Source organism: Leptosomus discolor, chromosome Z, assembly GCF_034619465.1.
Source record: "Leptosomus discolor isolate bLepDis1 chromosome Z, bLepDis1.hap2, whole genome shotgun sequence".
Lineage (NCBI taxonomy): Eukaryota > Metazoa > Chordata > Aves > Leptosomiformes > Leptosomidae > Leptosomus > Leptosomus discolor.
The window spans coordinates 36,266,951-36,397,820 of NC_141419.1; the positions used below are offsets into that span (position 1 = coordinate 36,266,951).

The following is a 130,870-nucleotide window of genomic DNA, read 5'->3' on the forward strand; positions in this document are numbered from 1 at the left end:
GTTTAGTTAGCAAGGGACATTACCCTGTTGTTGCTACAGTGATTGTATACTGCTTTATACGAGGGTTTGCATGGTTTTATCAATTCATTAGGGACAAATGCATTCCTGGATTGCAGAAGTAAGCTTTCTCCATTTTGCTTGGTAAACCTTACACTGTGAAGAAAAGAAGTAGAGTAATTTTGAGCATAAATTGGGTTATTAGTCTACCCTGTGGAAATTACATTTTGTTTCTACATCAATAAAGTGATTTTTTTTCCCAACTTTTTGATTTGAGACATAACAGAAGTCCAAGGTTAATGGGTTTTAGTGTCTCTTGTGAGAAAAAGATTTCACTCTGGCAATTTTTGACCTGTTGAAGAGAGACAGCAAGGAATACAGGGACTGAGTTAAGGGTAATGTTAGAATCTTAATAGCAAGTTTCCAGTGTTGGACCTTAACTTGCAATCCAGGCTTTTTGCTTTAAAGGAATTTACAAACTTTTGATCTCTGCCTTAGTTGTATGTCTTACAACGTGGGTTGTTTCTGTTGAAATAAGTAACACAAGGATGTTCAAAGGGTAGAAATGATTCTTAATAATTGGAGAGGACTGAAATGTTATCTCCATTTTGTTAAAAAAGGGGAATAATCTCACCTCCTAACCAAAACACCCTGGCAGATGCAGCAGGAAACAAAGCTCTGTATGGTAAGGAGGACTTAACTGTGAATGATGGGGTGAGATAAAGAAAGGAGAACTAAGCATTGGAAAAAACATCTCAACACTGAGGTCTGCTATACCGTGAAATAGTCTCCCAGGGAGTGAGAGAAGATACATTTTTGGAAAAGTGAATAGTCAGTGATGCAAGGGCTTCAGCAATACTGTAGGGAGCAATCCGCAACTTGAATAATCTCTTTCTGAGGGATTTTGACATGGCTTTGCTTTTCACAATCTGGGATGACTTCATCCTTGAAACTGATAGAAGCAGATTTTCTTTCCTTCCTTTTGTTTGTTTGTTTGTCACCAGATGTAGTTTTCTGATACTGTTGTTTTCCCATGAGAAGAACTGTTTGGTGATATGGTAAATTATATTTTCCATTTTAGTTTTGCCCTTGAAGCAGCATTCCATGACTCTTTCGGTGGTCAACTGCTTTAGGTTGATATTTAAAGTTTGATTAAAATATAGTAAAGGTTAGGAATGAACATTAGTATGTTTGATCCTTGCAAAGGAATATCAGAAGTTACTGGTGAGTCAGTATCACCTGTCTCACAGGTGATTATAGTGTAATTGCATATGGTCATACTTTGTAGTGATTTTTTTATTCCTTTGCGAATGGAATGTTTCCAACAAGTGCACCCTGTACCAGTGGGTCTATTTTTGATGTAATTCCACACATTACCACAATTTGTCCTACTTGCCTTTCTTCCTTAAAAAATACAGGGAAAGTAAAATCTGTAGAAAAAATCAACTTAAATTTTAAGGATCAGATGGATGCACAGTGAGTGGCAGAGGGAGCACAATACAGGTATGGTAAGGAGAGGGTAAAAAGAGGTTAAGAGATGGTAGCACTGTACAAATACCCTCAATGAAATAATGTCCAGCATGGGAAAGGGTTTAGTTCATTCTTTTGAAAGTAGTACAACAAAGAAGGGTTTTGGGGATTTAAAGGTGTTGGAAAAAATAATTCTAAATGTTAGGAGAAACTGTGATTGTAATGCTGGATTAGCTGAAACACTGCTAGGGAATATGTTTGGAAATGATTTATAGGATTTGGGAGTTAATGTAGATGAATGAAGAGTTTTTTAGGTCCTGATTGTTAGACTTTCCTTCCAGAGAGAGTATCATATCTAGCTGAGGTGTCTTTGGCTGCCGCAGCTGGCTATCAAAAGAAGGTGCTGTGTGTTTATACACAAACTTTTTTTTGCTGGAAAGATGAAGTAGACTCTATGATTTCAAGATGCCTTGAGCTATTTCAGGATATCTCTCCTTGCTTCCCCACAGGCGGTTCAAGCAGTGTCACTATAGCCCTGAGGATTCCCATTGTTGCTTCTCTCCAAATGTTGTTTCCCATGATCTTAAAATCTGTAGCATTGTGGCAAATGCTTGTTAGTAATTGAAGACTGATTAACATTATTACTGTAGGCTGTTGCTGTCTCTGTAATCATTCTGAATTTCATTATGTTCTTTATCGTATAACCACATTTACACATTTTACCCATCACTGTAGTACCTTTAGCATGCAAAGCAGGCAGTGCTGACTGTTGAGCAGTCACCAAAAGACAGAAGTTAGGCATCAAGCCTGGCTTCATTGAGTGGTGAAGTTTTGATTGCAAATGGTGTGATTGAAGTTGTGTAGAACTGGTGGTGTGGCTTCTCAGTGCTACTCAGAATTGAGAAAATTGTTGTACAGCATGTAATTGAGTTAGCTGATTCCTTGGATGCATTTTGTTTGCAAGTATTTAGTGGTCTAGTGGATTGTACATACTGTTTGTCCTTCCCTTTCTTCCTCAACTTTATTTTTGCCAAAGAAGAGGCTAAGTTTTGAGTCAGAGCTGAAAACTGTACAATTTCCAATAAAGCAGAGGCACAAAGATGATGAAGGGGATGGAACATCTCCCTTCTGATGAAAGGCTGAGGGAGCTGGGTCTCTTGAGCTTGGAGAAGTGCAGACTGAGGGGTGACCTCATTAATGTTTATAAATACGTAAAGGGTGAGTGTCAGGAGGATGGAGCCGGGCTCTTCTCGGTGATGGCCAATGACAGGACAAGGGGCAACGGGTGCAAGCTGGAGCAGAGGAGGTTCCACATTAACATAAGGAAAAACTTTTTCCCTGTGAGGGTGACAGAGCACTGGAACAGGCTGCCCAGAGAGGTTGTGGAGTCTCCTTCTCTGGAGACATTCAAAACCTGCCTGGACGCGTTCCTGTGTGACCTACTCTAGGTGGTCCTGCTCTGGCAGGGGGGTTGGACTAGATGATCTTTTGAGGTCCCTTCCAACCCCTAACATTCTGTGATTCTGTGATTTTTATCTAAGATCTTTTTCCTGCTGTTGAAAGCTGAGTGAAATCCATTAATCTGCTAGACCTTTCCAGATCTTTAGAATTGGAACAACGATGAAGTAGGGTGGAGCAGGTAGTACGGTCCCTATAGGCACGTGCTGCTCGTGAGTTGCTCACACTGGTGAGGTGACCCAAAAGACTGCTTCAGCCATGGTTTCTGATGTGGAAGGCTCTTCAGTGAAACAGAGAAGTTATGTGCTGTACTGGTGGTCTGCCTGTCAGTTGTGCTTCATGGCTGCTGTACTTTTCCTGTGTTGTGTTAGTAGTTTGAGGAGTTTGAAGGCACACCAGAAAAATCTGCCAGGGAACTGTCAACATTTGGTTTTGGTTTTGGTGTCTAATAAATTGCTGCTGCTGCTGCTGCTGCTTGTGTAACCCAGATCAGAAGTCATTGGGAGAGTGATGGAATGATAGGGCAGCTCAGGTGCAGGTTTGTGACTTCCAGGAACCTACTAAGGTTTGGAATAACATTGAATTTATCTTTTCGGTAAATGGTTATGGAACATGTAATTAAATGACTACTGCCTGATGATGCCTCGGCTTGCTATTAAAGCAATTCACAGTCTTCTATGACTTTTGGTTAAATTCAGTGAAACTTGTGGAAAAGTTTAATTTGTATGTGTATTGTGTGAAAAGTGCTAGGAATACCTGGAAATGAAAAATATTTCCAAGTGCCCTTCTACTTGTTTCTTTCAATGTAAAGCAACAACAACAACAAAATAAAATTAAAGAGACATTGCTGCTTCAGTGTTGTGGGAGTAAGGGCAGAAGTAATGAATTGATAATCCTCTCTTAAGTGTGGGAGATGACTTTTTTGTTTAAAATAGCACTTAGTTTATTTTGATAGTAGTTATTACCTTGCATGCTTCTGTTTACATTTCTGCTTCCTCTAGAATAGCTCCTAGAAATGCCCCATAGAGATAAGCATGCTAGCGCCTACTGAACAATGAATAGGCTAGGAGAGCGTGGCGTAGTGGAAGCCCTGGATATGCTTTTGAGCTGTGACATCCAAAATCTGTGAGGTGGAAATTGGTGAAAGTGAAGGGTATTATCAACAGTGTTCTTTCTGAGTTTAGCTGTACCTTCCCTAAGTGGGATTTTCTTCTTGGGGATCCCAGGGTTGCAAATTCTTGTGAACTTGAAAAATCATAGAATCATAAAATCATTGAATGGTTTGGTTTGGAAGGCACCTCAAAGATCACCTAGTTCCAACTCCCCTGCCATGGGCAGGGACACCTTACACTAGACCAGGTTGCTCAAAGTACATGAGTAGGAAATAGAAAATATCTGAGAGTCTCAGAGATCCTTTGACTTAGCAGGTCTCACTGATCTGCTTCTAGCATAACTAGCCAAGTCACAAACAAAGATTTACACTTGCTCCAGGAATGTAGAAGAAACAGTATTTTTAATGAAGAAAAAACAATCTAGAGGCATCTGATTTAAATCTCTGTAGCTCTGCTATAATCCTATCAGTCACACAAAGCAGTATTCAATTTTGTGGAGTTACATTTATTTAGAGTAAACTGGAGGTCTATCCTTGGGATTGTATCCATGTGTTTCTTACTGTCAGAGGCTTACTTGGAAACTGAGCTGAGGTGACACTGAGACCCTGTGGGATGTCTTTGGAGGATGTGCCCGTATTCTGTTTGGAAGTCATTTTGCTACATATGTTTCCACATTTCTTTTTCTTGTACAGTCTCAAACAAAATCTGTTTAAACAAAGTTGTTATTTTTTTCTGATTGTAAGCTGTATACCATACTCTTGTTGCGCTTGCACTCTTTTAAAGTCAGAATGGCTCAGTTGATTAATAGCTTTTTCAACTTCTTAATGAGCTCAAAACCAAAGATAACCTTTTAAAATTGTATATACTTGCTTGTAGCTGGGGGAAAAATACACTCAAAGAAACCTGTAAGAGAGCAAACATGCTGAATAAGTAGAGTGATAATAGTGCTCTTATGCAAAACTTCCTTCAGGTGAAATGACTTTATTACTCTTCTGTCTCTTTTCCTCATGTTGATAGTTTTGATTCTGTTCTTGCTGGAAGAATTTACTTTGGGTTTGTGATTTGGGGGTCTTTTGTGGGAGAGCGGAGGGGAAGCCCACATGTGTTAGAAGATCTATGAGCAATACAGTGAAAACAAAGAAACAAACAAAACCCATGACCAACAAAAACACCCCACACTCCAAACCCAAAAACTAGTCAATTTGGACTTGGCAGCTTTTTAAAGCAATTTTGGTGTTAATAAGGTATTTTTTATTATGAGCAACTAAAAATTGTTCTCCTCTAATGTGCAGGTTTATGAAGCTTGAGGGAATTAAAAAAAAATAAAATTATTTCCTAGCCAGATCATATTTATGGAAATGTAGACAGGGTGAAAAAAGTGTCCTAAATCAATAGTTATGTAGTAGTTTCCACATGAAAGACTGAGGTGTTTTAAATTGCCTGCCTTTAACAGTGTGGATGCATTTCTTTAGATGATGTACAGAACCTTCCAAAAGCTTTTAATTATTGTTTTGTTTCTTTGTTTCTGAGTTTCCATGTAATTTAGTCAGTGTTTTTGGCATTAATAAGCATCGTGAGAGTTTCTTATGTAGGATTCTTCAGTCTTTTGACCTCAGTGACAGAATGTATAGATTAATACAAAAGCCAGTAATGAAATCTTACATATGCTTTTGGGGTGGAAGAGACACCATTTAACCTTGTTTTCTGGCTATATTTTTAACCTTTTCTTGGAATGATTAGGTGCCCCAGCATCAGCATCTGGCAGGTAAAGGTGAGGTGCCTTCTGATCCCTGCTACATTGGTGTAAAACTGTCAGCTCGAAGTGTTTTAAAATTTAAAGCCTTTTCAGTTTCTTGTATAATTCAAGCAGCAGGCTGTGTGGACTACTCACTTCCACAACACAGTTATGTTTGGAGATGACTGAAAGTGAATTTAGGAAACCTGGCACAAGAGTGGCTAGCACAGCTTTTCTCAGGGAATGGGCATAATGCCTTCCCTCTTCCCCCACCAGAGACGAAATGCCTTTTCTGTGTCCTGTGCATGTCCCATACAGAACCCTTGTGTGGCTCTTGAATACAGCTTTGACATGGCTTTTCCCTTGGGATTTGGGGGTGTGTTTTTTGATGGGTAGCAGGTTTATTGTGTAGCATCATGGAGCAGCTGGGGAAGGGATGGGCAGGTCTTCTGGCTGACATCAGGGCCACTCTATATGGGCCACTCTATACGTATATAGACAGGTGGGTGCAAGGTTTTAAGCGTGGATGTGAAAGTGCTGCTATGGGGAACAGCTTCTGTGAGTGGATCTGGAAGCTGGGTCTGGTCCGAAGCCAGGACTGGTTAAATGAAGAGTCTGGCATTGGGGATCTGTGTGATGCACTAAAGACAGCCACAGGCCAGCAATTCACATGGTGCTTTGGAGAAGAAAACCCGTAATGAGTTACACAAGCACCAAGGACACATGGAACCTGATTTTCCTAAGGCTCATAAGGACTTCATAAGTCTGTCTTTCTTCTGCTTCTCTGTTTCTGTCTTCTCCCGCTCCCTATATCCTTCCTATACATCTCCCAAGAAAGCCAAGAGATTGGTCAATAAGAGGATGAGGATAACATCAGGCTGAAGACCTGCTGAAGTGCTGGCCCGGTCATGCTCACAGGTCTGTCTGCCAGCCGCTGCCAGACTTCTGCTTGCCTTTCACCTACTGGGAGGATGAACTGGGATTTCCTGCGAAGCTTAAAGTCCATTATCTTTGAGACTCATTAAATAAATTTAAAATTGGCTAGTGGCTAAGAAGTTAAGGATAAGAAATAAAGAAATGTTTAATCACTATAAAGTATTGTTTGTGGATTATCAACCTGATAAAAGAGCCTACCTTCCAGGCTGTTTAATCATGGGGTTTTTTTTTTTTCAGTGTAACATTATGTGTAGATTGTAAATCTTACAAGCTTGTGTGGTTCTTTGTTTGCTTTTTTGTAAATTGGTGGTTGAAAATCAGCAACATGATATATCAAATCTTTAATGAAACTTTAATTATATCTATGTTTTTGTTTGAGTAATAACAACTTGTATAAAAACATTAGGTATACTTCACATATGTGATAGCCTCTCCACAAAACTGCTCACTTGCAGATAAAGTAACATTCATCTGGTTTTTATTTTATAAGAAGTACTTTCTTGGTTGTGGCTTTCATGAACACTTGGGTTAGTTTGTTTGGGTTCTGTATGGGTTTTCAAAGAGTTGATGCTGTATGAAGTATAGAATTTGGATTCATGTGTCTAAAAATAGATTTTTAAATGTTTCCCCTTTAAAAAAGAAAATTTCTTTTGCAATTCTGAATACACTATATATCAGACCATAACTATTTCTTTTTCCTTTTTTACTTCCCTTTTTCTTTCTCACAGACACGTGAGTTATGATTGAATAAACAATTACTGAAGGAGATCATTAGAAGCCTTATATGGCTTTTCTTAGTTTCAGCACATGTGATTTTGCAGTTGCAGTGATCTTTCATAAAAAGATCATGCAGTTAGTAGTAATATTTTTATTCGCACAAGCAATTTTGTACAAATGAATGAGCTCATCAGGAGAGTATTTTCTGTTACTTTAGAAGAAATGTAGAACTTTGTGATAATCAGACTTCCGCTTTTTAAAACTATTTTCTTGTGACATTTTTCAATAAACAGTTGAAAGAATTTTGAATACCCGCCGTGAGCAGTGGTTGTGGAGAGAAAAACTCACCAGTTGGAAGCTGGTTTGCTAGATAGTAGGCTGATTTCATCTGTAACCTTTTCACTGCCATAAAACAGAATTTAAACCATCAAAATTAATGTATTAGCGTAGCTGAGTGGAAAGGGATAATACTTAGACTTCTTTTTTTGTTATCTTGGATATTATTATTACCTGTATTGACAGATGAATATACAGTGGACATTTTCTGTTCTCAGCAGTATGATGATAACTGGGTGTGTCTCTTGCCAGCATTTTTTATTCGCTTTATAACAATAAGCCAGCACAATTTCTCCATAGATATCCTCTTCCTACAGTACCATGGTGTTTTCACTCTGTATGTCTGATTACTCAGGTAGACTATGAAAGAACTCTGCCGTATCAGAAAGTATGCGGTTGCTGTGGTGGCTCTTTACTTTTGGGGGGTTTGCTTACTTTTTTGTTAGGAGTTTAATGCAAAACTTTAGGTTGAATACATAAGCTTGTTTGGATCTCAGAAAATTTGGATTTCTCTTATTTTCTAGTTTGTGCTTTGATCTTCTACTGAATTTCCCATTATTCTTTCCCAGTTGATAAATTTTCATTCAGAAGTTAATCGCTAACAATTCCACTTAAGCAGGAGACATAAGAGTGCCAAACAATAGTCCCACTCCATTTTTGTGGGAGCAGATAACTATCGTGTCTTCAAATGTTTACCAGCTCCTGTTAGTGTTGTACTTCCTATTTGATTTGAAGAATGACTTGCTGGTTTCTTCGATGCCTCTCTCAGAGGATGCTGTTCAGTACCATTCCTGGAAGAGGTGGTACTTCATTACATCTCTGAAGTCAGGAGTGCCCTTTGGTGGTATCACACACAAGCACGCTCCAAGTACCATGGTTTTTACTGCTGAAGCGCAGAAGCAGGTAGGTATGCTGTGGTGGGGTTTACTGGCTGAATCTGAACTGAGGCATTTTGTGCCTGTTTTCTCACATCTTTCATGGGTGAAATCTTGTTGGTTAGTGGCAGACAAAGGGTTTTTTAGCCTGCTGCTTGTTATTATAAATTGGTGTTTGTTCTTCTGTGAAGTGCTTAGATACTAAAGTACTGGGAGCTCTGTGTGTTGTTACAGTGAAAGAGCAATTCAATCTGTAGGAGTTTTAAAACAGGATGCATCTCGTTCTGTCATGTTTAGTGTTGTGCAAAACCACATGGGCCTTACATTGGTACGACACAGTGCTTCCAGAGGTCGTGAGCTGTGGAAGAAGGTTAAGTAGCTTAAGGAGATGTATGTGTTCTCTGTCAATGCTGAATCAAGAGATTTACATTGAAAAGCAGGTTAAAGGTGTAAGAAAAGCTAATCATTTTAAGGTAGTCTTCTTTTCCTTTTTAAAGAATTTTAAAGATTGATTTTCATTTTATCAGTGTATGATTTTTATTGATCTGTTGCCTTCTACGTTTTTAATTCTGCTTCCTGAGGGAGAATTGTTCAAAGAGTATGACTGTTGTGACGATTGATTATTTTGGCTATGTTTTTAATTTTTTTTCTCTGGTAAGTGTGAGGTACAATGATATCCTTGTCCTGTAAGTCTAGTCAACTTTTTGGGGGTGATTTTTTTTTTTTTTCTTTTTTTAATTTAAAATTTAGTATTTTTCTTCTCTTTGCAGAATGTTTCCTGATATGGTTCTGGTGTAGATTTGTTTATTTGTTTCAGTGGCAGTGGGAAGAGGCTGGTTGAATGCCGCTTTGTGCTTCTTGTGAGATTGATTTTAAGCATATTATTAAACATACTATGCAAACCACAGAGAGGACTCTAGTAACACATTGTTGAAATGGAAGCCTGCATCAAGGTGGATTTTGCAGGATTTTGTCAGTACTAGTCAACATTTTCATTAGATGTGTGAAAACTAGAGTAGAGAGGCGGCAGTCTGGGGGGACCCACCAGGGTGTTGGAGAACGAAAAAACAATCCCAGTGAGTCTTCAGAGGGGGAAGGGAGAGGGACATGCTCTTCAGCAGGGACTAGAGCAAGGTGCATGGTACAGTGGTGAGGGAGCAGCTGGCTAAGGAGCAGGTCTGCGGAGACCTCTGTGGGGGTTGCAGCTAATGACAGTGTAAGATGGGTTGTCAGTGACTTACTGTTACTGAAAGGCAGTTGCTGTACTGAGAAAACAGGAATATCGCCTTAGGAGAGGCACAGAGGACACTCTTTGAGGGCTCAGATGGTGTATCCTGTTCAGCACACTGTGTTGGAGAGAGCTGGAGGGAGTTTGAAGATGAGTCCTGGAAGTCTGTAGGTAGACAGGCAAGACCATGACGAGTGAATGCCCACTGTCAAGGAGAGGAGAGGGTCTGTACAGGGCACTGAAAACAGCTGTGGTAAAGAGGTGGCGGGCAATCTGTGCTTGGTTTGGCAGGACTGGGTATAACTAACCAGCTCCCACTGAAACAGGGAAGAGCCAAATGAAAGAAGTTTTCTTGGGAAAACTTTACCAACAGTGAGAATATTGAAACACTCAAATCTGACCAAGTAACCATGGATGCTTGAAGGCCTTTGAGAATGGGTAAATACACATACCAGAAATGTCATCAGTGTCCTGATGCTGACTTCAGCGACAGGGATATTGTTGTGATGTGTCAGACAGCATCTTGAGATATGACTCGGTGATTGCAGAGTTTTTGATAGGCTGTCACGTAACTGTGCAGTTTGATTTGTTTTTGTAAACACAGTATAAAGTCAATCCACTGGAGGGGGTTTAAACATGCCCCCTCTTCCCCACCCCCACTTGGCGTTATAAAGAAGTAGAGAAATTTGCACAAGCCTCCATTTTCCTTTTTTCTCACAGCAGTACCCTTGATGGTTACTTCCAGCCAAATTTGGAAGAAGAGTAGAGACCTCAAAAATTAATATAAACATTCATTTTTTTAATTAAAACTGATGGTCAGATAATGGGAAAATGCATTGACTTTCTCCTCTGAGAAGAAGACAAGCTGAACTCATTTATATATAAATTTGGCAGTTGCTAATTGACTAAGCAGTTGTGTGTATTGGACAGCCATTGCTTGTGTAGCTCTGGACTCATTGTAGATTGTTCTGTTTCTCATCTGATCATTCTCAGGTGTTAGAATTAACTTTGTTATAGTAGAAAGTGGTTTAGAAGGCAAAGAATAGAAAGCCATAGGGATTTGCAGTTCTTTTGAGTTGTCTGGGCAACAGAATTGTTACAATTTATGAAGCAGTAATCCCAAGTGTTCACGGAAAGAGTATCTGTGAACACTCCATCACAATACTCATATATATCATTTTATGACTACCTTTATAGCTCTTGACTCCATCCATTATTTTTTTCTCTTTACGGTTACTGATTAGATTGCGTATGTAGTCTGGAGCAGGCAAGGTAAGAACCATGTATGTGCTTGAGAGAATACCAGTGACTTTGTCAAAATTGTAACCAGTGATTTCCAATGTATAATTTAAGTGCTGAGCTGAAATCTTTTGACATATACCCCGGAGGTGTCTGAGAAGGGGCCTGTTTACAGTTCCTGGTTTTAAGGGATGGCTGTGAACCCAATGTAATGGCTGCTTGCTTACGAGTGTTTGAAACCTGTTAATTTGTATTCTGTATTGAATGCTAACTGTCTCCCCTGTTGGTTAGAAATTGTAACACAACAGAGGATCTTCTTTACAATCTGTAGCTGGAGTGGAAGGACTCTGCCTTTCTTGCTTTTAGTAGATATGAAATCCCAGAAAGCTCAGGTCAGCTGAGTCTCTCCCTGTCAGAATCTGAAGCCTCTAAACTTATGTATACATGTCAAGTATTTTTGCCTGACATGGATCCTGTGTGCTTGGTAGTCTGACAAGAAGCTTTGATTTATGGTGAAGCATGGTTATGACACATTTACTCTGTGAGCTGTGATTATGGCTTGTTTCATCACTGTTTCCTTGTTTGCTTTGAATGCAAGTTCTGTGATGCAATTTAAAAGGAGAGTAGATGTTTGCAAATTAATAGTGTCAAAGCCACAACTGAAGCCTGGAGTAATCAATTCTGCAGGCTAATGTTGCTGTTGCTCAGTTTTCCTGTTTTTTGTCTCTAAAATAAGCTCTTTTTGTTTACTGAGTGAGTCTACATTAGTGAAAATGTCCAAGATAATTCTGAGAGGAAATGAAGAAATTGGAAGGAGATTGGTTCGGTGTGAGATACTGTCATATCTCTGAGTAATTGAGAATAGCAATATAATTCGGTTCATGTCACAAATAAAACAGTATGCCTGAGCAAACACAAATGGAAATTGCTTATCCAGGAAGGGAGAGTGAACTGCAATGTGTTGGATACTATTTTGCAAATATAATCCACAAATCCATTCTGCTCAGATTCTTATGCTATGCCTCTCTGTAGTATTGCAGAGGGCCTCAGTGTAAATGAGTGTGTAACATAATTAGTTTATCTCGTCATTTCTGTATGTTGAATTTCAATCCAAATTGTACCTCGGCACATCTTGCTGTCTGGTGTGGTATAAAGTTTCTACAGCTTTCAGAGGGAGCGGTATCCTTAGATTTATGAATGTGTTTCAAATTGGAATTAAGTTTCTTTTACAGTACAAAAGCAAAACAATACTATGTCAAATTAGAACAAAGTGGATGAGTGCTAAAAATGATTGGGAATTAGTCTGGTTTGGGTACAACTGTTTTCCATCTTTCTTAGTTTTGGGTGGTTAGTGACTACACAGAAGTCATTTGTAGTGTCTGTGTTCCAGAACCAAGTTTTAACCTGGAAGGATTTGCATGGCTGTTCTGTCATCTTTGAAAGGTCATGTGGCTTGGGAAAGGTCCCTCTCAACTTGAGAAAGGCAAACATTGTACCCATCTTCAAAAGAAAACGTGGAAACCACAGTCTGATTAGCCTCACTTCTGACCCTGGAAAAACGTTGGAGTGAGTCCTGTTGGAACACATTTCTGAGCATGTGAGGGAGGAGGCAGTCATTGGGAGCAGTCAGCATGGATTGACCAAGGGTGGATCACACCTGACCCACCTGATCGTTCTCTGTAATAAAATGACCAGGTTTGCAGACAATGGGAGACCAGTGGATGTTACTTACCTTGACTCTAGCAAGGTTTTGACCCTGACTCCTGCAATATTCTTGTATCCAACTGGGACATTACAGTCTGGGAAGGAGGACAACCAGATGGGTAAAAAACTGTTTGGATGGTTGAGCTCAGAGGTCATGGTTCATTAACCATGTGTGCTGTTTAGACCCCAGTATCAAGAGGGGTATCAGAGAGGTGTGTCCTGGCACCTGTCGTGTTCAACATCTCTGTCAGTGACGCAGAGGAGAGGACAAAAGATGCACTCATAAATTTTAGAGATGACACCATACTGGGGGGAGCAGTTGATATGTTAGAGGGCAGGGCTGCTGTTCAGAGGAAGTAAACAACAAGGACCTGATGAAATTTTAAAACGACAAAGGCTGAGCTGTGCCTCAGGGGTGGCAGAGCCCCGGACAATGATACAGGGTTGGACAAAAGGAGGAAGAGAGCAGCACTGCAGAGACCATGAACTACCCTGTGCCGGGTTTGACCTTGACTGGCTGCCAGCTGCCCCCTCGAGCTGCTCTCACATTCCGCCTCCTCAACAGGACAGCGGGAGAAAAGAATAGGAAAATCACTTACCAATTACTGGCACAGGCAAAACTGACTTGACTTGAGGAAAATTAATTTAATTTATTATGAATTTAAAATAGAGTAGGATGGTGAGAAACGAAGACAAAACTAAACCACTTTTCCCCTACCGCATTCTTCCTAGGCTCAACTTAAATCCATCATTCATGACGTCTACCTTCTTCACCCTGTGCATTGCAGAGTGAATGGGGGCGAGGGGGAGGTTGTAGTCAGTCCATAATATCTCCTCTCTGCTGCTCCTTCCTTCTCACACTGTTCCCCTGCTCCAGTATGAGGTCTCTCCCATGGGATACAGTTCTTCATTAATTGCTCTATTACAGGGCATGGGGCAGCCTCTGGTCTGTTCTCACACAGGCCAGCCCTGCAGGCCTCCTGCTACCGAAACCTTGCCACGTAAACCCAATACAGCCAGTCACAGCCACTTCCATCCAGGTCTAAAGCTCATGAAAACAACCTGTTGAGCACCAAAACCTCAGCCAGTCAGGGAAGCACATGGCATTGCTGCTTAGACTTACTTAAAAGTGTAGCTGCTGGAAGGGAGGAGAAACGGAGGACACATGTCACTGGAGGTGCACTGTTGGAAGGAGGTAACTGGACCAACGTCACTCCCAAGGGACTGCAACTCCCAAGCAACCCAGGCTGGGGCAGGTTGGTCTAAAAGATCACAGGTCTTGGAGGACCCACCCAGGGTCACCCCTGACAGACTGCAGCCAATGGAGTAATTCAAGTGTGGAGCGGGGAAAATGAGTAGAAGCAAGCAGCAGTGGAGAAGGACAAGTAGGAAGCAAGGAGCAGCAGAAAGAAACCGTACAACACTGGCTCTGACCTCCTGCATTGCCTGTTGCTTGACCATAGGAATTTGGAGGGACTAAGTGTAACGTGGTGAAAAAAAGAGAAGTTGAGACTGAGAAGAGGGAGGAAAATGTGTTTTCCAAAGTGTTTAATTGTTTATGTTTTTTTTTTCCTCGATACCCTAATCACTAATCAGAAGTTTGTGTTAACTGGAAATAGGTGAAATGGAGTAAAATTGCCTGAGTCAAGATTGTTTTGCCTGCAACAGTGTCATAGGTGTTGTGTGATGCAACTGCTTAAAAGCCAGCTTGTGGTAAGCTTTTTATTAGTGGAGCATTAAGTTGTGAAAATGTTGATCAGCCGGTCAGTTAGTTGTAAACTACGTACAACTACACTGCGTTATTGTAGCATTTTTGCAAAAATTAACAAAACTATATGATTAAAAAAACTCATGAGAATAGTTCTACAGTATTAGTAAAGTCCATTATCCAAGTGTCCTGTTTCTAGCCATGAATGCTTAGGAAAAAGTATAAAACCAGAGAGAGTCTGTTGTGATGCTTTCTCAGTCTCACAGCGTTTCAAGAACTTCCCCATTCAGAAGTACAGATTTATCTTTTCAAAAAAAGAAGAGAGGAAAACATACAGAAATACCATGCTACAGCAATTTGATATATTTTCACCAGTTTCTGATGTTTCGGATAATCCCTTACCTAAAATTTTGATATTTTAAGAACAGCTAGGGTTGAAGGTTTTTTGTTGTTTCCACTAGAACTTCCATTTGAAAGCTGCTGCAGAACCAACTTGTTTTTTCCTGTCTAGGTTTTATTTATGCATACATAAATAAAACAACATCATCCTTCAGTTTAAAAAGCCAGGCTTTTTTAAATTCCAATTTCTCAGGTTTTTATTTCATTAAGATCAAGTTTGGCTCTTCTAGACCCTTCTTGGAAGGAACTAGAAAGCTTGTCCTAATTATATCCTTGTGCATTGGGTCTGTGCCTCTTTGTTACTTCTGACTGAGAGATTCCAGCTGAAGTCTGAACGAGGTCTTGTGGTTTGGTTGTGAGTTTGGTTTGCTGCCTGAATCTGATCTCAGTTCCTGGGAACTCCAAACAGAAGCAATCTTGGGCCATACAGACCAAGAGAGCCCTCTTTATTGAATGTATGGAATGTGAGGGATATGGGTAGTTCCACCTGAACATGAGGAAAAACATCTTTACTCTGAGGGTAATGGAGCACTGGAACAGGCTGCCCAGGGAGGCTGTGGAGTCTCCTTCCCTGAAGATACTTAAAATTTGCCTGGATGCGATTCTGTGCGACCTGTTTTAGCAGCGGGAGTTGGACTAGGTATCTCCAGAGCTCCCTTCCAACCCCTAACATTCTGTGATTCTTGACTGATACACAGCTATTTCCCTTTGGCTAATACATGGGGAGGTGTATTCACTGCTCGCTTGGCTCATGAAGATGTGTTTACAGACTTTAAACTGGAGGCCTAGTTCTTGACCAGTAAATATTAAGGTGCACTAGTCTAGAGAGCATTAGAAGTATTTTAGAATATGCAAAAAACCAGCAGTTTAAATGAAGAAATCAATGGAATTGCATATTTCATTCCTCTAAATTGTATTTTTACCTTGATTATCCTGGCCTTACAGGTTCTTACAGGTTTTCACATTTCATTAATTTTTCGACAAATTCTGTGCTCCTCTTCTCTAGTGCCTATAGTCTTTATCTGAAATGCAAACTTTGATCCTTTGGGCGTTTTTGTTCAACACTGAACTTTTACATAAATTATAGAACAGAATGGAAAAAAAACACTTGCATTCAGAAAAGCAGTCCTCAGTGTATGTCTGAAGTTAGAGCCAAGGAGGAGAAAGCAAGAAACTTTGACAGCGTTTTTCACAGTGCTGTATTTAAACTCCTTCACGTTGAAAGTATTTCAGCCTAAACCACTGGTGTGGTCCCAGGACACCTCTGAAAAGTATGTCGTGAAGGCATACTTAAAATTAGCTGAAAAACATTTGATTTTGGTTTTGCTGTTGTGTTTGTATTTGCCTCATGTAGAGCTAGGTGCTGTGCAGTGTAAGGTTTATGGCTTGCTGAACCGTTGAATCGAAGGGAGGACTGCGAGAACAGATCCTTCTGCAATGTACGGAGATTTGCTTGGTTGTAGCATGGGCTTTGGAGTCCACTTGCATGACTGCTGTCATTGGGGCTGGAGTTTGCAGTTTGACGTTATTTTGTCACTCAGCTGCATTTGAGAAACGTGCAATGGATGGACTTGACCTTGTAAATTTTTCCGTACAGCTTGGTTGTCTATACGCTGCACTCATTCAGCCTGCTAGTGAGCCTGCAACTTTTGATCCTAAATAGTTAAAATACAAGTTCCTTTCCATATGTCTGTGTCCATTCAGCTATGGAGAAAGCAAACTGTGGATGACAACCTTTTGTTTGTACCTTGAATAGTTGTATGCTGTCACTGGGGACACTGCTCAAGTTTGCCTTGTGAAATGGCAGCCTGTGTTTCAGGAAGCCAGCTGGTGTACTGCCCATTATGGTTCCACCAAAGTCCAATCCCTGGGGATTATGTGGTTAGCTGAGAAGCCGGGACTGGTATCTGTGATTACTGTTTGAGAGTAAAGATCTGATCCTTTTTTCTCGGAACAAACTCTCTTAAGCTTGCCTCCCACACTGTCCATGGAATTAAAAAAATAAATTGCTTAAAGCAGGTGACATTAATCCCTGATAAAATTCAACTAAGTTGAATTGAGCCATTATTTTGAGGCCAGTGTCTGTGAGATTATATGTTTTCAAATCCTATGTCTTGAAAAACTATGTTGTCTTTTTTTTTAATGAGTTGTAGGGTGTCATTGTTAATGCAAAACTTATGTTGGAAGGTTTTTCAGCTTTTTCTCCTTGTCACTCCACTCTGCTGAGTTGAGTGGGCCTAACAACAATGCTGTTGTTGAATTCTGTCAGAAGAAGGATTTGCCATTTTCATGTCATTTTTTCCAAGCAATTTTTTAAAGAAAAAAGAACTGGGATTTAAAATATTTTGTAGCAGGTAACAAAGCTTGCAGGCATTCCTACAGCTCTCATTGAAGCCGCTGGCCTTTTTCCTTGCAAAGTAGTTTCAAGATTAGATAGGCAGCATACGTGGATTAAGGGGATCAATCTGTGTCTTGGCCTGTGAGCCTTCTGAAGACAATCTGGGTCTGCCCTGTGGTGGGAGTGGAACCGCTGTGCTGTGAAACTGCTAAATTGTTCTCTGCCATTATAAGTGTTTCCCATAATATGTAGAGACATTTACAAGGAATTTGACCTCTTTCTGATGCCCATTTGCTTCAGCAAGGCTACAGCAAATAGCTAAACCATATAAATGGAGAAATTCTAAACTTCTGCTGAAAAATTTAGTGTTGATTTCAAACAAAAAGCAGTACCACTTCAGCTTGTCGCCAGCTGTTTAATACTTGGAGGACCTTACAATCTTGCATCATGAAGAGTAACTCAACTCACTTCATTTGTGACACTTCTTCACTATCTTATAAGCATACCTGGTTTCAAGTGCTGTCCAGTTTGATTTAAAAAAAAAAAAAAAAATCCTATTCCTAACCTCTTGCATTTTTGTCAGGGTGCACAGGGTATTTTGTGATACATTTATGGTTAAATTCACAGTCACTATTTATGGATATTTAAATCTCAGTCAGCTGCAGTATGCCTGATTTAACTGGCAGTGAAAAATTAATACCACATATAATTACTGTGCTTGAGATATGTTTGATTTAATTACTGCTGTTGCATGTGCTTATGTACCAAGTACATGTTTCCCATAAATTCTCCCAGGTGATTATCTTCAGGAGATTTGTTTCGGGATAACATTGTTTCTGTATTTATAAACTGATTGTCTAAGTAGAATGGCCTTGTTTTAAGCTTTATTTTTGTCCCTGCTACAAAAATAAAATAGATGAAGGAAATAAGATGTAACTGCTCCCTGTGCTTACAGAAATTGTATTTTACAAAATTTTTTCCTTTTACCAGCTGTATTTCATGTTGCCAGTGCTGTGTCATTTTAGGACTCCTTGCTGAGGCAAATTGTCCTTTTCACTTTCAGAATTCGCTAAAAATAAGCACTGATTAGTTTTCACTGCAGTCTAGTGGCCTGATAAATTTTTGTCATATTATTTGCTTGTTATAGATAGGGAAACTAAAGGAGAGATTTTATGTGACTTGTGCACTGTCAGGAGGGGATTAGATAGAAACCAAGAATTTGACTGCTAGCTATGTTCTTGAAGCATCCCTTTCTGTCTCAGTACAAAACTAATCAAAATATTACAAACTTGAAGCAGTGGCACAAGGTTTGTCATAGAAAATGCTTAAGCATTGCAGCTACCTATTTCTTGGTTAGTTTTAATGGAGAAAATTGGAAAATTTACAATGTTTCTTCAAAAACACTTTTTAGTGCTGATTGGTAGAAATACTCCATATTTGTTAATACTATTTTTATTTAATAATTTCAAACTGGTTTTGATTTTAGCTTGGTAGGAGTACAGTGCACTGCTTACATACTGGGTTTATAGAGCACTACAATCTTGTCTGTTTGGTTTAATACTACACTGTTAGAGGAGAGTAGGTGATGGCGGATCCAGCAGCCTGAGATGCTGCTGCTCCGTGGCCCTGCATCCAACCAGTAGCAAGGCTGAGCCTGTGTTCCCCGCGAACACATGCATGCAGCGCATGTGAACACCACATGTGTACATAGACACACAGCTGGATCAGGCGGACACACAGAGCACTCACACAAGCACAGACAGCACCAGGGGCCTCGTCCTGCTCTTGTCTCTCACAGCGAAGGACTGGTCCCCGAGCGAGATCTGTATATGTGCATATGGGAAATCCCGTCAGCAGCTGGGGTCACTTGGTCTTCCCTGTAGCTGCCTCTGCGTCCCAGTTGCTGGCATCAGGGCATACGAGCCCCTGAGGCCACAGCCCTGCTCCAGTTGCTCGTACTGACTGTGTCACTTGCACGGACACGCACACAAACACACAGTTGTCCAGGTTGCTGACCCTGCTGTGCTCTCGCCCCTGGAGACACATAGGATTGCTCCTGCCAAGGGCTGGCTGTTAGAGGCCCCTCTGCTGCTGGCTCCCAGGCCCCTTCCCCTGCTCACCAGCTAGTCTGGCTTCATCTTTGCTCACGATCGCACACCCACCTGCATGTGCTGCAGTGCTGGCACCACGCACGCATGGGCCCTCAGACTGGTGATCTGACTCCAGTGCTGCACCCGGACCCCCAGATGCACATGCACGTGAAGTGGACAGTCCCTCATGCAGGAATGAGTTAGAAAGGCGTTTAACAGGGAAATAGGACAGGCTGCGCTGGTCAGGCACAGGGCATGGCCAGACAAGCATACCGACCAGCCCGCTATTCACACGCAAACAGTGCTTTTTATCCCTTTACTCTTTCGTCTCTATTACTTGAGCTTCATCCCTGCTCTCTGTGCTGCTTCATGGGTGAGATTTTTATCTCGTAACCTCACTCGTACAGCCTGTTAGAACATCAGAAATAATTGCTATGTAGATACATTTCTGTCACTGCCGAGGTTTGACACTCCCTCCTATAAAATAGAGACTTGAGACTTAGCTGATGTGAACTACTAAGATGTTTATTGATTAATGAACACTCTTAAGAGGAAAAGTGTCTTCCACAGCATCCTCGCAGCTAAACTGAGGAAGTGTGGTCTGGATGATCGGGTAGTGAGGTGGGTTGTGAATTGATTGAAGGAAAGAAATCAGAGAGTTGTGGTCAATGGGGCAGAGTCTAGTTGGAGGCCTGTATCTAGTGGAGTCCCTCAGGGGTCGGTCCTGGGACCAGTACTATTCAATACATTCATCAGTGACCTGGATGAGGGAACAGAGTGCACTGTCAGCAAGTTTGCTGATGACACAGAACTGGGAGGAGTGGCTGACACACCAGAAGGCTGTGCTGCCGTTCAGAGAGACCTGGACAGGCTGGAGAGCTGGGTGGGGAGAAATGTAATGAAATACAACAAGGGCAAGTGTAGAGTCTTGCATCTGGGAAAGAACAACCCCATGGATCAGTATAAGCTGGGGACCGATCTGTTAGAGAATAGCATAGGGGAACGGGACCTGGAGGTCCTGGTGGGCAGCAGGCTGACCATGAGCCAGCAAGGTGCCCTCGTGGCCAAGAAGGCCAGTGGCCTCCTGGGGTGGATTAGAAGGGGTGTGGTCAGTAGTTGGAGAGAGGTTCTCCTCCCCCTCTGCTCTGCCTTGGTGAGACCGCATCTGGAATAGTGTGTCCAGTTCTGGGCCCCTCAGTTCAAGAAGGACAGGGAACTGCTTGAAAGAGTCCATCACAGAGCCACAAAGATGATGAAGGGGGTGGAACATCTCCTTCTGATGAAAGGCTGAGGGAGCTGGGTCTCTTGAGCTTGGAGGAGACTGAGGGGTGACCTCGCTAATGTTTATAAATACATAAAGGCCGAGTGTCAGGAGGATGGAGCTGGGCTCTTCTCGGTGATGGCCAATGACAGGACAAGGGGCAACGGGTGCAAGCTGGAGCAGAGGAGGTTCCACATTAACATAAGGAAAAACTTTTTCACTGTGAGGGTGACAGAGCACTGGAACAGGCTGCCCAGAGAGGGTGTGGAGTCTCCTTCTCTGGAGACATTCAAAACCCGCCTGTGAAAAACAAGTTATTCTGCTGCTCTGGCATGTACTCCAGCACATAGGGTAAGAACTAGATTATGATGAATTGGATCTAGATAGAGATCTAGGGCTAAAATAGAATGATTATACCTAGTAATTGAAAAATGTAACCCAAATCCAAACACTTTAAGACAGTAATAATAGGGGAATTGTGGGCTGCCAAACCACTCACACTGAGGCAATCCTGTTGATAACACTGCATAAGGCTTACATTGCCTGTATAACAATATAAAATATGAAATCTGGGTATATATGTAGCAAAACTCGAACCAATGTCAAAAAAGTAATTATGAGAGGGCTGTTTACTTGGGAAGAGTTTTGGCAGAGACAATGAGGTGCAAAGCTAATGAAAAGCTGGGCCCAAACTGAGGAAAAAAAAAAGTAGAATAAAATACCAAATAGAGAATAAAATGCCAAATTGAATGGAGAAACGAGGAAGGTGAGTCTTCCAATGCTACATGTATGGACACCTACAGATGGTAGTAATGCTGACATGTGGATTCAAGTCCACGAGGAGGCTGGAGGAAATCTCCTTGGATGACATGCTGGACTCTCCATCACGTTTGTGTTCTTAAGATTTGGGGGTGGGCAGGTGCGGAGGCAGGACATAGACTTACACCTCAGTACTTAGACATTACATACATTACTCATTTAGTAATTATGATTCCTTAGAATCTGCATTCTGTATCATTATAAAATTGTAAACTGCTATAACCTTGTTACTTGCCATGAACAAGCTGTCACCTTCTATGTTACTATTCCAGTTGGCTTTAGTTGTCCCACAGAGTTTAATGGTGCTGGGTAGGACATACTGCAGAACTTCTGAGATGTGTTTTTGGTATTTGTGTGGGCATCATTGGTGTTTAGGGAACACCATTAGCTCCCTTAAAAGTAGTTTAATGCCGTTTGCTGTTGCTGAGCTAGTATTCTGAACAGTTCCTCCATCTCTGCAGTTTTGGGCCATCCTTCATTTGCCAAACAGGCTCTCTTGGCTCAGAAAATTAAAACGCTTCTGATGATCTGTTTATGCAGCCATATGTTCATTTCCAATTGTGCATCTGCCCCTACTTGAGTCTTTACACCTGACTAGGGGATTGAAGAGGGAGCAGTCTGTGTCTTTGCTTCAGCAGTCTCCTAGAAACTGAAGTATTTCTGATTCTGTTACCACTGTATCTGGCAATGTCAGTACCAGGTGACTAGGTAGCATAGGGCAAGAGGATCCCCAAAGGGGACAGTAGAAAAGTAATTAAACTCTTTGAAGCAAATGGCCTTTTAATATTACGGAACAGAATCCTACAGGTTTGTTGGGAAGCCTGTACTCTCTTAGAGTCATGCAGTATTTCAACTTCCTAAATCGCCTTTGAAAATGAGCCTTAGGTAGTAGCACTCACATGCATGCTTCTGAGTATGTCTGTGTCTTCAGCCATGTTTCAAAGCATGAGTGCAGAGGAAATTGTTACCTCTATGTTCTTGGTCTGTGCTCTGCAGATAAATTGAGTGGTCACTGTGGCATCTTTTCCTGTCCATCTGCTTGAGTTGCAGAGACCTGAGACACCTCTCTGTGGTGAGACATCTGCAGACAAAATCATATGCCTGATCTATCAGTTTATTTGGTGCAAGAGTTATTAGCATGTTAGTCCGAGGTGTCCTAGAAACCGTTTGTTTCTTTGATTTGTTGTTTGCTTTTTCTCTTGCTGAAATAATGGGTAGTCACAAATAATTGCCTCTTGTTGTTTAAAGAAATGCAGAAACATAGAGCTGTTTAGGAATGGATTTGAAGGAGAAGCTGATTTCCTCTGGCAAACTAGGTAACATTTATTTCTGGAACTTTAGTACACTGACTTAACTTCAGCACACTAGGTACCACGTGGAATAAGGACAAGTATGTGGGTTTTAGACAAAGAGATTGTTAGTTTGTCTAGTTACATGAATATATATCAATGATTTGCAAGTTACAGCAGTGATTTTTTACACTGTTAAAGAAGAGACACTCAAAACATAAAAACTTACATGAAAATAATTGTTAATAAACGTTTTGGCCTTTACAAACTGCAGATTGGTTTGCAAAAATAAATTACTTAAAAGTCATACGTAATACATTATTTAGTTTGAGACATTGTTGAATAGTTCATCAGATTTGGACATCAGCTTGGTGTTTCGTGTGATCTAATGTTCCTTACCAGAAAAACTGAACTAAAGTTAGGAATTTGGACTTTGGACTTCTGTGGAATTCTATGCCTAGCTCCAGAGGATGTCAAGAAACTTTTACCCAGTAGTCAGTATGTTAACTCTAGCTTGAGTAAGCTGTTAGTTTTATCAGTATTAACTTCCTGGACAGAAGTAACACCTTTGGTATTCCCAGTAACGCAGTCTGTTTTTAAAAAATCCTGTCAGTGAGAAACTAGTAAGTCTATATTGCTGATGATGTCTCTTTTTAGCACAATGTATGATACCTGCAGTTTAGCGGTTTGCGTAACTGATACAAGACATTGCAATTCTCTGGAAGGAGTGAATAAATCTGGGCTTAAAATCATTATTTAATTTTGAATTTTTAAAGTTCTTTCTGACTTTTTGACTTCTTTTTGCAGTTATATTAAGGTAACACCTATGTTGCCATCTGAGGCAGCTGAAGGTTACTGGTACCATAGAGCAGCCCCCAAAGATTTTGAGAGTACTAAAGATCATGGTATTTGTGTTTTGCTGATTCAAAATATCCAGAGTGCACTTCTATTAAAAAAATGCAAAGTAATTCTGCGTGGAAGTATTTCCACCTATGATAAGATGGCCTGGAGGAGAGAGTGGTCACAAAACTTGCAAGAACCACAGGAATTTGTGGCTGCTCATCGATGCTGCTATTGAATATATTATAGTAAGAAGGCACCATGGCTTTACCTTTTTCACAGTCCTGTATTGGGTAGAAATGGGTCACACTTTGTGTTTGAGGGTCTTGTGACAGAAGCTGTCTTTAGAGCTAAAAGGATACAAAAATATAAGCAACCTGTGCTCCATTTATATTTTAAGACAAGACTTAGTCCTCAGAAAAAGACAAGTGTGTAGATAAGGATTATGAGGATTTAAATCACTGAGGATTTAAATCACTGATGTTGCTGTTGTATAATAAGCTAGGTGAGGCAATTTCAGAGGGATTTTTTAGTTTATTTCTACAGTGCAGTCTATAAAATGGGTTTTTCAGTGCCAAGGTAGTTGGTGGATTGGAAAAAAGAAACACCACCACACCTCTCAAATATCAATTGTGTTGGTATTTTTGTATTGTTTTTACAAATACCACCCGTGTTTACTGTTACTGAAAGAACTTAGAAGAAAAAAGTTTTAGTATTTTTCCCACCCTACAACCCTTTCCCATAATTTTAAGTCATGTACCTGTTAGCAGTCACTAATCTAGATTTATGGTTTCCTCTGCATTGAACGAAGAGTTGTGAAGGCTTGATCTTGAGAACACTGCAGAGAAGAGCCTGGTTACCTACTCATGTGAAGCTGGTTCTCCTCATATCTGTATTGATTTAAAGAGAGTTCAATATATGTTAATACTTCTTTTTTAGTAATTTTTTTTTTCCAGTGAGTATATGATGGGTTGACCTTGGCTGACTGCTAATCTGCCCCTACCCAGCCTCTTTCACGCCCCCTCCTCGACAGGACATGGGGAGAAAATAAGATGGAGAAGCTTGTAAGTTGAGATAAAGAGATCGGTTGCCAGTTGCTGTCATGGGCAAAACAGATTTGACTTGGGGAAATTAATTTATTGCCAATTAAAATAGAGTTGCATGGTGAGAAACAAAGACAAAAACTAAGAACACTTTCCCTGCCCTCCCCCTTGCTTCTTTTCAGGCTCAGCTTCACTCCTTTGTTTCTGACCCCTCTACCTCCTTCCCCCTGGGTGGTGCAGGGGCATGGGGAATGAGGGTTGTGGTGGGTCCATAACAGCTTCCTTTGCTCCAGGGGGGAGTCCCTCCTACAGGCTGCAGTCCTTCATGAGCTGCTCCAGGCTGGGTCCCTCCCATGGGGTGCAGTCCTTCAGGAACAGACTGCTTTAGCGTGGGTCTCCCACAGACCGCATGCAGCTCCTGCCAGAAATCCTGCTCCTGTGAGGGCCTCTCTGCATAGGCTGCAGGGGAATCTCTGTTCCAGTGCCTGGAGCACCTCCTCCCCTCCTCCTCTGCTGACCTTGGTGTCTGCAGGGCTGTCTCACATATTTTGCCTCACTCCTCACTGCTGTGCAGCGTTTTTCACCCTTTCTTAAATACACTTTCCCTGAGGCATCGGCCCCCCTCCAGCTCCAGCTGACCCACTGCCCAGCTCCCGCCAGCACCTGGGCACTGCACCCCATCAGAGCAGCTGTGGTGGTTGCCTCAGGGGAGACAAGTGAGGCGGTTTCTTCTTCTTGAATTATGTCTCAGATCTGGCAAGCATTTGTCCTGGCAAGTAGAGCCTAGAAGCAGTTATGGCTGGAGAGTTGTGGGTAGTGTCGGGTTCACTTGGAGGATGCAGGGTGGGTGGTTTTGGGGTTTGCCAAGAGAGAGCAATGCAGCTGCCTGGGACTCCGGGAGGAAGGTTTTTGTGCAGTGACAGGAGAAATGTGGACAAAAATGGTAGAAAGTGTGATTTATTGGGAAAAAAAACAAAACCAAAAAACCCCCAACAAACAAACAAAAACAAAACAAACAAAAAAAAACCCAAACAGCAAAACCCCCAGCTTGGTTGGAAATCTGGGGGAGCTAATGTGCTTGCAGATGGTCCTTCCATACCATCATCAGAGTGCTTAGGTTTGTGGTTGGCAATGCCCCTGCGCCAGCCGGTGCTGCAGGTGTCGGTCCGGACATGGACTTCTCCTCACAGAGGGGACCCGTCTTTCCCCATACATGTACCCGCATAGCAAGAATTGTCTTGCATGTGACCAAAATTAATTTTGTGGGTTTTTTGTTTTGTTTTTTTTTTTTTGGGGGGGGGGGGGGAAGGGGGGAGGGGCAGACAGGGGACAAATAAAGTTTTAATACTGTTATTTTAGGGACTTCAGATTCCCCTGGGCAAAAGAGGCAGCAGAGAGCCACAGCTGAATTTTCTGAAATGTAGGAACAGGTCGGACATGAGGAAAACCTGTGCAGTGATGCTACAGAGCCGAATACGAGCAAAGCTGATCCCTGTGGGACCTACAGGGAACTTGAGGGAATGGGATTTAGCTGCACTTGCCATGGCTGAGAGCCAAGGGAGCCGTTGTATTGTTGCTGCTTGGCAGTCTTTGGCTGCTGTGTTTTCTAGTCACTCAGATGCTGTTGTTTCCTGTGTGGTCCAAACCAACGCCCTGTTGCTTATTTTCCTTTAATGTTTTCCGGTGGTTTAGTTCTTCCCAGCAGGTATGGATTTTCGATCTTGAGCTTGTTGACTCTGTGGTTGACACTGCTTTGTTGTGCCTTGAGTTGGACTAATGAATTTGCTGATTTATTTTTTTTTGCCTTTTTTTGTAATATTCAGATTTCCTGAATGTGCCCCTCACAATGTTTGTCTGCGTGGTGTTACTTCTATAAGCTGAAAAATAAATCTGTTTTTCAGCTTCTCAACATGTTTGGTTACCTGAATTATGATGAGTATTCCCAAACATATGGAATTAAATATCATAGTACAAAGAATTAATTGGGGTTTTTGTAACCTTCAGGAAGAAATGGGATTTTCGGTGTTCTTTTTTTATAATGTAGCAGTTTTTCCGTCACTGCAGTGATATTTTTTTTTTTTTTCACCTGTTAGTTTTTTGCTATTGGGGTAGGTTTATCTGTTTTGTGTTTTCTCTCAACTTTGCTAGCGCAGGTACTGGCCTAAGATGTATCTTGCTTTGCGCATGCCACACAATGCTCGTGTTTGTTCTGATGTGCTTGGAATTGTACGCAGAGTTGAGAATCTTGCTTTGCTGTTATTCAGGTCCATTTCTGTACTAGATAAAAGAATTGAGGTCATAGTTTATCTGCACAGTTTTTTATTGCTGACCTTTATCTAGCTTTCGGTGTTTCCATTTATGGTTACACTCTGTCCCCTTGAGAAAATAATCAGCCTAATATGTGCTAATTTGCCTTCTCCTCAAAGACTTTGCACACCAGTATAACTGATGCAGAGTGTTTCCTGCTTGCTTCCAGATTGTCTGATTTAAATACTCGGTATCGTACCCTGGGGTGCAAAACCTATTGCCAGACTCTCCAGTCAAATTTGAGCAATGCGAGGAAAAGCTATTTTTAGCCTTTGGGGTTTTTTTGTAACCCACTTTTAAGAGAAAGGTTTTGAATGCTTGCCTCTGCCTTAGAGCTTGATGGGATTGTGTTTTATTCTGTAATGTTTCTCGTGTTTGTGGCTTTGAATAGCTTACAGTTGAATATGCTGGGTTTGCAGACATGCCCAGAGAGCAGCATGGCAGGGTGTTGTGAGATTCCTTTCCTTGTGAATTTTAGAGGTTTTGTGATGTTGGAGTTTGTCTCTTTTGTTGCGTTTTTGCTGTGTGGAATCCCTAGTTGGAAAGTTTGCAGGAAAATCTGAATGGTCTGTTCCACATCAGTGGAACTGCTTTCGAGGAGTCAGGACATGACATCATTTGATCCATTGCCACTCTGATCCAGTGTCCTGCAACTTTTCTGTGTGTGTTGGAATGCCTGTCCCATTGGATTAAAATAACCTACTGATGTCAAATGGTTCGACCATTGCCGTCCAAACACTCATTATGTGCTTGTTGTCTTTGGGTTTATTAATTTACTTTCCAGCCTAATCTGAGATTTGCACATTTGTGCTTTGATTAATGTGTATTGGACCAGCTGCATTTCTCCACTTTGGGGCTGGTAGTCTCTTACAGTGTGTGAAAGTGGTTGATATATAGATATTTGAACCAATTTTCATACTGAGCTTTACAATAGCTGAATGTTCGTAGGTCAAAGAGTAGAAAAATTAGATTTATGTGGAGCATCTTATTTTCTTTGTTACTGGAGATAATTCTGAAAATATGACTCAAGGGACTAGGTTACCTGAGTTTTCAGTTTTTCTTTTGATAAATATAAATTCTACAAACTACATCAGAAATGTCTGTATTTGCAAGGAACATTCCTCCATGTAGGAAATTGTAGGTAAATCTTGTGTTGCCTGGTCCTAGTGTGAATAGATCCATTTTTGTGTTTCAAACCATTTGAAAGAGGTTTACACATTTAACAATCCCTCTTGTGATATTGCTAGCTATAAAAAAATATGTTTCCAGTGGCTGGAAAAGCCGATCTGCAGGCTTGAAAATAGGGGGTTTTGTCTGGGATAGAGATATAGAAGCTACATCTTCAACATTGAGCTTAGTTTTAGCTCTTTTTTTTTTTTTTTTTGTAGAATCATAGAATGGTTTGGGTTGGAAGGGACCTTTAACGGTTGTTTAGTCCAACCCCCGTGTTGTTACAAGGTTCTTATAACCTGGGGCCTTGACCTGTGGACAGTGTTACCTTGTTCATGTTGCCAGATGACACACTACTGTAGTCTTGGTGGACAAAAAGTGAGATCTGCTTAGCTTAAAGCAGCTGTCTGTGTGCTTTTCTTACCCCAAAACCACACAAAGAAGAGAAAAAGGATTCTAACACTGCTTTAAAAAAGTGCTATTAAAACAGACATGCATCTTTGTCAAATCTTAAGTAATATTGGAAAAAAAAGCCCTGTCATTAACCCAAGTCTGCTTCATGGGCAAGTCTTTTCTACTTGTGACCTTTCTGGTTGGTTGGTTGTTTTTCTGAAATGTTTGTTCGTTTTGCAAAGCTGCTTGGGATAATTTGTGTGGCAAAGTATTTTGCTTATAAGCATTCATCTAGTGCTGGATGGTTTCCTTTTGGAAATGTGCAGCGTGGTTTTTTTATGTCCAGTTAGATTATTTTGGTAGGACTTGAAGTGGAATTTCTGACTCTATGCAAGAATTACCACAGTAAAAATAAGAGATGCAAAAGTTGAAACTCACAGGAAAACATTTTTGAACATGAAATGTTTTTCAAAATCTGTTGATGTCCATCAGTGATTGTTAAGACAGAATAACCCTGGCAGGTAAAAGAAGAAAGAGTTTTGAGAGTGAGTTTGGAGAGGCATAATTTCATCTCATGGCAAAGCATCATGATTTGTTTCAATTTCTAAACAACAAGCCATGCTCCTTCATTCTGCCTAAAGATGTGTGTGTAAGAGAGTGACAGAGCAATTGCAGTTGGTTCAGAGGTGAATTTTGTCTGTTGGACATGCATTTCCTTAGCTTTATGGCTCCTTGAAGCAGTTTTCTTCCAGTGGTTCAGAGGCAAATTTGCTTAAAAAGTGCAGTATTTTGAGGTATTAGATCAGACCCTTTCGGCAAATTACAGTGCCTTATTAAGGCTTGTAGGTGTTCCTTTGAGAGTTGCCCCAAGGCTGCTCTGAAAGCCGTAATTTTGTACTTGTACAAGTGGAAGAGTCATTAGGCTGTGATACAGCTTCATCTTGCCAGCACCATTTGTCATTTTAGGGAGTAGTGTGCGTACACTTAGGAGCCTGTAAACAAACCAACATATAGACAGAGTTGCTGTAGAATTACAGGATTAATTTTTTTAGACCTGTAATATTTAGGAGGTCAGGCAAGATAGTTTAGTGGTCCACTTGGTCCTGAGAGAAAAAATCTGTGTGCATGTGTGCAGACTAGTACTTACCTTTCAGGAATGACAGCATAAGAGAATTAACTCAGAAAGCTGTTTTGTTCTTCAAGTAGTGAAAGGTGCCTTCTGGACCATAACTAAGGTGTTACTTTGGTACAACTGGTACACTGTACTCTTGTACCCTGTGTGTGCATGGCAAGGTTTTGGTAGCAGGGGGGCTGCAGACGTGACTTCTGTGAGAAGATGCCAGAAGCTTCCCTCATGCCTGACAAAGCCAATGCCAGCTGGCTGCAAGGCAGACCTGCTGCTGGCCAAGGCTGAGCCCATCAGCGATATTCAGGTAACTGATTTAACACCTTTAGAAAAGTGTGGCAGAAGAGCCTTTTGGACTCTTAGTTTTCTGGAGTCCTAGAAGACTGTAAGGAAGGTTATGTTGTGTTAATATTTTAAAAGGTAAAGTGAATGACTAAGTATTTGTAGCATGGCAGCTTAAGATCAGTCCTGTGTAGGATAATGAAGTGGATGTTGTGGGTTGGCAAATCTTGAAAATTGCCAGTCTTTCTAAACGGTTTGTGCTGCAGTTCAAGCAAGCAAGAGATTAGGGGGTTATGATGGTTTTTGGGAGGTTGGATTTTCTGATCACCATGGGTTTTTAGAACTTGTATGGAGCTAAAAGCTTTACTTGTCTGGAGAAGTCCATATAGGTTAATACCAACAGTAGTGATCTGCCTGACTGATTTGAAACACAGTGTTGAATTCCGTAATAAAGTGGTCATCTGAACACAATCCCGTAGCAACCTGCAGAGCTGTGAGAAATACGTAATTCTTTATTATTTTAAACGCTTTTAAAATCCACTTCCATATTTAAAGTTAATTCAGTGGCTTCTTACCTTCATTTAAAGGATGTTTCCGTGAGAGAGATCACATCATCAATACTTTTTGTCCTGAATTTAAGAAGTATTTTTTTTTAAAAAAAGGGTGCTGTAGTATAGAAAAGGGAAATTAGTATGTGCATGCTTATAATGTCACTTATGCAAAAGTCAGATATTTGAAGAGAGGTCCAAACTGTTCTTTTGTCTGATGCATAGCAGGGACCAGACCAGCATGGCTTTTAATTTGCGTTAAATACCACTAGAGAATAGAGCCTTAAATACCACACTTAAGCTTGAATGTCAGAAGAGAAAGAATCTATTGAAGGAGGGACGACCCTTCCTTTAAAAGGGATAAACAGATAAAGCAGAATAACTTTAAATATACCATTCCCTGGTGTTATAGAATCCCTCTTATCTAGGTTTCATGGAACATTTAAAAGGTATCTTATTTTCTCTTTATAAAACGTAATAAAGCAAAATAATTAGGGCTTCCATTCCCTGGAGAGAAAAGGTCATGAGTGTCTTTGAAATACATTACCTTATAATAACTTCTGAGGATAAGTGAAAGGAGCCATTGACTCTTAGACTGTCTGCAAGCAAAAGGGAGAAAAATGTTAATAGATGAATACCTAAATATTTTAATTACTTCAAGTATTGAAATATTTCAAGATTGTACTGTTCTTTCTGAAGTTTGTCCATGTGAAATATATTTTAGCTTACAACTGCACTTTTTAGTTGCTGCTTTTCTCTGCTATGTTTCTACTGCTTGGATGTGTTAATATAAAAAGATTTGGTAAGGTTAAGAATGCATAAGAAAAATGCTAAAAATGGCATATACTCTTCCACTAAAATCTTAACTATTGCTGTATAAAAAGAGAAGACAAAATAACCTCTTTTAAAGAAATGTGAGCCATCTGAATTGTTTTTAAAAGTCAGTTCTGTTTGGAAGGGAGACAAATACACCGTGGGGGGTGGAACACATAATTTTAAAAAGAAGACAACTGCCATGCTACATGTATTTAGAAAATCTTTTATTTATGTTCGGTTTCGCTTATGACTGCATCTTTAAATGCTCTGACATTAAATCCTTTTTCCCCATCGTAGGTATTACTTGATTTGGACTGGTTTGCATGGAGGTTCTAGCTATAAATGTTGCAGAGGGATGTGAAAAGTATATTTGTGTGACTCCTGTCAGTTTTCTTTGTTTTCTTCTGAACTCTCTGCTGTGTAATTGTGTTCAGTTAAGTTTGGTTTTTTAGTGGTAGAGGCTGGCAAGTGTATGGAAAGCCTTGTGGTTTTGGCAGACTTCATCTGGTTTTGATTTTCATGATCTGGCAGTAGTGTGTCCTCTGGTTAACTTGATTAGCATCAACAGATTTTTTTTGTTCTTAACCTGATGAGGCCCCTGTGGCTGTAGCCAGGCATCTCTCCCATCTTCCTTGCTCAGACTGTAATTTCTGAGCAAGCTGCTGTTTGGGAGACAGATCTGAGGACCCTGAGTGTACAGTGCGATTACTAATACTCTTCAAGTTCTGTTCTGAGCTGCAGATGTGGAGAAATGCCAGCCTTCATTAGGGTTTAATTATGTCTGGGGAACAGATTTCGTGTGTAGTCATCTTGGAGCAGCTAGTTCGACTGACAGAAATGTGCTCGTGCTGAAAAGTAGGTCTCAGTCAAGATCTTCCTCAGTGCAGAGAAAAGAGAGTGACGTTGATGTCCTCCCTGTTTGAATGACTGACCCTTGTCTTACCAGCTCCGGGGAGGAGCACAGGGTGTGCCTTGCTTCCTAAGTCACTGAAGGTGCAGAAATTGTTAATGTGTTGGGCTAGAAAGAGCTGTGCAGTTGGGCGGCCTGGAACAGGCGGACAGCTCTGGTGAGGCCAGTCAAATGCAAGTGGGTGCTGGTCTAGCCAGACAGGCCCCTTGCAGCTGAAAATCTGATGTGTAGTGCCTAGTGGTGCGTATACTCTGGTGCTGACAAGTGGCCACAGCATTTCCGAAAGGTCATAACAGTGAAAGATGTGCTTGAGAATTTTTTCTGTAATCTGTCAGGACTATGCTTGGGAAGTAAATGTGTGACGTCCTTGCATGTGGTTTTGGAGAGGACCGTGGGGCTGTCTTTACAGTGTAGCACTGTGACACAGTCGTAAATTTGTGAGAAAACGCAAGTGGCAGAGCAATTTTCCTTCAAGCCTTTGGAAACTCATGAGCTGGCCTGTACAGTTTTGGGGTTTTTTTTATGTGTGGGGATTTTTGTTCGTTTGTTTGTTTGTTTTTAATGTGGACTGAATCAGCAGCTTGTCCTTGAAATAGAAGTAGTAAAAGGATCTGCAGGTGTTACTGGAACTTGATAGTTGGAGATGAGATTGGGTTTACTATGTGGGCTAAAATGGTAACAGAAAATACAGTAGAAGAGAAAGCTGCCCATGAAGAGGGGAGAAAAAAGTTAGTTTTAATCTCCTGTAATCTACGTCTGTTCATTCCTACTTCCTCCTCCTTTGCATCTGTTATTTTGTTCCATAGTTTTTGTTTATTGTGATTTTATTTCTGTTTTTCCTGAGGATTAGTTACATAGAAACAAGCTCAACTCTTTTGAAGTAGCATTCAATTCAGGAGTGTTGCAGCTTGAAACCACTAATATTTTGGGGGTTGTTTGTTGGTTTTTCTTTGTGATTTTGTACGTTTTCGGCTGTGACTATGCCTTTAAATTAAATTTCTTTGTTAGTGGGATTTCACTGTTTTAAAACCCTCACGAGGTTTTGATAGTCTGCATCCCTTACATGCTCTTGCTTACCTAATTGCTGCGAATGGAAGTAGATTTGGGCTGTGATGTCTTGCTGTCAATCAGAAAGAAGAGACAAACTAGCTAATTTAAAACCTTCTTCAATAATGTGATCCAGGCATACATCAGGTCTCTGAAAAGGATCTTATGGTATGGCATCTATGAAGTGTTGATTCAGTTGTTTTCAATGGTGAGAGGCGAATGGAAAACAGCTGATATTACCACCACAATGAAATACTTTGGAATTTTAGTTACCTCATCTCTTGGTCTTCTTCATTCTTCCCCAGTCTGAGTAACATCTCCACATTTACATATTGCCTTTTTCAAGCTTTCTACAAAAAGTCATCGTCAAAAACCACATCGTAAAGTGTAAGTCTAATCAAAATAATTTTTTGAGTCTAATCAAATAAAGTCTAATCAAAATAAACAAAATTGAAAGAAGAGCTGTTGGTTTTGAGGCTTTTATTTTTCTACGATGAAGGTGGGGGGAGTGAGGAGGGATTGTAAAAATCTAGTGTTTTCAGTAGCTTGGTGTTGCGGTTGCCAGGCAGTGGTACATTTTTAAGTACATGTTACACTACGAAAGACAAGCAAGTTCTGTATCCCATCTATCCCACTTTTCCAGCTGAACTCAGGTATAGCTCCATTGAAACTTGTCAAATAAAATTAATTAAAGGAGGATCAGGTCTCTTACTTTTATGCTGTCTGAGCCATGATTGCATTTCATGAGGGAGTATCCTTAGCTTGAAGCTCTCAGGTAATAATGAGTGCCTCAGAAGAAATACTTTTACGGATCATATGGCAGAATCTATGAAGTTACTGGGATTTCAGCACTATTTATGTGCTGTTTCAGTGAGTTGATCCTGTACTTTTGGATTTGGGTTTGGGAAGATAGGAAACAGATTTTTAGATCAAGACGTGTTGCTCAGTTGTCTTGCTGACTTCTATATTTGTTACAGATGCATTTATGAACTAAAACAGTTATTGCTTAGGTGTCCCAGAGGCTTTTTTTTTCCTCCACATGTGTACTATTCTGCTACTTAAAACGTTTTTTTCTTTGAAACAATCTGTCTTGGAAACAGTATTCTGCAGCTTTCTTCTCTCAACTGAAGGAAGCTAATTAGACGAACAGACTAACTATCTGTACTTTGCTGTCTGTTATTTAACTGGATTTTCCTGAAAGCTACATATTTGCTGAAGAGTTTTCGCTCACATTCTAGCAGACCTTTCTCCTTTTCTTGAAGTGGTCTCAACACCATCCAAATTTTGTGTATGCCTGACACAACCTGTGCCTTGATTGCATTAAAGAATTCAACAATCTAGAGTTTAACTCACTTGAAAGTTTGCTTTCTGTAACAAAATCGATGACCTTGATTTTCCTCTCACAGCATCATTTCAGATTATTAAATCAGGAAGACTAAGCAACTCAAAAGTTTCAGCAGATGCGGGATGTTCTCAAGTCTTGATTCTTGGCTGATAACATCTTCTGTCTCACTTGTATCAAAGATATGTTGCATCAAGACTTTGCAACACCAACCAAGAATGCAGCTGAGTAAGATTGTCACAACCAGAAAGGTTGGATTATGTGTAGGTGAACGAGGAAAATCCAAGGGGTTTTTGGACGCACTAGTTCTTACTCTCTCTGTGAGAGAAGCTTGAGGCATTCTTACTCACCCTGAAGACAGCCATGCCCTGCAGCTTACTGGATCATATCTTTTAGATCTGTCTGCAGTTGTTCTGTATTACACTATTAATGGCATCTGAAAGTAGGTGGAAAGGGTATTGGGCTTGCTGGGTCAGTCCAGCACCTCAGTGTCTTTCTTGCAGTGAGGGGCCCAAAACTGAACATGACATTCAAGCTGCAGCCTCACCAGTGCCCAGTACAGGGGCACGATCACCTCCCTGCTCCTGCTGGACACGCTATTGCTGATACAGGCCAGGATGCTGTTGGCCTTCTTGGCCATCAGGGCACACTGCTGGCTCATGTTCACCCGGCTGTTGACCAGCACCCCCAGGTCCTTTCCCACTGGGCAGCTTTCCAGCCACTCACCCCCAAGCCTGTAGCGCTGCGTGGGGTTGTTGTGACCCAAGTGCAGGACCCGGCACTTGGCCTTGTTGAACCTCATAGCATTGGCCTTAGCCCATCGATCCAGCCTGTCCAGATCCCTCTGCAGAGCCTTCCTACCCCTGTCCAGATCAACACTCCCACCCAATTCAGTGTCATCTGCAAACTTACTGAGGGAGCACTCAATCCTCTCATCCAGATCATCGATAAAGATATCAAACAAGACTGGCCCCAGTACTGAGCCCTGGGGGACACTGCTTGTGACTGGCCACCAGCTGGATTTAACTCTGTTCACCACAACTCTCTGTGCTCAGCCATCCAGCCAGTTTTTAACCCAGCTTAGAGTGCACCTCTTTTTTGTAGCATAGATCTAATATGTCTTTGCTTAAATAGAAATACATAGTTTTCATTGCTATAAAAGTGTCACTAGTGTAAAGACAACATCATTTGCATTCAGAATTCATCGCTGGAGAGCCAGCATTTTCCTCTGTGCTCTCTGAGACAGTTCTGCCCTTTTACACAGAGGAGAAAAAATGGTAAATTATGAACAACCATATGCTCAGATTTAGTAAAGATTCATTTTTTGTAATTGTACTTACAACAGAGATGTTAATTGTGCCTTGACCTAGCTTATATACTATTTCAATTTCTCTTTCTTCTTTGGAAATGGATTTTATTAGTAACCATGATTTAAATACAAGAGTCACAATTCCAGTGGTCAAAATTTTAGATTATCTGGCTGCCAATTAAAAATGCAATCATAATACACCCATGAATAAAACCAGTAGTAATATGTCAGAGAATCACAGCAGAGTGAAAGAGAAGCCCAAATTTCCTTAGCTTAGCTGTTATAGGACTTTTACTTATGATGCTTAATCATTCTGATTGGTGAGAGCAGTCAGATTTACTCCCTCAACCAATTACAATCTGGGATTTGTGATTTTTTTTTTTTTTTTTTTTTTTTTTAAGCATCTTTGGTCTAGTGTGTCTTAATTGTTGCACTTTACTGCAGAGGTTGCCTGTGGATCCTTGTCAAGATTTTTCCTTGCTCCTTTTGGTTCATCTCTTCCCTTTGGGCCATAATATCAGTTAACCTTCCTCTGGCAGCAGATGGATAGCTCCAGATACTTCTGGAGTACGTTGCGTCTGTTTCTTGTGTAGGCAGGACTTCAGTGATAAAAGGTGGTGGGAAGGGTCTATTCCTTTTCTGATCAGAGCACACTCTTTCCAGTGCCCTCAAGCATTATGAGACCTGGCCTGTCTGCGTTGAAGATTGCTGAATGGTGTTTCTTGCTTAAGTTTAAATTTTAGTTTTGAATAAGATGGGAATTGGAAGGAGAGAAAAGTTAAATGTTTTTTGAGAGCTCATTAACTCTGGTAATTCCAGGTCTGTTTACTGTTAACAGAAGTTTGGTGTTATTTTATGTTAGGTGCAGGTTTCTCTCAGCTCCTCTTTCTTTTTATGGGGGCAGGCATAGGCCTGCAAGAAGAAGACTGTTGTGGGGTTTTTTTAACCCTGTGTCTATTATATTGGCTTCATCGTTGACTGCATACTGATCATCACCTGCTCAGTGTACTCAGGTTCAATGGAACTAGAAACAGGTAGTGGGTTTTTTTCAGATGTTCATTCAAATAATCAGGATACCTAAAGCTTATTATTACTTTTCTAAAAAAAATTTTCATTAATTGAAGTCTTGCAAAATGCTGTTTCTTATGTGTTTTAGACTCATGTTAAAAACAGGTAGAGGTGATTTGCATAGGCAGTAAATAATTTCTGTTTTCAGTAAGCTGTTAAATTTGTAATAAAGTTCTTTTCAGATCTTAAGAAAAGTTGTACAGACATTTATCAGATAAATTGTCATTTTTTTAAAACTGGTCTTCTGTAGTTTCACAGATTTATATGCTGAAGTAGATGAAATGGGAATGTGCTTTTGAAGATTTATTAACTTACCAAAAGACAAGACACTTCTTGGCTTACCAAAACAAAAAGTTCAAAACCAGAAATCGGTACATAGAATTAAAAAATGGAGGGTTAAAAATGCTATTGAGTGAAAACGTGATATGGTCCTAGTACTCTATTATCTGTTATCCGAGGAGTGATGACATTTCCAGACTCCACAAGAGAGTTATGTGATTTACTCAGCTTTCTTTAGTTATAATGTCAATTCAACTTAAAGAGGTATTTAGAAGCTGATGTAAACAACTTTTAAATTGGAAGCAGAAATTCAAATTAATTCCCTGTAATCACAGGGTTAGTCTGAGATGTTGTGGTTTAGGAAGTCTGCTGGTGACACATGTTTACCCTTTCCGCCACAGAATTTTATACCCTGATGAGAGCTAAAGTAGATTTAGGAACAGTGGGAAACTGAAATCTGAGATATGATTCTCCTTTGAGTTACTCAGATGCACACTGCGGCTTAGTCCAGTTCACTTCCATTCCAATGTGGCTTGTGTACTGCATTCGTTACTGTTCCGTATGGATGTCTGGTCTTAGTAATGTTTGATTGTGTTATCTATGGGGAAGTTTATAACTATTCATATCTAAACAATAGGTGTAATTATGTCTTCCTAAGAATTTGTAGGTTTTGTTTATTTTTCTCTTGCAGATTTGAATCCTGTGACAGTACTGTTCTAGTAGCTCAGTGGTTCTTCGGTCATAAATTCCTGGTTTCACTTTTTTTTTTTTTCCTCTGTTGTGCCCCAAATTTGACTTCTTGTGCACTTTCAGTTGTGGGGGAACCTGAATGGTAAGCCACTGAGTCTTGTGCCACAGTGTTTGATCTTTGGCTAGTTGTAGTTCTCTTGTTAGGCACAGGACTTCTTTTAGGTACCATGGCCAAGCTGATGCTCTAAGCATGGTCTGATGGTAATAAAAACTCTCTTTTATTTTAACAGTATTCCCTTACTTTTTTTTACAAATCTATGTACTCTCTTAGGCTGGTTGTGGTCAGAAAAGACTGATGCAGGTAGAAGCTACCCACTTTTGAAATTTACATACCTTATTAGAAAACAAAAGGCTTTTCTGTTGAACACTCAGTTGTTTGTGTTTTAAACTTTGCTCCTGTTGAGTTCAGAAGCAGACCTGGGACTCAGAAATGGAAGCTTCCAAGGTTACTGTGAACAAAATTGGAGAAAAGACTTTGCAGAAAATATTAAAGCAAGTTATAGTGTTGAAACTTAATGTGTTTAGCTTCTTTAAAATACTACAGTTACACAAGGATTCCACATGCACTTGTAGAAAATTCTGTATGCGGAGCAATATTGTGCATGCAGCTTTTCTGCTTTACAGTTACAGTATTATGAGTGTTCATAGTTGTTCAGCCTCATCAGTATGAACCAATGTGTGTATGTGTGTGCACGTTTTGGGGTGTTACTGTCACTTTCCAGGTGCTGCTTCCACTGACTGGCAAGAAACATACACTTCACAGCTTTTTTTTTCTTTAAAGCTGTTTCGGATGAGCTTACTTAGCACATGGCAGCAGAAGCAGTCAGGTTTCCCATGGAGGTTACAGTTCAGAAAGGAGAAAGTAGTCTAACACAGGAGAGGTGCGGAATTCTCCCTAATCACAGAATCACAGAATGTTAGGGGTTGGAAGGAACCTCGAAAGATCATCTAGTCCAACCCCCCTGCCAGAGCAGGACCACCTAGAGTAGGTCACACAGGAACGCGTCCAGGTGGGTTTTGAATGTCTCCAGAGAAGAAGACTCACAACCTCCCTGGGCAGCCTGTTCCAGGGCTCTGTCACACTCACTGTGACAAAGTTTTTCCTTATGTTAATGTGGAACCTCCTATGCTCTACCTTGCACCCGTTGCCCCTTGTCCTGTCATTGGCCATCACTGAGAAGAGCCCAGCTCCATCCTCCTGACACTCACCCTTTACGTATTTATAAACATTAGCGAGGTCACCCATCAGTCTGCACTTCTCCAAGCTCAAGAGACCCAGCTCCCTCAGCCTTTCATCAGAAGGGAGATGCTCCACCCCTTCATCATCTCTGTGGCTCTGCGCTGAACTCTTTCAAGCAGTTCCCTGTCCTTCTTGAACTGAGGGGCCCAGAACTGGACACACTATTCCAGATGCGGTCTCACCAGAGCAGAACAGAGGGGGAGGAGAACCTCTCTCGACCTACTGACCACACCCCTTCTAATACACCCCAGGAGTCCATTGGCCTTCTTGGCCACGAGGGCACGTTGCTGGCTCATGGTCAGCCTGCTGCCCACCAGGACCTCCAGGTGCCTTTTCCCTACGCTATTCTCTAACAGATCAGTCCCCAGCTTATACTGATCCATGGGGTTGTTCTTTCCCAGATGCAAGACTCTACCCTTGCCCTTGTTGTATTTCATTACATTTCTCCCCACCCATCTCTCCAGCCTGTCCAGGTCTCTCTGAATGGCAGCACAGCCTTCTGGTGTGTCAGCCACTCCTCCCAGTTCTGTGTCATCAGCAAACTTGCTGACAGTGCACTCTGTTCCCTCATCCAGGTCACTGATGAATGTATTGAATAGTACTGGTCCCAGGACCGACCCCTGAGGGACTCCACTAGATACAGGCCTCCAACTAGACTCTGTCTCATTGACCACAACTCTCTGACTTCTTTCCTTCAACCAATTCACAACCCACCTCACTACCTGATGATCTAGACTACTTTTCCTCAGTTTAGCTGCGAGGATGCTGTGGGAGATGGTGTCAAATGCTTTACTGAGATCAAGATAAACCACATCCACTGCACTACCATCATCTGTCCACCTGGTTATGTCTTCATAAAAGACTATCAGGTTGGTCAAACATGACTTCCCCTTGGTGAAACTATGTTGACTGCTCCTAATGACCTTCTTATCCTTGATATCCCTAGAGACAGCGCCAAGGATAAGTTGTTCCATCATTTTTCCAGGAATGGAGATGAGGCTGACTGGTCTGCAGTTACATGGGTCTTCCTTCTTGCCCTTTTTGAAGACTTTCCTCCAGTGCTTTCCTCCAGTCCTCAGGCACCTCTCCTGTTCCCCACGACTTACCAAAGACGATGGAGAGTGGTCTAGCAATGACTTCCACCAGCTTCCTCAGCACCCATAGGTGCATCCCATCAGGGCCATGGATTTATGTATGTCCAGCTTGCTTAATTGATCCCTAACCCAGTCCTCATCAACTAAGTCAAACTCCTCCTTTATCCTGACTTCCTCTGGGGCCTCAGGGGTCTGGGACTCCTGAGGACAGTCTCCAGCAGTATAGATGGAGGCAAAGCAGGCATTCAGTAACTCTGCCTTCATTGTATCCTCTGTCACCAGGGCACCCACCTCATTCAACAGTGGGCCTACATTGCCTCTAGTGTTAGTTCTGTCTGCAGTGTATTTGAAGAAGCCCTTTCTGTTGCCCTTGACCTCCCTTGCAAGGCTTAACTCCAAGGAGGCCTTAGCTTTCCTAGTTGCCTCCCTGCATCCTCTGACAACAGTCTTATAGTCCTCCCAAGTAGCCATCCCCTCCTTCCAAGATCTATAGACTCTCTTCTTCCACATCAGTTTGCCCATTAGTTCCCTGTTTAACCATGCAGGTCCCCTGGCTCCCCTTCTTGATTTCCTGCGCACTGGGGTGCTCCAATCTTGAGCTTGGAAAAAGTAGTCCTTGAATATAAACGAACTATCTTGGGCCCCTTTATCTTCTAGTACCCTATGCCATGGGGTTTCCCCTAGCAATTGCTTGAAAAGGCCAAAGTTGGCCCTGCTGAAGTCCAAGGCTGTGATCCTGCTTGGTATGCTGTTCCTACCGCACAAGATTTTGAACTCCACCATCTCATGATCACTGCAACCAAGGCTGCCCTCAACCTTCACAGCTTCAACCAGACCCTGCTTGTTAGTGAGTACAAGATCTAGCAGTGCTCCTCTCCTAGTTGGCTCATCCACCATTTGCATCAAGAAATTATCATCGATGCCCTGGAGGAACCTCGTGGACTGTGAATGGCTAGCTGTGTAGGCCTTCCAGCAAGTATCTGGGTAGTTAAAATCCCCCATGGGTACCAGAGCCTGTGATTGTGAGGCTGCTGTCAGCTGCCTGTAGAAGGCCTCATCAACTTCCTCATCCTGATCAGATGGCCTGTAATAGACACGCACAACAGTATCTCCCCTGCTAGCTTGCTCCTTGATTCTCACCCACAAACCCTCAACCTGCTCCTCATCCACCCCTGGACAGAACTTTATACGTTCTAGTTGCTCTCTCACGTAAAGAGCAACTCCACCTCCTCGCCTTGTTGGCCTGTCTTTCCTGAAAAGGACACAGCCATCCATGACCACATTCCAGTCATGTGAGCTGTCCCACCATGTCTCTGTAATTGCCACCAGATCATAATCCCTTGACCGCACACAGATTTCAAACTCCTCCTGTTTATTCCCTATGCTGCGTGCATTGGTATACAGGCATTTTGGGGAGGGAGCTGAGCACACTGACTTCACCCTAGGGGGATGGGAGGCCTTCTGGTCCTCATTAACACTGGAACACTGTACTGCTGGTGCAAACCCAGCTACAACCCCATCCGCCTTTGAATCTAGCTTAAAGCTCTATGTATCAGCCCTGCTAAATGTTGCCCTAGAACCCTTTTTCCTCTACAAGATAAGCCCTTCCTTCTCCAAAAAGTCAGGATTAGACTATGGAAGTACAATGCACAGTGCTCTTGTAAAGTAAACTCTGAAAGGCGTATTTGGATTTTAAAAATTCGAATTTTAAAAAGCCTCATTTCTGCTTGCATGCACAAGAAAGCAAACAGGTGCGCATCTTGACTTGGGAAGCAAATGACAAACCAAATTGGAATCTGAACACTCACATTTTCACCTTTTCTTATTGCATGTCTCTTCCTGAGTAGCACTGGGCATGGATGTTGTGGTCTTGTTCTGAGATGATAGTATGCCCTTTGGTGGTCCTTTAAGTACTTCTTTTTTTGATATAAAGTAGCAGAGGAAAATCCTTAAACTTCCTGTTTTTCTTTATATTGTTTGAGAAATATGTGAAGATGTTTGACTTTTCTTCTTTACAGGAAGGAGTGTAGTTTAGACTTCAGCAAAGAGATAGTTGCAGTGGAAATCAACCTCTGATTTCTCTATTTTGGAGACAGATTTCATCCATCAAATCCTGAGTGCAAAGCTGAGAGTGCTTACAGAGCACTTTCCCATATGTATTTGATTACTGGGGCACAGCTGCTGGTCTGGGTAATTAATGTGAATATAGTATCTTTCAGATGGGTGCTATGTCTTTATTTCCAAGGTCAGATGATCTCTCCTGCTTATATTCTCTTCTCTCTGTGGCATTTTATGTAGGTTATTGATTTTTGTTTGTGTGCTGGAAATAAAGTGCTTTTTGAAGGCCTGGTGAGAAAAATCAGGTAGACCTTGTATTTGCTTGAGGGAAATGCTACGAAGAATAAAAAAATGTGGTTTTTAGTAATCTTCCAGCCACCATGTATGAAAAGGGATTGAGTGCTTCTAACTTGCAGCCATAATAGGTGGTTCTTTAAAATACTGTCCTAAAGACTGATTGTTGTACAGTCAAATAAATGTACTTGACTTCAAAGCTGACTTTTCATTGAAGGTTATTTGGACTTAGGTGACCTGAGGGCATTTATTCAAATCTACAATTTTATAAGTAAAATTATCTTTTCTAACAATTAAAATGTCTCTTTTTTTTTTTAAGTTTTCAAAATATATATTTGATAATAATACTTTATTGTTTGCAAAATTAAAAAGTGAAACTAAATTGAAATTATTGAAGGAAGGGCAAACAGAAGAGGACCTTTTTCAGTAAAAAGCTTTAAGTAAATCCTTGAAGTTTCCTCTTCATCCCCTCAAAAAACACAACCTTGAAAATTTCAGAATATCAATATTTGAAATTTACCTGAGATCATTCTTCAAATGACGGTAATTTCACAAGTGAAACTTTGGAAACTTTCAGTTTGCAAAAGGAAAATGTTGGGGCCCTCGAGTGGTTTTTAGCAATATTTTGTGTCGTTTGTAATCTGTGTAATTTGTTTCTCACAGCTAGACTTGTCAATGATGCTGTCTGTCCGTAGTATACATTATGTTGCGAACCTATATTAAGGCTTCTGGCTTCTAAAAGAGGATCATGTATTTTCAGATATTACCAGGACGTCTGTTGTCGTAAATACTGTGGCATTTGATACCTTACTTGAGTTATAAGTAGTCTTTATGCAGTTGAATGTTGCCTTCTCTTTTCTAACTTAACATAATTCAGGTAAAGTGGCAGGATACATATGATAAAGATTTCAGAAAGTTGGTCGTCATCCTGTGTTCATGTGTAACTTCATTTCTTTCCATGAGTACTGCCCTTTTTCTGTGGGTGACCAATGACACATAGGTCCAAGTCAGGGGTTACTTTTAATGGAGCAGATTTAAGGTTGAATTTTTAGACAGTCCTCTATTTTAGCTAATTCTGTCTATGTGCAAAGCTATGGAAATTTTATAACTGATTTCAATGGAAGCAGGAGATCCTGCTTGGGATGGACTTTTCAAAGGGCTATTATGCCTTGGCATCTTCACCCTTCTTTTGTGGGCTTAAAGTGGAAAGCTCTCCAATATTGTTGCTCTTGTTTACTTAAATAATGTCATATGCTGCAGGGAGGAGAGTGGTTTGTTAGTTCTGGCACACATCTGCAGACACACCTGTATTCTGCCCATTCTTTCCTGAATTCTTGGAAGTCTTACCTGGAAAAGATGTTACCTGTGTATGAGCTGTTTCTGAAAATTAAAAGATCTGCCTGGAAGAAAGGCCAGGATGGATTTTGTTTCTTTTTCTTTTTTAAGGCTAAAACATTAGTTGTGACAAAGACAAGGAGTGTTCGCTGAGCTGGAAGCTGCACCCACTAGATTTCCTATAAGTATAGCATGAGTAACTCCCATGTAGCCTTGCCTGCCTGTCAATTTTTCTAATAGAGGGCAACTGGAATTACTATTGCTTTCTTGTCACAGGAAAGTATTCCCACCACTCTTTTGCACAGAGCTCATTTAGTCAGCAAAGTGTCAGCTGAGCCTCCTTGCCTCAGTTCAGTAGATTTCGTTCAAGTTCTATTTTACATTCATATTATTTTTTTTTAATTGGTAATTGACACATGCCTTTATAGATATTTCACCTTAAGTCTTCCAACAGGTACCTTTTCTTTTAGTACTTCAGTCACAGGCTAGAGTGGTATTTTACTTGTGGATATGTGGTTTGACTTAGGGACCTAAAAGGACCTAAAATGTCCTTTTTATGACACTGCATTTTAAAAGTACAGGACAAGGTTCAAAATAGCTGAAGCTGTTACATAAAAATGAAACCTTCTGAGCTCGATAGGCTTGTTTATGAAACTTGTAGAAGCTAGTCTGTATTCTTATGGAGTTGTCCTGTTTCTGTGGCCTGCATATTTATTATTATTGGCAGACCTCTCTAGTAATTACATAATCTTTTGAGATTTTTACTCAAAGTCAGCAAGGCTGAGATGCCTCACTAGTCTCAGTGTGGTCATGGTTTTGAATACTAGTAATGTCTTCTCCATGTTTTAGGAAAAATATTTGGTGCAGAAACCATCTTAAATTGTTATAGATACATTCCACAGAAGTAACTGTGTTGTATCTAGCTGTCATGTGCTTCTCTAGGGAGAAGGAACAGGTGCTTCAGATACCCTGAGAGTGCATTTTTATTTGTAATGATTTTTTTAAAAGTGCATAGGGTGACTATCTCTGCTGAAGATACCATACTGAAGAAGTGTAGTATGCATAGCTGTCATGTATCTGAGCAATTGCAAACTCGTGTGATGGGACTAAATCCGTCATTTTACATTACAGCGTCCTTCCTTTGCACCAAGTTAGTGAGCTGTAGGGAGAGTGGTGGAGCAAAGGTGGAATATTTTTGCCATATCTGTACCATGGTTAAGCCCCTGGCAAAAGTTAACGTTTCTAGCACGTGCCCGCCAGCATCATCAAAATGCCACAGCAGTCCATAGAAGCATCTCTAAGGAGCTCCTTGGAAATGATTCTTCCACAAAGAATCTGTCCATAGAAATGAGAAGTGCAGTCCCCAAGGGGACCATTGCTGGTTGCTGCTCTTGGAGGTCATTTGCATGGGAGGTCATACTGTTGTGCTGGCTGTCATCTGACTTCAGAGCTGGTGAAGTCAAACATTTGTCTTCTGGGGAAGGAAGGGTGCCTTTTGTTGCTTCTGTTTATTGACTCCACTTTTTTTTAAGAGTAACATCAGAGGTATTTTTTATTTCTTTCCAGCTGTGTTAGACAAAATGTCAATAGAATAAGTGACCTACCCACCAGAACTTGCCATGAACCATTTGGTTGGACCACCTGAGGGGGAGGTAAGTGAAGAGCCAGCAAATGGAGCAGTGAACGAGTCAGTGGAGGCTGACCTAGAGCGCTCAGAGGTGGAAGAGGAGGAATGGTATGCAACTCGCTACCCAGCGCATACAAACAGCAGCCAAGGGGTCCTGTCTGGGCAGGAGGAGGAAGGAATGTTAGCTCGATCAGCCAGCACTGAGAGTGGTTTCCACAATCACACGGATACTGCAGAAGGGGATGTGATAGCCACAGTGGAGGACAGTTACGACACGGAGAGAGTTCAGGAAAATGAGGATGAGAGCGCATATGCGGTGCAGTACAGACCTGAGTCTGAGGAGTACACAGAGAATGCCGAGGCTGAGCATGGTGAGGCCGTTCATAATCGAACATTGCCCAATCACTTGCATTTCCATTCCATTGAACATGAGGAAGCCATGAATGCAGCCTACTCGGGTTATGTCTACACACATCGTCTCTTCCACCGAGGAGAGGATGAACAGTATGCTGAGCCTTACGCCGACTATGGCCTGCAGGAGCATGTGTATGAGGAGATAGGTGATACACCAGACCTCGATGTTAGGGAGGGGATCCAACAGTATGAGCGGGAAAGGGAGGAAGCTGACAATTACCGCAAGGAGGCACTTGGTGCCCGCCTTCACCATTATGATGAACGGTCTGATGGAGAGTCTGACAGCCCTGAGAAAGAGGCAGAGTTTGCGCCCTACCCAAGAATGGATAGTTACGAACAAGAGGAGGACATTGATCAGATTGTAGCAGAGGTGAAGCAGAGCATGAGCTCCCAGAGCTTAGACAAGGCAGCTGAAGACATGCCAGAGGCGGAGCAGAGTTTGGACCATGGTCATGCTCTTGTCGATGGTGGGCACGAAACTAATGGCCAGCTCCCAGCTGGTTCTCGAGTTGCACCCAGCTCAGGAGAATCTGTACAGAGGTACAGCAAGGAAAAGAGAGATGCAATTTCGCTGGCCATCAAGGATATTAAAGAGGCTATTGAGGAAGTGAAGACAAGGACCATCCGTTCTCCTTACACTCCTGATGAACCTAAGGAGCCTATCTGGGTGATGAGGCAAGACATCAGTCCAACGAGGGACTCTGACGACCAGAGGCCACTAGATGGAGATGTGAGTATACAAAGCTTTCAGCTCTCAGGTTATGTATGTTTCGTTCCTTTAATTGTGACGTACATGGCAGTGAAGGAGGGCACATTGTGTTCTTGTTCTGTGACTTATCCCAGTAAAGTGTGTAGTGCTTTGTCTATTTAAAATTTGTACTCTAGAGAGCATGTAAGAGGTAAGCATATGCGTTTTCAGTGGGCTAAGTTTTCCTTTATGAAGCACTGCTGATGACCTCAGTGATACTGTATAAGAATTTGTCATGTGAAGCTCTTTAGTTGTTTTTTCTGAAACAAATGCTGTCACAGTTTTTGCTGCCATGGGATATTTTAGAATAGCTACTGAACGCTTTGTCTTCTACTGTCTATTGTTGTGTGTTTCTGTTAATTCTATGTTTCATTTTCTGACACATTACAAACTTAACAGTTCTATCAGAAATCTGTTAATATTCTTTGCGATGGTATCATAGATCAGATTTCTATTCCAGAAAAGCTGCAGGTTTTTTGTCCGCTTGTAGGCTCTAGAAATGTGTTATGAACCTCAGTATGTTACATTATCACTGTAAAGTGTATTCACTCTCCAGCAACCTAAGTATTGAAGGCCGTCATTCAGATTTACAGCATCAGCATTTCTGAAGTTCTGTATTTTTGGCATGAGGCTTAACTTCGCTCAGAATCAGTTCCCAGTTTGTGGTTCCAGCTGCCTGTATGATAATCTTTACCTGAAGTTCTATGAGTTTTCTGCATTTCTAATAAAATAAACTCGGAAACAACTGTTAACTGCATTAAATTTATGCGTGATACGAAAAGGGCTGGTAGGCTAAATTTACTGACCAAAAATAGGCTATCATATCTATGCAGGATAACTGCACTGCGAACATCTGCTGCATCCTCTTTATTGCTGTGTAATGTTTTTGTGACTTTTTTTTGTTTTGTTTTGGAAGAACTCCGAAAATAGAAAAATAGAACTTTTTGTGTGTTGTTTGGTATTTTAAACTAAATTATGGTAATGTTCTAGGAATGCATTGTAACTATCCAAAACACCTCAGCCTCTGCAAAGGGAATTCGGATGGTGAAAAAAGATCACGTGCTGTGTAGATCTGTGACAGACTTCTGATTTTTTTATCTGCTTTCAAAGTGGTGAAGGGTAATATTCTACAAATGGGAAGAGATTTTCAGAGCGTGGTGTTTGAGTTGCTGAAAAAACATACAAGCTGATTGAGACATGAAGTTTCCAGGTTTTATTTTTCTTTGAAAACTGTTGGAAGCACACAGTGCTGAGTTTGTCTGGGTTGTTTTTTGTTTCTTCATAATTTCATCGAAACTTTTTTTTTAAAGTTTGCAAAAACTTTAGTTTAAAAAAAATTTTTAAGTACTTAAAAAAAAAAGTTTAAAAAAATTGCAAAGAATTACTTGCTGTTACAGAGTTGATTAGCAGTCACGTGGAGGGCTAAAGCAATCTTCCTAGATTATTCTGTATGGGAGAACAATTATTTTTAACTTATCCTCTTAGAAAATTTCCAAAAGCTGTGATTATTTCTCTCCCCTTTTTCAAATAGATTGCATTACTCTTTTGCTTTACATTTTGTTCACCATATTAGCTGTTAAGTGCTGTCTTTCTCTGGGAGGGTCAAAGAACTTCCTGTTGCTTACTGATTGTTTGATTGTGAAACCCAGTACCATAATGGTCTCAGTGACATTAGGCTGGAGATCCTGATAGCACCGAGTCCTTCCTGAAGGTGCTCCATCTGCTTTCCAAAATTTTGCTGCACCTTGCAGAATTTAACTTTTCTGTGTGCTGGTAGGACTCAGCCTGGTATGTTCCTGTAGTAAACAAAACAGGTTATTTCCTTTGGTCTGTAGTTACATTAGGTATTGAAGTACATGGAGGTTTCCGTTTTGCACCAGAAGTTAATTTCTGATTCGATACTTTTCATAGCCTGTCAGATAAGAACCTGACTTTTTTCAGTGCTGGCTGTAATCAAAACAGTGATGTATAGTAACTGTTAGTATAGCTCAGTGCAAAGGTAAATTATGGTTGTAGATGCAGACAGTCTGTGTCCTTGGAAGGAGGAAGTAAATTAAGCAAATAGTTCAGAAGATCTGTAGCAGATTGGGGGAGATACGTGTAGTAGAAGAAGAGACTTTGGACTGGGTAGGAATTTTGTTTTTCACTGAAGATAAGCTAGTGTTTGCTCTACTGGATCCTTTTAGTTCAGATGCCAACTTAGAACCTGCTGAACAATCTCTTTTCTTTAACAAAGCATTCCTAGGACTGCTTAGCGGTAAATTGGGCAAAATTAGGTTGTGTTGACTGACCAGCCATGAGTGATCAATTGTAATAAAAATATAGTTGAAGCCTGTTCATCTAAATGTAGATTTTTCTTCTGTCTCCATTGAGAAAGAAACAGAACCTCAGACAGCAGGTTTTCAGCATAACCAGTATACACCAGAGATGTTATTCAGTCTGCTTTGTAACATTGGCCTTGAAATCAGAGGCAGTTGCATAAAGACTGGTTTACCTTCAGACAGGCATCCTTTCCCTCCCCCAGAAGTATCAAGGAGCTGCAGATAAGTGATGCAAATTGGGTGCTTTTATTACCTTTAGTTATTTTGCAGGTCTACTTTGAAAATTGTCCCATATTGTTTTTTAACAAAACCATTTTGCTTTTAGAGATAGAACTTGCTTGAAAATATTTGTAATCACTTTTTGTTGTTAATCATACAATATTGAAACTGGTGAGACTGCTTTAGATCCCTATAGCTAGGAGCTCTCAATGAGAGAGCAATGAAGCCAGGAGTCAGAAAAATTATTTGCAGTTGAGACTCATTAAATATGGCAACCTCTTTTGACTGTTACTGCTCAGTGCTCAGTATTTAGATGATACATTCACAGCAGAATGTTTGGTAGAATACCAGTTGGAAGTGTCCAGAGACTATTTTGAGAATCTAACAACTCAGAAGTGTTCAGCTAGCCTGCAGCTGCGTATAGTTGGAACTGCAGTGGATGTTGTCTGCCTTGACTTCAGTAAGGCTTTTGACACTACCTCCCATCACATCCTCATAATGAAGCTTAGGAAGTGTGGGACAGACGAGTGGACAGTGAGGTGGATCGAGAACTGGCTGAAGGACGGAGCTCAGAGAGTTGTGGTCAGTGGAGCAGAGTCCAGCTGGAGGCCTGTAACTAGCGGTGTTCCCCAGGGGTCAGTACTGGGTCCAGTCTTGTTCAATATATACATAAATGACCTGGTTGAAGGGACAGAGTGCACTGTCAGCAAGTTTGCTGATGACATGAAACTGGGAGGAGTGGCTGACACACCAGAGGGCTGTGCTGCCATTCAGTGAGACCTGGACAGGCTGGAGAGCTGGGCAGAGAGGAACCTAATGAGGTTCAATAAGGGCAAGTGCAGGGTCCTGCACCTGGGGAGGAATAACCCCATGCACCAGTACAGGCTGGGGGCTGACCTGCTGGAGAGCAGCTCCGCAGAGAAGGACCTGGGAGTGCTGGTAAACAGCAAGCTGACCATGAGCCAGCCATGTGCCCTTGTGGCCAAGAAGGCCAATGGTGTCCTAGGGTGCATTAATAAGAGTGTGGCCAGCAGGTCGAGGGAGGTTCTCCTCCCCCCTCTACCTTGCCCTGGTGAGGCCACATCTGGAATGCTGTGTCCAGTTCTGGGCTCCCCAGTTCAAGAGGGACAGGGAACTACTGGAGAGAGTCCAAAGCAGGGCTACAAAGATGATTAGTGGACTGGAGCATCTCTTTTATGAGGAAGGGCTGAGAGACCTGGGGAGAGGAGAAGACTGAGAGGGGACCTGGGGGGGCGGGTGTCAAGAGGATGGGGACAGACTCTTTTCGGTGGTGCCCAGGGACAGGACAAGGGGCAATGGGCACAAACTGGAGCACAGGAAGTTCCGCCTGAACATGAAGAAAAAGTTCTTTCTTTTGACGGTGGTTGTGGAGATATTCAAAACCCGCCTGGACGCAATCTTGTGTGACCTGCTGTAGGTGAACCTGCTTTAGCAGGAGGGTTGAACTAGATGATCTCCAGAGGTCCCTTCCAACCTCTACCATTCTGTGATTCTGTTAGGAAAGAATGCAATGGCTGTGACAGTAAGAACGCTACAGATCACTGTATCAGTTTCTTTTTAAGATGCCCTGTTTCCAGGTTTATTCACAGTTTAATCTACCAGGGGGTTTGGTCATTCCTATGTATTTCTTCTCAAAAGAAATCTTTGGTAGATATATGAAAAAAGGAAATTCCTCACAGCCTGTGGACAGTTCTACTATAATAAACTCTAGTAGTGCTGTGATGCAGGAGGGCAGGTAGGAGACTTTTGTGAATAAGTGCATAGTGTACTGAAGTATCTGCTTAATATTTAACAATGGAGAGTGTTTGCTGTTGTGTGCGCCTTGTGCACTCTGGTTTAGTGATGCACACTTTCACTTGAATAAGAGTCGGTCTGGTTGTCTAGTTTGTGGGGAAGGTGGTGTGCTTATGTATTTGAGAAGAGCTGAAAAGTTCTCTCAGTGTCCTTTGAATAAATGCAGTAAGATTTTTTTCAAGTTTGCCACACATGAGATACGAATAATTGACATATATTTCCAAAATTTGTTTATCAGAAGACTTTTAAAACCAAAGCATATGGCCTTGTGAGGATATCTTTTTCAAGTACAATAGCAGTTAGAGCTGCACAACTGCAAGAAATGTGATGTGAGGAAACTGACCCATGGTGGAAAGGACTGTGGAATTGCAGTTAGGTTGTGTTTTCTGAGTGTGAAACAGGAGAGAATCTATTCACGTCATACTGAATAACGTTCATAGCTGGAGACCAGCGTGGAGCTTATGGTACGCATGTGTCTGCGAGTGCTAGAGGGGTATACCCTTTAGGAAAAGGTGTTCTAGATGCGCAGAGTTATCTGGCTGGAAGGGAAGGTCCACATCCCATTTAGGTAGCTCTTACCTGTCATTCTTTGTCAGATTCTCCACCAGAAACCTGCTGTGAATGTGCCTAGCCAAGCACAGAAATAGTGGTGTTTAAAGGTCTAAAGAGAAGACATCTGCAGTGCATGGATCTGGACTTAAGGGTGAATACATGTTCAAGTGGAAAAGCAAATAGTTTTGTGTAGTAGAAGTCTCGGAATACAAGTAAATATTCTGGTGAATAAAGTGTACAGAAGGTCTAAAAAAGTGTCTTTAAAATGTCATAGAGCTTTGAGAACAGTGGCTTGCTTAGTTGTGGAAGTAGAGACCTGCTGCGAAAAGCACTGAAAGGCACAAAAGCTCAAGTAGATCCTATTTGGCTGAGATTTAAAGAGCATTTCTGTCCTGTCATGTCCAGAGGAGAGAAGCAGGCTGCCTGCTTCACTTCCGCCACAGTCAGGAGAAAACAGTGGTTTGGAGGGAGAAATTCTGCATTTCAGAACTAAATACCGTGACCTTTTTCTGAAGTCAGTTCTGTTATCCATGGGGTTATAGTGGGGTTATAGATCTGAAAGCCAAGTTTTGTTGACCTGCAGGGCATGGTTTGTTGCTGTGTGCCAGGACTTCAGTTTTGAAAAGCTGTGTCATCATTGTTCACAGCCTCTGTTCCTCTGCAGACCATTGAGGTGGTGCAGTGGTAGCATAAACACTAATATAAAGTAAAAACATATACATGCCTGGTTTGGATTTGTGAAGTAGAAATTCAGAGATGAAGACAAGCCTTTCAGGTAGAACAGGACTGAGCTTTATTGTTTTGCCTCTGTTCTGTTTGGTTATCTGTACTTTATTTCAACATTTGACTTCTCAGTTGCATGCTTTTCTCAATTCTGATAACTCCAGAAGTGTTTTCATGGAGATGAATTTGCTTCACTTTTTCCACAGCAGGACTAGTGTATTATTAACAAGGCAATAGAGAAGTCTGTTTTAAATAATTAAGCAGGTTTCAGTAAAAGATGAACTAAGGCGGGGGGAGAGAAAGAAAAGAAATTAAATAAAGATGAGTTTATATTGATAGGATATTGTTTTCTTTTTCTGAACAGACCTTTTAAAACTTGTGGTTGACCGCACATAAGACAGGTCATCTTTCTGTCCTCTGTGCAAGACTACAGTCTTAAAATTATACAGAAAAAAACTCATCCCAAAAGCCCCAAACAAAAAATAATTAAAAAAACCCCAACAAACCAACCAACAAACAAAAAGCGTTTTAATATCCAGGGCAGAAGCTTTATGCTGATTTCATCAATCACACAGAAAAAAGCTTAAATTTCTCCATTAGACTGCTTGAAGATAAATGCTCTCCAAATGAGTTATGGGCTTTTAAATTAGAGTGAGCACTGGATACATAACCCCTTGGATTTTGTTTGTTTGTTTTATTATGTTTTTTTAATTACTGAAAGATAAAAGCAGTTTCAAGTGATTTTTTTCTGTGCTGTTGAAAACTAGAACAGCACTTGTTACAGTTGAAGTCCTTTGAAAACACAGGAGGGTTCCACACTGTTTTTTTCAGACTGACACATGAAGCTACATTTGAACTACAAGCTCAAGTGAAAGTACAGCTAAGGAAGTCTATATTTGAGAGAAACAGCCAGTGCTGAACCAGCTTCCAGGAGCCCTGCTGTGCTGGCAGCCTTCCATCCAGCATGTGTGCTGCTGGACAGACCCTACTTGCATAGCATGTGTGGTCTGATGGGCAGTCAGAGTCCGTACAGTCTTAAGGTTTTATACAAAGAGAAGTTACAAGCTCACCGAATGTGACTGTAGTACTTCATGGGTACTGACACTGACTGATGTGGCCAAGAGACTGTTTGAAATGGGCAAAATAAAGGGCCATCTTGCCCTAATAGGCTCATTTACATTGGTTGTTTGCTCAGTCAGACTTTTCTGTGTCAGATCTAAACCTCTGTGTATTCTTATGTATATTTTTATTTTGTATTTGAGATTGGTAATATAACAGTAACAGGTGGAGGTCTTTCTTCAAAGGCTTGGACAGGGGTATGCAGTTATTGCCTGGGTCAAAATCTCTATTTTTGTAACTTCAGTGAATTTTGCTGAAGAATTGAAACTCAGTGGTGGTGTGCAGATTCTCATGAACAGTGTGTTTGTTTTTAAAAAGCTGATTTATTCAGAGCTTTTGCATAGTGTAACGTGTGGACAATCGGATCTCTCAAGTGGGATTGTCAGTCATTGTCCAGATGGTGGCAAGTGGCAGGAGGCTCCGTCCTTGCAGGGCATTGTAGCTGGATGAGGGGAGATTCACCAAACTAAGACTCCCCAGACTGCATTTGTTCTCAGGTCTTACATACAACTGGTCTGTGATCCTACATGACCACTGTAGCACATGTGGTCCGCTGCTATAATTTACCTTAAGCTACATGCAAAACACCTCCTATGTTTACTGTGTACATAAGACTGTTGTACATGACTGCATCTGCAGCCATAGTTTCTGTTGAGTATCGGCAAGTATCTTGTCCGTGTACTGTTTGGTCATTTTTTGCAGCAGAAACTGCATGGGGAAGCTGTGAGGTCAGCCAGAGTCCCTACCCAGGATGGCAATTAGCACCCTGCAGCGATTAATTGTGCCTCTCGCTTGTCATGCACAGGAGGAGCCTGCTGGGGGAATCTCTGAGGCTGCCTGAAATTCCTATATGGAGAGGTCCTATAGCAATTAGTCAAATGAGTTGTTCTGAAGTGATCAGTTCAGTCAGTTACCTTGTCTCAAACCAACTCGTATCATCTGTGCACGAACTGGCAGGGGGCAGGTCCTGGACCACTCAGTAAACTGATGGGTAAGTGCACTATGTACAGAGCCAGTTACACCACAATTACAATTGCACCACAGCTACAATACAAACTTAAGTTTCATCCTTATGTCATAGTTACAAATTAGATTGCATAGATTGTGCCACAGTACACATGTATGTATATAATAGTTCTGACTTGGTTTTATTTTTTCAGACCCTCCATTTTAACACATAGTTAAAGCAAATTTAAACAAACACAACCAGTAGTGACGATTAGTTATATTGTAAGGAAATTTAGCTTTCAACTCCGTTGGTTATGGGTATTTTGTGCTGTCTAAAAGCTATGAACATGTATTGGTGCTCTAAGTTTACATTTTAGTGAACAGAATTTGAACTGTTTGAGTCACAGTAGTTATACTGCCACAACAGAGTTGTGTTAAAACCTAAGAGATTTACTGCCGTATTTGTGCTGTACTGGGCAGTGCTTGTGAAATTATGCATCTGACTATACTTGCATGTTGGACCTGAATATTTCATTAGTGCTTTGACCTTTGCGTAATGTGTATGGATACCTCTCAGAAAACTTTACCACTAAAATCAAATACATTTAAAAGCTTTGATTTATTCATTTTTCTCCTCTGAACTAATGTCCAAGAAGACTGTATTTGCCATTCCTCTGCCAAGAAGCCTGTAGGTGAACAGTAGTGTCATATAAGTAATGGCCTTTTATTTAAGTGAATCTTGCATTGCTAAAGTATTTGTTGATTTCATCCCCTCTGCCCCAGCCTTATATGCGATGATGTGACCCACTAGGTTATACTCTTTTCAGATAAGCTGCTGCTAAAAGCAGGTAAAACAACACTGCTTTTGTAAAGCAAGAGCAGATGGTTGTATTTGAAGGTATTTCAGTGTCAGTTATGTTTGTCTTCATGAGCTATTCAGTAGGCAGCTGGATTGACCTTGGTAGGTTAGATGCAACACAATCCTCTCCTGTTACAAGTTCTGCTACTAAATCCACCTACACAATAGGAAGGAAAGTTTTTCAGGAGTGGATTGCATGTTACTTGAAGTCAAACAACATCAAAATTGAGATGGAGAATTTTTGGATGTACCAGGTTGAGTATCGTAAGAAAAATGTGAGTAGATATTCAAGAGGAGAAATGGGGTAACTAACACATTTTTTTATTGCCGAACTTAAGGAAATACTTTGTAATTCCATTGATGGACCTGTCTAGGTAATAACAGCATGCTTCATGTGAACCTGCTGCTTGTTCTGACAGCATTTTTGTTAGGCTTCTAAAACTTTGTTAACAGGCAGCGAAGCAGTCACTAAGCATTTATTTTAGACTTCAGTTGTAGTGTTTTGAGCAGCTGTGCAAGTTGTCTGTTCACTATGATGTATCAAAATATTTCTTCTTATTGCTGTGACTTCATTCTTTCCTTGTGTATTGTATGTGGTACCTCTAAAATGCATTTTGATGCAGAAGAGAACTGAGCGTATTCATCAGAGACGGAGCTTTTTTCTACAAATGTTTTTGGGGACAGCTCTCATGTCATGTCATGTAGCAAACTTTGGTACATGTAGGATGTTTGATATTTGGATGTGGTATTTTTCGTTTGGGGTTTTTTTCCCCCGACAAATTTGAGTACACATTCAAACAGAGCACATGGAAAGCCATGTGGTTATTTTGATGGTTGCTTAGTTCTGATACGTTGTAGAGGGAAATAGCTGAGTAAAGGTATCTGTAGTGGTATTGGAGTAACTGTTAATACACTCTAAATGCTGCAGAATTTCTTAATGTCAGCAACCAACTATTTTAAATTAAGTAATTTACTGTTACCATTTTTCTGTGTGAGTATGAGAGCTTTCAGGGATTTCAAAGAACTTTGAGGAGGGGAACTTTTGATGCTAAAATATGATATGCTTTACTTTGTTTCTTTGTTTACTATTTAAAGCTCAATCCTACAATATCCCGATGTTGTTATTAGGTTGATAGTATTGTGTGCACCTTTTGTATTTAATCCTAATACAGAAATACTATGTCACTATGGGGAATGTGAGCACTGTGAGGACACTTCCTTAAGTAAATAGGAGTTACGATTTCTGCAGTTGAGTTGCTGTGGCGCTGTAACTCTGGTGGTTACACAGCAAGTCAGGGAAGCCTGTATCTCTCCCACAGCAGCGCAATGAGCAATCCTTCACTCTGATGGCATAAGCACATGCCAGCGTTCTAGGAACCGTTTCACAGCTGCATCTGGTCAAGGACTGTTTCACAGCTGCACCTCCTTTTTGCCCCACAGTTGTAATTCGCAGTATAGGGATATGCGAGGAGTGCTCTTTGACCCATGTATCTGTATAAGGAATCGCTTCTTAAGTCTTTGAAAGCCTTATTAGTTAACTACAATTCTAATATTTAGTAATTATCTCAGATAGACCTTTGAAAGGAATGAGAGTAAAGAGAAAGAGGAGGAGAAGGGAATTTTATCTCCTTGTTTTGTTCCATAACTGTGAAGCTAAGCTTGCAAAACTTTGGGGTTTTTGCACACTATTTCATAGAAGTCAGTGTTTCAGCTGGAATGGAGGCTAGCAGGAGGACAGTTGTAGATAAGAGCTGCTGCCGGCTCAGAGCGCAGGAGGTGTAGCCCTTTTCTGGTATGATGCATTGGCTTAGAGAAAAGCCATGTCGTGTAATTGTTTATGAAACCAGAAGAATAGTATTTGTCTGTTTTGCCATCAGTGATGAACTGTTGAGCTGGCAAAGCTAGGGCCAAACTCGCTATGTCAAAGGAGAGTGTAGAATGCCAGGGCTGCTGGGCTAAACACCCAGCTTGCATAGCTAAATGCTAAACCTTCCTTTGACGATTCACATTTTGGCATGCACACTGACGTGTTTTGCAGGTATCTCCTTAAGATCTGCCTTTTAAAATGCCTGCTGTGTTGAAGCTTTGTACTCCCTTTCATTTTGGTCATCTTCATTAATTCCACACTCTGTGTTCTTGTGTCATACCCCCATACCAGTCCCCCTTGTTCTGGACTTCAGATACCTTGCTGCAGCTTTTTAGTATCACCAGCATTCATTAGGAACTGCTTATGATTAGAATATCCTTTCCCAAAGCATTCCTTCCCTTTACCAAAATACTTGCTGACAGATCACATAGATCTAGATATTCCATGATATTGCTTTTCTGTGCTGTTCCCTGTGTTTTTCTGCTATGACATTCTTGATGATCATGAATGACAAGGACATGATTGGAAGAGCAGTTTCTCCACTGAATTGTTTACGGTGAAGGGAGAAAAATGAGGAGATCTGATCTAGAGAATGTGTATGGTACTGAGATCATAGCTCAAACTGTGAAATATTTTCTGAGTTTGTGCTGTATCTAGGATGAGGAATCATAGTTCTTGATCACACTGGTATTGAATATTCCTTGAATATATTTGTAAGTCCTTGAATACATTAGTAATACTCTGTTCAATTTAGAAACATTTTCTAAGATGATGGAATAACATTTATGGACAACCACTGCAGCCTACCTCTGCTCAAATTAGATTAGTAACTTCAGGTTAGTTATACCTATATATTAGTTGTTACCATATTGTCTTGGTTCCTCCCCTCCCCCCCATCTCTTATTTCCACTGCCGAGTTAGAGGAAAATATAAAAGAAGAATTTCTACATTGGTCACTGAGATTATTATTTAATTTTCTTGCCATGTCTAGTCTCCGTCTCCAGATTCCTCTTCACCTCGGGGTGCTGAATCGTCAAGCAGACAACATCACCAGGATGTCTGCAGCACAGCAGAGGCCTCCACTAATAAAGAGGTAGAGTGAAATCTTTTTAAAAGCTGCAGTCTTGTTCATGCTGTTTATGCCTTTTCATTTTCCTTGCCTTCTTGTACCTGTGCAATCCCTTCTCTTCCAAAATTGCAACAAACTTGAAAAGCTGATTTGTAGCTCCCTACCCTCATGCTTTCCTGGCTGTCTGACTGAATTTCTACATGCTTAAGACTGTTTATCATGGCATTTCTGACTCTGTGTTCAGCTGCCTCTAAATTTATTTAACAGGCTGGGAGATACTCATTAACCAAAAAGCCAACATCACCTCTGTATTAGAGGCAAAAGGAAGAAGATTTTTCTTTTTTCCATGCAGAATATCTTCCTGCAAAGAAAAGAATGTTTCTCAGCCAGATGAAAAAGCTTGCTTAAATTAAATTAAGTAGGTAGTGATTTATGCTGTGTAATATTTTGTCATTGTAGAAACTGACCTGCTAGTGATTCACAGTCAGAATTCGGTTCCTGACTCCAGGCTCCTCCAAATAAAGCTAAATACTTCCTTTGTTTGTTTTTTTTTTTCCCGTCACCTGACAACTTTTCACACTGCAGTAGTTCCATGAAAACAAAATGACAAGTGCGAGAAGAACTTCTCACAGTGTGAAAACAAAATAATTTGTATAAAAAGTACATGAATTAGTATAGAATGGCTGACTCTGTAAACAGAAAAATCTGCTTAGTTTATTTGCTCTTTGTTTTTTAAACTTCAAAAAATCTGGAAACTGTAGTCTGACAAGATACCATGTTCTTACTGATAGCAATGCATGAATTATCTTCCGCAATGAAAAAACCTGATCTACTGTAACTGGAAATACTGATTAGAATTGAAACACTAGTTAGTAATCCATTCTTTCTTTTTTTCTTTCTTATTAAGGGATACAAAAGCTTGTAACATATATGTATTTGTGCCAGTCTGTATTTGCAGTTAGAAAATAATGAAAGGTTTCAAAAGACTTAAGAAACTCATGATTTCTCATGTGCTAAAGCCTTCAACAATATATTGTGCCATTAAATTTTCATCTGCTATATCGTTAGCTTGTTAAAGCCTTTAGCTTTCTTCAGTACAGATTTGTCACTTCATATATATCCTAACTTTTAGCAGTTGTTAGTTATCAATAAACTTACTCAAAGGAGGAAAACAAACAAGATGCTACTCATTTCAGTTTTCAGGATATGCTTGCATGTAGTGTCAGACGTGGTAAACCAGGCTTCACAGTAGGATGTGTCAGGCTGTTTGTTTCCCTCAGATGAGCAATAATACCTGCTTTAATACTCCCAATGCAAGAACAGCAGTAAAGCAGCCTCATAACTTTTGGGAATGACTTTTAGGTCTTAGTAAAACCTTTTTTGAAAATGTAAATGTTATAATACTAGGTGGCAACAAGATTAGCAGGAGTAATGAAACAGTAGTGGCCTTGGTATTTCATTATTCATGAACATGTAAAATTAAAAGGTGTAGGTTTACTCCTATTGGTAACTTTACCTATTACTTTATTATTCCTGTGATCCTAGTAGAACATCTTTCAACTTGTGAAATGAACAAAAAAATTAATTTTATGTGTGAGTTTTTGTAATAAAAGCATATATGATGACAGTTTACACCATTCTGAAGAGAAGTTACATCAGCTAGTCGGCTTGCTGAATAGTTGCCAAATCTTTAATTACAGACTTTGTTTGCTCTGTTAAAAAAAAAAAAAAAGTGCTTTGGAAAGTACTTTTATATGTATGAGCTGTCTCTGCTGTTTAGGGAATTTGTGCTTTAGGCCTGTCAGAGTCCACTGGTTGAATCTCCTTCTTAGCACTACACCAGCAGCAATTACAAACAGTCATTCAAGTCTGTATGGGTAGGTAGTCCAGTAAAAAAATTCATCTGAAGAGATGAAAGAGTCACAGATCTGAAAAGACATGCCAGTGTGCTCACAGCAGCTAAAATGCTTTGGCAGCAGGAGGTCGTTGTTTATTGACATCTTTATTTATGCTAGTACAATCTCTGATGGAAGGTGCTTCGTTTTGCCGTCATTTTTGTAAGGAACAGAAAATACGTCAAGGCTGCACAGGCTCTGCTATCTGTGTCACGCACCTTTTGTTTTTGTACTACGAGTTATTTTATTTATGGCAAGAAGAACATCATTGGTTACGTCCAACATATGTCCAATGTTACATCCATTTTCTCTTTGTAACAGTGGAAAAGATTCCTTGGGGTTAGTCACTCGATCTGTCACATAACTGTGACCTTCTTAGTTTACCTTTTTTTTCCTCTAATACACAGAACCTAGTAAGTTACCTGTCATAAAGGGAAATAATTTGACATATATTTCAATGTATATTGTCTGGAAATATGCTGGAAATTATGCATATAAGATATTATGCCTTATTCTGATCTTATATAGATTTTCTTTTAATGAAAACAAATTAAGCAGTCATTGGAGGAGTTACTGCTAATACAGTAACTGTTGTAGATTCATTAAAGTTTTTTAATGCCTGGACTATCCAAAATTCTTGCCAGAAACACATATGATAGCAGCAGATATTTCAATATAGCTGTTACTATCTTATGTATTGCCACAGAGAATTTTCTTTGATAAATTTCCCTATGTGGTTTACGTTGTTGATTATAGCAAAATGGTGAATCTTACTCACTCAAAGTTGTAGCTTTCAGGTGTTTGAAGTGTTAGCCACAGAGTCTTTCATAGAAAATTTCAGTTGGAAGTAAGGTCTTACTTTAGACTGTGTATTTACATATGCAAGTCAGGAGGTTTTTTTGTTGTTCATCTTTTACGTAATTGAAGTTACTAGATGTGGTTTTGTGCTTGATACACTGCATAGTTGGTGGTGAGGTGTTAGTGAATTCAGTTACCCCACAGAATACAGGTTGCTACCTAACCTGTTAAAATTTAGAAAGCTTTTTGTAGGCTGTATTAATGTGAGGGATACATCTAAGAACAGTCTTAATAAATAACAGAATTTGGTTGATGAGTAACAGAATTTTGGTAATAATTAATTGACTTGGATGATGGTTTCAGTCATGAATTATAACAGTATAGCGTAATTTTATATATTCCTGCATGTATTTATACACCTGCATCTATTATTTGTAGCTGGAAGATCCAGTGTCTTTGCAATATGATGTATTTTCCTGCATACTTCTTGATTAGTAAAAGTAGAGTACCTATTGGTAGGCAGTTAATGTACTATTGAACACCAACAAGTAACTGAAAACTGGGCCTAGCATGTTGCCTGATAAAGACACAAACAGAATACATCGAATTTAACTCTAGTAGGTGCTTAGAGTTTAGTAATACTAAATATAATAACAAATCTTAGTAAGTGGTGATCTTCCTTTGCTAATAGCTATGACTGATATACTTGTTAATTTTTTTGGCATGGAGAAATTTTTACTGCGTATTTGTGCATGCTCTGTTCTGTTTGAAATCCTTTTTGTCTCAATTACAGTCCAGAAAAAGCTTGGCTTCATTTCCAACCTATGTTGAAGGTAAGATAGTTCTACAATTTCTAAATGTTTTTTCATATCCAAAAAACTCCAGTATTTATAATGTATAAAATTTTATTTCTGTTTACTGAATAGGAAGGCTGCTAGGATTGAGTATGCTGATTTAGATTAAATTGTGTCCAATCTGGAACCTGAGCTAAATCCTACTATGGCTTTTCATTGAAGTTCAGAAACATGGAGATTTTATTTTTTAGTGTTTCGCTCATAGCTTCCATGGTGGTTCTGCTGTTCTTTTGAGTATCACTTAAAACCCTATAACTTTTTTATGGTTATTTACACAGGACATATGAACGTGTGTGGACAAGGAAAATAGGTTAGGCAAGGAGACTGTAGTGCTCCCTCCAGCACTGTTTTCAATTGGCAGACTCAATCCAATCTCAGTTGGATTAATTAGCAGAACTTAATTAATTGGCTTAATTGGCAGGCCTGCCAGAGGAAGTCTGCACTGCTTTATAGCTACTTGTCCTGTAATTAAATAGTGCTTCCTGTCTTAGGCTAAAAGTTTGACTTGTACTAGTGCTGAATTTATTCAGAACAATGTGAAAAACCAAGTTACCTGCTATATGAACTGCTGTTACCTCCTGTATTAACCTGCATCCTGTGTGTACAGGAAGACTGCATGCTGTAAAACCCAGTTATTTCATTATGAGAGCATGACAGAAGCAGAAAATGTGAAGTTTCATTTGTTTGGGTTTTTTTTTTCCCCTGAAAGCAGTTGTTCCATATGCTTGATGAAATGCCAGAAATGTGATTGATGTGGTACATCATTTGGACAGTCTTGGAACTCCTTGGATTGCTTTACAGTGTGCTGTGTTTAAATGATCATTCTCTTTATAGAGTACAAATTGATCATTGGTTTAGTCTTCAGTATATGAATGGCATATTTTGGAGTCTGTGGCCAGAATGTCAGCTAGTGCAAATTTCATATATTATTTTGAAACTAGCTGAGTTTTGGAATTTTGCAGCAATGAAAGATCTTAATTAAATAATCCTCCCCTCCTTCAAAAAAAAAAAAAAAAAAAAAGAATTTACAAATTAAAATTTTCTCATATCTTGGTCCAGTGCAAAATTTCTTAAAAACCCCCAAATTTTCTGTTTTCATGCACTAGCAGTCCAAGAAAAAAATGCTAGCACCTATGCTACACTTTCTTTCAGATATTAAGTTCATTGTCAGAGGTAATAGATGGAGGGGGTCTTATAAAAAGCAGTGCTGACTGTGAGTTCACCTCTGATGAAAACAGAGCACATACCTTTTTTTTTTGGTTTTAGTATGCTTCCTTCTGGGAGTCCGGTCTACACCTTTGTCAGTCTATGTTTTTTGTGTTTTTATCAGAAATTGCGCTATGAAGGGGCTTGTACCTTCTATAGTGCAGTGGTGGGAGTGGTGAAAAGGCCTTGACATGTAGAGTAACAAATAGCAACACATAAAATGCTGTCTGGTTTCAGGACTGAAAGAAAGTGTACATATGTAGTACTTCCAGATGCATAAATTTTCCTAAGGAAAAAATCAGATTTCTTTGGGTCATGTGCTTGAAAGTGACCTGTTGAATGTTTTCCAGATATATAGTATGTGAACAAATTCTACACACTGGAGATGAGCATCTTAAAATTACTGGTCATAAATTTTCATATTTAAAGAAACTATAAAGGAGACAGGCTTGCTTATAAGATTTATACATCCACTTTGGCCTGTGTGTGTAGTTTCAGTGTCATATTTATCTCCATCTCTTTCTTTTTTTATCTTAATTTTAATAATGACTTGCGTTTCTTTGGGGCCGAAGTTACCTATGCTGCTTCTGAGGGGCTGTTAAATCTCTTGTGTTGTAATTAGAACAAAATTGGTATTCTGAGTTAAACTTTAAATCCCATCACCTTTTATCTCAAGATACCCTTTGACCTAATAAGAATTCCATTCCATATTGTAGGGTTTTTGCTTTGTTCTTAGAGGAAAAAATGCTAACCTAAAAAGTTTATTTTTTTGGTGATAAAATGTGGACACTTTTACCATTAGCATTCTGTAAGATGATGTACATTTTCACTTGTCTTGAACATCAGTTGTTTTTCCTTACTTGTAAGAAAACAAGAGGCTTCTTAGGTTAAGCAGCATCCCTTTTGGATCACGACAACGTTAACACATAGCAAGGTGTTAAAATAGAACATTTTTAAGTATATAGTTTTTAGATATAATTGCCAAACACTAAAACACTTACAGATCATAAATGCTGCTGTGTAAGGAAGGATTTGCCTTGTTAGGCATTGAACTCTTCACCCTGTAATTTTCCACAGAAGTTGACAGTAGTCAGATCATTAAGAATCTGTGGGACTAAGAGACTTGTTTTGCCATCAGGAGAGCCCATGCTCTGTGTATTTAACAACATTTTTTACTCTACTTTACCTCAATATCCTTGTTGAGACCAAGAGTGATTTTCAAAGGTGTATGGCATAAAAGTACTTTGCTTAATTGAGCAATCAGACTTCTTGGTAAGGGCAGGTGTGTTGTACCTGTAAAGCATTCCCGGGCAGGTTCGTCAGCCAGTTGTACTAACTGCGGCTAACACACAAGTGAGCAAGTGGCTGATGGCTGTTACTAAATTGCAGTCTTCCCCTTTTTCTTTGTGACTGTGGTCTTAGAATTTCAAAGCTGATTTTGGTGGGTGTGTGGCAAGCTGAATAACTGTCTGTCCCTGTATAACAGTGAAAACTCACAGAGATTATTTTGCTCCAGAGTGATCCCTGCTTACAAAAGAATGAGCTATTGTTAGAGACAGGCTGGATTAACAATTACAGATTTTGCTGGAGAGCTGTTTTATTGGGTTTGCGTGGCAAGGTTTTGGTAGCAGGGGAGCTGCAATGGTGGCTTCTGTGAGAAGATGCCAGAAGCTTCCCCCATGTCCAATAAAGCCAATGCCAGTTGTCTCCAAGATGGACCCGCTGCTGGCCAAGGCTTAGCCCGTCAGCAATGGTGGTAGCACCTCTGGGATAACACATTGAAGAATGGGGGAAAAAAACTGCATGGCAACAGCAACTCTAGCCCGAGACAAGGAGTGAGACTATGTGAGAGAAACACCCCTGCAGACACCAAGGTCAGTGAAGAAGGAGGGGGAGGAGGTACTTCAGGTGGCAGAGCAGAGATTCCCCTGCAGCCTGTGGTGAAGACCATGGCGAGGCAGGCTGTCCCCCTGCAGCCCATGGAGGACCCCATGCTGGAGCAGGTGGATGCCCGAAGGAGGCTGTGACCCTGTGGAGAGCCTGTGCTGGAGCAGGCTCCTGGCAGGACCTGTGCACTGTGGAGAGAGGAACCCACGCTGGAGCAGGTTTGCTGGCAGGACTTGTGACCCACGCTGGAGCAGTCTGTTCCTGAAGGACTGCACCCTGTGGGAGGGACCCATGCTGGAGCAGTTTGTGAAGGACTGTAGCCCATGGGAAGGGCTCACATTGGAGATATTTGTGAAAGACTGTCTCCCGTGGGAGGGACCCCACGCTGGAGCAGGGGAGGAGTGTGATGAGTCCTCCTCAGGAGTGGCAGAGACAACATGTGATGAACTGACCACAACCCCCGTTCCCCATCTCCCTGTGCTGCTGGGTCAAAGAAAATCAGGAGTAAAGTTAAGCCCAGGAAGAAGGGGGAGGGTGGAGGAAAGGTGTTTTTAAGTTTTGGTTTTATTTCTCCTTATCCTTCTCTGATTTGATTGGTGATAAGTTAAATCAATTTCTCCAAGTTGAGTCAGTTTTGCCTGCGACAGTGATTGCTGAGTGATCCCTCCCTTATGTTGACCCCTGAACCTTTCATTGTATTTTCTCTCCACTGTCCAGTTGAGGACGGGGAGTGATAGAGTGACGTTGGTGGGCACCCGGCATTCATCTGGGGTCAGTCCACCACAGATGTTGAGAGCATTTGTGTGGTGTTTTGTACCTTCGAAAGTTCTAGTTGCCATATCATCATGGTAAACTGAAGTATTTCAGAGGAGGATTTGCAGCCATGAGGTGCAGGCTTAAGTTTGTCAGACTGCTTCTGTTTTGCTGTGGTTCAGCATGAGTATCTTCAGTGATTGCTTTCCTGTGTTACAGTTCCTGGACCTTGCGATCCTGAAGACTTAATCGATGGAATCATTTTTGCTGCCAACTACCTTGGCTCGACTCAACTACTTTCTGATAAAACTCCCTCCAAGAATGTGAGGATGATGCAGGCTCAGGAAGCTGTCAGCAGGATCAAGGTGAGGAATAATTCCTGCTGCTTCTCATATGGGTGCCGTAAGGTTGTTACAAACTTCTTAGGTATGCAGTAGTTTTTTCATGTGGGGTTGTCTGTGCTTTCAGAAAGGTTAAGTACCTCGTCTTTCTTTCTGCAAAATAAATCACATGTTTAATGCTGCTTTTGGAACAAGGCTGATAAGGAAAAGTTACCAGATTGTTTTAATTCCCTGTGTGATACTTGTGTCGTGTACTGTAAGCCGGAATCTGAAGTGAGTGGTGGTTTAAGTTATGTATTACCTGGGTGTTGAGGGAAAACAGATTTAGGGTAAAATTAGTAAGTACTGCAGCCACTTCTGGCTTGGCACTTGATGGAACTGGTACTGTGGTAACGTCTGCAGTTATTTTTGAGCCTGCTGTGGATATTAGATTCTCCACCATGTAACATCTATGAGCTGATTTAAAAAGAAAAGCCTGCGACAGTACAGATGTATGAAAAAACTTAATTTGTCCTGGAATCTGGTATGTTTGCTTTGTTTGTTTGGAAAACAGAAATGTCCACTGATTTCTGTGTGGGCTGTGACAAGCAACGGGCATGCTGCTGTATTTTGGGTTGATGACATTGCCAACTGAAATTAAGTGTGTGGCTGAATATTGCACAGTTGTGGAGGATGCTGCAATATTCCCACTACCCGTGCATGACTGGGTGGTAGGCACACAGCCTGATCTTCTGCTAGTTCAGCTAACCAGCATAATCTCATCTGAAAGTTTTCCTTAGTTTAATATTTGTGTGTTCTTCTTTTGTGTAGTTTATTTTGGATTCCAACTCAGACTCTATGTGCAATTGAATAAAAGAGAGAGGAAGAGACACAGCATGTTATCAGCAAGGCTGATAGCACTGTCTATTAAGGTCGGCTGATGCTTCCTACTGTTATTATTCCTTCCAATGTTTTCCGTGCCAGGTGTTCAATTTGGTCTGTGTATGAAACTCACAGGGAAGCTCCAAGTAGAAACATTGAAACACCTCAGAAACTGTAGTTTTGCCCATATCCAAATACATAAATTCTTGTAACCTTGTCTCTGAAAATCACTAACATTCTAGCATTTTAGAGGAGGCAGGGATGTAGCCTTCCTGTTACAGATAATTCATCTTCTGCCATCTCTCCAGCAGTTTCCACAAATCTAAGCTGCCACTGAGCCTTTTGGAAAGGAATGATTTGTCTGTGTTCATTGGAAACTCTGGATTCAGTGACATTTTTTTAAAAGATTTTTCTCAGCCCTGGCAGGTCTTGGTGGGTTCTTCCCAAAGCTACAATGGAAACTTTCCCTTACAGAATCTGCTTCTTTCCTGCTCTAGGTGCAAGTAAGGCTGTGCTTCTTTTTAGTATTCCCATGTTTTCTTGCCTGATGCTTGGCCACATGGTAGAAAAGTTGTCTGATTTGAATGCACAAGAAACTAAAGGTGAGAGAGAAGAGAGAGAAATAAGGGCTTCAGTAAGGCTGGATCTAGGAGGGACCCATTACTGGAGGTTCAAAGGAAAGATGAGCATCATCTGACATAGGAAACTGGTATCAGGAGTTGAACTTGAACCTGGGGCTGGGCAGGAAGTTTGCATCTAGGAGGGAAGGCTTATGTGGGAGTACGCAATAGACAAAGATTGAAGGGATGGGTTAGAGGAAACTGGAACAGAATTGATTCAAAGCGGGCCTGTGAGATATAAGAGTGTAGAATCTTTCTCTAATACTAGATGTATTTCTTAGAAGTTCATTAACAAAATAAAGTTCTTTCTGAGGATCCTGTTATGCCTCAGCACTGCTGTGCCTCAAAACAGAAGAAATAGATTTAACTCATTTCGCTCATAAAACTCCTATCTATACATCCATATAAATCAGCAGGCCTGTATATTCTTGGTCATAGTAAATTTGTCTTGGGATGGAGGCCCAAGTTAGTTGCATTGTTGACCTGGTAAAACCATAGCTGGTGTGCATAATTTTCTGAACCTGTAAGTGTATTTCAGAAAATTATTGGCTTACTGCATGGCACACTGACAGTTACTGCTTCTAGGAGAAGCTCAGGCAATGTAAATATACCTTCCTGCACCTTAGGGTCTTTGGTTTATTCAGGTTGGTTTGGGCTAGTTTTGTTGCTGATTGCCATTAAAGCCAAATTTTTTAGTGAGAAATTTGTGATGGCAGATGGCGTTCCTGCTGCCAGATTCATCGCTGCATAAGACAGCCTTTAGCCCAAATGTGTAAAATGCTGCTTGCACAATGACTATGATCCTTGTGCCCTACTCACGTTTGTTTACAGTGTTAGGTGTTGCATGTGAAACATTTCTCTGTAGTTAAAGAAAACAAAGTTTATGAATTAAGAATAAGCTTTTAAAAATTTGCAGACTTGAAGAGCGTTAAAAAGGGGGGAGGAGCTTTGTTTAAATCCCGCTGTGTACACATACCTTCCATATGAGTGTGCTCCTTTTGAATTTAGTAATCCCTATAATGCTTGCTTTTAGCAGAGCCTTCAGACCATATACTCATTAATTTAGAATATGGACAGATTTTGAAAAAAATTCTTTATGCTGATTCTTTAAACAAGTATCTCTTCATTTTAAAGTACAAGAGTAGGGAGTTTTCTTGCTCGGGCATTCGTCTCTGTGAAGTCCAATTAAGTTAAAACAGATACACTGCTTTGAAGGCATTAATCAAATGTAGTTATTTCATATTTCCACTAGGAGGTACTTTTAGTAATAGAAAAGGTATTTCATCCTTTTCAGACTGTAGTCTCATTTCTTCAGATAGCATGGAAAGGAATACCTTTTCACATTTTACTTGGACTGGATCTGTATTACTTGTGGTAGTAAAAAAGTTGACGTTCATGGTTACAGTTCACAGCTGATCTGTGCTGTTCCATTTCACATGTGAACTAACAATTAACTTTCACTTTTATTTTCCATCAGCAGATTTGAGCTGTGTGACAGGTCTGAACATTTTTAGATAACAACTGATTTAATTACGGAGTGTAATTTAAGGTAGAACCCATACCTGGAAATAGTTTAATAGTCTGCATATTTTGTTTACTCTGTGTCTTCTGCGTGTTCACTGAGTTGCAGTGCATTTTTTGTAGCGGTTAAATGGGTTGAACATAGCTAAGACATCCCTGTAGCAATAGTGGAAGCTTGCTGTTTTTTAGCAATTTGTAATTTTGGAAATTGCTACTACATGCATAGTTACATTTCATTTATGTTAAATGAAAAGCCTGGACTCTGTATATATTTTTTTTTAAATAGTATTTAGTTTAGATTAGGTAGTTTCTGTTTTTTCTGAGAATATAGAAAGAATCTTTTGTTCTAAATTAGCGAAATAACATGGTGATAAAGCGGATTTGGCTGATCAAGTGTCTTGCATAGAGTTATGCTAATTTGTTTTTTTCATGAACCATAACTTCTTTTATGACATTCCTGTGTAGTGTTAAATCACTTACTAAAATTGGTTGTTCCATGCCATTACCTTAATTTTATGAAATATTTGAAAGTCATTCTTCAAAAAGTTAAAATACTACTAAGACCAGATGCTTCTATTGCAAGAGCAGAATTTTCAGTAAATTGAATGGTAGTGTATTTTTAATCTAATTAACTAATCTTTCATTCTGCATTATAAAACTCTAGCTCAAGGATTTTTTTTCCCCTTCTTTTTCTTCTTTTTGGTCTCTGCTTTTCTTCTGTTGTGAGGTCCATCACTTTGTAAGGTTTGGGGAGGGGGGGAAATTGCCTGAAAGGAAGCTTGATTTTGGAAAGCGCTTTAAATGCTCTATCTCATTAGCGCCTCACCCTTGCCCATTGTATGGCAGACAGCTGTTATTCAAGATGAGTATATTATTTCTGAGTACCAATGTAAATTAATATTGATGTAATGAAGAGCTTGCAGCGTGAGGCAGTGCTCATGGCTTTTGCAATAGTTAGCAATCACCAGGCTATCAAATATTTCTTGGTTTGAAAAAGGTGGCTAAAAGCTTGTGTGAGAATGTTTGTATTTGTAAATAAGCAGTATGGTCTAAAGTTTCAGTAGCAGCTTTCAGATTGTTTAGATGAAACCTGATAGATTTAAGTTGTGAGCATCAATATAAAACTTTTGGTGTGTCTTGTGATTCAGGCCTCCTGTTCTTCATAAAACTAGTTAGCCATGAATCTCTGTGAAGCCTGTAATAGTAAGCCCCCTTCCCACCACAAGCACACCTGTTAATTTAATTAGCTAGGAGGCTGTTGCTGTTGGAGGTGAAAGGATATCTGCCAGCCTGGTGAGTATTGTGTTTCTTCAGTAAGCAGGTCTGTAAGTTCAGTTCACCTGAGTTTGAATTGATGATTGCAAGACTGTAAAGGATGATGCTTATTTGTGTTGTTATTGTTGCCACAGTAGTAGTATGTAAGGAATCAGATTGTTGCAATCGGCTGATTACGTCACTGGATATAGATCAATTAAACTACTTAGTGACAAGAGAGCTATTTTCATGTGTTTGTGGAACTGAAGTACATGATTCACTGCCTTCTTGAAAATCTGTCGTAGTATGGATGTATCTTTGTGCAGGTGTCACAGGAAAGCCTGCTGTCCAGATACGCAATGCTAATGGTGGTATGGGTATGTTTGCATAGAAGGAGGAGAAAATGGAGCTGAAAGTTACCTTCTCTCATTTTGTTTTTCCACGAAAAAAAGTAGCATAGTTTTAGGGGGATTATTTTTTGAAGACTGTTTAAGAATGAGAGCATTAGGAAACTTGAATCTGAGTTCTTTAGATCTGAAAAAAACTGGAATAATAATGGTTAAGATTCTTCTCTCACCTTTTACAGTGGTGTTGCTTCAAAAGAAGTAACATCATGGTTTACACTGCGTGAATTAAGGGAAGCTCTGGGTTTTTTCCCTTTAAAAAACCAAGCAAAAAAGAAACAAACCCACAAATAAAGCCTTGCTTTGTTGTGAGTACCATTTTAAGTGAAGAAAAAAATCCTTCTGTGCTCTTCCTGACTTTTTTGGTGTGGTTTCTTTTAATTTTTTTAAGTAATTTTGCTAAACACTAAATTTTTAAACTTTTTTAAGCCAAAAAGAAAAGGGGGACTAATTTAGAGCAGCTGGTAGTCTGTGAGCCCTGGCATTAGCATGCAGATTCCTGCTTGACTTGGAGTCTCTGTAAGTTCTTCTCTAACTATTCATTCTCCTGTCTCTGTTTGTTCCATGCTAAGCAGATGGCCCAGAAATTAGCCAAAAGCAGGAAGAAGGTGCAGTACAAACTCCCATCAGCTTGATGTTATGCCTGTTTTTTTTTGTTTTCTGGGAGGGTTTTTTGCCTTTCTTTTTATTTTGTGTTTTTATTTTCTGCATCCAGCAAGTTTTTTTTAGATTTATTTCTGAGCCACCATACAAGTTGACATTTCTCAAAAATCAGTTGCCTGATTGGCCATTTTTTGTTGCTTATCATTAGCCATTTCATGTTAGAAATAGAGTAAAGATTGGATTTATCAAATGATTGCACACAGTTCCCAAAATGCATACTAAAGAAACAGGACTGATATGGCAAAGGTTTTAATTTTGTAAAATGATAGATTAAAGTCAAGTCTTTTCTTTGTCTTTTTCTTTTCTTTTTTTTTTTTTTACAATCTTTCTATGTGAGTGCTTTGTTTGATTCACAGATGTGTCAAATTGCTGGATGCAAAAAAAAAGTTTATGTATATACACAGTAATATGCTGAGATTGACTCATCTTAGTATTAAGTTTTGTTTGTGGAGTTTTTAAGTATCTTTTAACAAATCTAATTTTTTAAAAAATTGCAAGCGTTTGCTTTCTGTTAACAAAATATGGCTTCTACAGTGGGTTAGATTTTGATTAGTATGTTGTCTTGCCTGTGAATATCTTCTTACCAGAACTGCATTATGAATTGATTAAACTGTACCCACTTGTGGCACAGGTATTTCCATTGGTTGTGGCAGTCACTGTTAGCCAATACAGAAATTTCTCAGGCAAGAGAAGCTGTTAGGCCTTTCTGTGGCTTGTGTGAAAAACCTTTAAAGTGGGATTCGTATGTGGAAAAAATGGGAGAATTATTTTGATATCATGACATCTTTATGTGTAGTTCATGTTGCAGTCAGGTATAATTTTACTGAATCAGGAAAAATATCAGAGAAGCTTTTATGGGGTTAACAATTTTTCAAATAATATCCAATTCACTTTCACATCTACGTATATAGTTTCCATATCTTTGTGTTTATCTTTAGCTTCTGCAGTTTAATACCCTATCTTGCATTGCTGTTCTGGTGACTGTGTCTTAGTGCGCCCCGTTCGTGAGCTAACATTCACAGTAAGTACATTATCTAATGTGTGTGTTTGACTCTAATCTGTTTATTTGCAGGCTCCAGAAGGCGAATCTCAACCCATGACTGAAGTGGACCTGTTCATTTCTACACAGAGAATAAAAGTACTGAATGCAGACACACAGGTATAGACGTCAGTGTTGTGGTAGTAGGCTACTGAAATAGACTTTTGCCTACGTGCCAAAATTTGTCCTTCAAAAAGTGCTGGCTCTTGTATCCCTCCAGGATTTCCTGTTAAGAAATCCATGCTGAAGAACCATATCATACATGCAATTATTGTCGTGTGTCTGACTGTAGAAATGATTAGATTTTGCGGGTAAGCTAATTGCAGTCAGCTCATTTCTTACGAGCCATGATTTGTCAAGTATTGATTGTGCCCAGAGTAGCCCAAAATGTTTGGTTGTCATAATTTGAAGTTCATAGTCCTTTGCACATACATGCCCAGCTTATTCAGGTTGTGATATTATGTGCTTTTCCACAGAAAGCACGACTTTTAATTTGTAAAACTTGCTCTTTGCTTTACTTTTGGAAAGTGAAGCTCTTGTTTTCTATTGGCATCTCCCTTCATGCATGACAGGTATTAGACTTCACTTAACAAAGATCTTACATTGACATTTGTTTGTTTTCATAATAGTAGGTGTGCAATAAGAACTTTGTTGAAACAGCTGCTTATGTCGGGTTTTTTTGTATTCCCCAGGAAACGATGATGGATCATCCTCTGCGGACCATTTCTTACATTGCGGATATAGGAAATATAGTTGTTTTGATGGCTCGCAGGCGAATGCCACGGTCTAACTCCCAGGATAATGTGGAAGCATCTCACCCTTCCCAAGATGGAAAGAGGCAGTACAAAATGATTTGCCATGTCTTTGAGTCTGAGGATGTAAGGAATTACTCTGTCTTGTAATTTTCTAGGGGTGGAAATGTAAGCACATTTTGGTAGACTTGAAGTCCATTGCAAGTGGTCCTGTTTGTTCTTTAACTGCAATCAAATATTTCATCTAAGGAGGGGAACTTGTGTTCTGTTTGCATGTTTGGACCTGACATTTTACTCACAAAATTGGTGTTTATAGAAATGCTTCCCATTTTTAAGTTACTTCAGTGCCTTCCAGTAACAATTGCCACAGTTGCTACAGCTTACAAATACCAGCTCCAGTTCTGCATGTGAGAGTGAAAGTCTGTTAGAGTTACATTTTTTCCTAGAGGAATTCTAATCCCAAGTCTTGCATCAAGGATCAATCATTGATACATGCTAGAAAGATGGGTTTTTTTTGTTGTTTTAGTTTTTTTGAGGAGGAAAGTTGTGTTGAGGAGCACTTGCTGACATCATATCAAAAAGCCAGCAAAGAAAGTTGTTAATTCCAGCAATCCCAAAGTATGCTGAATAGGGACGCAGTAGAGTAAATTTTAGTCTATGGTGCAGGTTACTAAATTACCTTATATAGGACTTGATATCCTGTCTTGACAATCAATGTTGATAACTTGCTGATTTTATACACTTTTTAAAGCTCAGTAACTGAAAGATAAAAATCAAACATATCACATTGAAGTGGCTAGATATGTAGTTGTCAGGATCATAATCATTGGCCCTAATAATTTGGGAAAACAAAAAATCTCAGTTCTAAGCCCTCCAAATAGCAGAGCATTATTTAAAATAAAGTGAAACTGCCAGTTTCTTATAAAATACTTAAATGTCTTCCACTCAATGGTGTATCAGCAAGGATGTTGGTATGGGAAAGTTTTCTTGAATAAGCAGCTGATTTTATGTAATGATGAATCTTTTCTAAACGCATGTCTAGAAAAACTATCTGGTTGCAGATGAATGTACATGTATGACCCACTGCTGAGGTTAAAAAGTAAGGACAAGAGCACTGATAGAAGTAATCCTTTACCAAAATTTTGGCAGCATAAAAAAATTAGTGCATTTTTTCCCCAAAATAGCACATAAGTCAGTTTTGCAAAGCCTTTCAAGAAACTGATGTGAAAATAAAAAGAGTAGCCAATGGTTTTTTGGCTTGTTAGCACTTGATATGCTGCCTGCTTTGAGTCTGCTGTTCCTGTATTTCTAGTCACAAGTTTGAACACTGCTAGCTCTCTCTTACTGGCCAGTTGAAAAAGCAAATTGTAGGTGCAAGCTACAGTCACAGCAGTGGGCATGCCTTTACATTTATATTAGCAGGTTTTACACGTGAAAGGATGGCTTTATTTATGTTTCTTGTTTATAATTGCTTGCCGAGCTGGATTCATAGCACAGCTGAATGTGTTGACATTTTGTGGGTCTTTTAAATTAATTTTTAGTGCACAAATATTTTTTAAACTGGATTGCTGTAACTTGTAGGTTTGTTGACTCGATTATCCATTTTACAGAGTAATTGTAACAGAGAAAGTGTCAGTGGATGAGACCATCAGAATGTTTCACTTTTTTCTTTGCTCTTCTCTGGGAACTGCTACAGGCACAGCTGATTGCACAGTCCATAGGTCAAGCATTTAGTGTGGCCTACCAGGAATTTCTGAGGGCAAATGGAATCAACCCAGAAGACCTTAGCCAGAAGGAATATAGCGACTTGCTCAATACCCAGGACATGTACAATGATGACCTGATTCACTTCTCCAAATCTGAAAACTGCAAAGATGTATGTCTCTTTTTTTTTCCTGTAACAGCATTAAGCTGCTCTGTACCTGTTGCAGGCCCATGCTGACAGAAATCGGAAAACCATTGATACTTCCTATAAATTACCTCAGCGAGTCTAGAAAATCCTCTCAAGTAGGACACCCTGTCATCAATTCTGTTTCAAGGGCACAGTGAACCCAAAATTTATCAGCAGTGAAATGATTTGTCATCTATTTGTGTTCTTCTTAACAATTTTCAGATACGTTTGAACATTATCTTAAAACAGATTGACAGACTAATAGAATTTAACAAATTGCAGTAAACAATATAAAAGTTATAGAGGCATGGGTGTTTGTGAAAGTATCTGATTCCAGATTTTAAAGAATTGTATTTACTGAAAGGATTTGCAGCTTCGTTAGTAAAGAGGAATAAGTGCACCATTGGAACAGTCGGGTAGTGATTTTTCCAATCCATTCATAAACTCTTGCAAGCTCTTTGTCTTTGGTTTCGTCCACCAAAGCCCATGGCACCAGGGTTTCTCCCTCTCCAATTTCCCCTGCTCGTACACAGAAATAAGTTGTGAGGGGTGTTTTCACACTAAGCAAAATCTGTATTATGTGGTGCTAATTATTTATATTGGAATACAAATGAAGTGTAGTAAAACGTGTACCCTATTTTGCTTTGCCTTTGAATTAGGAAGGCAGATTGCAAATAAGGAGGGGTGAATGTTTGTTGGTTATGTGAGTGTTTGGAGAGGGCAGGGAGTTAGTCAGTTCCATAGGTGTGAAGAAGCTTTTTTTTTGAAACACTTTTCCTTATGACACAGGTTTACATTGAAAAACAAAAGGGAGAAATCCTAGGTGTAGTTATTGTGGAGTCTGGCTGGGGATCCATTTTGCCTACAGTTATCATAGCCAACATGATGCATGGAGGACCAGCTGAGAAGTCTGGGAAGCTGAACATAGGGGACCAGATCATGTCAATCAATGGGACCAGTTTGGTTGGTTTACCACTCTCAACATGTCAGAGCATTATAAAGGTACGGAGAATGTTTCTGGAAGTTACACATTTTAAAAGGGTTACATAATAGAAGAGCGGAAAGTGTAGCACTCTTAAGTAAATTCTTACCAAATGTTTGTATAGCGCTTTTTGTTTCATGATCTTTAAGCTACAGCGGGAATTATGCTACACCAGTCTTCTGACTCCTAGAAAGTGAGCTGTGCCATTTACTTGTATGGATAAGGGCTCTGTGCAGAGTATTCACCACAAGAGAATATTTTATTCAGAAGGAAGATACCATCAAAGATGGGCATAAACTTTGATGTGACAAATGGAGGCACAGATGCACAGTATTGTCCTAGGCCATGTTATTTGTTTAAATGCCTCCCCATATCTGGCTGAAATAGAGTTGATGCTTTTGTTTTGTTTTGTTTATAACTATTTTTAAAACTTCTAAACTTTGAATTAAAGATGTACTTATCCACTTTGCCCGAGAAACTTTGCCGGAGTTATTTGAAACTGGAGTGCTTCTCTTCACTTGGCTAAATGGGGTATTTTAGTTAGGAGAGCTTTCTTCTAGTTGCCAGAAAAGTATGTGGCTGCAAAAAGCGTGCAGGTCAACTGGAACTAAACAGTGTCTGGGGTAGCTGTAGCATACAAGGGAATAGGTATTTAAACATCAGAATTTCAAGAGCTGGAAAGATGCAACACTAGGGAATGTTTGAGGTGAACTTATATAGTCTTTGTAATTTGTTGAAATAGCTCCACAGAGCTCCTGCGGATCATAACTTGTAGACATGTAATGTAATGCTGGTGGTGTACTATACAGAAATCCTTCTCTGATTTCTGGGATTATGCCTCCTAAACTTACTTATTTGTTTAGACAACTTTCTGGTAAGAAGTTCTATTATGGAATTTTTTTTTCCGTTTTGTACCTTTTTAAATTGCAAAGGAGATTTACAAAGTAAAAAAAAAAAAAAAAAGAAAAAAAAAAAGAAAAAAGGCGAAGTAAACGTTTATTTTTTGTCCATGGATTAGTGTCTTAATACTTGAACTAACATACTTGGTATAAAGACTCCCCATTCTGGTTTCCAAAAATGTTAATGCTGAGTTCTGATGAGTAATAGATGCATAAGTCATTGAACCAGCCATTTTAGATTCAGTGAGTAGAAATGATAGCCTGGAAGTGCAGCATACCAAAAACATGGCAAAAGCAGTCTTAAATTTGTGAAGGAAAGAAAAAAGTCACATTAAATAATTGTGTGCCAGCTTCAGTGGAACAAAACTCCCTGCAAATTTAGGCTTCTCATGTCAGCCATACTTGATTCCTGTCCCACATCAGTTTTATTTCTAAAATTGTGATGAGTTACGCTTCTTTGATTCAGAGCCTTTTCAGGTGGAGTTTCATTGTACTCATCTGTACTTCCTCAAAACAGAAAGAGGCAGCTTTGGTGTTTCCAGCTTCTGCAGACCTTTCTCTTCCTCACTGTTACTTACTACTGTTGCCATAGGAACTACTAGCCGTTTGTTTTGTCTTTCTAAAGAGAAGACAGTCTGCATGTTTCCAGGTCTTCATAACCATTCATCTAGAGCTGTTCATATAGCGCTTCTAGTAACAAGTATATATACCGCTGAATGACCTAAATAACACATCTAAATGTGGCAAAAATGTTTCAGGATTTCAGATTTCTTTAGCATGTGGTAAGGACTCCTATGAAAAGATGAGAATATTATGTAGATAAGAAGAATATCTTGCAAGCACTTCAAATAAGATAGTTTCAGTATTACAGATGTAACCTCTGCTGCTGATTGGCCTTAAACCAATTGCAAACTGACAGAGCTCAGACAAAGCTTTCCATATGTGGTGGTTATTGCCTAATTGTATTACGCTACTTGTATCTTTTTCAGAAGCGTCGGTGCTGGCTACTATCAGAAGCAGACTCAGGGACTAAATAAGCAAAATGGTCGAATGATGCAGTTGTTTTGTTTCTGATTGGCATATATACCAATCTGCGTAATACTGGAAATTAGCGACTTTTGAAATACATGTACTTTCTGTAAAATTAAAAAATTATTTGTTGGGGACCACGTTACTTTTTTTTCAAGGAATACATATAAATAACTTGCACATTTGTCAGGGAAGTAAGAGCGCAATCATAACAACTCTGTTGAGTGAACTCAGATGACTGAAGTTAGATACCTAAATTCCTCATAGAAATGAGCATCTCCAGTACTCTGTATGACTCCTGCCCTCCTGGATTAAGGCAAAAGCCCTTCAGACTTAGCTGAATAAACATCATACCCACAGCTTAGTGCAGGTTGATTAGTCCCTGTCTTCTACAATGTGTGGTGTTGTGAAGACGTGCGTGTAGAAGATGAATGGCACTTGAGCACATGTGATGTGCTGCTAATTTCTTACCAGGGTGCGGGAGTCCGTAGTCGTGGAAGAGATGGAGTTTAGGCCTTCTTTCTGCTGAGAGTAGAGTAGGGGCAGTTCCTGCAGCCATGTGCTTTGTCATTTTGTGTTCACATGCCCATTCTCTTGGAGCCACGTTTAGTAATGAGCCGAGCTGAGCTCAGCACTGTGTGGAAGTGGGATTCCCATGTGACGACTGCATCCAGTTTAAGGCGCTGACGAGAAAACAGATTCTAAGGCAGTTGGCCGTGGCAGGATGCCAGTCTAGTTATTCAAGTCACTGCTGAATCTGTAGTTTACCTTAACAGCATCAACAGCAGTAAACTGGATGTAGAGGCTTCAGTGTATTACTCTAGCTATAGTAGGAATTATTTTTCAGAATTAACCTTTTGAAGTCAGCATCGGACGCCTGTTAGTTGCAGTGGGACCCTGCTTTCAGTTGTACCTGTGTGGATTTTATTTATGTATTTATTTATGGCTAATCTTTTGTGTCAGTGAAGCGTTTCAGAAAAATATCTCAACAATCTATGAGAGTTCTGAATACTAGAGGTTGTACAACGGGTCAGATTGTAGTTATCTACGTTTTTACATTTGAGTTTTCTTGGAGCCGTACAATCACAAAGTCTCTGAGGCTGGTAGTCACCACTGAAGCTGGTCTAGACGAACAATTTGGTTCAAAGTAGACCATGTTGCTTAGGGCTGTGCCCACTAGGGTTTAAGTAAGTCCAAGGTTGGATACTCTACAGCCTCTCTGGGTAATCTGTTCCAGTGGTTTACCACCCTGACAGTAAAAATAAATTTTCCTCCTTCAGTTTTCTTCTGGTAGCAAGGAGTTCATGATGAATATGTTATAAGTCATTTAGAAGGGAGGAGAAATGGAAATTAAAAGCACTGCTTATACAAGTATGATAGGAGCAGGACCTGCCGTTTGCTTGACAGAATTTAATATTCCTGTTAGGGAAGCCACTTATTTGTAACTACCTTAGCTGCTTATTTAAAATTTTATTTCCCATCCACACTGATTGGCTTTTTTGGTGAGCTGCACAGACCTGTTTAATATTCTTTTCATACATGGATTTGTGTTATCAAATGTAGAAATTGCCAACAGGAAGCTAGTTTTCTTAAAACAACTGTGTCAACTTCTTGGCAAGAAAAATTTGATATTTTACTACTCATTTCACTGAATAGTCTGATGCATGTGCCTGGATTTCAATGATCGGATTCTGTTTATTCAGGGCTGTTCCTGGGTCAATATTTTAACACTCTGCACACACACCACCACCACCACCCCCTGCCCCCGTAGTCTTTACCAGCATTTTTCATGGTGATTTCTTTTTTTCAGGGTTTGAAAAACCAGGCCCGGGTTAAACTGAACATAGTTAGGTGTCCTCCAGTAACCACAGTCCTGATCAGGAGACCAGACCTCAGATATCAGTTGGGCTTCAGTGTGCAGAATGGGATTGTAAGTAGCTTCCACACTCTCTGGTTATGCTTTGGTAAACATAAAGCTTTTTATCCATTTGTGGATAAGTCTCAGTCTGGGAAGAGGGAAGCTGCCATTTTCTTCCTTACAGCAAGCAGGACTTTGCACATATATTAAGTCTAAGATAGAAAAGCTGAGTTGTTAAGGGTTGTTTTTTGTCTTTGACTTTACTTACTTCACAAGTTTAGAGTCAACCAGAGGAACAGAAAAGCTGTTTTAGGTTAGAGAAACAAAAATGTGTAGCAGAGTCTGCTTTCAGTCTGCATCATTCATGTCTCTAACCAAGCCGTTGCATGATCTCAAAAGAAAATGACTGTCCTTGATCCTATTTTGTTGTAATATATCTGCATCCTGAACACTGTTAAACTGTGGTCCTTCATATGCTTTTAAATTTCCAAACCACAGTGCATGAGACATACAACACAAGCAGCCTTTTCTGACAGTTTGCTCTGTTCTTGCAAGAGAATATACAGTAGTTATCTGTCACTAATAAATTTTAGTTTGAATCGGTAATTAATTACATTTTAGAAGTTGTTGCAAGCCTCTGAGTTTAAATGCTGATTTACAGTTTACAGGCAAAAGTGGGTAATCTAAAGTCTCTTTTCCATGTCCAGACCCTAATAAATTTGTCCGTTCCCTTCCAGATCTGTAGCCTTATGAGAGGAGGTATAGCAGAGCGAGGAGGTGTGCGTGTTGGCCATCGGATCATTGAAATCAATGGACAGAGTGTTGTAGCAACACCCCATGAGAAAATTGTTCACATTCTCTCAAATGCTGTTGGTGAGGTAAGAGCAGGCAATGTGTCTAGGCTCTGTAACGTAGTTCATGGCTGTTACCAGTAACAGACAGTGAAAACCAGTAAACAAGGGGTGTCCCTCAAGGGACCATGCTGGGACCAGTACTTTTTAGTATCTTCATCAATGATATAGACAGTGGGATTGAGTGCACCTTCAGCGAGTTTACAGATGACACCAAGCCCAGTAGTGCAGCTGATGAGCTCAAGGAAAGGGGTGTCATTAGAGGGACCTTGGCAGTCTTGAAAAGAGGCACATGTGATCCTCATGAAGTTCAACCAGCCCAAGTGCAAGGTTGGCAATTTCCAACACTGATAAGACTGGGGAATGAAGGGATTGAGAGCAGCCCTGTGGAGAAAGACTTGGGGATACTGGTGGATGAAAAATTGGACATGAGCTGTCAACGTGCGCTCACAGCCCAGAAAGCCAGTCGCATCCTGGGCTGCATCAAGAGAAGTGTGGCCAGCAGGTCGAGGGAGGTGATTCTCCCCCTCTACTCTGCTCTGGTGAGACCCGACCTGGAGTGCTGTGTCCAGCTCTGGGGCCCCCAGCACAAGAAAGACATGGACCTGCTCGAGTAGGTCCAGAGGAGGCCATGAAGATGATCAGGGGGCTGGAGCACCTCCCGATGAGATGCAGGCTGAGAGAGTTGGGGTTGTTCAGCCCAGAGAAGAGAAGGCTTTGGGGAGACCTTTTAGCAGCCTTTCAATGTATAGAGGGGTCTTCTAAAGAAATATGTTGAGGGACTCTTTTTCAGGGTGTGTAGTGACAGGACAAGAGGCAATGGTTTCAAATTGAAAGAGGGGAGATTTAGATTGGAAATAAGGAAGAAATTCTTTCCTGTGAGGGTGGTGAGACGCTGGAAGAGGTTGCCCAGAGAAGCTGTGGCTGCCCCCTCTCTGGCAGTGTTCAAGGCCAGGTTGGATGGGGCTTTGAGCAACCTGGTCTAGTGGAAGGTGTCCCTGCCCATGGCAGGGGGTGTTGGAACTAGATGATCTTCGAAGGTCCCTTCCAACTCAAATTCTTGCATAATGCTGTGATTCTACCTCTATTAGCCTGTTGCTATTCAAATCTAAAAAGGGGAAATGAAAGCAAGCCAGCACACCATTTCTTTTATTATTTACCCATAGTTCTTCTATGTTTTAGAAGAACCCTAGTCTGAAAATATGAAGTGTCCACAGCTTTAGATGGGTCACTGATAGTAAGCATAGTGTTTCATAAAATCTGCGCCTGCAATACTTCAGTAAGACTGTGGAAACTCTCAGGTTTTACCTTAACCTTCTGTCCTGTATGACCTTAGCTAGTTCCTTCACCCATGTTCTGTTGTTGTGTGCACATTAGGAACATTGATTAACTTGCCGTATTTCCTCTAGATTCATATGAAGACTATGCCAGCCGCCATGTACAGACTGTTGACTGCACAAGAGCAACCAGTTTACATCTAAAGCCAACACCTCACCGTCACAATGTGCATGGAGGATGTTTTTCCTCGTTAATGCTTGTCTCTCTAGTGCTGCATTTCTGTGTTTGCAGAGACATTTCTTTCTTTCTCTTTCTCTCTCTCTCTCTCTCTCTCTCTCTCTCTCTCTCTCTCTCTCTCTCCTTCACAGGCAAAAACACACTGTCTCACTCCTCCCTCCCTTTTTCCTCTTCTCCCCACCATTTTCCTGTATTTTGGGAAGGGGCAAAATATACCTATGGGACTACTTTGGTTGCATCTTTTTACAAGTGAGACTTCATGCAATTCCACCTGCAAAACAGAAAAACAAAACCAGCATTGTTCACAGCAGGATTCACAAAGAAGGTTGACTCTGCTTCATGCTGCATGATTGTTTTTGGTTTTGTGGCTACAATTTGACAAACTAAGTAAATTAAATGGTGCTGAATGAAAGATGTCTTTACCAAACAGGTAGAAGTACAGGATGCGAAATGTTGCCTTGGATATTCTGCTTGTGACTTCGCTTTTCTTGCCCAATTTTCCCACAGGCACTGAGCTCAGTATGAAAAGTTTATGTCTGTAGGGAAAGTACAGTACCAAAAGGATAGTTTTGCCCTCAGGAAGAATTCCCTGCTTATGAAGACTCAGTGAATGCTGCTGTTGTAAAATGGCCTGTCCAAATACACACCTTTTAATTCCCTTCTGTCATCAGTTCTTCATGGTAGTAGGACCCCAAAAGGTACTCTGTGAGTTACTCAACCATGTTACATTTGCATTACTTACACTAAGTACTTTGGGAGGCATTTTTAACAGCTGCCTCTTCCTCTCTGCCCCCAGGTTTATAACTCTTTGTTTTCTTCTACTTTGTTTTTAAATGCAACATGTCTTTTATAGTCCCTTGACTATTTTAGAGGTTAAAGGAGGGGGGGAGGATCTTTAAATATCTACAAGAGAAATAATGAGGGGATTTCCTGAATAGCTACACATTTTTCTAAGCTCTTAATTCTGAATTTGGTGCACACAGCCGTGTGTGCTGGTGTATATAGACATTTTTAAAATTGTGCTTGCTATTTATGAAGTTTGAATATAAGAGATCTGCAGACTATTCTAAGTAATTTTGTTCTCTGAGCCAATTTCAACGTATGTTTTTGTCCAAAGACCTGTCTAATTTTGTTGACTTTCTCTTTAGTTCATGATATAGATAATGGTGAAAGGGATGAGGTGGGGATAAACTTATTTATTTTGTTATATAATTTAACTTGTGATCTTTTTTCCATATGTATGGCACTTAAAGGAGATATGCGTGTACTATATGCACTTGTATGAAGATGATAAACTGTAGAGATGTATGAAATCTAGGATTTGATTGGCCTCTGACTTGCATGCTAGATACAAAAGGGGGAAAAGTGGTTGGGTTGTTTTGGGTTTTTTTTTTTAAGAGCAGGGGAAAAAAAAAAAAGAAACAATGGCTTTTCTTCCTAGAGGAAAAGTCTCCATTCTCTGTAGTTACTTTTTACCAGGTCTGTATACTGGTTTTGTATGCTGAAACTGAACCATGCATTTAGTCCAGGCTAATATGTTGATTTCTTTTAAAGAAGCAGTTTGTGCTGTGTTTTACTGTGATAGAAAGGCTCAGTGAGATGAAAGCAAGAGCAGTGTTAATACTTACCTCTGCTACCTGACTGATGCAACTACATAGTGAATGAGTTGTGAGAATATTGTTTAACTGTAGACATCTGGTTTATGATCATTTGAACTTTTTTCCAGTACTTTCCATATATATAGTAATATATGTAAATATGATATATAACCATGTACAATTTACAAGATTAGATACAGTGCAGCCTTTCCGTAAGTTGCCTAAGGAAACTTAGTGAACTCTTGAAGACACAGTTAGCATGCTTCTGGTTCCTGCTGTGTTTACAACCTCAGCTTCACTTGTGTCTGTGGTTCTGTCCAGCTCGTGTGGTTAGCTCTCACTGGGAAATGATGACGAGACCTGAGCATGCAAATGTGTTTAGAGATGTAAAAACTGTTTCTTTGAAAATCTTGCAGCAAAGATTCTGTGAAGTTACTGGCACTTGAGTGCTTGAACAGTTCATGGTAAATACGTGCTTAACATTAAGCAAGTGAATGCTTGCAGGATCAGTCTAGCAAAAAATCTGTTTCTCAATTACAGCATGTGCTTAAGATTTCTAAACTGGGAGGTGCATAGTGTATGCACACTTTCAATAACAGTCTTGTAAACAATCCCATTTTACTTTGTAAAGGAAGTTTCAAGAAAAAGTTGGCAATTCTCTAGACCGTTGCAGCAGTTTGGTAGATTATGTGTGTGAATTTTTAACAGATTCAAAGGAACAAACTGCTGGTTTACACTCCTTCCTCTGTGACAGACCTGAATCCTTTTTCATCCTTGCTGCTTCATACAGTCTAATTAACTCTTCAGTGTTTACGTTAAGGATGAAACATCCCCTTTTTTTTTTTTTTTTTAATTTTTATTTTTTTTTTTGGCAAGCTTCACACATTTGTTTTGAATCTTGTTTGAGTTTGAGACTCAGTTAGGATTTCCAGGTTTGCTTGCTTTCCTTGTTGTCTAAATGAAATGTATTTCTGAAGACAACGAAGTGGTTGAGATCTCTTGTACATATTTAGCACAGTACCTAGACTATGGAGTTGTACTGTTGTTCTGTAAAGAGGGTGAATAGAAATTACTGTAAAGCGTTGGGAAAAGTATAGTATTGTATTTGTAACAATATTGTTCTTTGTAAACATTTAATGATCTCTATATATAAATATAAATACATATATAAATATATGTGAGCCTGGAATGTTGATAATGCACATCTACTGAATGTAATTCCTTTGATGTTTTTTGCCACAGGTCTCTGACCTCTGTAACGAAGCTGCAGTGGTTTGATTTGGAGGGGTGGGTAGGGGGCAAAGGAGTGGGGGTTTTGTTTTGGGTGGGGCAGGGTGGGGGATTTCTGGCCAGCTGTTTTGTTGTGATGTATTTACTGTGCTACATTCCTTTATTTAACACAGCGCTAATGTCTGTAAGATTTGCAACAATAAAATACGAAACAAAAATACCTCAGACAAGGCTGAGAGTTTGCTCGTACTGATCTAGGGGCTGGCTTGCCAGTACTGAATGCACGAATGCTTGGAAGTTATCTGAACTTCTCTTTTGCCACTTAGTCTGGAGTAACACTGTATGTGTCTCTGCAGATGTGAACCAATGCTATTGACTTTATTTTTAAAACAGCATTATTATTGGGTAATAAACAACACTAGTGCTCCTAAATGAAGCTGATTCCTTATCTTAAGGTCGCATCCAGTTTTTATGACGTGAAATGTCACCATGTTTGCATCTTCCAAAAATGTGTTATTTCAAGATGCCTTTTCTGTGACAGAAATAATGTCCTATTGTCTGAATAACTTTAAATATGGGGTTTTTTCATAAATGAGGCCTCACTAAAAATTCTTTACACTTACTGTCATTTCTGAAACCACTGTTTTTCTTCAAAGATCCTCAGCATGGTTTATTCTTGAAGACCTAATACCATTTGAATTAATAAAAAGTAGAACTGTAATGTATCTGTCCTTAGAATGAATCCTGGAACTGCCTGTGCTGAGGTTAAAAAATGCTTGTATAATGAGAGAGTGATTATGAAAAACATGAAAGTCAACCAGCAAAAGCCAACAAAGGAGCATTTCTTCAGGTGGGGCTTCATAGGTTGTCAGGAGTACTTTGTAACTGCAGAAAGGAAAACACACGCCCCAGTGGATTCAGAAGAAAACTAAACCTGGGCCTTCAGCCACTGAGTGGCCATTCATAGCATGAAATACAAATATTACCAACATGGGAGGATGAAGTATTTCACCTTATTTACTTAGATGACAGATTGGAGAAATTGTGAAATGTCTGGTAAATGGTGCAGCAGACAGGCTGAGCTTGCTTTTGGTGTTTCCCTGCGTGCCACTCTCCATCCTCCCACTTATTACTGTTCATGTTAAAGCTTTACATTCCAATTTCTGTATTAGAAACTTTTCTGCGTTTCAGTGGATAAACCTAAGTCTGACTATTCCTTTAGCAGTAGGGATATGAATCTTACAGATTGCTGTCTTCACAAGTGACATTCTTCTTGCCCTCCCCTCCAGTGTTTCAGTGGTGTGGATCCACACTGGGAGGATGAGTAGACCCCACCCCACTTCAGCACCCTGTAGTGCCTTGCAGGCTGGAGAGGTGGTGCCGATGATACTCTGTGGGGACTGAGTGTCTGAGAACAGGACTGGGATTGTGATTTAAATAAACGCTAAGCACGGGAGCATATGGTAGCAATCCTGACCTGAAGAACATTGTACCTGGAGGGGTGGGTAATCCACATGTCAGTTAACCTGGGTAGGCCCAGGCCTGTGCTGTGCTGCTCTGTGCTTCTTGTACAGCATGGCCTTCAGGGAAAACTCTTGGCCACAGCATAAATTCTGCTGGTGGGTGACAAGAGAGGAGCCTGCAGGTAGTCCCCGTTTGGTCCTGGTAGTGACACCACTTGCGTGTCCTTGCCTTTATCTAGAAGCACAGCAGTAAGTTCTGACATGAACATCCTTTCTGTTTGGCAGTAGAAGTGGTGAATATAATGGCTCAAATGACCAAAATGGGGTAACCCTTGCATGGTTGGGGTCTGCACAACTTCTTGCACCCTGACCTTATACCTGTTCAATGCTGCACAACTTTGGGTTCCCAGCATCCAAAGCGATATAAAATTAGCTATACTGTCCTCTTTCTTTATAGCATTAGTTGTAATAAATAGCATTTTAAATGAGACTTTACAGAATCTGAGTGCGTTTCTTACTGGGATAATAACAAGCCAGCACCTCCTGGGACAAAACACGTATACTTTGGAGTTTTGGGTTTTGTTCTGTCAGTAAGGCAAGAATAATGTCCTACCATTAAGTGAGAAGGTCACTGAGCCAGAAGAGCTCTTCTTTCAGACAGTTTGTAATTTAATTACAGTTTGCAAATCAACAGCATGTATATGCTGCTCCTTCTCTAGAAAGGCATCTTCAGGCAAGACCATGGAAGTTCAGGAGATGTACTCTGGTAGCAGTGGGGAGACAGTATGAGAGATTGCACTGAATTGGTACCCCTGTTTTAGAATGAGATGGTCTGGGACTAAGAAGGCAGCATCTCACCCACTAATAAAAAGTCACTTTAATCCTTGCATGTTTTAAAATTGTTGAAATAGCATCAGGTGTGGTAAGTGACCCTTACATTATCTCTTGCTGAGATTCATAACACCACTAATAAAAAGCAGCTGGCTATGGTACTGTGTCTCTCAGCACCTGAAGATCATTAAATTAAAACTTGCTGCATTGTTTGGGTATATGGGTAACAAATTTTTTTGAAACTTGCAATGTTACTGTTCTAATACCAGTAGAGAACCTTAATTTGTATCTTGGAAAACTACTGTTTGCAAGAGCGTTATGTTGCAGTAGATTTACTTCCTATCTAGAAAGTCACAGTCAGAGAGCGGGGGGGGGGGGGGGGGGGGGGCAGGGGCGGCTGTAAACTCACGGCAGTAAAGGTGGGGTACTGGGTGTAGTGGCTGAAGGGGCTGGGCACTAGTGGACAAAACAGAGTCCTGAATGATGCAGAATCCTCGCAAATAGCAAGGACCTGCCTGTCCAGTCCATAGCCAGCAAGGCTGTCAAATCAATGCTGCAGAATAGAGCACAGCCTGACTACACCTGCTTGGTGTTCAGGCCAGTCTCCAAGAAACAGTGGAATTCCAGTATTTTTTTGACACCAACTCAGCTACAAAATTTGCAGACTCCTAACCTGACGTCAAATGCCTCGGGTTGTGCATTCTCCACATGAAGCAAGACTGGTTACCCATGGTGCACCCTGGACACAGACCCTGCTGTCGGCTCCCTAAAACACTTCCCTGGGACAGGGAACAGGTCTTCTAGAGTAGCCTGTGGTAACAGAAGGGTGAGTATTGTTAAGAATAGTTGATGACTCTGAATATATATTTTTTGGTAGCTTTTCTTCTGGTGGAACAGGTGCTGTTGCCATACTGCTTCTCTTCATGTCCATTAAAGCATGATGCGCTAAAAAACAGGTTGTGGTTTGTGCAGGTGACTAAGGAAACAGCTTACCTGGGTTAAACACGTGATTTATAGGTTTTATAAATAACTGTGGCACTCATCCTGGAGTAATTACCCAGTCAATTAGAAATAAAGGGCTATGGTAAGCAGGCAATTTATTGAAATCAGATTTTTTTTCTCTCCTGTTACCTGAAACATGTAGCTGTCCTTGGAAGCACTGTCCAACAGCTGATAACTTTAGCTCAGGTTAGTCCTGTTGCACTGGGATAATGAGCAATTAACTGGATTGGAATCTAGTCTTCTGAAGCACAAGCTTACATTGCATCCTGACTTGGAGCCCACGAACCTTTGCAGACTTCTCCTAGGAGGGTTGCAGGGAGTTTCATATATAGAGTGTGACAGCGAGGCAAGAGCTGTCAAGAGCTACTGGAAGTACAGTTTGCAATGATGGGGTGTGCATAATTTTCCTCTTCCATAACCTAGTTTGGAAGAGCAATGATTAACTGGGAAAAGAAAGCTAATACTGAAGATCTGAAAGAACTCCCACTTAAGATCATGCATGTAACAAGAACAGTTGGGAGTTTTAAATGTGATGGCATTGCAAAATACGTAACAGAGCTGAGGTAAAAGCTAGCATAATAAAGCAGTGTGTTCTTCTCGTGTTTTCTGTCTTCTCCAATAGAAACCCCCTCAATTTTTACTTGCTCTGCTCTTCTAGGAGCAAAATGTACTAATATGCCAGTGGTCTAGCAAACTCAATACCCCTAATGTATTTCTTCTACTAGACAGGCAAAACAAAACACCAATTTCAGCACAGAGATAGGCATTTTATTTTATTCAAGTTACCATCTTTAGTGAGTCAAGCCATACTGCACAGTTTCAACTTCTGAACAAGCTTAATTAAAACTGACTTTAAAGCTTTCTGGTTTTCAGGGGGAAGGTGTTTTAATAATTTTTGAATGAAGCTTTATTATTAAAATGGCAACAGGAATATTTAGCCATCCTGCTGAGACACAGAAGGCTACAAATAACCTTGTGAATAAAATTTGTGTGCCAGACCCCAGTCTCTCAAAATACTTACTGTATTCCACGTTAGCAGCACTGATATAGAACAGAGCTTAACAATCTGCAGCCAACAGCTTGAGTCAACTGGTGTACACATCTGTTTATTAGCCAGCAGGTATCAACTCATGGGTCACTACGGCCTAGTGGTTAAGATTGCCAAGACAATGTTAGGTAGCCACCTGCACATCTGCAGAGGATTTGAGATGGCTGTCTATGTGCTTCTAGCATGGATAGCAGCTGGTACATAACAAGCACTTCCACAAGGAAGTAACTTGCTACGTGCCAGAAAAAAAAAAAAAAAAAAGGTCACTGGAGGTACAGTAATGCACACTAGATGAACACTGGCATTGACATTAGCCCTGCTCTCCAATGAGGTACAAAGTGCACACATGCAGTAACTGTCCTTGTCTCAACCCAATAAATGAAGACATTGTAAGCTGCGTAAAAAAAGCAAACCTGTTCTAAGCAGTGATAGGCTAGAGATGCAACAGGACAGCACCATATCACAAACAGACTAGTTGGCCCCAAGAGCCCAAAAAAAGGCCAGCTTGCATTCTGCTTAACAAGCTTTGTAGAACAAGCTTCCTCTCAGGAGTCTGAGGGTAAGGGTATAAAAAAAAAAAATGGATTATTTACACACTCTTCCACCCACTTGTCAGAGATGATTTTCCTGTGCAGTATGTATGTCTGACAGAAGTGCTCTACCAAGAAATAAACAGAAATCAGCTCAAAGTACAGTTTCCCTGACAACACCAATGTGACTATAAGGCCATTCTTGCTTTGCTCTCTAGCTCCTCCTCTCTGCTGCCTGATCTTCATCTGTGGTGAAAGTACTCAGGTCACCCCAGCTCTCCAGGTACGGCAATCCAGGGTGCTGTCTGAAAGGTAACACACGGACACTCAATGACACGGCATGTCAGGTATTGCTTAATAGGAATCTAAATGTTGTTTCCTGTAGAAGCCATTGGACTGTAATAACCTTCAGGCCAGTGTGATAAATCAAATTCTCATGAAGAATTTTTTTTTCCACCCGTTTCTCAAATTCGTTGAGGCTTTTATTGCCTGTAGGCTGCAATGGGAAATCTCACTCTATCTGCAGAGCCTAAATTGCAATCTTTGATGTATTTTGCATAAGAACTCAAACCAAAACCAGTTGTAACAGTAAATCACGTGTACCACGCGTGAATCAACTCATCTATCCAAATGGTCTGTAAGCTACAAAACATTCATTTGATGAAGTCTGTTAATGTCTGAAACTTCTGAATATTTATTCCATTAATGTAAGCACATATTTCCTACTTTCTGCCTTTTTTCCCCCTTTAGTACGAGGTCTTATTTTTATCCTGGGAGCCAATAACAAAAAGGTGCTTCTAGTGGGGTTACATAAAAATTTCCTTGTCAGCCTCCATTCCTTCCAATTTATAATAGTAAATGCTTTATAACATCTCTTCCTTCTCCCCTGCCATGCTCAGTAAAATACTGTCATGTTATTTAGAGTTCATGATTCTACCACAGAAGACCATCTCCTTCAGCTTTTAAATACACACATACCCAGTCCTCTGAGAACCTTGCTGGCTGTGTGATTGATGGAGCAAGACACATTCATAGCTGCACTGCCTCTCACACACTCCCTAATAAAACTAAAGTACCAAAGGAAGCTAACTGGGTTCAAAAACTTTGACACACAAAGTGGAGTGGCAAATGTAAACCTATACTCCCAAACCAACACCAGAGGGTTTCCACATCACCCAATAACTGCAAGTAATAAAACTACCTGCTCAAGGAAGGTGGCACTGGTGATAGCTTCTGCCACATGTTTCTCATCTGATTTTAAAACAGACTTTATGTTTTCCACCAATTCGTGTACGTCAGGGTTCATGCTGCAGGAGGACTGCTCCAGGATCCACAACACAGGCCGTTCAGTGTCTGCATAAGACTTGCCGTCTATCAAAGATTGGGGTCTTCCTCTCAAAGCTCTTATTTTCAAACTCTTCCACAAGGTAATGCTGCAGAGTTGTGGTTTTACTTCAGTCTGCATTGAATCTTCACAGCTGAGCACCAGCCCTGAAGACAAAGGTGAAATAAAACAAACAATCCACTTGGTTCACAGTACTGTTGTTCAAGAAGCATCTCCTGAGATGGCAATCCTGATTCAGTGATGATGCAGCACACAGTTTAACCACATAAAACTTAACAGTCTGGCATGGTCAGGGCAGCACGCAAGGCTCACTCTGTGTTGGATTTACACTAGAGAAAATGCCTGTAAAATAGAGTCATACACAGCTAAGGTTGAGAGCCTATCACCTGTCAAAGGGTCTGCAGGGACATTTTTGGGAAAGCTATTTGCCATCGGTTCCTCTCTTTTGCTTCTCATCTGAATGGAGCTGAAATGAACCTTGAGTGTTGATTTTAACATACAGTTACACAAGACACTTTATACGTTAAGTAGAGCTTGAAGGCTTTTATGATCTCTCCTAAACTCTTTGTAACTTTCAGTACCAGTCAAGAGGGCTAGTTACAAAATATCTGCAAATAATTGCCTGTCAAGCTGCAAGCTAGTAATACTACAAAGTGGAAATTTAATGGGGAAAAAAAATCCAAACAAACCACTATTCAAAATTACTTTCCAAGGACTGAACAAGGGGCAAGAGGGAATCAATTCCACTGCCTTTGGTCCAAATAAAAATCCACCACCTTTGGTGTAAATAACAACCATCAATTTTTGTCCCTGTTAAAAAAATAAATAAGAGCACCTACAGGTTGTTCAAGAAGCACTTTAATGCTGCCTTTACACCAAACACAATACTGGGAGGAGATGCAAACCTTTCCAGCGAGAAGAGCAGTAACTAACTTGAAGCAACTTCCATTGTTCTGTTGCAGGTGAGCTCCCTTTCTGCAGCACTTGTGTATTTAACTCTCAGGTCCAGTACTGAACAGACCTAACTTCAGTTACACCAAGCCTGAAGCGCCCAAATGCTTCTGACTGATAGAGTCTCGCTACAGCAGAAATGCTTTGCTTTGCTTTCGCAACTACAAATAGGCTCTGTGTCATGTACCTATTGCTTCAGCAGCAGATTCTCTTGGGTGCTGTGGTGGAAGTTGATAGGAGGAAAAGAGAAAACACATGATATAGCAGAGACATAGAAACATTCTACAAACTAATAAGTATAATCCAGATAGGCATGATCACAATATTCAAAATAAATTGTTGTTACTCACATGACCACCCTTCACTTACATTTTGTGAGTGCTAATGTCTATCAGCAGCTAATATGGGGATCCCAATACCCTCTAATAAAAGCTGCAAGACTTTTGACTAGTAGACTTCTTTCAGACTGTCAACAGAATCAAGGACTCTGCAGTCACACTAGCATGCTGTTTTCCCACAGCAGCTGAATTAGATCACTGACACCAAAGTAGCTGCAACAGACTTCATCTCTCCGCTATGGGTTTTTTGTGTTGAGTTTTTAGGGTTTCTGATGCTATGAGGAGCAAGAAAAGGGGTGCAAATTTATAGGCTGATACCAAATACCCAAGCTAATTTTGCTCCCATTGACAACTGCCCTTGCTAGCTTTTAGATGCCAGTGTACAAATACACTGAGAAATCACATGTGCGCCCTCCTCCTCACCTTCCACCATCCGTCCCTCCTCCCTGAACCAGCAATACCTGCTACAGACCCTGTTTCCAGATGTGAATGCCTAAAGAGCAGCAAGACTAAGGCTCTGAGTGGAGAAGATCTGGCAAAGCACAAACTGTTGTAACACAGGTACTCTGTTAGGAGACAGTAGCTGATTTCTGCAGGTATGAGGTTCAAGGTACTAACCTTCCAACAAATGTTCATTTAAGGACTCATTATATAAGCACCGATAGGGAAAATCAAGTCACCTTGAAGCAACCGGCAGTGCAGCACAGGGTCACTTCCAGACTGTCTCTGCAAGAGATTGAAGACTCCCTTGTGCACGACCTCTGCAGGCAGCCGGCTAGCATCTGAAGGCGAAAGGCTCACTCTGCTGGACGATTCAGGAATTTCTTTACCTGAGTAATCAGGAATAGTAAAGATGAAGGAAAAGTAGTCAGAACAAAGCAGATCTCCAGAAGACGCTATTAGAGATTATTACTGATTTTTTGGTGACCCCCGCCCCAAAATCTGTAATTATTGGGCACAAAAGCCTAGAGGTGCATGTATGTGTGCATACACCCATAGTCACCAGTACCACTGGTCTAAAGCCTGCTTGAACATTTGCAGAAACCTGTTCAGCCTTATGCAACTGGAGTAGCAAAAAAAAAAAAAAAAACAGCTTTGCCAAGTATAAACATGACCTTAAACTACCTGATCAGAGAGAAGGGAGCTACAGTTTTGTGGAGAGAAAACTAAATATCACAGAAATCCTTCTGCATATAAGCAATTGTACCAAGATACGGTCCCAGAGGTCAGTCACTGTTTGCAATTAGGTAGCTCATAAATCAGTCACCAGTGCCTATAAGGGAATTAAAAATCTTGTTCCATGAGGTTCTTTATCAAAATAAAGATATTCCTGAATTCTTGAGATACGTTTCATATTTACAGTTAATCAACATTCCTCCTTTTCCCTAAGGTGAAATTACATGCCGTGGTTCCAACTGCCTTTTAATGAACAGGACAGGATGAAGCTATGTATGTCCCACCAAGCCTGGTCCTGTACCTCCTGGCACATTACAGAAAACAATGTTCTTGCTCATGCAAGAGGAAAAACCAAAATTAACGTAGTCTTTTGCTCAGAACATGGAAAATGTTTGTGCTGCTACTCTAGCTGCTACTCTAACAGAAATGTGCCAGTGACTGTGGCATTTGAGAAAATTAAGGCTTGGATGACATGTACTTGTTGAGCATAGCACCTTATCTCCCATGCAAATACAACCTAGAATCTCTAAAGAGAAGAAACAGTGATACAACCTATAAAAAGCAGATACCAGCCTGGGTATTCAGGAGGTAGGACCCAGCAACAAAGAATGGCAGACCAAGAATCAAGCAGGACTAAAGAATCCATCAGCAACATAAACTTTTTAACACTAGTGGAGTTGGGCTAGCAGTCAGTCGTTAAGGTAAAGTGCTGCTGGTGCTCCAGAGAAGTTGGTTGGTTTTTTTAACTACTAAACCAATGAATGAACCAATTTCACGGTCTTATGATAACTCTTCATAATACCAATGTTTCAGATGTCAGAGACATAACTGGAGTAAGCTGTTTTGTATTGGAAATGCATACACCTGGCATGTGATGATACAGAGCAACTGTTAAGCATTTCCAGCCACCAGTAGAAGGCTGCATGCCTTCCTCCTACTGTCGGCAGGGTAAACGCCATTTTGCTTGACAGGAGTGCTTTTGAAGTCAGCAAAACCATTTTAGCTGGCACAGAGAAGCTTAGAGTCCCTCCTGCAGACAGCAGCCAGGACTCCTCCAGTTCTGCTGGCAGAGTGCACAGCTTTAACTTCCATCCAGAGCAACACTTAGTTGATCAGTTCTGATGATGGCAAGAGAATCATGGCATCATACACAAATACCCTGGCATAACAGACTACCAGCATAAACCAAGAGTTCAGCTTTTATTTATAGACTATTACTCTACACCAGCTGAGAGAGCCCATGGAGTTACTCTGTCACAATTCCAACATTTCCCCTCATTTTGTGTTTCCCTCCTGCTGTGGTTTAACCCCGGTAGGCAGCTCAGCCCCACACAGCTGCTCACTCACTCCCCTGCCGTGGGACCAGGAGAAGGGCAAAAGTGAGAGAACACATGGGCTGAGATAAAGATGTTTGGCAGAGGTGACAGGACACAGACGGGTGTGGAGTAAAAAAAAAACAAAAAAAAACAACAAACCAAACCAAAGACAAAGAAGTGATGCAAAACCAATCGGTCACCACCAGCTGACTGATGCCCAGCCAGTTCCTGAGCAATGGCAACCCCAGAAAACTCCCCCCAAGTCTTTATTGTTGAGCATGACATCATACAGCATGGGACATCCCTCTGGTCAGCTGGGGTCAGCTGTCACAGCTTTGTCCCCTCCCAGGCTACACACTGCAGGTGGGTCATTGTAAAAGATGGATCAAGCCTCAACGCTGTGCAAGCACTGCTTAGCAAGAGCTGATGTGTTATGAACATGGTTTTGGTCACAAATCCAAGACAGCACCATATGGGCTGCTATGAAGAAAATTAACTCCATCCCAGCCAGACCCAGTACACCTCCCAAAATATAAATAAAGGAAGAGATACTGCTCAGCATATTTCCTTTCCTTAAATTCACTGCCCCTAGGAAGCCTTGGCATCTAGAAGAAGCAGTGTTTGTTTTCTTCATTAAGATGCTCACTTTCCTCTTTACCTGAATTTAACAGCCAGGCTGAGATTTCAATGCCTCTTTATAGGCCTCTTTATTAAAGGACAAAAAAAAAGAAAAAGAAAAGATGGACAAACCAGTTAAAAAGATGCAGAGGAGGGTACAATTTATCACATGTGCTCAGGTCTGCTTGCTTGTAAAGGAAGTTTTTAAATACAAACAATACCTCAATCAATGCCTCATCATAGTTTGTTGGTTTTTTTTAAAAAACTTTTCTGACTCTCCCTCACAACAGTTGCATTTTCTGTAGTATTCTTTTCCTGTTTCCCATTCTCACAACCTTAAGCAGTCACCATGTAGCCTCCTGTTTGACACCCTATTTTTGTTTGTGCGCAAAACGCCCAGAGATAGCAACAGCAGTTTTGTAAGTAAGAAGTCCTTGAGAATTAAAGTTTTTGCTACACCTCTTCTGAATTTCTTTCTGGTTAGCGCAACTGATAAGATATCAGAAGCATCCACGTGCTTGTTTTCAGAGGTTTCAGGTAGACCGCTAGAGCATAAGGAACTTTGAAAGATTTGTTATTTGGCTAAAGTATAGTTTTACGTAAACAATGCCACCACTTACTAGGGACAATTTCAACTGATAAACTTCACACCAGAGTTTTCCTATAGCTTGAGAAGTAGGTTGGCAGAAGAAAAGTCACAGTCAAATAAAAGATTTGGGGCTTCCCCTGCAAGTGTCTTTCCTTTCTGTATTCTCATGGTGTGAATACTGTGCAGACAGGCACATAGCCATCTGTTGCACAAAAGACAATCTGCCCCATAATGGCAAGTTCAAACAAAAATTAGAACAGATTTTCACTGGGGCCGTACTGCAAAAGCTGCCTGTGACTTACCTGGGAGCTAATAATGTTTAATAGCAAGTGTACACCACAGCAAAAGATTAGGCCGAAAACAACTTGGAACCATTTCTGTGGTTTTCTAAAACTGCTAAGAAAAGCTTGATGTGGCCTCTACATGTAGTCTAGCTACGTCATGTACCAGTATGCAGGAACTATTTAGTAGCTCTTCCAGTGCAGGCTGAATAATAGAGTAATTCCCAATTTTAGCTCAACACAGTACAGCATTATTTTATCCTTTTCCTATTTTCATCAGCCACAAAATGTCAACAGGCACCATCATGTACACAAAACAAATGGAAGCACTGGAGCTGGGCATCATTTCTTACAATGTATGGACGTAGAGTCAACAACTAACTTGTAGATTACTAAGAAGGAAATATATCTTTCTTTTCGTATCTTAGGAGCAAACTTTTTATGCATTTTAAACATTAATCCCTGTTCCTATGGCCCAAAACAATCATGATTCTGTTTCCCTGGCTTGCAATATGGTGGCTCTCTTTCGAAGAAATAATAATGCTGCTGCTACATTAACTCATCTGGGTTAAGTAAAACTGTTCTAGAACAAGTTTTAAAATGTACTTTTTTACCTTGAGATGCCTGCCTGTCACTCACTTCTCCCAAATCAACATCATCCACGATAATTTTTTGTACCACACCTTCCTGGAAAAAAATAGAAAAGTTGAAAAAAATCACAAGCCACCACCTTTTTTCCAGTACTTCAAGAACTGCAACATCCACCTTAGAAAGTGAACACTTTTGCTTAACTGCACAGTGATTATGTGATATGTGTTTAATTCCACTGCAAAACCAGACTAGTGAATGTCTAAAATTAATGTTCATGACCCAGGTCAGCCAATTTTATCCTCTTGAGTACTTCCTGGGAAAAAGCACCTGTCTTCTGAAAACACCAAAGAAAAAGGGATCAGTGAGCATGGTAAAACCCTGACTTAGTCCCACATGGGAGGAGTACAGGTGCAGAAGGGAAACAGAGAAAGGAGGCAGGACAGGGGTCCTCTAGAATAACCAGCAACAGGTGTGCTCCACAGTGTATTTTGCTCCTTCTCCCATGCCCAGACAGTTTTCCAACTGGGGAAAACTTCAGTTCTAAAGGTAAGCGATTAATTAACATCTTCAGTGAAATTTATAGCAAGCCACATTTGTAACCAAACATACTCTCCTGCTGTTCTGAAATTAAAAGATACCTGACTTATGTTTACGATGCCTCAGTGCAACCTTACCTTCACAGCAGAAAACCAAGTTACACCGTAAATTCCTGTGTGCCATACCTGCTCAGAGCTGTTCTGTTTCCACTGAGCTTTGTAAGCAGGAGGTGGGTCCAGAGGGCAGAGCATTTCAAAGGCTTTGATTTGCCCTCCGTAAATACGGGTCAACGGAATCACATCAGAGTCAGGCATCCTGCAACAAAAAACACTGAGCAACTCCATCGATACAGTTTTCCAGCCGCAGGAAAACATCATCTTCTGCCAAACTCCACTGGCTTTCCTGTGCCAGCTCAGATTTTGGGATCTCAGTGACAGCTAATGAACTCACCAAGAGCTGCAAGAGATCTTCCCAGAAGATGGCAGGAAATTGCTCCTTAGGAGATGCCTCTCCAGTGTGTTCACCAGAGCTTCAAATGTCTTTGGGCAGAACTGTGTCTAGCAACCCATTTCAGTGGGGTTTTTTTCCACAGAGATTCAGTTTTGTTTCAAGAGATTCAAATACAGGTGGTCACTCAAAATGCAAGAGCCTAGCTCTGATTTGAGAACTACTAAATTCTTAATTACATCTGAAATTCAAGATACTTCTGATCTCACATTTTATGTTCAGATACAGCTACACAGAAAAAGGCAAACTCAAACTCAAGGCTATTTTTGTGATGATGCTTGACTAAGAATATTATAGTTGATCTATTCACAAAGGCTTGTATGAGGCCTCATGGTTAACCTTACTTCTCTTTTGCTGCATCATCTTCCTCTTAGGAGGTAGCTCTGAGAGGGAAGAAATTAGAACATTGCCTGGAGAAAACTCTTTTTGGCAAATGCCGACTTTGGTAACTTAAGCTTACGTTACCCCTTTAACACCAGGACAAAACATCGTGGTCGATAGCAATCTTCAGAGAAGTCTGACACAAAGCATCTCAATTTTTCTCTGCTTTTTATTACATTTTAAATTGCTGATTTGATACTGAGCAGGAACCCCAAGCAACACACAGAAGCCCACGTGTTTTGCTCTCTGGACCCATGCCAGGCTTACAGCCATCATTAGTCCATGCGATCTCCCTACAAAGAAAGGTTACACAAGAACAAGTCCTTCCTCCCAGAGTTTAGGGCTTCTCTGGACACTGGCTGTAAAGAACAAAAATAACTGTGAAAATTATTTTCTTGCAAGCTGAGAGGAAACGACAGAGTGAATGGAAACACCTACTGAAGGCTGCTTACAGATGAAAAGAATAAAACTTCCAAAAAGAGAATTGGGGAGCACTTTTTGAAAGACTCCTGTCAACATAATGGAGGTAATGCATGGAAAAACTTGAGGAACAGAAAGAAAAGATCTTGGTAACTGGTCATTGCTTTTCTAATCTTAAAAATGGGGGAAATACAACACGTTAAAATAGTTTTTATTTTCAGCCTATTTAATCTGCCTCTAAAAGCTTCAGAATAATTTTGGAGTACAATAGAGATTGATGCTCCATTGACACTACTTCTTCACGTTTTTCTAGTATGTTCATGCTGAGCTTACATTCAATGTAGGCCACAAAATTTTATACTTCTTGAACCTTACTTTTGTTTTTCAACAAGCCTGATCTCGCCTACCCAGCTCAGTCACACCTTGAAAATTAATGTTGCAACCAAGAGTTACATTGTGTTAAAACTTACTAAAGAACATGCAATTTCCTTAATCTCCTTAAGTCCCTTAATATTAAAGTCGTTTCCAGGATGCGTACATTTGTCAATACGCTTTTTATTTCTTAATTTCCACTCCCTCTTTTTGTGTAACCAAGGCGAATCCTTGTGTTAGTCAAAAAGACAGCAGCTTATTGAAGTCATGATACAGGAAGACAGGCAATAGGAGTCAAAGCTTTGTCAAGGAGCCCCACTGCCAAGTGACTGCTCCAGACTGTGGGGAGGCTCTGTACAGCTGCTGGTAAGCAGGACACTGAAGGGGGAAGGCACATCCTCGGCCACCTCTCGCCAACCTTCTGCAGTCACATCTCAGCTGAACAACAGCATCAGGGCTCTGGCCTCCTGGAAACTTTAGTGTTTCAATAGCAGGAATACACTCAGTGGTTAAGAAACAACTGTCAGCAGCATATGGGTCTGATTTGAGACACATGTTGAATTTGAGAATACATGACTTGGATAAGCAGATTTGCATTTTGGCAAATGCCTCTAGTCCCCAAATGGTAGGGGACCTGGGTAGATTTCTAGACCCCAGGTGACTTTGCTGCCCCACATGGATCACCTCTTCCCTTAAATTCACAGGCCTTCTAACCTCTTGTATTTTATTCTTTAAATGGGAACTCAGCTGTAACTGTTAATGTTGCTGTGCCAATACTGAAAAATAACTTACTTGCTATTTCCTTATTTATGAAATAACAAGATTAGAGGTAGAAGTTGACTAGACATTTTTAATGCTAGTTTGTTTTTTCTACCACTAATTAAGACAAATGAAAAGTTTTCCCATGAACAAATGATCAAACCAATTAATTGGCTTTGTGAGCAGTGCCTCCAGCTCTGCAATCTAAAGGCGGAGGAGAACAGCTATGCGTTCCAAACACATTCTTGGCACATGTTTTGATCCCCACAGTGTTCCCTTTCTCAAAGGGATGTATCTCTTTTGGAGTCGCCACAGGTGCAGTTTGCAGACAGTGGCTCACAACTGTGGATGCAGTTCCCCTCACCCCCCTTTCCCACAAAGGTTTTGGATGCAGGGTCTGTGGGAGCTTGGCACAGAAAGCCAGGTCACAGATGTGGCATGGAGTTTAGGCCAGGCAGGGAGGGGAGGGAAAAGTGCAAGGAGGCCGACTGAGAAAAGGCCAGGTCCCATCTCAGATGCTCCTGCTGGACACCCTGGATCCAGCCTGGGGTGAGTCATATTTCCTCATCTGCCACGAACAGAGATTAAGTCTGTCTGTCACCACCTTCTGCACTGCTGCATAACTACCCTGAGCACCTTGAAACAAGTAGCCTGACTCCAGAAAGATGTCACCATCACTTAAATGTTATTATCAACATGTTTTAACACAGTCACAGGCAAGGTAGCTACCCAATATTAGACCTCAGAAGCCTTTCATATATTGTTCAGTGGCCCCTACCATGCTGAAAATAGACAAAGAAATACTGCTGCTGGGAAGGTGATAACCATCTAGAATGACATGCCAGACAAGGAACAGCAGCCCCATTTTAAAGCAGGGTAACTGTGACACACATATTTCAATAAATACCTAATCTTCCAAACAGATCAGTAGGCACACCATTCTGTTCTCATAACTAGCTGAACCAAGACTCACATAGGATGTTTTTAGTAACGTTTGAATTCAAACAGTTTAGATGACTTTTTCATTCTCAAATCTATTCCTGTGCCATGGTACCATTTCCTAGGTAATCCCAGGATCTGTAATTATCTTTGCAAGGACCACAAAGCCTTTAAAGTCATGCACACTACTGCTGATGAAACAAACTAAACAGTCCTGCACACGGCAAAAAGCAGCAAAAGTAAATTGACACAGTCTGCTTGAGCATCATGATATTATACGTATAAACATTGTGTGTTCACAGCAGAATAATGCAGCCCCACCTGAGTCAAACTAATAAACAAAGCTAACCTACAAGTTACTGTGAAGAGTGTATAACAACCTGCAGAACGAAGAATGCAGAATAACCACCAAAACCCACAAGTTACCATTGAATTGCAAGAAATAGACACACTAGTAAGTTCCAGCACAGCTAAGAGAGCTGATGCTTAATGGACAACCTACATGATTTTTACCCCTATTCTTCTTCAAAACAACACAAAACATGCATCAAATTTAGATTTTAATACTTCACACCACTAATTATACCAAAGGTGGCAGCCCTCTGCAACATAAAATTTTTGGCATGTTTTCTCTTACGAGTATGAGAAATCATAGACCTATGATTTTATCTTCCTCCAAATCCTTCTTCCCTCATCTTTGTAGTAATGAATTCTAAAATATAAGAAAGGGAGGGGGGAAGAGCTTACAGTGACTTGTGACTATCCTCCTTTTCTTTCCAATACATGAACTCATCCTCCCATGTTCACTCTCACTCCTCCTCCACCCCACAGCTGCCACTGCAATAACATCAGGTGCGAACGCTGCCTGATCGCTCGCACCTGACTGCCGCAATTACAGTAGTGATTACCTGACCTGGCAGTACTACCAAAACATACCTTTCAGTCAGCCCTAACTGCCAAAGAGGGAGAAGGTGAATCACTTATGTGGGGGGCCAGGCCGCCATTCAGGGGTCTCTTGCACAAGCCTTGCCAAGAGGTTGCGCCTGGCTTTCTGTCACTGCCCTGATCTGCCCCTGACAGCACTGCAACAGTTGTCAGCCATGTCAGACTGCTGTATTTCTCTTACCCAGAAACAGTTCCTACAGAATCTAAAGGGAAAACCACAAAATTATAAACCCCACCTACACTGTATTTATGCTGCCTCCTAACTCAACAAGTTTTTTCTTCCCTTTTTTTCCCTAAAGTCACCAAACTTTTTCAGTTAATAAAGATAAAACAGTCTTAAAAGAAAAATTAAGGTTATGAAATGTTTCCAAAGACACTAAAAGAAAGGAAGAGAGTTTAGAGGTTTACCTGCAACTCATTTGTGGAGTATAAGAACAAAAAGTTGCAAAATACGAGGGAGGCGGCACAGGTGGGACAAAATCATCAGGATCCAAAATACTGTTTTGGTCTTCAATCTGAGATTCGTCCTAATCAAATGAAACTTCTGTTAAAAATCTTCTGGAAAACTGCTGAACTGTGTAATCTAGTAATACTGTTAGTACCACTGTTTATAGCAGGCAATGCCTTGCAGTCACTTACTACGCAGGATCTTCTTGCTGTAATAATGTGCCAGTAACGCTGGGCAACCACTACCAAGGAAACTGTGGTGCTGAGAGCACTCAGGACACAAAGAGCAATGAGAACTTTCTGGAGAACATGAAGATTATGGAAATTAAAAAATTAAATCAAGGTATTTGTAAATATTATAATAACAACAATAACAACAACAATAATAATTAATAATAAAAAACAAAACCACAGAAAACACAAGGATGACCATGACAATTACTTCTTATAAACTTATGTGATAAAGTCTTTAGGACAGGTAATCTCCAAGATTGCAGTAATTTGCAAAAGCTTGTTTTGCCCTATTGCGTGTCCTGACCGAGAGATACAGAATGGTTTAATACTGCTCAGATGTGATTTATAGTCCACCTATTCATCCAAGAATTATAACCTTCCTCTTAACTTTTCTGTGGCAAATACAGATGTGAGATAATCGCCACCAAATAAATGTTAAAGCACTTCTGCATTTGAAGATGCTGTTTGGAAGTTGTATTTTAGCAGTTTGTAAGCTAAGAAAGGCTGAAAAGATCAAAAGACCAGTGAAGTCATCAAATCATTAGCTAAAATTCACACCATATTTACCCATGCAATCTTGTCTGAATTCAGCTGTAGTTTTGGTTGCACAAACACAGAAAGGACAAGAACTGCATATTGGATCAGCAAAGCACTGGTCAAAATCCAGAGATGAGGGAAAAAGGAAAAAAAATCCTGTTACAAAGCCATAAAGAGCTTCTGACCAGTGTGGAAGATCAGAAAAATACGTAATTTTTCACAGTAAACACAGCAGCCACCTCAGCACTGCACTGTTGCACAGGCGCAGACATTATCAAAGCAGTCATGTTAAGCAGTGTGAGCAGGGTACCTTGAGAAGGTGGAGAGTAGAACTGCACGACTTCACATGGTAGAGCTTCAGCGCAGTCTCTTCTGTGCATTCGGCACCACTAAATTCTTTACAGCAGAAACAAATCTTGTTTTCACCCACATCCACCTTTAAAAACACAAAAACTCCACTTTTTAATTTATTAGCTGTCTCATGCAACACTCTTATCTGCATAATATAGAGCTTATGTGTTAAACTATACCTCTGACCGCAAAGCAGACTGGAAATACAGGCTCATAAAATGAAATTCATAGAGTCTGGTATGTCAATATTAATGTATTATAAAGCTGTATTACACATACTTATTTGAAAGGAAGCATTACTGATAAGCTCAAGACATTTAAATACAACTTAATTGTACTCAAAGCTGCACTGATTACTAAGCAATTTTAGTATCCATGCTCCTTCAAATGGATTTGCTTTCTTTGACTGATGTGTAAGCCACTACATATGAAGTGTACATGTTTTCTTTGATTCAAGAGTACATTTTGCATCTCTTTGGATGGAGTGAAACTCACAACTATAATTCCAGCCCGGTCAAATCAGTAATAGTTACATCACTGTTGGTTGTAATAGTACACCGCTATTGGTTGTAACTTTCAAATTAATGTTGTCATCTTAGTTTTCAAGTGGAAATTCAGTGTTCCTGTACCTAGACATAATTGGATTTTTTAGCTGTCAAACTCTAGAGTCATAGTGTCAAACGTCTTCCACCTACACAAACCACTCTGCAGAATAATTTATGATTTCAGGAATGCATTTCAGCTGTAGCCTATGCTTTCAACCACAGAGGGCTCAGAAATTCGTGAAACATTTAACATCTTGTCTGGAATAACATTAGCAGTTCTCAGTGCTGCTTCAGTACATTGATATTGGCTGAATCTAGATTGCCAAGTGCTTGTAATCTTGGACTCTCACTGCAATACACGTACTGGCATGTTAAGGAACGAACAATAGCTTTCTTGAAGCAATCAAAGATCTTTCCATTAACCCCTGAAGTCATTCAAGCCTTTACACATGATCATCTTTATCACCAAGTGACCCTGTATCCTTCAACTTCAATTATTCCACAGTTTCCAATTCATAAATTGATATTCTTTTACTTCTTATGACACCCATTTGAGAAGAATCTTTTGCATTCTATCCTTTCTTGTACAGACTGCTTCTTCAAGTAGAAGTGTTCTGAAAAGCTAGTATGATTTGATCTACCTTAACTCTTTTCCTCACAGTTCTTGCTGTAAAGTAATAACACAAATAGTCTTCACCAGATGAGGCAAACCAGGAAAAATAATCCCACCCACAGATTATACTGACTGACGTTTTTGTAGGTAGCTCACCAATACACATTTAGGCTTTTTTCAACAGTTTATCTTTATCACATTGCTATAAAAATCATTTATGCTAGTTCTTAAATTACTATGATATTAAAAATCAGTGTATAATGCTGGCAAGAGGGATTTTCTAAAGATATGTTTGGGATTCCCTCCTACAACGACCCATAAAATTGTCTAGAAAGCCTTGTACCAAATCAGCTGTGTCTTCAGACCCTGAAGAGAGAGGCCAGAACTCAACAAAGTCAAACAAAGCCATTTCTGGGCTAAGTATGACCTTCTAATGAAGAGTAAAACCTTTCAAAACATATCCTTCTGGGGTCTCCGGCCTTAGGAGCTGAAGACCTTATAAAGACTCCAACTCAAAAAACCCAAATGTTTAGGAACACAGACAATAAAAATACTGTTGTGGATTGCAGGGAGTCTGTTCACAATTTCAGATGAATCAAGGCCTGAAACAGAGAGTTTTCCTTTTTCCTCCACCACGCTGTAGCTGCATTACTTGCACCTCTATACTAGCACATTTTGTGATCCCAGCATGGCAAGCCTACACAGTGTGCCACGAAGAAATATGTGTAAATCAGTATGTCTGCTCACCAAATTGCATTTGGATGCACGGGACACGAACCGAATGTCTCGAGATGCTACTGCATATCCAGCCAGGTTCAGCAGAACACAGACGACAGACAGCAAAAAGAACAGTTTAGTCTGGAATGGAAAAACAAAGTTAATAGCTGTGGGAACAGGATTACGAACCCGACTCAAGGAAGCTATGGCGGTGCAAATCCCACTCCTAAATGGAAGCTAGGAACGACACTCCCCTCCTTTTCAAGGCTCCCTGTGGGTGTGCACTCAGTGCCCAGAGGTGTCTTATCTTAAACCAGTAGATGGTTACTCCAAACACCTTTGTCTTCTCTCTCTCTCTCCTTATCCTGCACTAGTTGTGCAGTAATAAAATACATGCAACTAATGAAAAGTACAGACAGCTAAAGGTTTTTCTGCAGTGCAAAGTATGATTTGCAAGCTGTCCAGCTTCCACTGTATGTCACATCCTTCCACTGAGTTTACCTCTCAACACATTTAGGTCAGTAAGAAACCTGAAGAGGAAACATCTTAAGACAACATTAATTCTACACAGAATTATCAAAACTATTTTGCAGCACAAATAAATGAAAGGTATTTGTCCTGGCACAGTGAGGACAGAGATACTTAAGGGAGTTTGGTGAGATGATTTTATTTCCTCCTGGCTACTAAAACCAGAACACCTCCATTCATAAATCAGACACCTTCAGTTTTATAAACCATCTGAAAAATCAGCAATGGCAGGAGTAACAGAGTAACCAAAAAAAGGTCAAGTAGAAGCAGTGAATAAAATTAAGTCTGACTTTCATGTATGCCCTTACAATCTGCTATCTGTGCTTACATAAGACTTGGGATGTGGATTTTAAACATGTGTAAGAACTTTTCCTGTCCCAATGCATACATGCAAAGTTCTTCTGTACTTCAGGAGAGAGTACTATGAGTAAGACTACTACTTTAGAGACAAATAAAAATAACAGATTCATCTCCTGACATATTTACGTTTTAAGCACTTAATCCTACAAAGCAAGTATCAGGTCTTTAATGTGCAAAATAATCCTTGTTAATAATAATCTGCTCATTCAGATTCCTTTGTATCAAAATGGCCTAAATTAAAAATGCAGGAGATGACAAACACTTGAGGAAGAGAAGGAATTCATGAGGGACATGGGCTCAGTTCTGCTTCAGATAGCTTTACAGCAGATCCAGCAACAAGGACTTCCTAAACATGCACAAAGACAGAAATTGCTTTCCAAATTAATTAGCTGACATACCATGGTTAGCTATCTAGGAAGCCAGACCAAAAATAAATTGCACAAATTATGACCCTGTTTACTGAGGTTTGGTGAAAAATAACCACCCCTGAATGGACAAGAGCCAAGCAGCATTACTGTACAAGCTCATTTCTTAAATTACAACATCTCATTAGTAGTAGGCTTTACAGAAGCTTGATCATAACATTATCACATAAGGTAGGTTTTAACCTCAAAAAGAACGGTAATCAAAGTAGCTATTTTTACTTCTCTGAAGGGGATTTGGACTATTTCATGTTTGATATACTGAGAACAATCAATATTAAGGGAACAGTATTTTCTCCCAGCTTTATAAATACCATAAAACCACAGATAAGAGGTTTTTAATGTTAGTAAGCACTTTCGAGTGTCATTTGTTTTTCTGTACAAACACAGAATTTAATAATTTTTTTGAAATTAACTCCTTACTCAGCACTCAAATGAATCAGTACCATTTTTTATGTTTTTATCCAGATTATCTCAGTTACCCTTTCGATTAAAAGTACTTTGAGAAAAAGAAAATCAGTAGACAGAGGTATTTCATACAAATAAAGCTTTTCATCTATCTTCAACCCAGGGCACTGTCAACTAGAAATTATCTAGTTTTATATATGAAATAGAAGCTGTTTCAACATAAAACATCTTTATAGTACAAATCTCAAGAAACAATATTAAAGAAAACAAGAAATACCTTTCTCCTCTTTCAATTGATGAAGAAATGGAGGTCCTGAGCAAAGAAGTTACTTGGCCAAAGTAGTAAGTCAACAAAGATTTTAAAAATAAATAAATAAAAGGAGGAAAATTCACTTACAAGTTTTCTCCTTTGGTACAAAAGCTGCAATTGAAACAATCCAGTATACAACTGTATTAAAGGTTATATATAAAATCCAGACTCCTAACATAATGGTCTACAAAATCTTGAATAAAAATCACACAGATTTTTCTAAAGAAACACGTTAAAATCATAGAAGAAAAAGGAAGAAAAGGATGTTATTGCAACTATGCAAAACAGGGATGATAACTTCTACATTTATGTTCTAACAAATTCTACCGTACAAAAATGTAATCTGGATCAGGTTATTGTATGTATAGTCTATTTTTGGCTGCATAACCTAATATTCAGACAATCCGATTTAAGAGGCAGAAGATAAAAATAATTCTTCTACATACTATCTAAAACACTACCATGACCTGAATCATAACATTTGCTACTACATATCTGACAGCGGACAAGAGAATATATTGCACTTCAGTGTCGAGAAAAAAATCATTTTCCTTTCTGCTCTATCACTGGTCAGCATTTTCACAGAACCTTGAGATCATCTAGTCCAATGCCCTGCTCAAGCAGGGTCATCTACAGCAGGCTGCCCAAGATCATGTCCAGTTGGTTTTTAATATCTCTACAGATGGATACTTCGCAACCCCTCTGGGCAGCCTACACCAGTTTTGACCATCCTCACAGTGCAAAAGTTGTCTCGTGTGTTCAGATGGAATTTCCTGGTTTTTCAGTTGTGCCCATAGCCTCTTGTCCTGTCAGCAGGCACTCCTGAGAAAGGTCTCCCTCCCTCTTCTTCATTCCCTCCCATCAGCTATTTATAGAGATGGAGAAGATGTCCCCTGAGCCTTCTCTGCTCCAGGCTGAACACTCCCAACTCTCTCAGCCTTTTCTCAGAGAAGAGATGCTCCAGTCCCTTCAGCATCTTCATGGCCCTTCACTGGACTTGCTCCAGCATGTCCATGTCTCTCTTGTACTGGGGAGCCCAGAACTGGACACAGCACTCACCAGTGCAAGGAGAGGGGAGGGATCACCTCCCTTGACCTGCTGGCAAGTCTGCCTAATGCAGGCCAAGACACCTTTAGCTGTCTTTTCCACAAAAGCACTTCGCTCTCGTGGTTAGCTTGCTGTCCACCAGGATCCCCAGATTCTTCTCTGCAGAGCTGCTTTCCAGCAAGTTTTCTGCAGTGTGTACCAGTGCCTGGGGTCATTTCCCTGCACAGGCAGGACTTCGCATTTTCGCTTGTTGAACTTCATGAGATTTCTCTCAGCCCATTACTCCAGCCTACCCAGCTCCCTCTGAATGGCAGCATTTGGTGTATCAGCCATTCCTCCCAGTTTTGTATCACCTGTGAACTTGCTGAGAATGCACTCTGTCCCATTGTACAGACCATCCATTAAGATATCAAGCAGCATTGGCCCCAGTGGGCACCAGCCCTAGGGCGCAACACTGATGTCTAGCCTCTGGCTAGGCTTTGTGCCACTGATCACAACTCCCTTGGCCCAGTTGTTCAGCCAGTTTTCAGTCCACCTCACTACCCACTTATCTAACATATACTCTGTCAGCTTATTTTATAAGCTACATTGTCCTGCGGATGCAAATTTAAATACCTTCTCCATCACTACTCACCTACAAGTAAAAACAGGTGTTCCACTTTATCCCAATGAAAGAAGATCCCACTCATGGGTAAACGACAAGAAAAGTATTCCTCAACTGAGAATAAATAGGCAAAGGCAAGCATGCTATTTTAAAAGACAAAACAGAGGTAACTAGTCTTAACTGCAGTGATAAAAATGGAAACAACTCATATTATGGCTTTAGTTTGGCTCACAGCCCTCATCTTCGGAGCATTAGATACATACAGACTGTGAACAGCTGCAGAAAGTCTTGAGGAACATTTACGTGAATTAAATTACAGGAAAGCAAAGTGTATTCTAATGTTAGACACACTAGTTGCTAATGTCTTGCATGGATGATCTTTTCCAGGTAAAAAATCATCATGCACTTTGAAGACTCCACAGCAGTATAAACTTGCATGATAAAGCTCTGACCCTATCATTCATTCTGCATGGGCAGACTGCTTGTTGTCCTGCTGCTGCTACCATTGAAGCTAAGACCTAATGCCAGAGAGGAATTGCTTCCAGTTTAACATGCACACACAAGACTGATGCCCAAGCAGGCACTCAAAAGTATAAATTAAGGAAAAACATTTGCTCCACAATCATCAACTCTTATATTTATTTACATCCTACATAAATACTTTATAAACATCCTTCTAGGAAAAGACAAGTCAATGTATTAATTTTCCACATACACAGCAGTAATAGCAATAATTAAGCATTAATTATGGGACATTACTAATTATATATCAGTTGTGAGAGCTAGTTATTGTACCATATGGAGACCAGCAACATAACTGTCGACAAAAAAAAAGCCACACAGACGTAAAACATAAACTAATTAATTTAATAAAAAAAGTCACATACTTCAAACGCAGCACTAAAACACCCCATATGAGTGAGAGAAAAGCTTTTTCAGCATAAAAATAAATTATCAAAAAAATCAGAAGAGACCTGACTTTGACCTGATTACAAAGGCTAAAAGCCTCTTTAAAGGCTTTCCATAGTCTCACTCTTAAAAGCATATTTCTTTTTGTTTGCTTAGACTGACTTTAAAAATTTCGTATGAATACCATTTACTGACTTAATGGTGGAGACCTGCATGTGAGCCAAGATGTTTACATTGAGCTATTTCACTTCTAAAATCCAGACAAACAGGCACTACTACAGTAATTCTCACCAAAGCCGAACAACTTTGCATATTATAAAGCATATGGATAGGGAGAGATTTTTTTTGCAGGGTTAGGGTCATGATATGCAGCTTCTGTTCACAGTGCTTTATGTTGTTACTAGCAGGGTTAAAATTTAAGAACATCACTTCACTAGCACCAGAACCAAGCATTTTGGTTTAAACATTAAATTTTGGTTAATGCAAATTAGTCAAGGTACACCTAACAGGAAGGTGGTAGCTGGCACTAAAAAAAAAAAAGTCTTTCTTTTAAAGCTGCTGGGACACATTTTTCTTCTGTTAAAAATTTTCAATTAAATAAAAGGTTTACCACGAATCTATTCTTCAAAAATTTTCAAGGTTTTAAATAAATACTTCAATTCCATAAACTGTTCCGCTTTCCGATGAAGACCTGTAAATTTTTGTCAAACTCCAAAATATTAAAACTTTTGAATTAAAAACGTTTCTAATAAAAATTTCAAATCCTTATGTTACCACACTGCCAAACATGGGAAGAATCCAGATTGAATGACTCGTGCTGAACACACAACTTGGACTTCACTGAGTCAAATCCCACAAACCTTCACATGAAAACTGATGACATGTATGAACACAAAGGCTACATGATAGCTAACAGCGGAACCATAAAGTACTTGATGTAGCTGAAAGCCAGTCGCATTTACCCAGCCTGCATCCACTCTTAATTTCTTGATCCCAAGCATTTACACATACTGAACTGCTCCCCAGTGCTTGCAGCTGCCGCAGCTACATTCTACCCTACATAACAGCCTGGTGTCTTCCTGCACATGTGCACTCCTCTCACTTCTCATGCGATCACAGCCAAACCTTCTCTTTAGCAGCAGAACCCAAGCACCAAGCAGCCACCAGAGATACGATTAACTTGAATTCTTTGTTACAGTTGGTGAAAAAAAACCCACCCCAAAACCAGAAAGCCTCCTAAAAAGCACACTCTTGTGTGGATTGCAACTGATCTGTACATGACTGGAAAGGAAAGGATGCTTCACTAGCAGAATGCTTCTGCAATCAGCAAAGCAGTTAAGGCTCCAGACAGCACCTGGGAACAGAACATAAACTCACAGTGTGCTGGCTAGTCCAAACTGATATAGAAGTAAGGACAGAAGCTAATATAGCAAGCACGGCCTATTGAAGATACGAATTGCCCTCGATGTATGCAAATAAATGAACAATGTGGAATTGAACTACTTTCTGAAAGAAGTTAGGTTCCTTCAGTCAAAAATAACATTTAAAGCCCTATGAAAATAAGGAGCTTAGGAGCACAGAGGAAGGAAACAGCTTCTACAGAAAGAGCAAGTAACACCAAGCCCAAAACAGTTGAGAGTCAATACCCAAACAACTTTCAGGGGTTTCCCTTTCCCCATTAAATTAATTCAGACAAGCATGCAGAGGAGGAAGCTTCTTCTCTGGAAGGAAAATCAGCTTCAGAGCATAAGAGTTAAAAGCTGACTTCCAAAGTCAATTGACAACTGATACCCAGAGGAGAAAAGCCTCAGACACCTAGAAGCAAGGTAAGATCTCAGAGCCAAGGCTTCTCAGCAGCTGCAGTGCTGAAGGCCAAGGCTCCCCCGCAAGAACATCCTTCAAAAGATAATATTGTAATTTGATTTTGTCTTGCAGTACCCTGTCCCTGGGACCTATTATTTACACAGTATTTTCTCATGCTGTAATGCAGCGTGGCTCTCAATTTCATTTACTAACAGGTCTTATCATAGCCATCCCTCTTCAAGACTTGTTTCCTCTCACAGATGGTGCTACTGAAGGTCCACTACAACTGTAACTAATCAGTTTCCTTTCCTTTCTCCCCTCCTGGGGAAAAACACGAGCGACTGAAACACAGCAGCCCTCTCTGCCTTCGACACCACAGCCCATCCCCAGCTCCTTTCTCATGGTATTGCAGCCCTGTGCTTTCTCGAAGCACCAGAGCCTTGATGTCATGGGGAAAAAACAACAGTTGGGTTGTTTTTCCCCATGACCAAAGTCTTGGACCGAAGTGGCAGCCTTAAGACAGCCTGGCCACTCACGAAGAAACAAACCCAGGCAGTGAGAAACCATCACCTAAAGGGGGAAGATTGAGAGAATGTTTTGTGAGCCAAGACATGGCCCTTTTACTGAAGGAGCTACACTGCTGCCATGCAAAGGAGCTGCAGGAAAATAGGTGTACTCCAGCAGGTTTCAGAGATGGAAATCCTGAAATCCTGAATCAGAGTAGCAAATAGGCTTCTTTTAGAAAGAATTAATATTTTTAAAGAGCACAAAGATAAATGTGAATTGCATTATAAAATTCCTTAAGTACCGCAAACCGACAACCAAAAACCAAAATAAGATAATACAGAAAGCCACAGCATTACCATGTTCTTAAGCATAAATTGTACCACAAACTGCTCTGAGGACCAGCACCTCCTCGGGGACAAATTCTATGGCACTCACCAGTCGCTGTAATTCTGTTCAAGACCCAGCTCTGGGAAGGAGAGGGATAAATGATGGAGCTGCAATCATCTACCCCAATTACAGCCCAACTGCTACACCTGACAGTTTTTTGTACACATCATAATAAATTTAATCTAGATACAATTATGCAATTTGGGCTGAAAACAAAGCTATTTTGCGGGGTTTGGATGCATATGAAGAATTCCAGGGGATATTGCCACAATCTGAAGAAGTTATGAAACTGAACCGAGTGACTGAAAACAGCTTTGAAAAATACCAAAACAAAACAAAAAGAGGCTCCTTCTTTATGAACAAGATAGCATTTGTAGATTGAGACATAACTACACATGCTCAATCCCACAAACTTTACACTTTACCTGCTCAGCACAAAGTCTCTGCATAAAGACAACTAAACGCTGATTTAAGTTGTTGCGATGTAAAACATGGTAACTGATACCACTCCTCACATTCCTGGCATGGTTCTAGCACCGGTACCAAACATGCTAAATATCTGGGTTCAACAGCAATCCTACAAAGTCACCTTCATGTGCAATCAATCCTTTCCACAAAGCTCACTTGCTGCATAAAGGTGTTTCTACAACTACCACCTGCTTGAGTTAAAGGCTGTGTCAGGGAGGCAGCTGGGCCATCTCTGCTTCCTTCACAGCGGGGAGGCGGCTCTGTGCAGGCAAGGGGCCTTGGATAAGGAGTAAAAAGGGGAGGGCAGTCACAGCTGGAAAAGGACTATGTTTTAGCTCTAAATGCACTTTAGTTTTAGTTATGAATGTCATAACTCTAGGCTGTGGCTGTATAAGGAGTCTCATGGCTTAGGTACTTAGGAAACTTGCTTTTACAACTTGTACAACTCCTCGTAACTCTCAAGAGAAAATGTCCAAGTTACTAGAGGGTAGATTTATCAAAAATTCAGCCCAAAATAAATATGCTCATAGAAAAAAGCAATCTGTCCTTGATAGACTGTAGCTAGTTCAATGCATGATTTCATTAGCCTCATGAAATGTTCAATGCTAATTTCCTTTTTTGCACACAGAACAGAATATTTCAGTTGGAAGGGATGTATGATGATCATCTAGTCTGACTGCCTGACCAACTCAGGGCTGACCAAAAGTTAAAGCATATCATTAAGACCAAATGCTTCTCGAATGCTGACAAGCCTAGTAGCATTGACTACCTCTCCAGGAAGCCCGTTCCAGTATTCGACCACTCTCTCAGTAGAGAACTGTTTCCCAATGTCAAGTCTGATCTAATCTGGCTTTCAAAAATCAGGCCTCTGTAAAATACACATGCAAATAACAATAAAAATACAGGTTCATAGAATCACATAATCATTGAATAACCGTGGCTGCAAGAGAGCTCAGGAAGGCTCTAGTGTATCCTCTTCCTCAAAGCAGGGTCAGCTATGAGATCACAGCAGGATGCTCAAGGCTTTAATCAGTCTCATCTCAGAAACTTCCCTATCTGCTGCACAACATCCCTGGGCAATTTGCTCCAGTACTCGACCGTCCGAAAGGTCATTTGATATAAATGAAAGGATGAGGAAGAGTTTGGTGCTTTCATATTTAAGTAAAACTAGGAAAGGTCCATAAACTTTATACAATGGAGAATATGAAAGTAGAAGAGCAACAACAGACAAAAGGAAACTACAGCAACAACATGTTGCACAAAACACAGTCAATATAGAAACGGGGAGCACTGTGCAAGCCTCAGGCATCTTGAGACAGATGGTATTTACATTTATTTTCATGAAAATATGGTCCTTCCAGATTGGGAGCCTCAGACATGAAGCTCCTCTTTTTATTCACAGAACTGGTAAAAAACCTGCTTTGCTCTGCCTGTGCTAACCAATGCACTGAGAAAGAACAATTCGCCCACAGCTCACACATCTGATCATTGTTAGTCCTCACTCATGACCATGTGGATCCCAGAGAAGTGCTGCATAAAAACGAAACAACTGCTTTGACCTGGTGAAAGTCTTCAGAAGTGACAGTAAGGAGGAAAAAAAAACCAAAAACCACAACAACCAACCAAAACCCAAAAACAAACAAACAAAAACCCACTTCAGAACCTTTTTTCAAATTCCAGCTCTGAGACATTGAGAGCCACACTGCTTCAGATTTCACTTACAAACGGAAACAGCTTACACACCCCGCACATCAATTTACTTCTCTCAGAGCAATGCAATGTCAACTGTATTTGAAACGCTAACACTGGATACTTGCTGCAAGACAGCAATACTTAGGCTAGCTCTCAAACCAGCTGTCACACACGGAAACAGTACAGCTAAGCTAAGCTTTAAAACCAACTCCCCTGTTTAAGCTTAAGCAGCACTGCCTCAGAAAGCTAAATTATTTATACTAAACTAGCACTTCCTTATACCTACACAAACACAAAAAGTGCTCTGTAAACAAGATTAACACTTCTTCCAGATGTGGTCCACTCTTGCCCTTAACAGGGACTCCATTTGTGCAGGAAAGGATATAGCCTTTCACAGGATTTGACTCCTCTTTCAATAATTATGATTCTACAATTAAAAAAAGAGAGAGAGACTCAACAGTAGAGCCTATTTTCTCAAGGAGAAAGAAGTCTGGGGTTTTTTATCAGTGACTATTAAATCAGGATCATCTTTTGATAATTTCTTTACAAGTTTTAATCCATACTTACCAAAACCTTCATCGAACTCTTCCGTATCACTAAGCCTAAGATTCCAGATAAGATTACCTACAACATCAAAAACACAGCATCACCAAGAAGCACACAATTATTCACAAAATGCCATTTACATGGTTATTTATCACTGCTCTGACAAAAGGTACTTTGGAACACTACCACAATGCTGGAAAGATAAGAAGATGCACTTGGAAGCAGAGAATAAGCCTGTGCTGATGAGATTCTTTGCTCCTGAGAGCATTCCAGGAAATAGCATAACCAAACTTTAATCTGCTGTTGTCTAATTTTTTCTTCCAAGAAAACGTGCATGGGGACAAGAAGTTATGCCAGCAACTCTGACCTCAACACTTGCCTAGAAAAACACTTTCAGACAACTGAATACTTGTTCTCTGCAATGTGGCCACGCAAATCTAAAAAATGGCTATCTCTTCTGCACCCTCAGTCACTGCTCCATCACTTCATTAAGTGCCTGCCTTTCCCCTTGTGCTGACTCTGGCCCTCTTCTGACCATTTTGATGAACTAACTCCTGGAGCGTGAATCCTACCAAAACCGCTGGAGAGCACCAAAACTATCTCCCTGAACTGCTATTTATTCATATGAATGCCAGTATCAGCACGAGGAAAGAACAGAAAGTAAAGGCGTCCCTTCCTACAGCAGCAGTCGTTAGACCAAACTTGCCGAATCACAGAACTCAACCCTGTGACTCTTTACCTTAGAGGGCAGAACAATTAAGGAAGGGGAAACTGAAGCAAACAGCATACCCAAATACTCTCTCACAGTAAGGATGGGTACCCTACAAAGAAAGGCAAATGAGTTTTTCAGCAGGTCCCACAAATAAGCAGGTATACTTTTAACTCTTGGGGCTTTGTGACTAAGGCAATTCACACCACACTACTACCCTAAAAAGAAACAAGACTAGAACAAACAGGAAGTTGCCCACTAGCATTTTCAATAAATCCCTTCCGTAACTTCATTCACTTGACATGATCAATCAAATCCAGTGCAACACGCGTATATGACTTGCCCAAAACAGCTACTGGTATCATCACTGGTGTTGCAAAACCACATACGTAACTGCAGTTTCATAACAAATTATTTTTTGAATGCTGCAGGTGCAAAATAGTTGCATGATTTTATAACGAAGCACATCAATACTGATGTGAATTGCTGTTTTACCTTAAGGACAACAAGACTTATTTCATTACATTTGTTAAAGCTTTAAGATATATGAAACGGAAGTCTTTTCTCAAAGTTTCCCTGATCTGCACTTACACAGTGCACCACAATCAACATGTTGCATTTAAAATGAAAGAAACACAGGTGCATCCTGAATTCCAGCTTTTAATTGCCTCTATCTTTCCAGGTGGCTTCTGGGCTAAAATTTTCACCCATGCTGTTACACCCGAAAGGCATTTTTGGTAACTTTTCCAACTGAAACTATTATTGTTTCAGAGCTTAAAAAAGTAAATGCCCTTCTTCAGTATTAAAAGAGACTCGATACTTGTATTTTACACCTGCAATTTTACAACATTTTAAAAGCATAAGCATGGTGCTGTATGCAGAGCTCAAATATAGTCCATAGCTTACTTATCTTTAAACCTGTTTTAATCTAGGGTAAGGAAAAAAAAGATGAAAGATCACAAGAGAGATACCAAACATACACATTTGGATGGTCTGGGCTCCCTTCCCTTCTCCCCCCAACCCCCATAAGGCTGTCTATGCTTTCGGGGATGAGCACCGAATTACACGCACAAATAGGCACTAATCGATCCCAAATCTGCAGATCACTGAGCACATTTTCACCGGCTGTGAACAAAAGTGGAAATGTAATTTAAACGTTTAAACCGGGGGACAGGACGATGCTGCTCACACCAGCAACAGGAGCAGAGCACGCCAGCCACAAGGACGTGACTTGCTTATTGCTCAAGGGCCCACAAACCGGACACAATCTGGCCATCGGCTACTCTTGTTAACTTCTGCTTACTGCTGCCTAGCTTCTGCAATACAAACTATTATATAGTCTGTATTTATAACAGTGCACTTTAAAGCACAGCGCAATGGGACATGGAATAACTTCTCCCCCTACTCTTTACAAAACTGCCACAAGCCCACCCGTTTTTTTCCCCAGAAACTCCGCTATTTTCTCTCTCTCTCACTAGAGTAACCGTATCCACTGCACAAAAGCAATGCACAACATCTACATGCACCAGAACTTGAGAAAATCCTATTTTGGACTGCGTATAACAATTCAGAGCTACTTTTTTTGTTGTTGTTGTTGCTAAAATGCACACCAGAAAACAAGTCCGGCGGCCAGCTGTCCCTACGCTTGTTATCCTGCTGGGGTTCACGCTGCCACCCTGGTAAAACCGTTGGCAGAAGCGCCACTGGTCCCCATTTCCAAGCCCGAGAGCGCTCGCCCTTCGCTCTCACAGGAGCGGCGGGAGCGAACGCTCCTGGCCGAGCGGCGGCAGTTCTGTCCCCGCGGTCCCCCACTCGCCGCCCGCACGGCCGGCTGTTCTCCGGAGGGTTCCCCGGCGCCGGGAGCGGCCGCCGCCGACCCCCCGCGCCGCGATCGGGCTCCGTGCCGGCCCGGAGCGGGGCGGGTCCGCGGCGGCGGCTTACCGAGGAGCCGGCCCAGAAGGGACAGGAGCTCTTCACCTGCGGGGCGCTGCTCAGCGCCACCGACCCGGAGTTCAGCGTTACCAGCGCGGCGCCCAGGATGATCTCCGTCAGCGCCAGCCAGACCAGCAGGCAGGCCGGCACCCTGACAGCGCCCGGGGCCGGCGCGGCGGAGCGCGGGTTGGGGTCCTGGGGCAAGCCGAGGCTGCAGCCGGGAGAGTTGAGGAGCGGCAGCGAGGGGTCGGCGGCAGCGGCGGCCGCCGCCTGGGGTAGCGGGGTCAGCCCATGGGCGGGGCAGCAGGTGCTCGGCACCGCCAGCGGCAGCGACATTGGGGGTGGCGGCGGCGGTCGCTCGCCTGTCGCCGGGCCCGGCTCTCCGCCGCCCCTGTGCTGGCTGACCCGGGCGCCGACTTCTCGTGGCGCCGCGCTCCCCTCACCTCCCTGCTCCGCCGGCGGGGACGTCGCCGCGCTGGCCACAGGCTCCGGGTGCCCCCCGCGGCAAGCGGCAGGCTGGTCGCCCCGCCGCGCCCCGCGCCCGGCGGGCACGCTGGCCTGCCCGCCCGTGGCCCTGCCAGGCGGTGCCGGGGCCACCCCCGTGGTCGGCATCAAGCTCGCCCCGCCTGGCCCCAGCGCCGCGGCCCGGCCGCCGCCCTCCGGACTCTCCTGGCTGCAGCTCCGAACCACCCCACCCCTCCCCATCCGTCCCCTCCCCACCCGGCCCGGCCCGGCCCGGCGTGGCTCTGGCGCCTGCTGGTTCTGCTACACCGTTTTATGCTAGTTTTGGCGGCTTTTTCCCCTCCCCTTGTTAACGTGCTCCCTCACACCCCGCCTCCCTTGTCCTTTTTCCTGTGATCACTGTTGTTACCGAGCGGTAAACTTGAAGTTTCAAAATTACTCTTCCTGGGAGGAGGGTGGAGGAAGCCAGTGGATTGCATTTTGCATTGCTGGCGCCCTTCCCGACAAGAGGAGGAGGTTTGGCAGACAAAACCGTGCGTGTGTGTGTCTGTCCGTGTGTGTGTCTGTCCGTGTGTGCCCGCGCGCACGCACGATGCCATGTTGTCTGAACAAAGACAAGGGCAGAGAAATCTCTTCACCCGACGGAGTTTTGCTTGTTTCCTTTTACCTTCCTCACGTTCCCCCTGCGAAAAGCTTGTCGTGATCGTGGCCTGTCCTTCTCTTCCACTTGACACACTCCGAGGAGGGAGGCCCAGGAATCTACTTCAGCGGTGTACAGCTGCTCTCTCCAGCCCAGCCAAAGCAATTTTATACCTGTTGGGCTTGTCTGGACATGACTTTGAAAAATAGAGAATCTCAGATATGAAAAATAGAGCTTTTAGTACTGTAGGAAAATAAGCTGTGTTAAAGGTGTCATTGGCTCAGATGCCAGCACTCACTCCTCTGCAGAGAAGTGTGCAGATCCAGCACTCAGGAAAGAATTTTGAAACTGTTACACTAACACATGAGGTCTTATACAAAGAAAAGAAAAGATTCATCATTAGAGAGACTGCTTTTGGAGTTTATATCCTTTGTGCACCTCTGTTGATTTTCTACTTGAAGATTCAGGATTTAGAGCACTCCTTACCAAGAAAAAAAGTCACCTGCCACCCTGGACCACCATCTTGCAATCACGCCTTCACGAATCAGCCTTTATGCCAGGATTTATGGACCAGGATTTGAAGCAATAGCAATAGATTTTAACACCCGAGACTAAATAAGAGTGCTGCCCAAGTGCTACTGCCCTTACATATGACTATAAGCCCTTCACAGTCTTTAACTCAGTTTACTCATTAATTGGTAGATGTGTAGCTTTAACCACGTGCACAAGACTGAAGACTATTGTCTACATGCTAACTTACCTGACACTTTCTGTGATTTTACCTGTATTCTGTTAAATGAAAATAGATTTGCAGATACTGTAAATGTGCTGAAAGCTCACTAATACCACCCCACTGGAAAATGCTATGTCCCTCTATTCCAGGGCTTCAGAGTAGATGCCCCAATCTTAGCTTGACGAATCCACAAAATGCAGCCAAAGATAAAAGGTACTCCATCAAAGGATAGATTTCAGCACTATCCGACTGGCAGTTTACTTGTAACGACTGAAAACAGAGTATCTGCATTTCATCTAGTGAATGGCATCTTGTAAATCTCGACATTTATTTCAAATTTCTTCAAACATGCTCTTCTTTTTAACTTTCAAAAATACAAGCTGAAAAAACCCACACCAGAACAAAAAAAAAAAAAAAAAAAAAGTTATTTTCAGTCTAAAGCAACAAGTTGTTACTTTGTGTCTCAAAAAAGCAAACCTATGACATACTGACTCGTGAGTTCCAAGTTCTCTGTGGTTTGGATCTGCACATTGCTTTCTCTGAAGCCTTTTACTGTCTTATCTTAGTCTGGGAAACAGAAAAAATATCTAGAACCTTTTTCATCACATACTCCATGTCACTCCAGGTATCTGAAACTCCAAAGAATCATAGAATGGTTTGTGTTAGAGGGGATCCTTAAAGGCCATCTAGTCCCATCCCCTGCAAGGAGCAGGGACACCTTCAACTCAGAGCCCCATCCAACCTGACCTCGAATGTTTCCAGGAATGGGGCTTCTACCACCTCTCTGGGAAACCTGTTCCAGTGTTTTACGACCCTCATCGTAAAAATTTCTTCCTTATCTCCAATCTAAATCTACCTTCTTTTAGTTTAAGACCATTGCCCCTTGTCCTATTGCTACAAACCCTACGAAAAAGTCTGTCCTCATCTTTCTTATAAGCCCCCTTTATACATTGAAAGGCTCCAGCCCCCTGATCATTTTCATTATCCTCCTCTGGACTTTCTCCAACAGGTCCACGTTCTTCCTGTGCTGGGGGCCCCAGAGCTGGATGCAGCACTGCAGGTGGGGTCTCACCAGGGCAGAGTAGAGGGGGAGAATCACCTCCCTCGACCTGCTGGCCACACTTCTCTTGATGCAGCTCAGGATACAGTTGGCTTTCCGGGCTGCGAGTACACGTTGCTGGCTTGTGTCCAGCTTCTCATCCACCAACACCCCAAAGTCCTTCTCCGCAGGGCTGCTCTCAATCCCTTCATCCTGCAGCTTGTATTGATATCAGCAGTTGCCCTGGCCCAGGTACAGGACCTTGCACTTGGCCTTGTTGAACCTCATGAGGTTCACACAGGCCAAATTCTCAAGCTTGTCCCAGTCCCTCTGGGTGGCATCCTGTCCCTCAAGTGTGTCAACTGCACCACTTGGCTTGGTGTGACCTGCGAAACTGCTGAGGGTGCACTCAATCCCACTGTCTATGTCATTGATGAAGATATTAAACAGCACTGGTCCCAAAATGGACCCCTGAGGGACATCACTCATCACTGATCTCCATCCAGACACTGAGCTGTTGACCACTAACTCGCCAGATGCAATCACCCAGCCAATTCCTTATCCACCAAACAGTCCATCCATCAAATTCACATCTCTCCAATTTAGAGGGAAGGATGTTGTGGGGACCATGTCAAAGGCCTTACAGAAGTCCAGATAGATGACATCTATAGAAGAGGAGGACTGAACTGAAATGGACACATTTTTGCATGGTGGCTGCATTTGTAACCCAAACCAAGAGTATCTGGGCTTATTGCTGAGATGTGGTGGGACAGCTTGCCTAAGTGCTGCAACAGATGTATACAAGCCCTTCAGGAGAGACAGGCAGAGCAGACAAGAACAGGGCCTTCCTTCTGTCTGAAGGAGCAGCTCAGCTGTATGACATTCCTTTATGTGATGGGTAAGAATTTGCAGGTGAGGGTCAGAGGAGTGTGGTGGGGGTGTGTTAGTACTGATCACGGTGAGGAAAAGGATTAAATCTTTCAAAAATTAAGAGAATACCTAGTGTAATAGAAACTCTTACTCAGGAGTGGATGTCCCTCACATCTCCTGGAAGAGCAACATGGCTGGATGCAAGTATCCAGGAGATATTCTGGAGGATGTCAAGGGTAATTTCTCATATTGGCCAACTGGAGCTGAATCACAGTGTATGATGCACAGCCGGGTCTGGTGTTCACTGACAAGGAAGAACTGCTTGGGGATGGGGTAATCAGTAGCTGATTTTGATGCAGTGGAGGTCATGTTCCTGAGGCCAGGCAGGCTGGCAGGATAGTGGTAGAGCACAGACCCTGGGCTTTAGAAGAGCAGATTTTGGTTTATGCAGGGAGCTGGCAAGTGAGATTTCATGGGAGTGAGCTCTGAAGGGCAAAGGAGCCCAGGAAATCTGGTCAGCCTCTAAAGGAAAGCATCCTCCGTGCAATAAGGATGGTTCATCCCAATGGTCAGTAAACCAAGGGGACACACAAGAATGCAGATTCCCAGGCAAAAAGAACTGCCTACAAGACAAGGAATCAGATGAAAACGACACGGAAGGAATTGCAAAACTACCTGGACATACAGGGATAGTGTCAAAGAGGCTAACTCATCTGGAGTTCAGGTTTGCAAAAGATGGCAAGGGAAACAAGAAGGGTTTCTACTACTGTCACCAGTAAAAAGCTGACCAAGGACAACTTGGGCCTGTTTCTGAATGGGGCAGGTGATATAGAGGCAGTGGACACAGGTAAGGCAATGGAACTCACTGCCTTCTTTGTTGTCAGCAGCCCAGGTCTGTCAGGCCTCTGCATCTGGTGATGTGTCTCAAGGAGAGATGAGCTACAAGTAAGGGATGAAGGCTAAGACAAGGATTGATTTCAAATACTTGATCCACAGAAATCACTGGGACCTGATGGGCTGCACCTGAAGATGCTGAGGTAGATGGCTGATGTCCTTACAAAGCCACTCTCCATCAGCTCTGGGAGGCTGTGGATACTGAGGGAAGCCCCAGTGACTGGGGGAAGCCCCAACGACTGGAGGAAGCAAGTGTCCCACTTGTTTTCAGAAAAGGATAAAAACTAACCTGAGGAGCTATAGGCCAGTCAGCATCACCTGGGTCCCTGAGAATACCATGGGGCCAGGCTTATTTTTTGCGTGGGCACATGGAGAAGGCAGTGACTGGAAACAGTCAGCATGGATTTATTAAAGATAAATCATGCCTGACCAACCTAGTCATTGTCTATGGTAAAATGATTGGATTTGTAGATGAGGGAAGTGCAGTGGGTGCCATTTACCTCTGCTTCAACAAGGCTCTTAACACTGTCTCCCACAGTATTCTTTTATCAAGGTTAAGATATTACAGTCTGAATGTGAGGACAACTACATGTGTAGACAACTGGTAGAAAAAATTATCTGGCTCAGAGGGTCATGGTCAGTGGGTCATACCCTACCTGGAGGCCTGTACCGAGGGTGGTTCTGCAGTGGTCTATCATGGGATCTGTCCTGTTCAACATCTCGGAAGAGTGGATGGAAGGCTCTCTCATCAAGTTTGGAGGTGACAACAAATTGGGAGCAACCAGCTGGTATGGTGGAAGCCATTCAGAGGTACCTGGGCAGGTGGGAAGAATGGACCAACAGGGACCCAAAGAAATTCAGCAAGGGCAAATACAGAGTCCGGCACTGAAAAGGCAGAGCCCTGCAATGACACAGGCTGGGTCTGGTGGGTCTGGGGAGCGGCTCTGAGATATAGCTCTGGATGCTGGTGGACAGTGAGCTGAGCCATGGCCTGCTGTGTGCCTGGGTGGCAACTGAACTGAAGGTGCATCTTTGGCCTAGAGACTACCTTTATAACCCAGATCTAGAATGCTGTGGCTTATTGCTTCTAGCTTTGAGCAACTTCCAGACGCGGAGAAATGCCAGGCTTGTAAGGTCATTATGCCCTGGACAGAGCAAGGACGAGAGCTGAGCAACTTGTTCATCTGGCAGGAAACAGCAAAAGGATAAGATTGCTGGTATCTGCTTCTCCCTTCTACAAACCTTGAGAGGGGCATAACAACTGAAAGCGGGAGCCTTGAGGAGGTGAGATGGCTCTGTTTTGGCTAAGAGTGCAGAAAAACTGTTTCAGCACAAAACTCTCAAGGCAGCAATGCCCTGAAGTGAGGCTTTTGCTTAATTATCTAGGAAATTAATATCACAGTTAACACCCCTGCCTAATTCTATACATACATGACTATGTCACTCAACTCTCCACTTAAATCACGCTATATGTAACCCGTGGGAGGGGAAACAGAGAATTAGAGAATAAAAAGAGGAGAGTAAGGGGCAAAAATTGTGAGAAAAGGACTGAAGATCTAGGAGAGATGGTCAACAGGCTGTGCTCCTCTTCCTCCACCCAAGATAGGGACGCCTTCTTGGTAAGAATTTTGCCTTCGCCCCTGGTGAAGAATAGCCAGGAGAACTTGGCCAGCATTATTATAGTACATTGGTGCTATTGCAGTAAGTGCATTTATCAACGGCAATTCCGCGCTTGTTATATCTGTCGCCTTAATAAATTATCTGTATTTGCAACTTTGTGAAACTGCTTCAGTGAAAGTCCCTGAGAGGGCTCTGGCAGGCAAAGGTCACATCCTTGCTCTTAATGCAACACCAGGAAAAAAATAGACTAAGTTAAACAGCTTCTGTTGACCATTTTGTTATCTCACTTATGTTTATTTTGGAAAAAATATCAGCCAGAGGAGTGAGAGTATAGCTATATAACTAATCACAACATGGGACCTATGCAGAATCATTCATAGTGTTGATACAAGCTAAAATACCACCTAGTTAACAATGGAAACTGATTGACTGTGTGAAAAAGCATTTCTTTCCCATTCTTTGTAACTGATAAAGATTTGGTTTTCTTCCCTTTGACTTCTCTGTACTTTTACTTTCACCTCAATATCCTTATTGACTGAAATCTCAGCATCTTTGGCACCTGGGAATGCAATTGTGTTGTCCATCTCTGCCTCTCTGGTGAGATTCTCACCATGTAGGAGAGCGCTGGAGGAACTTCCTATGTGATTCCTAAACTGAAATTCTGATCTTCCATTCAAACATGTCTACTATTAGCCATATAAGCAGGTGAGCTTTTAGTTAGTGTTTGTGCTAAATACTTTGGAAGAGAGAAAATGTCATTCTTTAGTGTTCAAAGCTGTTTCTGGTTATGAACGTTTAGGAGCATTTGGGAGGAAGATAGCAAAGTACCCTTTACCTATGCACCATGAACTTTTTGTACACACATACATGCATTTGATGGCGTTTGCTGATGAAAACCAGACTCCATGGCATCACATCTCATCTGCTGTGGCATCTCCTGAACTCTTATCATTATCGATTAAATATCAGTGGCACTTCTTATAACTAGGAACAAACATTTGAAAGACCAAACATATCGGACATTATGTGCTAACAATTTTTCTTTTATTTATTATAAAGTAAGCAACTTTTCTGCCAAGGCAGCTACAATAAAGCTACTTTTTTGGGCCTACTATTTCTGAAGAGAATTTAAAGGCTTGCCTACTTGTCCACTTCCTTGTAGAGGTTATATTTTTACTCTTTGTAATTTGACAGATACAATTTTGATAATTTCATTGCTCACCAGCATCATCACAGGAACAAACAAAATGGTGGGATTCATCAGCTTCCAAGTCCCCTTCTGGCTCTTGTGTAAGCAACTGCACCCGTCTTAGGTAGCTTCCCAATCTGTGCAATGGCCGTTGTGGTTACTTTTCTCTCTCACACAGAGCATTAGTTTTGTTGAAGTCAATAGGGAGATACCGTCATACACCTGCTCAGAAGCCAGCAGAACTGTTTGTGAAATACTTTGCATATGATTATCTCCTGTGTAAATATAAGTACATCTCCTCCTTTCAAATTTTCCAAGGTTAGATTTCACAGCGGACTTGTTACACACATACTTAGGTATAAACAGCTATGACAGTTGCAAATAAATGGAAACAAAACGTCTCCTACTTGGGAAAACTTCATATTTATGCTTGAAAATAGATACACCTAAGAAACAATAGGGTTGTAAGATATAAACTGATTTGTCTTCATGGGAAAAATGATATTGCTGCCCATAGAGTTACTCCAAGTGAACCAGTGGGATTTACAGATGATGAAAAGAGCATCTTTTTTTCATTCCTACTTTTACACTAAGGTGAAGTCATTTAAGATTTATACTGACCTGTTCTCCTTTAATACTTTATCACTCTTTATAGATTTCTGTTGGTTCATGACATAACTTGTCTCTTTAATATTATTCTTTACTCTGGTTTATCGTGGTTTAGGTTTTTAAAAGATTGATGATTTGCTCTAACAGAGAGAAGTAGTATTTCTGATGCAATCACTGTTAGTAATCCTGTGCATTCACAGTCACTAGACTCACTTGTCAGTTGGTGCTATTTGTGTCATCAAGCCTAAGACATAAAATTATGCCTAGTATAAAACTTTTAATTAGCTATTCTGCTTTTAATAGTGAGAATCCATGGCAGTGTTTTTTATTTCTCCTTAAACACATGGAAACACACATGTTCAAATTCAGAAGAATTAATTTTCATACTATCTAAAAATTATGAATTTTATTAAATAGAAAGATAATGTGGATAGAAATCTTAGAGCTGCAAGAGAATTTTCTATAATAATTTTTATTTGTCTGTTTGTTTGTTTGTTTTTTCTCTAAACAGTGCATCTGAGCAGGAATTTGTCCACTTTATTTATATGCAGATAACACTGACCTTCACGAAATCGTTATGTGCCCCACAGTTGTTCCCTCTTTGTTTACTCAGTGCACTGGCTTGAAGACCCTATTTATTTTTTTAAAATAACCACAGTCAAACAAAGTTACAAAATACTTCATAGTTAATGCAATTTTATACTTTCAGGTGTTTGAAAAGACAAGGAGAAAAAGAACAGTAAACCCTTTTTTTTATAACACATCATGGACCCAGCTATCCATGAGCACGTCACATTAGAACACAGTTCACTGAAAATGTGATTTTAGAGATAATCAATTATTTTATATGACTGGTAGTCCTAAAAGCAACCCCTTTAACAATTACCAAAACCTGAGATCTATCCTGTATAGACATACCAAAGCATCAAAAAGAAATTTAATATCCACATGTAAAGATCCTGTCTTAGATTTTAAAGAGTTCTGCATGCCTGCTATTCAAGAATCTGCTCTGGAGGTCTTCTGCATCTGTTTGAAATATTTAAATATTTTACTTAAACTTCAATTAGGGGGAATATATTAGCAATTTTTCAAATTGCTACTGTTATATCCTGCTTTCAGTATTGTGGCTTCACTGTGTCTCTGCTGAGGATTGCACTGCAAAGTAGTTACAGTAAACATAAAAGTATTATGTTATTAGACCAAGAAAGCTGAAAAAAAAACCCCAAAACATGAAGACAGAGCACGATGTGTTTTGCAGAACCACATTCAGGACAAGAGACCCGAAGTTTCTGAAACCTGGAAATACAAAAACTCAAAACCAGCACGTGGCAAAACCAGGAATATGACTTCATCTTTAAATACTAAAACATCCTTTTGAACACTTTAGCAGTTGTTTTTCATGCTGCATCAGCCACATAGTAGTAAAGACATTTAACTGCAACATGTGTGTGGTGGCAATACAGGACGTTAGCTGCTAAGAGGTTTTTTTGCAGAAAATTCTGGACCTCAGCCTTGCTGTCTTAAGCGTCCCTTGAAGCCATCATCAAGGGGCACCTTGTGTATCTTACTTTTTTGATTCTTTGACAAAGAAACCCCTTCTTATATTCATGCCTCTACAAAAAAACCCATGAAACCCTACATTAGCACTCTTTGTCTCTTCCCACCCCTCTTTTTTGAGATGAGTGGGGAAGGAAGCAAAGCAACTCAGCAGTCAGCTGCAGCTAAGCAGTGTAATGCTTTCAAAATAAAACCTTGTTTATTAGCCACCCAGAGTAGATACCCTTGAATCAGCATACCTATGACAAACATAATAAAGTCCCTGTCAACAAGGAAACAAACCAAACAGACATTTACTTTATGGAATCTCTGAGGATAAGATTTAAAACTCCTTTATAGCCATTGAAGACTTGGGGACAAATGTTGACTTTGACCAGAGGAATTACAGAACTTTCCTCTATTTGGCCCAGGACAGAGAGGGAACCAGCTTGCTTCCTGGCATCAGAATATTTTTTCTTCTATGTGGGGAAGTTCAAGCTGTCCTGCTGAAATGAGGCTGACTGAATGTCAAACTTGATGCATGGTAGTAACTGTATACCTAGTCAGCACTGTAAGTAAATCTTGCACTTGAGAAATGCAGAGGTAAGATCCTGTCCCAATGAGTTTACAATGCAATCCAGAAAATGGCAGTGACTATTAGAAATGACTAGTAGCCAGAGTACACAGGAAAAAATGTTGCAATGAAAAGGTGTCATCCACATGCTTTTGACAATGCATGTACAGTCAAAGCTATTTGTGACACAGCCTGGAGATGGTTTTATTACATCGTGTCACCTCAGTTTTGGCTCTTTGGAACTTTGGGATATGACAATCTGCAAAATCTTTTCACAGAGACTTAAAAAGGAGAAAAGTTAGCCTGAAAAATAGGATAAAAGAACGTTTTAAAAAGATTAAATAATAGTACTGTACAGAATCCATTGATTACAATTAAATTCCCTTCAATACCAATTAACATCACACAAAGTAAATATCTCTAAAGCAGGACCAATCTATCCAATGGCATGTTTGGATACATGCAGTGTAAAATTTCAAAACATTCTTCAAAGTCCTGTCTACCTTCAACTCAGACATAAACTCAGAGCATCTTAAAAGAGACCACAACCTCAATCAGTATTCCTTTAGAAGCAGAAAAAAAGTTGCATTATATATATGTATATACATATACACACACACACATATATATCTCAGCATTTCAAGCCACTCAGAAGAGGTACTTGAAATAATCTGTCTTGCTTCTTTTTCCTAGTTTTTGTAAACATCCACAGGTCAGCTCAACTTCTGTACTCTGATTTTTCTGTCTAGACAGAGCCTGGATGTTCCAGGCTTTGGTGTGGCTGTCTGATGTCCTGCAGTCTGTGGCCGTCCATTCAGCAGGGACAGAGGAGTCTCAGTTTCCCAGCTGCCAGCTGCAGATTGATACAGGAATCCTGGTGCTCCTGAACGAAAGGGAAGGACTCTTGGGGATGCCAGATGAAGAAGCAAAAGTCATCATAAAAATGCATGTATTGTTCACATGAACAGAAAGGATGATGATAGATATTATGCTCTGAGCCACTTTCATCTAGCCCTAAAAAAAAATCAAACATCTTAGTAAGCATTTGGAAAACTCATACCCCACATACCTGGATGACAGGTATGCAGGCTCCCTTATGGGAGAGGACCCCAACATTGTGTTGGGGATGAACAGAGAATACTTGGAGAGCGGTGAGTGACTTGTTAAGGCTGTAAGATAACATGAGATAGTGTAAGATTGTCAAGTTTACTAGTAGAGTTTTATTAGTAGTATCAGTACTATTAGTAATAGCATTTTCTATTATAATTATGATCATTATTATAATTTATTTACTAATTATATATTTTATAAATTCCTGATTTACCTAAGCAGAATGGTGTTGTGATGTGCATGCTCGATGGGAAGATACAAAGAACCGTGACACTAAATTGGTGTAGTCAGTAGGATCCCTCTGTCAAACCACTGTTGCTCACCTGTTACAACATGGCTCATGAGGTGAAATAATGCTAGTGAGTGATAAGACCAGTATTACTGGGACCATTGTCATGAGTATGGTGGTATATGCAAAGTGTGGAGTGCATGGTATATGGAAAGATTCAGGGCAGAAGTTTTTAGAAGAGGGTTATGATAGCCTACACTAGGGTTACTGAATGTGAGGAGGAAAACTGAATTGACCCTGTAGCAGTTTGGTCAGATTTTAAAGGTGGAAAAAACAGAATAAATTTTAAAAGGAAAGGCAAGGATTACATTGGTTACTTGATAGACAGATTAAGAGATGAACAAGATAAAATGTCTTTTCTAGGATGTGAGAAAGCATCTTACCCGTAGCAATGTAACCTACAAAACCAGAAACAGTCAACTGGAAGCACAAACTAAATACTAAAACTTAGAACGTAAATTACAAGCCCAAATCATTTCTGGAGCTCTACAGTGATGAGGGTCATTCAAAAAACCACTCCTGAAGAAAAAGTAGGTCATTGGGACTCTGGTCATTGCTCTCCATATAAGGGAAACCCAGTTTGGGGCTACTCCTGAGAGCCTGGAGACACTCACATTCTTCCCCTGGGTACACAGTGAGTATTAGCCACACACGACTCATGAAGCCCTGTCACGGTAGCGACCAACAACGACAAAAATATACGTAAGAAGGCAGCCTTTATTTAGTTACAAAAGCCAAGATGGCCGAGATGTGCAGCAGAAAAAGCATTCCCTTTTATAACCTTTCTTATCTGTCCACCGGTTCATGCACTAAGGCTGCTAAAATAATTCGCTCAATAGCTCTGTCCATTCACCTCTATTCACATACTGATTGGCTGGAGCTCCTACTGTATTTCCCACTTCATCTACTGTTCTCTTGCCAAATTTCTGCTCTGTGGTATTCACTTGTTTAGTCTCTTCTTGCTCAGTCTCTTATCCCTTCCTCAAACCTGTTTACAACATTCTTCATCCACTTCTTTCATCTTCTCACGGATATACTGGGATGCTGTCAAGGCCAATTTCATCTTCTTCAGTCAGACTATCCCCGACAAAGCCCCATACCCTTGCTTGATTGCCATGGCAGGGTTTGGGGAGCTGGGGCCAGAGGATGCTGACATAGCCTGCAGGGCTGTGATCTGCCTCTACAGGCCACCATGGCCTCCATGTTATGGAAATGTGTCACACTTGGCCAAGTTGGGACACCTTGCAAGAAGTTTCACTACGTATTTTTGGCCATTTCTTCTGGTTCCTCATGTAGAACAACTAAACGTCTTCTTTCATTACCACTGTCCCTACTATGAATAAAAT

General features: G+C 40.8%; 2 protein-coding genes across 3 annotated transcripts; one reads left to right on the forward strand and one right to left on the reverse strand.

The window, feature by feature from the left end:
- Positions 1-45,581: 45,581 nt before the first annotated feature.
- Positions 45,582-82,082, forward strand: APBA1 (amyloid beta precursor protein binding family A member 1). 2 transcript variants are annotated; one of them, XM_086479357.1, is made up of 12 exons: positions 45,582-46,733; positions 58,166-58,267; positions 61,730-61,769; positions 65,856-66,001; positions 71,213-71,245; positions 72,373-72,459; positions 73,032-73,217; positions 74,788-74,967; positions 75,772-75,984; positions 79,703-79,822; positions 80,488-80,628; positions 82,011-82,082. In XM_086479357.1, exons 1-12 carry the CDS (start codon positions 45,582-45,584, stop codon positions 82,080-82,082), a joined length of 2,472 nt encoding a protein of 823 aa, XP_086335483.1. The 2 variants fall into 2 exon arrangements, with proteins under 2 accessions (XP_086335483.1, XP_086335484.1); XM_086479358.1 differs by lacking the exon at positions 71,213-71,245.
- A 7,890-nt stretch (positions 82,083-89,972) lies between these two features.
- Positions 89,973-118,295, reverse strand: ENTREP1 (endosomal transmembrane epsin interactor 1). Its single transcript, XM_086480087.1, is given in 11 exon segments — positions 89,973-90,144; positions 90,994-91,309; positions 93,133-93,282; positions 97,047-97,119; positions 97,746-97,875; positions 102,292-102,410; positions 102,523-102,630; positions 103,412-103,537; positions 105,358-105,468; positions 115,340-115,396; positions 117,969-118,295. Coding segments are annotated over 11 exon segments (1,689 nt in total).
- Positions 118,296-130,870: the final 12,575 nt, after the last annotated feature.

Coding starts and splice junctions, on each gene's coding strand:
- APBA1 (XM_086479357.1), top strand. CDS start 45,582: ATGAACCATTTGGTTGGACCACCTGAGGGGGAGGTAAGTGAAGAGCCA. Junction 75,985..79,702: donor CATGTCAGAGCATTATAAAG/GTACGGAGAATG, acceptor TCTTTTTTTCAG/GGTTTGAAAAACCAGGCCCG. Junction 80,629..82,010: donor TCTCAAATGCTGTTGGTGAG/GTAAGAGCAGGC, acceptor TATTTCCTCTAG/ATTCATATGAAGACTATGCC.